Source organism: Lynx canadensis, chromosome D3 (genome assembly GCF_007474595.2).
Source record: "Lynx canadensis isolate LIC74 chromosome D3, mLynCan4.pri.v2, whole genome shotgun sequence".
Taxonomy (NCBI): domain Eukaryota; kingdom Metazoa; phylum Chordata; class Mammalia; order Carnivora; family Felidae; genus Lynx; species Lynx canadensis.
The window spans coordinates 16,841,779-16,970,971 of record NC_044314.2 but is presented as its reverse complement, the minus strand read 5'-3'; the positions used below and the strand labels follow the sequence as shown (position 1 = coordinate 16,970,971).

At 48.7% G+C, this 129,193-nt stretch overlaps 2 protein-coding genes across 2 annotated transcripts; both read left to right on the top strand.

The window, feature by feature from the left end:
* Positions 1 to 7,995: 7,995 nt before the first annotated feature.
* LOC115527998 (O-acyltransferase like protein) lies at positions 7,996 to 72,186 on the top strand. Its single transcript, XM_030335801.1, has 15 exons — positions 7,996 to 8,152; positions 26,377 to 26,516; positions 27,851 to 27,929; positions 35,438 to 35,579; positions 36,577 to 36,794; positions 40,378 to 40,557; positions 41,408 to 41,510; positions 46,446 to 46,547; positions 53,049 to 53,214; positions 54,627 to 54,706; positions 59,976 to 60,089; positions 61,647 to 61,779; positions 65,203 to 65,389; positions 70,969 to 71,111; positions 71,880 to 72,186. Exons 1-15 carry the CDS (start codon positions 7,996 to 7,998, stop codon positions 72,003 to 72,005), a joined length of 2,070 nt encoding a protein of 689 aa, XP_030191661.1. The 3' UTR covers positions 72,006 to 72,186.
* A 35,025-nt stretch (positions 72,187 to 107,211) lies between these two features.
* Positions 107,212 to 123,169, top strand: SEC11C (SEC11 homolog C, signal peptidase complex subunit). The gene is made up of 6 exons (XM_030336805.1): positions 107,212 to 107,361; positions 114,983 to 115,092; positions 118,022 to 118,171; positions 120,211 to 120,330; positions 122,283 to 122,340; positions 122,972 to 123,169. The coding sequence occupies exons 1-6, from the start codon at positions 107,275 to 107,277 to the stop codon at positions 123,023 to 123,025; spliced, it is 579 nt and encodes a 192-aa protein (XP_030192665.1). The 5' UTR covers positions 107,212 to 107,274; the 3' UTR covers positions 123,026 to 123,169.
* The last annotated feature ends 6,024 nt before the right edge of the window (positions 123,170 to 129,193 follow it).

Below are 129,193 nucleotides of genomic sequence, written 5' to 3'. Positions count from 1 at the left end.
GCCCAGGGTGGGAAGGTCGGCCTGGAAAGGAGCTGTGCTTATAGGTGGCATTTCAGAAGTGGTACCAAGAGAGGATTCCGTGCCGTGGAACACAAAAGAGGGAACCAGACTTCTTTCTTTTGAGGTTTAGATTACTTAAATGGAAATACGGAAGTCAAAATGACAGCTGGTTATGGGAAAGTTTGCACTCTAGATATACACACAAGGTATGTTTTTGTTGGACGATTTTATTTTATCAGTAATTTAGTAACAGTAATGCGTAAAGAAGAATGCCAACAAGGTGATGAAGACTAATAGAATGAAGACATCTGCTCAGACTTCCTGGCGTAGACCACTTCTTCCTCCCAAACACATTCTCTGCCAATTCTTGGCTCCTGCTCCAGGAAGTATTCCAAAGAACAACTGTTCCGCCCTGAAGCTCCGGTGGGCGCTTCTCCAGGTCAGAGGGCTAGTGAGTGCTGTCCCAGGGTCTTTGACCAACAGGGAAATTTACTGTTGGAAACTTTGGCCAAGGTAAATATATTATTTCATGTTACTATATTCATCATGCCGTGAGCACTGGTCTTTTGTTTTAGAGAGAGAGAGCGGGGGTCTAGAGGGGCAGAGGGAGAGAGAGAATCCCAAGCAGGCTCCACACGCTGCGAGGAGCCCGAGGTGGAGGTCCATCCCACGACCCTGGGATCATGACCTGAACCCAAACCAAGAGTTGAATACTCAACCGACTGAGCCACCCAGTCACCTTTTTTTTTTTTTAAGAAGCCCAAGAAGAAGGGGTGGGGGGGGGGGGCGTCTGTGGAAGAAAATACAGTTGGAGAACTTCGTAAAATAAAATATGACTTATTGGAACCATTGAACTATCCAAAGAATGGTCTGAAAATAAAGAGGGATGTGCTAACTGTGGAATGCTGCTTGTACCATTTATAAATGTTACACCAAAACACGCTCCCCTTGGGAATCAGAAGCCGTCAGGGTCCCATATTGGAGCTCTTCATTCTAAGTGTACGTTTTCTAAATAAGGAACCTAGAGTTTGTTACCTTAACAACTTGGCTATCTGCCCAATTCATTCTTTGCTTAAATGGACCCTTGGATCTCCTTGTGTACTTCGAGTTTCTTTTTGCAGTTCTGAACCTCCTTTCCCTACAGAGTTCATTGTCAACTTTTGGGATAGGACAGTGTGCACTTAGATCTTTGCAAAGAGCCTCTCTTTCTTCGCCAGAAGCTTCTGGACTGGCCAGTTGTATTTCCATTGTCACCGTCGCCCCCAAACCTCCTATTTTGAATAGTCCAGCCTTGGTCCACACGATTTGGCTAAGAGGCTGAATCTGAAACTTGGCTACTGCTAGTTTTCCCTATAAAACAGAACATTCTCTTTTCACATCTGTTTCTCCCTCCTACTGTCCTGGTAGATTTTGATGAACATTTTAGTAGACTCAATACAGTGGATGATAAAGCTGTCCTCAGCCTATGTTTTTCTGGGGGTTTGCTCATTTCTATTCACTATCTTTATTGGAAAGGTAGATCTGGGAGTGCCCAGCATTAGATCCTTTATGAATTAGGCTCTTAGCAGGACACAAATAGCACACTAAGAAAGGTTTAACTTCAAAGAAATTAAGGAAGGGATTATAGCAGAAGGTGGGGCCTGGAGGCACCCTGGGACTTAGCAATGGTGGGGAGCCCTTACCAGCCCCAGGCCTGCCGAGCAGGGCCGGCCCTAGAGCCACGGTGAAGCGAGGAGGGTGTGGGATGGAAATTAGAGGGAAGCTCGTTGCCACCCACTCAGAGATTTCCTGCCATCACCTCCCACTGGCCAAAGCCAGTCTAGAAGACAAGCCCCAGTAACCCGGAATATCAGTGTGCTGGGCACAGAGCAGGACAGAGAAGTATGCACGATGGATCTGGGGTACGGGAACATTATAACGATCAGACGCCTAGCACAAGCTTTCAGAAAAGGGCGCTTTGTACTTGTTTCATTGCCTACGTGCATTTTGTCCCCTTATAGGCTGGCTGTTTGCTGCAGCAGGGCACTTTGGATTCCACATTTACTTTTTCTTTCTAATTACTTCTCCAGGTTTATCCTGGAATTATACCCTTTCCTTAGTGGTTATTTTTACCTAAGGAAACAGAATAGCGTTTCCCAGAAAATATTCTTTGCTACTTTCCAAATTCAATTTACGAGGTTAGTTCTGACTCCTAAAACAGCACCGTTTATAATGTGTCACGGTATTTAAAGCAACTGATTATTCAATTTGCTTTGCTATTTTATCACAAGCTGCTTATTCTGGAGCTCTTCTTATAGTTATGATTGTAAATTATACTACCACAGCAGTTCTGTTTCTAAACACAGTCCGTCGCAAGACGACGTACTCATCTAGGGGAACTCTATAATTCCAGTCCACTGTATCACACCTCCAACTCAGTTCCAGAAAGTGTGGGGTTAGTCCAAGAGTAACTTTCTGACCTTCAGGTCAGGTTACGCCAAGTTTAACTCGATTGGGCGTTTCTGGATAATAAACATCAATTTTTTTCTCTTTTTTTTTTTTTCCTTAAGAACAGGGCAAACACAGATCTGCTGACTGGAGAGGGTGGCCTGATACTGACAAGTCAGGAGGAAGCGGAACCACATATGACAAAGGGAATGACCCTACCTTGGAAAGGGTAGAAGATGTGTGTCTAAGTCGGGATGATGGGCATTTATCTTGGCTTTGTCGGTTCGCCATCTGACCTCTTTCCAGGGTGGGGGAGGCTGCCGTGGCTCGAGTCTCAGCCAGAGATGGGTCTTCGCTCCTTACTCTGAAAGCCTGAAGGTCCCCCTCCCTGACCCCCAGCAGCCGAACGGCAGGCACAGAATGGCCGCTACTTGGCCAAAACGATGCTTCTGCTTTGACTATTGGGTTAAAGTCGCCAAGAAGCAGGGACACGTGCCACGTAGTCATTCTGGTGGCATGGTGACAGTGACATTCCTCGGCATCTCTTCTTAGCGGGGAGCTGGTCTGCCTTCAAGGAGCCGCTGACTTGTTTGGGATCCGGGCAGTGCTGTCATCACGGTGGGACATTTTCAAAGCCCGGGCTCTCGCTTCCCTCTGAATAAGACACCGTCGAAGCAACATGACAATATCAGTTGTATTAGAAGAGACTTGGCCAAGGCGAACAGAAGGGTGTGCGTGTCGATAGCCGTGAGACCCCAGCAGACCTTCCCTCCCCACTTTCCTGTCACCTCACCAGCCTCGTGTCCTGCCTCATTTCCCTTGCCCCCCAGTTCCTGTGGCGCCCTGTTCGCATGCCTTTCCCAGGGCCTGCCACTGGCTGTTCCCTCTGCTTGGCATGCCCTTCCCTCAGTTATTATTTCCACGAGGGCCTTTTCCTTTCTCTCTGGTTTGTTCAAAAGTCACTTCCTCAGAGAGCCTTTCCAGGTCACCTTGCTATGACCCAACAGTGCACACCCACTGGCCTCTCTCCGCTCCTTTTTCTTTTTTATTTATTTATTTTTAAATTTTTTTAACGTTTCTTTTTTAAGGAGGGAGAGACAGCACAAGCGGGGGAGGGCAGAGAGAGAGAGGGAGACACAGAATCCAAAACGGGCTCCAGGCTCCGAGCTGTCAGCCCAGAGCCCGACGTGGGGCTCGAACCCACAGACCGCGAGATCGTGACCTGAGCCAACATCGGATACTTAACCGACTGAGCCACCCCGGGGCCCCTCTCTCTGCTTCTTTACCCAGCGGTATCTCTCCTCCCGGCACTTAGCACCCCTGACATCACATCTTACTTGTCAACCGTCTGTCGTCCTCTGGAGCTTTTGCGCGAACCCTGCCTGCTTTGTAATCTGTGGCTACGTATCCTTTCCTCAGAAGAGGCGTTTTCCATTTTGCAGCCTGAGAGCAGCAGGTGCCGGTTCTGTTTTCTCCATCAGGTTGATCCTTATTCTTGTCGGCAAAGACAAATCCTCATTTTCTCAAAGCCAGTGCCAGATGAAGGCGGCCGAATGGCCTTTCCTGGAGAGCTAGTTACTTGAACGAGATGACGGTGGCATTAATGGTGGCATCAGCTGATTGCCACGGCCGCAGGAAAGGATAAAGACCTGCTTTCAGGAAGGGAAGGCATTCCTTCTGTTCAGGTTCCGTGTTTACGCCCAGCACATCGCCTTGCGTGAAACAGGTGCCTACAAGGTCATCCTAAAACAACCACATTCCCTTGAGCCTCGATCAGTCATAATTTTATTTCTCAGAGATTGGGACAGACATTAGAAGAGTCCTGAGCTATTACCCACAAGTAAGAGCTTCTTTTTCCTTTCTACATACGTGGGATTTTAAGATCTTTTTTTTTTTAATGTTTATATTTTGAGAGAGAGAGCGTGCAAGTGGGGCAGGAGGGGGGGCCGAGACAGAGGGGGACAGAGGATCTGAAGCAGGTTTTGCACCAACAGCAGACAATCTGATGTGGGACTCGAGCTCATGAACCGCGAGATCGTGACCTGAGCTGAAGTCAGAGGCTCAAATGACTGAGCCATCCAGGTGCCCCTTAAAGTCATTTCAGATGGTTTTTATTGTTAATGATTAAAATGTGGGTGTGTGGGGGTGTCTAGGTGGCTTAATCGGTTAAGCTTCTGGTTTCGACTCAGGTCATGATCTCACAGTTTGTGGATTCAAGCCCTGCATTGGGCTCTCTGCTGTCAGCGCAGAACCCGCTTCAGATCCTCTGTCTCCCCCTCTCTCTGCCCCTCCTCTGCTTTCTCACTCTCTCTTCCAAAAATAAACATTTAAAAAAATGTGGACGTGGGTTCTGCTCATTATATTTCCCCCGGTTGATGAAAGCTGGAGTATTTAACACAATAACAAGGGCAGAACCGCTCCTAGTTTGAGTGACTAGACCATGGACAACAAGGTGGAAATCAATTCTGGTGCCAGAGATTTTTCTGTTTAGTCATTCTTTTTATTATTATCATTATTATTACATTTATTTATTTTTGAGAGACAGAGTGAGACAGAGCGTGAGCAGGGGGAGGGGCAGAGAGAGAGGGAGACACAGACTCCGAAGCAGGCTCCAGGCTCCGAGCTGTCCGCACAGAGCCCGATGTGGGGCTCGAACCCCCGAACCATAAGATCATGACCCGAACCGAAGTCGGACGCTTAACCGACTGAGCCACCCAGGCGCCCCTCTGTTTATTCATTCTTAAATTTCCAAATGACCTAAACCTCTAGTGTCATCCAGCCTCCTCCACCACCCTTATTTTGAAATGTAGGAAGATAGTTAAGTGCGGGAGATACGTTTGGACCGGAGAGCTCTAATAACTACTAACTCACATTGTTCGTGACTCAGGACCTCCCATTTAATCCTAGAAAACAACTGCTTGAGCCATGATTTTACAACTTCACAGATGGGGAAACTGAAGCAGTTAATCCCTGACCCCTTGTTTCTGGTGCCAGATTAGGTCCCCTTTTTAAGTAGAAGTTGCTGTTCTCTCCGTGTCGCTCCGGGTTGGCTGTTATCTGTCATTTATTTTGCATTGAACTTTCTACTTCAATTTAAGAACAACTTCAGATGTGCGTAGTAACAAACCAACGCCTTGATGGCAGGCGACAATTTCGAAGGAAGACTCGGAAGGTTTCAAGGTCAGAGAAGACCTTCAGGGTCAGAGATGACCTTCAAGGTCATTGGTATAAGCCCCATGGGATGCTGGACCTCTTCTCTAACACCCTCATCCGGGCTTCATCCAGTACTTGACCGTTTCCCAGGTTGGAGACATCTATACTGTATAAAAGAGCCCCGTTCATCTTTGGAGAGGTTGGGCTACTAGAAAGTTCTTTTTTATTGTGTTAAGACTGTCCCTTGGTAATGTGGTCTAATCTATTTTTTCAAGAAACGAATTTTTAAAAAGATTGTATTTTAGGGGCGCCTGGGTGGCGCAGTCGGTTAAGCGTCCGACTTCAGCCAGGTCACGATCTCGCGGTCCGTGAGTTCGAGCCCCGCGCCGGGCTCTGGGCTGATGGCTCGGAGCCTGGAGCCTGTTTCCGGTTCTGTGTCTCCCTCTCTCTCTGCCCCTCCCCCATTCATGCTCTGTCTCTCTCTGTCCCAAAAATAAATAAACGTTGAAAAAAAAAATTAAAAAAACAAAAAAGATTTTATTTTAAAGTGTATTTATTTTTAAGAGAGAAAAAGCACGCTCATGAGTCAGGGAGGGGCAGAGAGAGAGAGAGAGAGAGAGAGAGAGAGAGGAAGAGAGAGAACCCCAAACAGGCTTCTCGGTATCAGCACAGAGCCCGACGCGGGTTCACGGGGCTTGAACCCACAAACCGTGAGATCGTGACCTGGACTGAAATCAAGAGCCAGCCGCTTAACCGACTGAGCCACCCAGGAGCCCCTCTCCTAGTACTTTAAATGTATTATTTAAATCTCAAAATACCTCCAAGAGGTCAGGACCATTATCCCAAGTTTCCAGATGAGGTAACTGGGCAGAGAGACTGCTGGGGTCACCCAGTAGGTAAGGGTCAACTGTGCTCTCGGCTAGCGTGTAAATTGCCTCTCGGAAAAGCATGAAAAGGGCAGAGTGGCTGCCCTCATGGAGCTTCCGGGCTGGAGGAGAGAGAGACACAGAGGTCAGCCGTCCTCAGCGTGGGGAGGTGAGGAGAGTCTGGAGAGACCGTGATGGAGCACAGAGAACAGGCTCCTCCCCTCACCTGAGGGAAAGCCCAGGAGGATGGACTAGAAGAACCTACTTGGAAGGAAGGTAATGCCTAAGAGGAGCTGGGCTTGGAGTCGGGCACCAGGGACAGGGCACAGCATTGAGCGCAGGAACGTACGTAAGGACGGGCGCTCCGGTCCGAATGTTTGCGTCCACCCCCAAATCCGTATGTTGAAATCCTAAGCCCCAGAGATGATGGTGCTTGGGAGCTGGGCTTTCTGGAGGTGACTGAGGATGGCGCCGTCGTGAATGGAATTCGCATCTTTATAGAAGAGATGCGAGGGCGCAGGGAGAAGGCTCTGGGGGCGACCGCCCCGGAAGGGGCCTTCGCTGGAACGCGACCACGTTGGGGTCTCGATCTTGGACTTCCCAGCCTGCGGAAGTGTGAGAAGTGGATTTCTGTTGTTCACCCAGTCCGTGGTGTTTTGTGACAGCAGCTCCAGTGGACTCAGACGAAGGGTAGAGCTCTGAGATGCTAGAGGCTTCCGTGGGGCCACCGAGCAGGAAGTACAAGCAAGTCCCAGCCACCCACAGGTGTGAGACGAGGTTTGCTTCACGTTTGAAATGCAGTTTGGGAGATTACTATCCAAAGAAAGGCTCTCTGGAAAGAGGATATTTACACCACGAGAAATCCAGGGCCACGCATTTGACGTGTTCTTCAAGTAGGTGAGTAGCGTTACCCTGGTCTCCTGTGGGCATAATGTCCTTCCCAGGATGTGTGCTCTAAGCCCCCACATGAGGGTGCAGGAACTTATTCGTCCCCCTGTAACGCCGTCTCTTTCCGCGGGGCAGTTCATCACTCCCCCTCCCACATCCCTTTCAAGTCCGGCAGACCCATCCCCAGACACATAGGGTGTCCAGACCATCACGAGGAAGCCCTTGCTGGCTTCTGATTTATCCGAGTGTTTTATAGGTTGAGTTCACAATCGTTCTTGGAAAAAAACCACATACTGCCACTTAACATCCTCGGTAAATTTTTTAAACCCAGAGAAACACACAAGACCATCTAGCCAGGGAAAATCTAGCATATCCGTGTTAGCTGGCAATGTTAATCTGCGTAGCTAAAGGAAGCCAGGTGCTCAGCGGCCCCCATATCCACAGTGCGAGTTTAGTGAACAATAACAAGTTGTGTATAAATCGGTTTCCATGGTTTGCTCATCTCCGCTGCTTTGCAGGTGGCTGAGGACACACAACTTGTCTGTGCGTGTTAAGGACGGAGCAATGTCACATTTCCCCCCAACATATTATAGACGAGTGTTTCATAAATATAAGCCTCCTTGTCTAAGAGGGGAGTTTTATCCTGACAGGTTAAGGGACAATGATGGTCCTGACTTTGTTCTTTTGTTTTCTGTCTTTTCAATTGCAATTACCTTTTGCGCTCCCTGCAGGAAACATTTCTCTCAAGTGCATGCAAGACACTGACGAATTCCTTTCCGACTTGAATTCAGTGGCGCCCAAAGAATACGCTCTGAGAAGTAAGTAGGTTTTTCTGTCCTGTTGCGTAGGTGAACACACAGGGCAATCTGAGGTTTGCGCGGGGAGGAATCTAGAAAACCTCTTGATAATTAAAAACAGAACCAAATAGGGAAGACAGGACGAGCCTCAATTTACATGATCGTTCCAGGAATCAAGGAGGGAGGAGGAATTTTTATTGCACAAGGCCATAGAGGAAGTGGTATTTAATTCTAGCCAGAAGGGATCTCATGAGGACCAGCTTCTTAGTAAGATGAGAATTGTTTAGAAGTTGTAAGATGCTATGCTGTCACCATTACTGAAGTTGGTAACGTTTTACTGTCACAGGAGATAACTTTATTTCTTTTGCTAGATGTTGAGTCTGGTTTTGATAATGAATTACTTCATTACAGTATTTAGGGAACAAGTTGGACCCATTATGTACTTGACAATAAATTTTGCGGAGTGTGTTGGTGAAGGCACTGGCCCAAGCTGGAAAAAGCTTGACTATAGCCAAGCTTCTTTGCCTGTGATAGGGACAGACTTCAGGCCGCCATGATTTATGGTCTGTTAGTTTCCCAAAATTACTCTCACAGTTAAGGGACCCATTACCCTCCCGCCAGAAAGGGGCAGGAAATCAGATTCTTTCTCAATGGGGTAACCTCTCCTGGAGAATGATTCATTTGTGATGCTGATGGAAACCACTAACAAGAAGAAAAGTAAAAACTCACTCTTTCCAAAGCCAGAAAAACTACCATGGCAATTTCCATTTCCGTTTGAACGCATGACTAATTTATTTTGTATTGGAAAACAGTAGCAAATACACATCATAAAGATAAACAAATGTTTTGATCTAATATTGGGCAATTCAAAATAGCACCCGATTGGAAGCGATTGGCATTTTACACTGGATTGTGTGTCCCGATATCTAAGGAGACGTTGGAAAAAATATCAATCCAGCTAATTCAATGGCCATCTTAAAATCCCCTTTTGGAATTATGTTTTGCTCCCACACTTGCTGAAATCGACAGGGAACATTCTGACCAACCCGGGCCAAGTCCGCCGGCCAAGAAAATCCCGAAGGCACAGGGACTGGCTGAGATTACTGGTGATGAGGTGATGGCATATGGCGTCATCATTAATCACAACCTCGTTTAACACTTTATCTGCCTTGGAAGTCACTCTGGTCATGTACCAACAATGTTCTGTCCGTAGGGGCCTGCAAATTGAAAATCTTTTTTTTTTTTAGGTAAAATAAGTTTCCCTGAGGGATGCCCGATGGCTCAGTTAAAAGAGCATGAGACTCTTGATCTCAGGGTCGTGAGTTTGAGCCCCAAGTTGTGTGTAGAGATTACTAAAAAATACATACATACATACATACATACATACATACATAAATAAATAAACTTAAAAAAAAAGTCTCCCAAAGGTGAATGGCCCAAGAAAGAATCAAATGATTTATATAAATGGGATAGATAATAGATAACCACGCCTTAATTTAATAGACGGATGCTACCTGTGGTTGTTTTAACTGATTTTCGTTGTAACGCACACAGAAAACACGGGATGTCGTGGCTTTGACCTTTTGCCCGACAGTTCTGGGCACCGGTTGTGGTTCGGACCTTCCTTCTCAGCATGGTTTTCCTGACAGTCATGTGGATGGAAAAATGATGAGTCAATACTTAGAGAGCACTTTTCCATGGAGGACGGTTCCCAGCCTGGGCGAGGGATGTCTTACTGAGTCCGGGCGGCCCCGGCCGTGAGCAGGGCGTTGCCTCTGTCTCATAAATGAGAAAACCGAGCCACAGAGACGTAACGTATCTTGCCCAAAGTAAGGGGTAGAGATAGAATGTGAGCCCTCGTTATCCGATGCCCAAGCCTGAGTTTTCAATCACTGCCTAAGATAAGCCATGAGAGAGAAAAGAAAAAAAAAATAGTGAAAAAGGATGAAAGTTGTAGAATGTATGCGGTATGAAAAGGTGTCGAACGTGCCGGTTAAGGTGCTGTGTTGCTCGGGGAGACAGGTGTATGTAGGGCGGTGGAAAGGGATAGGGAAGAACGATAATCTCCAAATCGAGTTGGACGTTGCCTCGGAGTGGGAGCCGGTGAGGCCGGGGATGCGACTGGGGTCCCGTCAGATTTCAAATGGGTCACGGTTCACTCTGCAAGCTGGGCAGTGGGAACACTGGTGTTTTTTATTTTCTTTATGCCCTTTGAACGTACTAAATGTCACATAGTAATGTTTTAAGTGTCCCTCCCCAACCCAAAGCATGGAGATGACAGTGTCAGGATCTCGGAAAATGGGCGGGGGTCTGAGGAGTCAAGTGGGGGAGAGAGGGTTCACGAAACTCTCGGGCAGGGATGTTGATCTTGCAGAGGGGAGCCGGAGTCGTTCCTGGTCCGAGCAGGGGAGAGGCTGACGTTAGAGCCGGATGCAGAGGGAAGGATGCATTGAAGGGTGTGGATGAACCGTCACGTCATGACCTGAGCCGAAATCAAGAGTTGGACGCTTCACAGACCCTTGGTTTCGGCTCAGGTCACGATCTCGAGGTTCGTGGGGTCGAGCTTCGCATCGGGCTTGCACTGACAGCACGGAGCCTGCTTGGGATTCTCTCTCACCTCTCTCTCTCTGTCCCGCCCCCGCGCGTGCTCTCTCCGTGTCTCTCAAAATAAATAAATAAACTTAAAAAAGAAAAAAGAGTTGCGTGCTTAACCGCCGGAGCACCCAGGCCCCGCTCTCGTCCTGTTTTTAAACTCTGTAACCCACTGCCTGCATTCATTCCCATACAGACATCGCACCCGAAGAGATCGCTGGCCTCCTCCTCCGGGTTAATCGGTTTTTTCCTCTCAGTTGTCTTTCTCCTCGAGCACTAGGGCATTATCTGCCTTCCTCCTTAAATGCATCTGTTTCTAATTCCGAGACGGTCCCCTGTCTGGGATGCCCTACCTCCACGGTGATCACTCCCCTCTCCCTTCCCCTTTCTCTCTCTACCTGACCACGTGCATCTTTCCACTTGTGCCTTCCCTCATCATACTTTGGGGTACATGAGGCACATTTTAGAGACAGGCCGTTGGCCCGCAGACATTGTGCTAAGCTGGCGGTCCTGACATCTGAGCTCTCATCCGTGGAGGCCAGTAACCAGCCGTGTGCTTGGTCTCGCCCAAGCGACGTTACTTTGCTATTTTTTTTCAAGGTTTATTTACTTTTGAGAGAGAGGAAGGGAAGGGGGAGAGGGAGAGGGGCAGAGAGAGAGGGGGACAGAGGATCTAAAGCAGGCTCTGCGCTGACAGCAGAAAGCCTGATCCGGACTGGGACCCATGAACCAAGCGCTCATGACCTGAGTTGAAGTCGGACGCTCAACCCACTGAACCACCCAGGCGCCCCCCACTGTGCCAGACTAGACTCTCCTCACCTGTGACATGGAGAGGCTGTGTGTCCCAAACTCTGGCAATCGGCAGCAGCTTTAAAAATGTTTTGATTCCCACCCCCAGTCTGCACTGGCTTCCAAGAGCCATTTGTGAAATTTTCGAGCCGGTTGTCAGACACGGTTACTTTTAAGGGTTGAATCACTTCAGGTGCCAAGTAAATGAATTACGTTAAGAACAAAAGTAACGCGTACTCAAAGTTCACCACTTCCTGATTACCTTACTACACTTCACAATTATCCGCGCTCTTGAAGATGCTTGCACCTGCTGTGCTCGTATGGCGGGAACGTGCTGCTACGCTAAGGCCCATCGTCTGCCAAACTCACGTTCAGGAGCTTCAGGCTGGGGGCTAGTCAACTGTGGCTTAAGTATATTCACTCCAGAAGTTGGCAGACTTGTCCAGAAGTCAAGTCAGGGCTTGCTCTAGTGTTTTTGTTGACCATCTGGGCTTAAGAAATTGATGGAGATAATGTCACAAGTGCACGTTCAACTTAAAAACGTGTCATGTCTGTGCCGTTACGTTGTAAATAGCACTTGAAAACTGTCACCCGATGCAGCAAAAACATTGCTCACGTCATTGACAATGGAGTGAAGTTCTGACATGAATCGTTCTGGTTTCACATCCGTATTATTCATTCGTGTGGACAAAAATATCACCCGGTATTCATGTCCGGACTACACTCATTGGTCAACGGAAACCACAGGTTGGCTACAGGTACTAGAGTTTGGCAAACATCAGTGAGAGTCAATGGGCTGTATGTGGAATTAATAATAAGGCGTATTGTTGATTTCATTGTTATTTGGAATTATTGGAATTCCAATAATTTGGAATTATTTGGTGTGTTATGGGCTGAACCCCCCAAATTCATGTGGTGAAGTCCTAACCCCAGTACTTTGTTTTTAAATGTGACTCTAGGGGAACCTGGGTGGCTCAATCGGTTAAGCATCCCACTCTCGATTTCAGCTCAGGTCATGATCTCACGGTTGGGAGATCAAGCCCTGCGTGGGGCTCTGTGCTGATAGCGTGGAGCCTGCTTGGGATTCTCTCTCTCCCTCTCTGTCTGCCCCCTCTCCGCCCACCTCTCAGTAAGTAACTAAACTTTAGAATGTGACTCTATTTGGAGGTAGGTCTTTTTTTTTTTTTTTTTTTTTTTAATTTTTTTTTTTCCACGTTTATTTATTTTTGGGACAGAGAGAGACAGAGCATCAACGGGGGAGGGGCAGAGAGAGAGGGAGACACAGAATCGGAAACAGGCTCCAGGCTCTGAGCCATCAGCCCAGAGCCCGACGCAGGGCTCGAACTCACGGACCGCGAGATCGTGACCTGGCTGAAGCCGGACGCTTAACCGACTGCGCCACCCAGGCGCCCCTGGAGGTAGGTCTTTAAGGAGGCCATAGATGAGGTGAAATGAGGTGATGAGAGTGGGCTCTAATCCCGTCTGACTGTTTCCCTTCTGTAAAGAGGAGTTGAAAACACAGACACCCCCCCCAGAAGGACCAAGTGAAGATTTTAGGGAGAAGACAGCCATCTACAAGTCAAGGTGAGAGACCTTAGAAGAAACCAACCCTGTGGAGACCTTGATCTTGAACTTCTGACTCCAGGACTGTGAGGAAATCCATTTCCATTGTTTAAGCTGCCTCATCTGTAGTATTTTGTCATGGCAGCTGGAGCAAATTAATACAGCGCGCCACACATCTTTTGTATCGGCATAACTTATAATAATCTCTCTATATGATATACAGACACATTCTCACTTGGGGTAGACAGCCCTTTATGAGACATCTACCACCGCTGCTGGAGCCCCTACCCAACTGCTAGCTGAGCCTCCAGGAGCTGGACCTAAGAATCTAAATTTCAAAGAAGCTTCTTGTGTGATTCTGATAATTGTGATGACTGGCTGAAAATCGGGATGTCAATTTTACCGGTAATTACTGGTAAAAACTTAAGTCAGACAAGTTCCCAAAAGTAGACACAAAAACCAACCCCCCGCCACCCCCAGATTATTTGGTGAGGGCTGCTGTAACGAAGTACCACAAACTGGGGGGCCTAAGCAAGAGAAATTAATTTTCTCACAGTTCTGGAGGCTGCAAGTTCAGGATCAAGGTACCGGTAGGGTTGGTTTCCTCGGAGACTTCTGTTCCTGCCTTGCAGATGGCTGATGACACCTTCTCTCTGGTGTCACTCCGTGGGTCCAAATATCCTTTTATATGGACACCGACCGTGCAGAGGCTGACGTGGGGCTTGAACTCACGAACCTTGAGTTCGTGACTTGAGCTGGGACCAAGAGTCAGATGCTTAACCAGCTGAGCCACCCAGGCAGCCCTTAATCACCTTTTTAAAAGGCCCTATCTCCAAGGATAGTCACAGGCTGAGATACTGAGGCTTAGGGCAGTAACAAATGAATACCGGGGGAAACACAGTTCAACCCATAAAGCTCCGTAAAGCCCATATTGGACAGTTCCAAACTCCAGAACTGTCAGATAATACACTTATGTTGTTTGAAGCCACAAAGTTCTGGTAATGTGTTACAGCGGCTGTAGGAAACTCATACAAATGTGCAGGAAGCTCACTGTCACTGGTTTGGCCACACAGCTCGGTCACCACTTTCTGTTCTATGCCCCCCATACCTCCTTGTTTTTCTTGCTGTGTTTTAAATATTGGACCATAGTATGGAATGGTGAATTTATAGAATTTAGTGAATATGTGATGCCTACTAATTTAGCATTCATTTATTTAGAGCTGTGTCTACATATCCATATATCCCTTTGGGTTGTTCTACTCGGGGACTTCTTTTGGCTTTATGTATGTTCTAGAATAGTGATTTCATGTCTCTTGTCTGAATATCTTGTCCTGTCCTGTCTTTTCTCTGGAGGAAGGGCGCCTGGAAGCGAAGGCCTGTGGTTTACGCCCTTTTATATAGGCGTTTGTTATACATGTGTATAATTTAATGAAAAGATGACCAGAATACATAATGGGAGCTCTATTAAAAGGAGATATTGAAGTCATATTCTGGTTCTTTGGTCCTAGTAGACACCTGGTTGGCTATTTCCACAGGTCTTCTGCCATGGCCCAGCAGGTTGTCTGATTCTCCATATAAAGAGATGGGATCCCATCTCTTTGTAAACTTTTCACACCTTCCCCGAACGCACGGCTGCTCCCCAGGCCCACGGCGTCCCCTGCCAGGTCACACAAGCATCTTTGGCTTGGATTAGAATACCCACTTGGGGAGTGTTGTGGGTCGAACTGTGTCCTCCAAAAAGACCTGTTGATATCCTAACCCCTGGTACCTGTGAATGTGATCCTATTTGGAAATAGGGTCTTTGTAGATGGGATCAACTTAGAACGAGATCATGCTGGGTCAGGGAGTGCCCTAAGATAACGGCTGGTGTCCTTGTGAGAGAGAAATTCACACACAGAGAGCCACAGGGACCATTGCCGAATGACAGAGGCAGAGATCGGAGTGATGGACGCATCTACAAGCCAAGGAACACTAAAGATCGCCAGCAACCGCCAGAAATTAGGAGAGAGGCAGGAACAGATTCTCCCTCAGAGTCTCCAAAAGGAACCAACGCTCCTGACCCCTTGACTCCAGACTTCTGGTCTCCGGAACGGTGCACAATACATTTCTCTGGGTATAAGTCACCCAGTTGGTGGAAATTAGGACGGCACCAGGATACGAACACAGAAAGCGATGGGCCCCCAAACACACCCTCCAGAATAAAAAAAAAAAAAAAAAAGCATGCATCTATTTCTGAGATGAAAAACAAAACAAACAAAACAAGCTGTCTCAGGTAGGTCCTGGAACTCATTTCCTTTGACATGTACCGGGCCGACCCACGGCCGTTTCATTCAATCCACCCGGACCATGGCCCTTCGGGGGGAGCTATTTCTACGGAATCCAAACCGTGCTCGGCATGTGGAGACCCTCCTGGGTTCACGTGATGTCTGCGTGTTCCTGCACTTTATCCCTCAGGGACAGAGTCGGGGAGGGGGGCCTCTGGCTCCCAAGCAGTCTGCAGGGCTTTTCATTTCCTGTTTTCTCTAATCTCATAACATCCTTGAAATCGTCCACAAGCAGCTGCTTGTGCTTTAGCCGTGTTTAACCCTTCAAGTCCCTTCTCCCTGGTCCCTATGTCACGCTTCTCAGGCCACCCTGCTGGCGGGGTCGCTGGGCTTCTTCCCCTGACCGCTGACTCCCTTTGGCTTCATCTTTTCCCTCTTGGAGCGGTTATTTCGCATCTCCTCCGTGTGTCTCGTCTTCTCTCCCGGAAGGCAAGGCTCCGGGTTCACACCCAGTTCCAGGAGGCAGTCTGTAGGGAGGCACTCACTGGGCTAGCCGGTCACTGGCTCGAGCTGAGCCTCTGTTCTCTTGTCATCACGGGGGGACTGACCGTCCGCTTGATTTGGATTCTCAGACGTGGCCTGTCGTCTCACCCGCCTGTCGGTGCGGAGGGCATTTTACTCACGGTCAGCCCCTCCACCGGCGCTAGAGACAGGGACAGGAAAGATGCTGAAACAAAGAAAATCTTAGAAAAAAGGGTGACATGGCGGGTTTCACTGAGATCTCTAGAGTAGCTGGGTTTCAGACACATCCATGCTGGGGCAGGCTGAAACGCGGGCCCCCCAAGGACATTGACATTCTAGTTCCTGGGACCCGTGAATGTGAGAAACTGGTCCTTGCCCACTTGAGATGGGGAGATTATCCTAGATTATCCAGATGGGCCCTAAATGCACTCACGTGTGCTCTTAGGGGTGGGGGACAGAGCGCAGAGGAGGAGGTGATGTGACCATAGAGGCAGACATCGGGGTGATGTGGCCTCAAGCCAAGGGCTGCCAGCAGCCATTAGAAGCTGGAAGGGGAAAGAAGAGGTTCTCTCCTGGAGCCTCCGGAAGGAGTGTGGCCCTGCTGACATCTTGAATTCTGCCCAGGGATACTGATTTTGGACTTCTGGCCTCCCAAGCTGTGAGAGAACAAATATCTGTGGTTTTAAGCCACCAAGTTTGTGGGCATGTGTAATAGCGGTCACAGGAAACTAATACACCTGCTATTCTTGTTCTCCAAGATGAATAGCTGACCAGACAAAAGGTGTTTCCAGAAGGTGTTTGTAAACAGCTGCTTTAGGAACTTTGGATGTCAGATTGGTAGCGCATTCAGATCTCTTTCTAACAAGGAGATCCTGGCAACAGAGAGCTAGCATTTTATGTGTATGCCCTGTATCATTAGCCACAGTGCAAGGGCCATTCAATTCTGGTTTTTAAAATTCTCCAACGTAACGCAGCAATCTGGCAGGTGCTTAATAAATATTTGCTGTTAAAGCGGTAGATGATGATTGCTTTCAAGGTTTATTTGTGGCTTAGCATTCTAGAATCTTCTGCCGCCTTCAGCTTCATCGTATAAGTGCAGCCATATTTTAAAATATGAGACCACTGACCAGGGTCTGTCTTTCCTCTGTTCAAACCCAGAAATGAATCAGCTCTGCATTTCGATGTCCACATAGCATCACCACCATGTGAGAAGGCAAATTTGTCTGCCGATCAGTCCAGCAGAATTGAAACGAGTTGTTTCTCATCTTTGGGAGATGAAAACGTGGCACGGCTGCCATGCAATTTGAAGTAGCAGGTGGGATTAATCATTAGTTTATTCTATCCCTCCCTCCCGAGACAATCACGATGTATTTTTATTTGGATGGGACCAAAGGCCCAGCATCTCTGGTTCCTGACAAAAACCGATTAAGCAGTTAGAGGGCAAATTGTCCATTTGAGTTCATAATCAGAAAGGAAGCAAATGCAATTGAAACTTTGCATAGCATACAAAATAACCTTGGCCAGAAAGCCATAAATCCAATCAGTTTACAAGGCAGAACACCAACTGGAAAAAAAAACAAAAAAGGTGGAATTTAATCTTCTCAAGCGGATTAATTGGGTATACCTCTACATTTGTCCTTTAGAGTCTTATCTGGGTAAAGTCAGGCTCAGTATCGACACCTCTCTTGTTTTTATCTCCTCTGACCCTTTTAGTTCCAGATCCTTAAACTTCAGGCTGCAGCATTTGGGATGCTCAGTGATAGAGAAAGGGATTGGGGAATCAGCTAGCTTATCTATAATAAATACATCTGGCTTTTTAAATGGTCGTTGGTTTTCTTGACACACGGAGGACTTCAAAATACATTCATTCATGGAGCTGGATTTTGGGCATTCGAATTTAATTTTTTCAACGTTTAATTCAATCCAGCAAATGTTCATCGAACTGCTCCTCTGAGATATCCATTAATGGAAACATGACCCCTCCCACACAGCGGGGACAGACAGGTGAACCATTACACGCCGTTTAGGGTGATACACTAAGCAGGAGTCTGGACTGCTTCCTGGGGGGAGACCATCCTCCCGCTGAGACGCAAAGGATGATTCAGCATTTGCCAGGCAGACAGGAAGGAAGGACATTCCAGGCAGAAAAACAGACAAGTGCAGGCCTGGTGCATTCTGTATAAAGGAGCAGCGGAAATGGGTGTGGGCGTGGGAGGGTGAGCCCGGAGAGGCAGGTCCGGTCACGAAGGGCCTTTTAAGCCACCCTCAGGAGTCGGGAATTAATTCTAAAGATCAGAGCAGTGGAGCCTGCCTGCACAGAGCATCACCTGGGAAAGCTTTAAAAACAACTAATGCCCAAGATCCACCCTGACCAGTTAAGCCACTCTTTGCGAGGGTAGAACCTGGGTCTTATTATTTTTTAAAGATGCCCCAGGGGATTCTCATGTGGGCCCAGGGTTAGGAATCACAGCTGTAGATAAGAGGTCTGCCGTTTTCCCTCTAAAGGACCAGATAGCGAATATTTCAGGTTTGTGGGCCACATAGCCTCTGTTGCAACTGCTGAACTCTGTATCTAGAAAGCAGCGTTAACAACACGTAAGCGAACGAGGTGGCTGTATTCCTATAAAATTTTACGTACAAAAACAGGGCCGCAGAGTGCCAACTCCTACTCCAGATGATGAAATAAATACCACTGAAGAATTTTTTAAACAAGTATATTGATTTTAAAACTTTGTTTACATATACTGTATTTCCTAAATAATATATGAATCTATTCTTCCTGTAAAGGAATCGAAATAATACAGAGCTTCATTATTTTTTTGTTCCCTCCTTGAATTCTTAGTCCCCTTCCTGGATGATAGCTCTTAGCAATGAATGTATATCCTTCTAGAACTCTCCAGAACTTTCTCCTTGCAGTTTTGTGTACGTAAGCCTGCAGAGATGTTGTTTCGTTTTATAAAATTGAAAAATATATTTATTGTTCTTGAACTTTTTATTATTTTTTTTTAATTTTGAACCTTTTTTGAACCTTTTTTTAAAATCGAGTTTATTCATTTATTTTGAGAGAAAGAGAGAGCCTGCGCAGGGGCGGGGCAGACAGAGAGGAAGAGAGAGAATCCCAAACAGGCTCTGCACTGTCAGCACAGAGTCTGACTTGGGGCTCGAACTCATGAACCACGAGACCATGACGTGAGCTGAAATCGAGAGGCGGACGCTAAACCGACTGAGCCACCTTCAACTTTCCCCCCCCCACGGAATAGTATGTCTTGGTGCGTTTCCCACAGCAACAAATACAGATCTACCTCATCTTAGTCGTTGCAGAGCATTATAGAATATGAAAGTACCATAGCTCAGACAACCTTCTCCCGATAGAGGTTGAACTACTTGACGTTGCTGACATTAAACTGTTTTTGTCCCATGCGATGGAATTTTCACGTGGCTCCCCCTAATAGTTTGTGTCTACTTTTTTGCCTCGAGAGGCCTTACTGCTACGACCATCTTGCAATCGCGTGTTCACACAGGTTTCCCCGGGGCCGATTCTGAGACGTTGAATTGCTGGGTCCCTGGGGAGATCAGTTAGGAAGGAGTCTTTGGTTAAACCACAAACACCAACTCTGGCAAGCTTCCGCAGAAAGGGGAGTTTACTGGCCGACTACGGGGCAGCTCACAGGGTGGAGAAGGGGGCCAGTGGCCTGCTGGGCCCAGAACTGGTCTCTAGAGCAGTCAGGTCCAGACAGACTCCATGGCCGTCGGTGCCCATTCTACAGCCCCCTAGCCCACTACCAGTAGATGAACGAGGCCCAAGCTTTGATCTGGGCCTTGACTCACTCACTCTCTGCACGAGTCCTGGGAGAGGGTTGACCTCCTGTCACAGAGAGTGGGAGGGCAGAGTGATAGCGGCTTCCAAGGACCCCGTCAACCTCTGTAGTGACGGGAAAAAACACCTTGGTTTTCTGTCAGGACTGCATTAGGTTGGGGAGTGGTAATTCTCCCACGTCCAGGTGCTGTTAGGAGGGAGAATAGCTTTTAAGAGGCCAAATCGAGAGACCTGTTTCTTCACATTCTCACTAACAGTAATTATATCAAACTCATCATTTTGTAGCCATTCGATGGGTAGAAAAGAATGAGGCCTAATTGTGGCTTACTGGTGAGACCAAACGACTTTCGCATATTTATCGGTTACTTGGATTTCCTTCTGTAAGAGTTGCCTGTTTATATCCTTTGCAAATTATAAATTAGTTTCTTTGACTTTTAAAAAATTACTGATTTATAAGGGTTCTCTATATAATCTGAAAACATCCTTTGTCCAAGTTATTGATCCAGTAAATATGTCCTTCTCTGAGAGTTACCTTTTAACTTTGTTCATAGTGCCTGGGAACAATTTTCTTTTTAGTGTTTATTATTTGAGAGAGAGAGAGACAGAGACAGACAAGCAGGGAAGGGGCAGAGAGAGAGGGAGACACAGAATCCGAAGCAGGCTCCAGGCTCTGAGCTGTCAGCACAGAACCTGATGTGGGGCTCGAACTCACGAACCGTGACATCATGATCTGAGCCGAAGTCGGCCGCCTAACCGACCTAGCTACCCAGGTGCCCCTGTAGTGCCTGGGAACAATTACAGGGAGGGGAGGGACATGGTCAGTCTTGTCATTCAGGCAGTTTAGCTTAAAAGATGGTTACTGGCTACAAATGGCCGAGTGGATGGCCAGCTGTAAGGTTCTGAGTGTGGTCAGAGATAGAGTCGCCCCCAGAAGAGGCAACAGCCTGGAATCCTTAGCACCATTTAAAAGAGGCCAGTAAGGGGTGCCTGGGTGGCTCAGTTAAGTGTTAATCGGTTAAGTGTCCGATTTCAGCTCAGGTCATGATTTTACGGTTCATGGGTTCGAGCCCCACGTCGGGCTCTGTGCTGACAGCCCGGAGCCTGGAGCCTGCTTCGGATTCTGTGGCTCCCTCTCTCTCTCTCTGCCCCTCTCCCACTTGCACTCTGTCTCTCTCTCTCTCAAAAATAAATAAACATAAAAAAAAAAAGATTAAAAAAGAATAAAAGAGGCCAGTGAAACAGACACCTGCCGGCTGAGCCCAAGTGGCCTGAGCGACAGACCTGCCCAGAAGAGTCAGGAGTTCGCGGCGGAAGTCAGGTTCCCCCGGATTGCTCATCAAGGACTGTGTGCCCAGTTATGGCCAGGAGGTTTTCAAAATGACATATTATTTAAAAAAAAAAAAAAAAAGCATACACGTAAGCGCAATGCAGTTTCTTCCCCCCGGTTTTTAGGTTAACTTGCAGGAATCCCGTTATGAGTGAAGACAAAGACCAAAATGTCAGAACAGATGGGTTATTTGCCAACCCGTTTGTGGAGTTTTCTCCCTGCTCGTTCCAAAGAATGTCGCTGCCTTCAGTTGTATATGAGAACCTATAGACCAAACTGACCAAAAAGCCCAGGGTATTTCTGCGTGCGATGGGTTCCGATCAGGATGGATTTGAATACGTAGCCCTGCTCCTTACTAGCCGGTTGAAGCGCCCGGCTCTGCTTCTCGTGAGCGATTCAAAAGGGGGTAGATGTATGTTGCTGTTTCCGTTATTTACCACGTCTGTGCCTCAGGCGTCGAATCTGTACAATGGAGATTAAAACAGTTACTCGTAATCCCGTAGGATTGTGGGAGGGGTACGTGAGACAGTGGACAGAAAGCACTCACAACAGCGCCTGGCACGTAACAGACTCCCCCTGTTGGTCTTGTCAGCACACTGCGTGGTTCTGGCCGCGTAGGTCATGCCAGGGGGTTTTAAGGGAAAGGGATCAACCGGACCGTATTAATCACACTGAAAGAAAACCCAGCTGTATCCTGTTTACGATATTCTTGAGGCTACTGACAGCGAATTGAACAAATTTGTGTACTACTTGAAGCTGAATTATTGGAATGGCTGGGTCATCAAAGGTTGAAACTAAACACAATAAATAAATACAGTCCGAGAGCTAGCGGAAAATATTGGTAATACCAAGTATGAATAAGAAATCGTACAGTCAAGAGAGATTGGTGGAGGAAAAAGAGTTGAACTGGGTGAACAGCACAGTGGATGGGGTAAATAGTAAGGTGGATGGGGGCCAAGGAACACGAGGGGCTGGATAGATCCATTTAAGAGAACTCTCCCTCCAAGCGTAGCCGGAAGGGATAAAGAGCTGGGAAAGAAAACGGTAAGAGATTTTGAGGCCAGAAGTGCCGTCAGAAGGAGAAATACAACAAAACAAGCAGAAGGAAGGGGATATCGAGCAAATGGTAGTGGTATTTTCTCCAGAATGAAGAAAAGAGAAGAGGTCAGATTGGTGTGGTTTATAGAACACCAAACCAGACTGATGAAGAAAATTCACATCGGACTACAATACAGGTCAGGACAGACCCAAAATTAAGGACATGAAAAACAACGAGGAAACTGGAAACATTTCCAGAAAGAAAGATAGTCAGACACCGGACAAAAGCAGAACTAACAGAGAAATCCTACGTGAATGGAAACCCAGTAACGTTACTGGAGAATCCTTAGTGACAAAAAGACACAATAATGGAAGGTTAACAGCAAACACTCACAAAGCACTTAAAACTCTGGATGACAATGAGAACACCAGCTGTCAGAATCAAAAATTCAAAAGATGTAAAAGCTGCCCAACACTTACTTTTTAAAACACCTTTTTAAAAAAAAAAATAATGATGGATTTACAGAAAGTTGCTCAGATGATACAAAGTGTATCAATTGTACGTGCAGGTTTTAGTTTATGGAGGTGACTGAGTGCCAACATCGAGAGGTCAATGCCCTTGAAAGATTTTTATTACGTTTCCCACGATGGGGGCCTGCCACGCTGTGGGGGCCACACGGGGAGGCATTTGCTGTCTCTAAGAATCGGCTAGCCCCAGAAATGGCCACGGAGGCCATAAATGTCAGAGCATCACAAATATAGAAAAAAGGAAAATATAGTTAATACAGATATTGGCCCCATGATGAAGGGATGCCAAATGAAAAAACCCAGAATCTACGAACACAGAATAAGAGGGGTCCCCTATCTTCCATTCACTTCTCCCAGATGGTTGCATCGAACATAATCCTAGTACACTATAAAAAAAAAAAATCACCATTGGTACAATGCGCGTGTATAGCTCTATGCCATTTTAGCGATGTGTAGATTTCGTAACCCACATCACGGTCAAGACCCAGAACTTTCCATCACCACCAAGATCTGCTTCATGTTGCCACCTTACAGGTGTGCACAACCCCTCCCTCCGCTGTCACCGACCCCTGGCAACCAGTATTAATTATGGTTGTTCCAGAAAATAAAAAGGGCGAAAGTTGTGTACCACGCTTTATAAATTCGATCATAGCTTTGCTTCCAAAACGAGAAAAGGACAAAAAAACACGTGGCCTAAGAATTGACGAGGAAGAAATACGACTGAGAAACTAATCAGAACGCTCAGCATATGGGCCAGAGACCAGAACCAGTTATAAAAATCTGTAGCATTTTTCCACACCCGCAACAATCAATTGGAAAATATATTTGAAAATAAAACACCAAGAAAAATAGCCAACTCTACGCTATCTGGGAATTGTTTATATAATCTGTTTTCAGATGACCAAGGAAAAAATGTGAAATTTTAAGTAAGGACGCAAAAGAGCTGGAGTAAATTGTCTGACATCCAATGATGGCTTAACACAAAAATGATGTCGGGGCACCTGGGTGGCTCAGTCAGTTAAGCGTCCGATTTCGGCTCAGGTCTTGATGTCACGGTTCATGGGTTCGAGCCCCACATCAGGCTCTCTGCTGTCAGCGCAGAGCCCGCTTCAGATCCTCTGTCCCCCTTTCTCTTTGCCCCTCCCCCACTCATTCTCTCTCTCAAAAATAAACATTTAAAAGAAAAAAAAATGATGTTAACTTCCCCCATATATCAATGAATTTGAAGCAATTTCAGTCACTATTCTAGTTGGATGTTTCGAGGGGCTCAATAAACGTTTCCTGAATTTTTTCTGAATGCAAACTGTCTGAAATTTGTATGAGTGCTTAATGGTGTGCCAATTAACTAGTTCAACTTTGAAAAGAAAACGAAAGGCGGAATACTCAAAATACTACAAATCCATAATAATAAAAACCACATGGTTATTACTTATTTATTTATTATTGGCTTCATAGGCTTGTGACCTCTGCAGTCACATAGGACCCCCACTTAAGTGGGCCCCATGCTTGCTTTCAGTGTGATTTGCTGTCACTGTCTCGAAATTCTTAATAATTTTTTTTTAATTTTTTTAACGTTTATTTATTTTTGAGACAGAGAGAGACAGAGCATGAACGGGGGAGGGTCAGAGAGAGGGAGACACAGAATCCGAAACAGGCTCCAGGCTCCGAGCTGTCAGCACAGAGCCCGACGCGGGGCCCGAACTCACGGACCGCGAGATCATGACCTGAGCTGAAGTCGACTGCTTAACCGACTGAGCCACCCAGGCACCCCTCGAAATTCTTAATAATTTTTAAACAAGAACCCTGCACTTCGTTTTGCATTAGCCTTGCCAACCATGTGGCCCGTCTCAACAGGAACAAAGATGTTTCAAAGACCAGGACAGAAAGTACGGGCTCCAAAGAATGGATTTCTATCCGGCAAAGGACACCAGGGATAAGGAACTGACAGATAACTGAAACTAAATGCCTTCAATGACTCAGGTAGACGAGGACCGATATAGAGAATAACCAGGAACTCTTGCAAAGCAAAGAGCGAATCCGTTAAAAACGGGCAAAGGGTTGCAAGCGGAAAACAGAAGAGAAAACTTAAATGGCCGGCTGATCAACAAAAACATCCCAACTGATTTGCAATCAGAGAAATGAAAGGTGCAACAATCGGTTGGCGTTTTATGTCCATTAATTGCCAAAAATGAGAAGGCTGGAGCAGGCAACGAGGCAGAAATCAGCATCCACCCGGAGGGTGTCCTGGGGCAGTCGCTCTGGAGCACAGGCTGGTGGGAATTACCAGTATGGGTTTACCTTATGACCCAGCAACCCCGCTCGCAGGTGCGTGTATGTGAGCTAAAGCCTCACGTAGGTCGGTATGGGGACACTCTGGGTGCTTCTGTGGGTCGGAGGCCGTCTGTGTCCATCACCCAGGGAACAGCTAAGCGTGAGATGTTGATGAATTATTACGGGTGGTGAGAAGGTCTGGACTCGGTGAGCGCAGGAACGCCATAAGGATAACAAGAAACACCTCAAACGTAGCACAGCGTGACCCGTGTAGAAACAGATCTGAAGCATAAAGTCACGTATATAAATTATAAATACATTTGCACAAAATGAGGACACCTACGAATAAAAGCACAGACATCAAGCGTACGGGGGTAGGGGTAACAGGGAAGGGAGAGAGGGAAAAAATGAAAGGCAATGGATTATTTAAAATGAAGGACACGTGGGGCGCCTGGGTGGCGCAGTCGGTTAAGCGTCCGACTTCAGCCAGGTCACGATCTCGTGGTCCGTGAGTTCGAGCCCCGCGTCGGGCTCTGGGCTGACGGCTCGGAGCCTGGAGCCTGTTTCCGATTCTGTGTCTCCCTCTCTCTCTGCCCCTCCCCTGTTCATGCTCTGTCTCTCTCTGTCCCAAAAATAAATAAACGTTGAAAAAAAAAATTAAAAAAAAAATAAAATGAAGGACACGAGGACCCACAAGGACGTACATGAACATAAACGAATAAAAGAAGCACTTTGCGGGACCAGGGTGAAGAGTGTCATTAACTGTGCAGCTGATGACTGCACCGTTCTGCTCTTGAGGGTAAAAACAAACAAACAAAATTAACTGTCTAAGGTCCCACAAAACTGGATAAAAAATTTTAAAGACTGAATATTGTCTCTTGGCTGTATGTGGGGCGGGGGGGGGGGGGGAAAGAAATCTACTGATTTTTAGCCATGTCTTTTTACTCCCTCAAAGCATGTGTTATTTATTTATTTATTTTTATTTTTTAATTTTTAATGTTTATTTTTGAGAGGGAGAGAGACAGAGAGACAGAGCACGAGCCGGGGAGGGGGCAGAGAGAGAGGGAGACACGGAATCCGAAGCAGGCTCCAGGCTCCGAGCTGTCCGCACAGAGCCCGACGCGGGGTCGAACTCACAAACCATGAGATCATGACCTGAGCTGGAGTCGGATGCCCAACCGACTGGGCCACCCAGGCTCCCCAAAGCATCTATTATTTAAAAGAATTCAAATTCTTAATTTTTTTTCAGCAGCAGACCGGGCAACCCACACGAGAACCTGTATCATTCTTCTCCCTTGGTGAAGATGCAGGTTCAAAGAGTGGCCTCTGAATTGATCTGTCTCTCTTCCCATCCCCCCACGCCCCCTCCACTCCCTCCCCACCCCCCCACTCCCTCCCCACCCCCTCACTCCCCTCCCCACCCCCTGTCATCTCAGATTGATGGTTCTGGAAGGCGGAGCTGAGTGCCTGTAAATTCATTTGAAAGTGACACGAAGAAGCTAACCTTGCCTACTTCTTTTGCTTTGAAATTCAGTGTATGACTCGGTCGGGAAGCTTGGGAGCAATATTCTTAACGGAAACGTGGACAGGCTGGGATCGTACAGCGAGTGCCTCTCCGCCCGGGCTCCCTCAGGACGCTTCCAAGGACAGTACTGCAAGTTTCAGATCCTGCAGGTGAGTGCGGGATCTGCCCTCGTGCTCTCCAAGGACAACTGAACTTCGTGACCGGGACCCCCAGACGGCTCCGTCGATTGCTTTTCTTAACAAAACATCCCCCAAATCTATTACGATGTTTCGCAAAAGGTTACACCTAAATCGCACCTGCATGTTCTGAGTGTGCGACACTATAGGAGGGCAGTTGTCCGCATTCCACACAGACCTTCAGATGTTCCTCCCGCCATATTGTACTGGGGCAAGACTTCTGGACGACCTTCATGAGGAATCCAAGGTCAAGCCCCAGCCGATGTTTCTGGGCATCAACTCCTGACTCACCATCTGTTTGGGGAATACCAAAGGGAGGGGAGACTTCCCATTACCCATAATCCTGTCCCAGAAACAGAGCTCTGAGACATGTGTTTGAGATGGGCCCGGACTTCTGTGAACACATCAGTACATCAGTTGACTGAGGTCACAGGGCTCACTCCCTGCAAGGCATGTTAATTCTTCCGCTGCTGGAAAATAAAACCAGGGACAGCACAGCCTCTTATTCGATACAAAAATAGGCTTGATGATGTTGTACGACACTAGAAGAAAATACGTTACACGTTGGCTAAAAACAGTCATATAAAATAGCAGTAAGAAATCCACGCTTTCTGATATTAATGCTATAAAACGGTCTTGCGATGGTTGACCACTGGCCATCGAGAGATTCTCACCCACTTGTCCCCCGGAGGGCCGTGACAATGATTACTTGAGGGTTTAATCAGCGTGTATAAATGTCACGTCCTATTTTCGAAGCAGATTAATGGTTTTGATATCAGAGCCAAAGGCCAGGCCTATGCAATCATGTAAATTGCATGTTTAGAAGCAGCATGCCGGAAATTTTTATTTATAATTTGATCTTTCCTTCATTGGGACAGGCATTCTCATCATGGGCTTGATTTATGAATAAAATCTTTATTTGATATGCTGTGTCCTGTTACAAAGAGATGGCAACGTGGCAATTCTGTTGAAAACCCTAAGGACCGTCGACCCCTAGGACAGTTTGCCCTGTGGGAGAGAGGTGAACGGGGGAGCGGATTACCCCGCACTGGTGGCGGCTTTTAAACTAATCAGCTGCGTACTTTGATGTAAATACAAGTGCATCTGACCTTCTGTAGGTTTACTCGAACCACCCTGTAATGGGGAAGCCATCTCCAAAGATGTCAGCGCACGTCTTTCGATACCTGTCTCCCCCCGCCCCGTCCTAATCTTAATTCTTGGGCAGCACAACAGCAGCCTTAGAAATGATCGTGTGCATGTGTCACGAGCACCAACACAAAAGAACGTTGTGGCTTCGTGTTTTTCAGGATGGAGCTGCATACAGCGTGGGAGTGTGTGTCCCTGATTCTTGCACCGAAGAGGACGTGACCGTGATGTCTCAGTTGGGTAGGTCCTAGTGAGACTGTTGTCTCCGCGTAACGTTTGAAGACCCCCAACTCCTTGGAGCCGAGAAAGGCCCTTCTTTCAGGAACGAACTAACCTTTCGTCCTGATTAAGGCCAACAAACTGAGTGAGAATCATGGGTATTTGGGGATTTGGCAACGGAGGTGTTGGAATAGGCAAGGGGTAGGTAGGAAGGAGGATGGAGGTAGGATTGAGAGAGAGAGAGAGAGAGAGACAGAGCGTGAGTGGGGGAGGGGCAGAGAGAGAGGGGGAGACACAGAATCCGAAGCAGGCTCCAGGCTCTGAGCCGTCAGCATGGAGCCCGACGCGGGGCTCGAACTCACAGACCGCGAGATCATGACCTGAGCCGAAGTCGGACGCTCCACCGACGGAGCCACCCAGGCGCCCCCTGCACAATAAAATTTTAAATTTCAACAATCTTCCCTCACCCACAGTGGCCTGGTTCGGCCTGAAGAAAGGAGGGGTGCGGTATCTGTTCCATATTTTGAGTGTTCTCTGCTGTGGCCCACGTGTGGCAGCTGCCAAATCCAGAAGGCCATTCTGAACTGGGATCGTGTGACGCCAATGTGTTACGAGGGTTCAGGGCTGGGACCCCCGCGTTTTTTCCGAGTCGTCACCTCCCAGCTGTGTGATCCTGGGCAAATCGCTCCAACTCCCCGTGCCTCAATCCCTTCCTCTGCAGGGAGAGGGGTGGACAACGAAGTTCCGCGTGACTCCAGCTCCCCACGGCCTTGCGGTCGCTTCTGACCTTCGCCTCGCAGAGTGTATACATTTGAGACCTCATGGACGCTGGGTTGATTTCCTCTCTTTCAGAATTTTCAAAGGAAGAGTTTTGAAGCCCAGAAGTTTAACTACTAGCATCTCTTGTATTTATTCTGGTTGTCCAAATGAGAACTAACACGGCACGTTAAAAGGAAGACACTATTTCTCTACCCGCAGGACACTTCGGACACCACATGCGTGGGTGCCCCCCTCACGTTGTACAGTTCTGACACGAACTACCTGGAGGCGGTGCTGACCCCACGGGTCAAAGGCTCATTCCCACAAGACCGTCCCCCACTTCAGACACCAGTCCCAAGTAGTGGGTCCCGAGGTTGCCCACACTTCGGTCTGATGGAGCGGCCAGTCAGGGGTCCCCACCGTACCCTCCTCAGGTTTGCGAATTTGCTATCCTGGCTCACAGAACACAGAGAAACACTTTACTGTTACTTATTACTGGCTTGTTATAAAGGACAAAACTCGGGAACAGCCAAATGGAAGAGTTGCGCAGGGCACGGAATGTGGGAAGGGGCGTCGAGCTTCCCTGCCCTCTCAGGGTGCACCCCCATCCCGGCACCTCGTATTCCTCAGCCCAGAAGCTCTCTGAACCGCTTTGTTTAGGACTTTTATGGAGGTTCCATTACATAGGCACAATTTTTTTTTTAATATTTATCTTTGAGAGAGGGAGAGAGAGAGCACGCACAAGTGGGGGAGGGGTGGAGAGAGAGGGGGACAGAGGATCCGAAGCGGGCTCCGTGCTGACAGCAGAGAGCCCCATGTGGGGCTCAAACTCACGAACTGTGAGATCATGACCCAAGCCACAGTCGGACGCTCAACCGACTGAGCCACCCAGGCGCCCCAACGGGTAGGCACAATTGATGAAATCACAGACCATTGGTGATTGACTCAATCCGGTCCCTCTCTCCCTCCGGAGGTGGCGGATGGGCTGAAGGCTCCAATCTTCTAGTCCCGACTGGTGCCCCCCAGAGTCATTTTATTAGGCATCAACTCAAGTCTGCTTGAAAGGGGTTTATTATGAATGAGAACAAACACTCCTCCTACCCGTGTCACTCAGGAAATTCCAAGGGCTTTATGAGCTCTGTGCCAGGAACCCGGGACGAAGACCAAATTTAGATTTCTTATTATATCACAACCTCACACACATACTTAAAATCTTTCAAGTGTCGATGTTGCAGTTAGTTTTCAATGAGCTTAAATTGTCCTCTGACTTTATGATCCCCCCTATAGCTTCAGGTACGGGGTCTGTCTACCCAGCCAAATATTTTATGTGCTGTTGAAAAGAAAGCCAATTGTTATAAATTGAATTTCAATTTCAATTCTTGCTGGATAGGCCACAAATAGCCTAGCAACAAAGATAAATGCGTGGAGTCGTTATTAAATTAGCAGTTCGAGTGAATAAATGGCTCGCTAAGTCTGAGTTAACATTCACTATTATTTAAGAGATTTATCAGCTAGCCTGGTTTTTCTGGCCAATGCTAAGCTCGTTAGCCAGAGTGGACATTAGAATCAAGTGGAAGGTTCCATGCTATTGTGGATACAAAGATATTCTGATGAGTGTCATTGAGGAACCGGAAAAAGGAAGGGTCCTGCTTAGGGAGGGCAGGGCTGACTGATAGGGTGGGTATATTAGGGAAGCTTTGTTCTCCAGCTTCTGCACGGAGAAGTGGGAGCTTCTTTGCCTAGGAGAAAAGGTCTCCATCCGGAAAGGATTTGTCAGCTCTTCCCCAAAGCTTTTTTTTTTTTTTTAACCCTTTTGAAAAAAATGTTTATTTTTTGAGAGAGCCTGAGCAGGGGAGGGGCAGAGACAGAGGGAACCAGAATCCTGGGAGCAGGCTTCCCGCAAAGCCCGACGTGGGGCTCGAACGCACGAATCGAGAGATCAAGACTTGAGCCGAAGTCGGGCGCTCAACCGGCTGAGCCACCCAGGTGCCCCGGCTGTTCCCCAAAGATTTTTGATGGAGTTGCCAGTATTTCCTCTACAGATGTGGGGGCAGACAGCTCGGCAATAGCGGGCAGAAGCTGTTTGTGCAAGGACTTAACACGTGGCGACCGTAGCAGACAAGCCAGGAAGAAAAGAGCACAAGATTGCAGACAGAGGGGAAAAGATTCTGGGCAGGTCAGGGTGTGTTACCGAGTAATACTCCACTGTATGTATATATATATATATATATATATATATATATATATATATCACATCTTCTTTATCCATTTATCCATCGATGGACATTTGGGCTCTTTCCAGAATTTGGCTATTGTCGATCGTGCTGCTCTAAACATGGGGGTGCACGTGCCCCTTCGAAACAGCACACCTGTATCCCGTGGATCAATGCCTAGTCGTGCGATTGCTGGGTAGTTCTCTATTTTCAATTTTTGGAGGAGCCTTTTCCAGAGTGGCTGCACCAGCTTGCCTTCCCACCCACAATGGAACAGTAAACGTCAGGCAAATCTGACTGGAGTTTAATGGAGAGGCAAATAATTACCTGGTCACAGGGACAGCACAGAGCTGAGAAAGAAGGGGCTTGGGTCAAGGAAGGGTCTGTTAATGCTGAGGTAGCCAATTTCACCCAGACTCAACTATGAAGAATTTCCCTTCTTTCTTTTTTTTTTTTAACATCTATTTATTCTTGAGAGAGAGCGTGAGCAGCGGAGGGGCAGAGAGAGAGAGAGAGAGAGAGAGACAGAGAATTCGAAGCAGGCTTCAGGCTCCGAGCCATCAGCACAGAGCCCAACGCGGGGCTCGAACTTAACCGACCGTGAGATCATGATCTGAGCTGAAGTCGGACGCCCAACTGACTGAGCCACCCAGGCGCCCCATGAAGAATTTCCATTCTTAGGAACTCACTCTCAGTCTGCCTCCTGTCCTTATGGAAATTTCATGACATCGTATGGTGGCCACAGCGTCTCTCCTGGCAGTGGCCGAAAGCAGTGAGAACTGGGCTGTTCACAGTCAATGTGGAACCATCCCTTATATCCGTCCTCTTTCTTATGTTCTGTTAGGCTAATTTCATCTCCCCTTGCCTATTACAATTAGGATTATGAGGCCTCCACGGAACCAGGGGCCTGGCACTTCAAGGAGTGACTTCTTCCCCCTCCCCCCACGATCTCGCGGGAAGTCCCGGAGCCCTGATTGAGCAAATGGAGCTATTTTAATGAATAACTCCCTGAACTACCCACAGAAGCGCCTCGGAAGGAATGAGGATCAGTCCTGAGGATCACAAGGAATCCAAAACATTTCACAGGATACCATTTTGTGTTCTCGGTTCAATGCAGAAAATATGTCCTGAGGACTCTTACATCTGGCCTCTGTGTGCCATCGCGTGCGTGTGCCGAGGGGGGAGAATCAAAAGAATTGGGAGTTCTCATTTTGAGAACCCTATAATTTAGTTAGTAAGGGGAGTGTGCGTGCCTGACGTGAACCCCTGTCAGGAAATACACGCTGGAGGTCATGCCAACTGCTAGGGACAGGTAGCCGTGCAGAGGAACTTTGGGGGGGCCCGCAGGGTTGAGGGGGAAAGAGCCACCTGGGATAGGGTGAAGGGGGACGTTTGTAGCGTGGGCTTGAGCTGCCTGTGTCAGTGAAGGGGGTGCTGATGGTATGTGGCGAGACATTGGTGGGAAACAGATCAAACAAAGGTTCCCTATTCCCCTGTAGAGGCCTAGAATCTGACACAGTGTAGACCCTTCTGCACAGGCTGCCGATTGGTTTGATCAACTGGCAGGATTTAGCACGGGGAGTGGGGATTCTCCTCAGTGCTGCTAGGACCGAGGACACTGACTCCGGTCACTTGGTGAGGGAGGACGAGCCCAGGAAACCCAACTGTCCGCAGGCAGCCCCCCATTCGAGTGTCTTGGCCTGGTCCCCCCACCGAGTGCTATCTCATCAAGGGCAGCGATCTGGCGAGTCTCTGTGAGAGCTGGCTGGGGCCGCCTTGACAAATACCACAGACTCCGGGGCTCAACAACGAAATTTCTTTCTCATGGTTCTGGCGACTGGAAGTCCAGCATCAAGGCGTCAGGAGGGCCGGTTTCTTCTGAGGGCTCTTTCCTGGGCTTGCAGACGGCCACCTTCTCGCTCACTGTGGGCTCACCTACGTGTGTCCAAACTTCCTTTCATTTAAGGACACCGGTTGGATGAGATAGTGTGATGGCTCCGTTTTCATTTAATCACCTCTCCCTAAAGGCCCTGCCTCTAAATATCGTCACATTCTGAGGTCCTGGCTTCAACATATGAATTTAGAGGGGACACGGTTGTCTCTAGGGGTCTCTTTTCAGAGCCCTTTGAACTTGATTTTGGGACCTCCAGGGCTCAATTCTTTTCTACTCATTCTCTTCCTCTCCTGCCCCTGAGGCTTTCCTGTGATCACCTGCAAAGAGGGTGGGCACCTTGGAGGAGGGGAGTGGTAGCTGCAGTGTAGCCCTTAGACCTAGGTAAGAAGGACCCTGTCCTCGGCGCCCTGCTTTAGAGACCAGGCCTCCGGCTGGGCCTCCTCGTGGGATGTCTGTAGGGTCATGGGACATGCCCACCTTCCCCTTCTCTTCCAGTCACGTTGAGTGTCTAGAATTCCCTGCCCCTCTGGCTCCCGGCCCCCCTCCAAGGGGGGGGGGATGGGGGAGGGCTAGGGAGGTGGAGCTTAGGTTATCCACACCCACAGCTAAGGCACTTGGTGGTGTAGGAACAGGGGAGAGGTGGGGGGAGAGAAAAGTGTTGGAGGTAGACGGGACATGAGATTCCACTGTGTCCAACCCACCCTTCCTCATTACCCAGAGGAGGAAATGAGACCCAGAGAGGTGAAGTAACTTGCCCAGGGTCCCACAGCAAGCTGGCTCAAACCCAAGCCTGCTGCATGCAAATCTAGCCAATACGTGGTGCTACAATGGGGTGGCAGGAGGACGCAGAAAGGCCACACTCTTCAGGTTCACGCCGACCCGAGTGAGATTGTCCCTGCCCCTTAGCAGCAACATAGAGACAACCAACATTTACTGAACGCTTACCCTTCCAGGAACTTGCTGAGTGCTTCCTAATTAGTGCTGCACCCCTCGCAGCAACCCTATGAGGGGCGATTGTTTTCATTTTACCAAGGGGGAAACCGAGGCACGGAACCGCGAAGTAACGTGTCCACGGTCATAGAGTAAAGGGTAGATGCGGGCTCTCAATGCAGAGCCTGCATTCTTTAAATTTTTTTTTTTTACGTTTATTTATTTTTGAGACAGAGGGAGACAGAGCATGAACGGGGGAGGGTCAGAGAGAGAAGGAAACACAGAATCTGAAACAGGCTCCAGGCTCTGAGCCATCAGCCCAGAGCCTGACGCGGGGCTGGAACTCACGGACCGCGAGATCGTGACCTGGCTGAAGTCGGACGCTTAACCGACGGAGCCACCCAGGCGCCCCCAGAACCTGCATTCTTAGCCACCATGCTTAGGTTCGTGAACTTATCCAAGGAGAATTTTCCTTCTCTGTAAAATAAGATAAATAATGGGCGCCTGGGTGGCTCAGTCGTTAAAAGCATCTGACTTTGGCTCAGGTTCGTGAGTTGGGAGTCCCGCGTCAGGGGAACCCTGTCTGTCTGTCTCTCTCTCTCTGTCCAGGACACCCTCTCTCTCTCTCTCAAAAAAAAAAAAAAAAAAAGAAATGATGGATTAGAGACAGTGATCAAAAACACGTCTCATACCTAATGGGCGCTTAATATCTATATTTTTATTTTTTGTTATTTATAATTGGCATTGCTATTTAATTAAACTACACTGTGTCCCCCCTCCTTTGCTGATGTTTTGGAACATCTGTGGGTCTCAAAGTGTGTGCCCTGATTACTAGGTAGCCTGAGCACCTGATTTCTTGTTAGAAATGCAAATTCTCAGGTCCCACCCCAGACCTGCTGCATCGGCCCGGCTGGGAGGGGAGGGGAGGCAGGCAGTGGTCTATTGAGCAGGCCCTCCGGGTAATCCCGGGACACACTGAAGTCTGAGACCCCTGCCCTCCTCTTACCACTAATGTCCCCACAAACTACGGGGATCCCTACAATCAGTGACTGATTGTGTGTGCCCCGAGTTGGTGCTTCTGTGTTTCACTTTTATTTATTTATTTACTATCTTTTAATGTTTATTTTTGAGAAAGAGAGACAGAGCGTGAGCAAGGGAGGGGGCAGAGAGAGAGAGGGAGACACAGAATTGGAAGCAGGCTCCAGGCTCCGAGCGGTCAGCACAGACCCCGACGCGGGGCTCGAACGCACCAACCGCGGGATCGTGACCTGAGCCGAAGTTGGAAGCTTAACCGACTGAGCCCCCCAGGCGCCCCCTTTAGATACAGCGCCTTTCTCCAGCCTGCGGGCTTTCATTGTATTTTTTTCACCTCATATTGCATTTATGTCTCTTGCGGGAACCTGTTTACGAACAGATTTAAGCAGATTTAATGGTGCCTTTTAGGATTGTCATTCCCAGGGCTGTGCTAGGAGGGACCGCGGGAGTCTGGGCGGGCTAAGCATTCCAGAGACTACGGTCCACTTCGAGCTGGGCTGAGTTCTTCCTTCTGTGAGTCTCAGCATCTTCGTGCCCTATTTTCCCCATCTGTAAATCAGATATAGGAAAGCCAGCTGCCCTTTTTCATATCAAAGTTTTATTTTGAAACAATAGGTATGAAAGCTCTTGGAAAAGTATATTTGTTGCAGAGTAAAGTATCATTAATACAATCTCTTTTTTTTTCTTTCCCTCGGTAGATATTTTCAGATTCAGAAATACTTCGTTTTTGGCCCCTTCTCTCTCTCTCTTTGCAATCAATTCTTCCTCCTCATCCGGCACGGGCGCGGCTAGATGTGCTACTGGAACGTTCCCCCTCGACACCTTTGTGGCCGTGTGTCTGTGAGTATGGGCATCTGAGGTACCTGGTCGGGATGTATACGTCGGGACCGTGTAATCGATTTCCACTCACCACCTACGCGTGGCCATTTCATTTTCATTCTTGAATGATGCCTGGCCAGTGTTCCCTGAACGATCACCACGTACCTTACACAAGAAAATTCAGCAGTGGTCGAGAGGAAGGCTGGCCACACCCAAATGTGATTGAGTTTCAGAGTCGCGGAGAAATGTATCTTGATCCCAAATTGTCCTGTTCCTATCACGTGACCCCTGAAGATTAGTTTCTTTTATTTGAGGTGTGGCTTCTCCCTCAAACACCTTAGCCGTCCTGTCTGTTACTTTTTGTTTGCATCCTGCACACAAACTAACGGAAGTAGAATTGCCAGGGCGTAGCCGGCATCATTGGTGAGGGGCTTTCCTGAAAACCTCACTTATTTAACTACCCCCCTCTGAGACGTCCGTGTCTATATCACCATCCTGTCCCCCGTATCACCGGCTACCTTTGTAAAAACGACTACCAATCTGATGGAGTCAATACACTGGTTTAATTTACCTTAAAACCTTGGTAACGAGGAGGTTTTTCTCCCCCGTCAAGTTTATCTGCTATTCATACTTTTCGCTCCTGTTTCCATGTATGTGGGTTAGCTGGGTTCTTACTGATTTTTTAAACTATCTTATATACATGAAAGATACGAGTTCGTAGTCCAATCAGCTGCAAGTATCCTCCTCAGGGTTTGGGTGTTTCTCTTTATGATTTTTTTTTTTTTTTTAGCAATTATAATAAGGAGTCGAGTGAAATCCATTAATCTTATACTTCATTAATCATTTCCTTCATTATCGATTCTTACGAAGCCACTCCCGCCCCTTTAAACTGTTCGATACTCGTCTGTATTTTTGTTGGGGGCTTGCGTGGTTGGTTTTTCGCTGGGCTGTTTTCTCTGCCTCTTACGGTGGCTTTGGTGTGACGTAAGGCTTGGTCACACGTGTCTTCCCCCTGCAGCTGCCTCACCTCGCTGGGCCTCCTCCTTCCCCTGGCTGGGACTGTCTATGTGGCAGCCAGGGGGCGGGGGCCCGACTACAGGGAGTCACCCTCACATCGGGCACGACCGGCCACCGACGGGAGCCTGCCTCTGAGAGAGACACAGAGGAGTGACCCAGGAAACAGAGCGGGTGGCCTGGCCCACCTCTCACTCTCAGGAACCCCGAGCAGAGGACAAAGTAGGCATTTTGATAACCTAAGAGCGCGCACTAGAGGTGGCTTAGAGGAGCCGTATTTGGAAAATAATTCCGACGGTGCTGGGGTCTGGGGAACGTCCAACAGCGTCTAAATGCCAGTGTGGAGGTTGGGTCTCTGTTCTTCACAATTCCGCCTTTGTTTGCTGTCGGAGTGTTACGGCGAGTCGCTAAAAATGCTGCTTTCTTTCTTGGGTACAATGACCCAGTGTGTTTTGTGCTACCCCGTGACCAGGGCAGAGCAGGGCTTGGGTTTCGCTGCAGTCATCCTCTAAGAAACAATTCCATGACCACAGTGTCTATTTTCGGTGTCACAGCGACGCAGATGGCTCACAGAACCTTGCTGGCATCACTAAGGTAAAGGATTGACGTCCACATCGAAGCCAGGGGAGTAAGTGTGCAACACGTTAAAGCCTGGCTGAGCGTATCTGAGCCAGAACTAAGTAACCCACTTAGCGAAGGGCGAGCTGGACGGCGCTTAGCAGTTGGTCACGTTGCGTTGTGTTGCAGCGAAAAATCAAAAGCATTATCTTCATTTCCCCCTGCCCATATGGCAAGGCAAAGACCACACACACACACACGCACACCCTGAAACAAGGGCCGCATCGTCATGCAAACAGATTTAGCACATGGGGAATCGTTTCTGGCAGAGTCCCTGGACCTGCACACAATTGATCTTCCCTTACTCCAACTCGGGGGATAAAGACAAGACACCATATCAGTGAATGGGCCAAAAGGTTACGAATATGTGATCAAGCAGCTGCAGGGGATATGTCCACTGTGGAGGGCACGGCGATGATTTTATCAGATCTCTTTGGATCTTCGGGCAAAAATAAAAACCGCTGTAACATTACCACGAGCTCCCAGCAACAAGCTAGTGGTAACACTACCACGAGCTCCCAACAACACGAGCTCCCAAGCAGCTCCCAAGCAACAATTCTTTTCTTAATTTTTTTCATGTTTATTTATTTATTATGGGGGGGGGAGGGGCAGAGAGAGAGGGAAAGAGAGAATCTTAAGCAGACTCCACGCTGTCAGTGCAAAGCCTGACTTGGAGCTGGAAGTCACGAACCGTGAGATCATGACCTGAGCCAAAACCAAGAGTTGGACGCTTAGCCGACTGGGCCACCCAGCAGTCCCTGCTCTGTCATTTCTACCGATGGGCCCTTGTTTTGCCCTCCTGCTTACTCTCTTGTTTCATCAGATACTGGGGACAGTTATGATGGCTTCTCCTGTCATAGTCTCAGAGCCCCTCAGTCACTCCTCATGTGACATTGTGCAAGAACTTGGCTCCCCAGCTGCCATGTAGAGAAGGTTCCACGAGCGTGGAACATGCTTAGCGACCTCCGCTCAATCCTGCCTGGGTTTCTAACTCTGCCCTTGGTGGGGTTGTTTGACCCCTAAGAACCTCAGGTTCCACATGTGTAAAACTGGGACATACAGTGGGATTTGTTGAAGGCATTAAATGAGGTAATGGAAACTTCCATCCTCCTGCTACGTTGCCTTTTTCCTCATTCGCTGCCCTTAAGCCAGAAGGAGGAAAGGATAGTGGCTTTAACTGCCCAAGACCTCTCGCTAACACTGACCTTGCTGAGGTCAGCTGGGTTCCAGGCACCTGCCGCGGGCTTCTAGTTGTCAGACTGAGGGCGAGCCTACAGCCACCGAAATGCACCGCTGCCTGTCATTAGGTTGAAGACTAAGCCACGGAGCCTGGCGTTTTAAGGCAGATGCACCTGATACGGTGTCAGGACCCAGCCACTGATACGTTAGGGTTTCAGCCCAAGACAGGACTCTCTATGATCAGGACACGAAGGTTACGTTCACTTTTTCAGCAGCTATGTTTACCTGTGGCCTCAAAATGGCGGAAGTGGGGGGACCGTGTTCTTTTGCTGTAACTTTTTTCTTTTTTTGGATTTAATACCATCGGAGTAAAAGATCACATCCTGAATGTTTGGAAACAAAAAATCGAGATGCAGAGAGCCCTAGGGTCAGCATCTTTTTCGTCTCCACATTTGCACTCACCAGCGAGTCAAATCAACATAAGACTACCGTGTCTCCTAGAAGTTTAGAGCCAAATTGGGTATTTCAGATTCCTGGTTCTTTATCCTCCAAGTAATCATTGCGTTCGCTTAGAGAGGTTTCCTGTTACAAGAGCCTGCCCTTTCCTACTTAGATGAGAAAAAGTACCAGCACGTGTTGGAGGAAGTTTCCATGAAGCAAACGGCTATGGATTTTAGCCCCTGGAAGGCAGGGCTCTTACTGTGTGGTCTGTCACTTCAAGCGGGCTCACGGTAATAATCGCTGAGAAAATCCAAAGGGGCCACAAGGTCTTTCAAAGCGCCACGACACCTTGTGGTTCGCAAACTTTGGTCCTCAAACTCCGGAAGCACCTGGAGGTCTTGTCGCAGCGCAAGCACCTTTGCGGGGCCCGGCCCTCAGAGGTTCTGGGTCGGTGGGTCTGGGGTGGGGCCTGAGACCGTGCATTTCCAACAGGCTCCCGGGCGATACTGAAGTGCTGGACTGGGGACCCCCTACTTTGAGAACCTCTGACCTACAGGCATCCTTTCAACTGATCTTCCCCATCCCCCTTGGTTTATCCTTTCCACTTACCAGCGAGTAAACGGGACTCAGAGAGGCCGTCTTCTCTACAGACCGGTTATTTTCAGACACCGTTACAAGCTGCTACTAGTTACGGGGAGCCACAAGTAGAATTTAGATGCAAAAAAAAAATCGAATGATAGCAAAATGCATTCAGGGCTCGCTTGCCAAGGTGGGCAGGCGTCAGGCCAGATGTTTGGCAAATACGCTCAAATGCTCACCGCAGCCCGGCCAAAAAGGGTGCTCAGTTTAAAAGTGAGGGAAGTGGTCCCAAGAGGTTGAAGGGAGGGCAGAACCGGCCAGGGCCCGGGTTCTGTGTGTGTCTCTCTCTCTCGTGGCACGTGGCTTCTGGGGAGCCGAGGGGAGCCGGGACTCGGGGTGCAGGACACGACTGGCCGTGCTGTGCCAAGGGCCGGTCGGTGAAAATGCCCCTAGAGGAGAGGGTGAGCTCTGTGATTTCAGGCAGGCACACGGGAGAGCGACTCCGATGGAAAAACCCCTATTTACGGCCAAAACTTCCAAAGGGTTGACAGTTACATTCCCCCAGTTCAGAAACTGATTTTAGATTTGCAGAGCCGGGTTATCCGCCAGCTCTCATTTGTAAATAAGTCTCATTTCTGTGGGGACTTCTTGAGCCTGCAGTGTTTAAGCACCAAGCTTCAACCAAGAGAAACCGTGAGTCTCTTGGAGCGGCTTGCGCCTTCCTTTGGAGGTTCCTGCTTCACAGGTCCAGCTGTTTGGAATGCATCCCAACGAGTCCGATCAAAATTTTGTACACATGAAACGGAAGAAGGGACGTAGAAGGGACGAGAGCAATTGGGCTTCAAATAGTGAGTGTGGCAGGTGTGATGGTGTCTCCTTTGCTCCTCATGACAATCCTAAGGTTATGAGATGGACTTTGATTCCCGTTTTGTAGCTGGGGAAACGTAGGCGCTTCAGGGCGGACGGTAACACCTGTGCTCTCGTCCAGGATTTTTAGGAGCCACGGAGCACGCTCTGAAATGCTTTTCGTGGCAGAAGAACGTGCCGGCCATCTGGACCACAGAGACGCCGGGGGGCATGTGCTCTGCGCTGAATGGCATCCGGGCTCTGAGCCTTCTCTGGATCATATCCGGGCACACCAGTCAGATGACTGCCTGGCTGTCTTTGGGTGAGGAGAACTCACGGGTCTTTCCGAGCAGTCGAGGAAGAGGGCCGCTTTCGCGCGAGGGGATCGTGTTGGGCCCGGGATGCGAGCCTGCAGCCTTCCTTCTGTTTTAGACACGTAGCCGTGACCCCCCCCCCCCCAGCCACAAGTGAGTTTTGGAAGGGCCCAAACCGATGCCCAGTAGTTGCTCCCCCTCCTTGTCCTACTCGACGAAGCCAGAAACTAACATATTTTTTCTCCTGGAAAGACAGTCAAGCATAAACAGATAAATATTATGCACCGGTGTTAAAGCCGTGTTTCTCGGCCTGCTGCCTCACTCCGGAAGCAGCACGGGAGCCGCTCCCGGGGGGGGGGGGGGGATGTGCACCAGGTCAAGGGGATGCTGCTGCCCTCCCCCCGCCCCCCAGGAGCTGTGGGCACCGTGAGAACAGGAAACAGTCCAAAGCCTGAGTTACGGTGGTTCCGTGGCAGATACTGTCAGGTGCCTCCGTCACCATTTCTACAAAATCCTCTTTTTTTTTTTTTTAATGTTTATTTAATTTTGAGAGAGAGAGAGAGACAGACAGAGAGTGAGCGGGGGAGGGGCAGAGAGAGAGAGGGAGACACAGAATCCGAAGCAGGCTCCAGGCTCTGAGCCGTCAGCCCAGAGCCCGACGCGGGGCTCGAACTCACGAATCGTGAGATCACGACCCGAGCCGAAGTGGGACGCTTCGCTGGCCGAGCCCCCCAGGTGCCCCGAAATCCCCTCGATACTATGAAAGTCGAAGGTGCTCCTCTTGCTTTTTTTGAAAACGTAAATCACACGACTTTCTTCGGTGAAACAGAAAGACAACTGTTTTTATGTTTGTTGCAGATAATGTGCTTGAGTGGAAAAGCAGAGTGCTTAAAAATCCACTGTACCTTTATTCTCGGAGTGGCCCATTCTATCTTGGGGTTGACACGTTCTTCCTGATCAGGTAATGTGGTGTTGTGTCTGCTGTTGTGCATATTGCTGTGTGTGTATGTGTGTGTGTGTGTGTGCGCGCGTGTGTGTGTCCAGCAATAAGCAAACAAATAAACAAGAACAAAATCGGATAGTAATAGCTACTAGGAAAGAAGAGCACAGCAGTTGTGAGAGAGAGCTGGTAGCTGTTTAGACTTGTTGGAAAAGGCTTGTCTGATGAGGAACTACTGTGGCTAGAAGGAGCTGGCCCTGGGAAAATCCTGGATAAGAAAGATTCAGGCCAAGGGAGCCACCAGTGCCGAAGAGCTAAGGAGAGAGAGAGAGAGACAGAAACAGAGAGAGACAGAGACAGAGATCCTTGTTAAAGGAGCAGAAAGAAGGCCGAAGCATAGTGAAGGTGGGGAGAGAGGGAGTGAGCCGGGCAGGGCCAGACCACAGAGGACCTTGTAGCAAGACTCAGGAGCCCGGACTTTAGTCTTGGTGGGACGGGAAGAGGTTGGATTGCTTTCGTTTGAAAGCGATATCATCTGACATTTTAAAAAATGATCACTCTGGCTCCTGTGTTCGCGGCAGATCTGAGGCAGGCAGGGATAGAAGCAGGGAGATCCATCAGGTGACCTTTGCTATACTTCCGATGAGAAACGATGAGGCCTGGAGGGGAGGGGGGGAAGGGGAGGGCCGGTGGGCGGGATAGAGTGAGAAGGTCATGTCCAAGATAGGCTTTAGATGTGGAATTGTCAGGACCTGTTGATTGGATGTGAAGGGCGAGAGAGAGGACTTCAGAAGGACTTCCGGCTGGGCTCAGGAGCTGAGATGGGGGGGTGGGGGGGGGGGTCTGTCTCGGGGTGGGGGTGGGAGGAGGAGGAGGAGGGGTGGGGGGTGGCTGGCATTCGCTGAGCAGAAAGCCTGGAGCAGAAGAGAGTCTTGGTGGGAAAACCAGGCCTTCCGTTGGAATCAAAGGGTGCCAACCCGGTGAAGATAACCCAGACACCCAGGGAGTGGTGTTCACTCAGCAGGGGCTCCGTGTGCCGGGAGCTCAGTGGAAATGTCCGGGCCAGAGATGGGAACTTGGGGGCCTTGGGTTACGGGCGGCCGGGAGGCCACAGAGCTGGCCCGGATCTCGCGGGGAGGAGAGCGCAAGCGAGGACAGGGCAGGGGTAGATATGCTAGGACCTCCGCCGCCCCAGCCCGCAGAAGTGGGGGAGAAGGGGAGCCCCCACGGAGTCTGAGAATGAGCGACCGGGGAAACGAGACGGGACAAGCGAGACACCGCGGGGCCCAGGAAGCCAAGCCAAGGCAGCGGATCAGGAAGGAAGGGCAACTCTGTGGGAGCTGAAGAGACGCGGAACTGCCCCCCGTATCTGGTGACGCAGAGGGGTGCCGGCGCCCCTGTCCAGGGAGTGGCCGCGCAGCCTGGGCCCTGGGGCCAGAAGGCAGGGCGTGGAGACTGTGGCGGGGGGCTGCGCCGTGCGTGGGCGGCAGGGAGCGATCGGGAAAGCGAGGGACCTGAGAACGCGTCCCCATCGCACGCTGACACGTCGGAAGAGAAAGCGACCCCCCGATGAATGCTGCGGAGGTTGTTGGCCCAACAACAACGGAGCAAGCTTCCAATAAGTGCCCCATCGTGCTTCTTGTGCTTTGTGTTTTGTTTTCTGGTGGTCTCGTTTCGTTATGTTTGTAAATTTAAAGCCGTGAAATTCAAAAGCGTACAAAGCGCCGGATTAGGAGAGAGCCAGCCTGCGAACAGGGCAGAGCAGCAGCACGGGGGGACGAATGACCATCATTTTCGGCCACACTTACTTCCCCGAGGTCCTCGTGGCTTTCCCTCCCTTCCTTCAGCGTTTGCCCAAACGTTACCTCCCAACAACGCCTGGCTCGTCTCCCTTGTTTAACACGGACCCACCGCACTCTTGCCTTCATTTTCCCTGATTTATTTCTCCTCTTTACCTAACCTTATAGATGCCACATATTTATTATTCATGTATTTATTGTCGGTGTCTCTCCACTGGACTATAAGATGGGACTTCTTTCTGTTTTGTGTCCTGCTGTCCCTGGAGCCCAAAGCAATGCCAGGCATACGGGACTGCCCAATAAGGAGTTGTCGAAATGATGTCTTAGTTGTTTTAGCTCAAGCTTCTGGTGTGACAGGTTCTTGGGGGTAAGGCAGAGAAAGGAGGGTACAGAATGAGCTGAGACCCGGTCACCAGGTGGCCAGGGTGACAAAAAGGGGCCCAGACAGGCGAGGGTCAGAGGCCACTTCTGCGGTGAAATGGGAACCACTGGGCACCAGACTTGCCAGGAGGGCATAGCTGGGTCTAACCAGGCAGGCAAACCCCACTGCAGAGACCTGGGGCAGGCCCCCGCTGGGTGGGGAGGTCGGCCCAGGGGTCGGCCCTCAACGTCCAGAACTCTGTTCCCTGCGAGAGGACCTAGCAAGAACAAGGCCAAAAAGATGGGGCTGGCTGGCGGAGCCCCAAGCCGTGGGAGGGAGGCTGGCAAGGACACATCAGCGTGGCTGGAATCAAAGCCAAAAACTCAATATGGAGAGTTGCCACCAGGAGGGAAGAATGAGGGCCTGGAAAGCCACCTGCGACACCAGAGCCGCCGTCGGGTCAGCCCTGAGATACCCCAAAACCCCAGGCCAAGGCTATGAAATTTCAGAAGTCCAAGAAAACTGCAACCCTGCACCCTTTTATTGGTAAAAAGACGACGTATCCGACCCCTGGCTCGCTCCGGGGCCCGGGGAGTGCCGGGCCTTTTCTCAGTGGTTCTCAGAGTATGGTCCCCGTCCGGCTGTACCCGCGTCATCTGCAAGGCTGTCAGAAATGCAGGTTCTCAGGCCCCACCCCGGGCCTCACCCAGCTAAGAGGCCAGGACTCCTGTTTCCTTCCCGTCCAACGTTCATTTTGTTTACTTTCTTAATTTGTTAGTGTTTATTTATTGATTGTTTATTTCACGTAACAAAATGTTAATGAGACGGAGTGCCAGCGGGGGAGGGGCAGAGAGAGAGGGAGACACAGAATCGGAAGCAGGTTCCAGGCTCCGAGCTGTCAGCACAGAGCCCGACGCGGGGCTCGAACTCACGGACCGCGAGATCGTGACCTGAGCCGAAGTCGGACGCTCAACCGACCGAGCCACCCAGGCGCCCCCGTTTTGTTCACTTTAAAGAGTGCGCACCGGGGCTCCCGGCTGGCTCAGCCAGAAGAGCGTGCGACCCTTGATCTCGCGGGTCACGACGTCAAGCCCCACTATGGGTGTACAGATTACTTACAAATAAGTACACGCAAAAAAAGAAATGCACCGATTCTTTTTAGAGAAACATTTCATTTGGACAATGGAAATCTCACGAAGGGACCCCTGGTATCGCCATCGTGCCAACAGCTTTTAACCTGTTATTCCGGACGATTCTCCCATTAAACCCGGGAAGCTGGAGCCGGTATCATCATGCTCGCGTTTACAGATGAGAAAGTTGATGTGCAGAGATGAAATCAGTTGCCCAAGTCCCCCCAGCTAGGAAAGTTCGAGTGAGAACGGGAACACGATGCTTGTTTCACGCCAAACGCAGGTCTTCACCGCCATGTCATGCACACATTTACGTAGCGAAACCAGACTTCTGACCATCCCTGGTGACGGCTCGGGAACCTTCTTCTACCTCTCTGGCTGACTTCACCCATTCCTGTTGCGGGATTGTGCTTCCCGCGGCGGGGTCGGGTCTCTGCGTCTTCCCAGCTTCCTACAGCAGGTTCTCCTGCTGGCAGAGCCTGTTTCCCTGCCCGCCTTCTCTTTGTCCTCTCTCCGCGCTGAACGGCTGGGTGTTGCATGGCCACACGCGGAGACCCTGATGCATTCTTTCCCGAAATTAAGAGGAGCCCGGAATCGGAATTGGCTGGCCTACTTCCACATCTCCACACTCCCTTCTACACGTCTCTATAAATTGCGTTCCTGTTATAGTGAATCCAACTTGCTGCGTTTCAAAAAAAAAAGAAAATCACGCTGGCGGACAATCAAGACATTCTCTAACCCTCCCTGATCCCCTCCAACACACACGCGGCCTTTTTTTTTTTTTTGGCCACAGGAAATGCATTTGTTCCTTAGAGAAACACCCACGAGGCCCATTGGCACAAACGTCGGAAGGTCAGGAAGCTCACTCACAGACTCGCTTATCATCAGGTTGTAACTCAGAGATGTGGCCTGTTTCTTTAGCTGAACATCCTGGGCGACAAATTTGTCGTCAGGATGTGTCGGTTGAGAATCTTGGGCAACCCACTGACCCTCTGAGCCTCGATTTCCTAGTAGGCATGCAGGGATCGTAGTATCTTCCCTTCTACCGATCACTCACTCAATCGACATTTATTGCAAAGTAGGTCGGTATGACTGGAGAAGGACAAGCGACACCATTAGTGAAGGTACTTTGAAAACGGTGTGGCCCTACAGAAGTGGAAAGCTTTGACACTATCGTTTCTAAAGGCCAACGCGGTAGCTCTTAGTGGTGTTCACCAAATGTTTCTGGCTCTCTTCCTTCCGGGCACTTGGTAACAGTCAACTTCCCGGACCCGTTGTGGTTAGGTGGAATCCAGGTCTGGCCAAGGAGGGGTGCCTGGGGTTGCCGTGATGCTAAGAGCTTTAAACATGTCGCTTCTGGGCTAGGACATTTAATTGCCGGTTTGAAGCCCTCCAAAATGCTCTTTTCTCTGCCGTGGTCACCAGTGACCTTTCAGACAGTGACCGCTCCTTCAGCCCGGGTGCCCTAGTTTGGAAGACGCTGAGGTCAAGGCGACTGGCCGTGGGCATGTTGCGCGAGCAAGAAAAAAACTGTTACTGTTTTCGTGTTGGAGATACCTTGTTACTGCTGCATAACTTATTGTACCCTGATGGAGACAACCAAATTAATCGTCGGATGAACTGTATCATTGATAAGTAATTCCCATGGCTCTTCTCTTTCTCTCAGTGGTTGGCTAAGCGCAAGGTCATTTCTAAGGATGCATCAGAATTCGGACAAAGGAACAACCCTTAATGTCATCCTCAGATACTTCCTCAGCCGCCTTACAAGGTAGGTCTGTTTATAAAATGTCTCAATCCATTATTGCTGTGTAACAACGTATTGCTTTTTTAGTCTTTAACCCTCTTCTGAAGGAACGTTCGAAGCAAAGTAAACTGAAAGAAATCGTTTTCTTCATGAAGTTGGGTTTTGCTGTCTAGCAGCTTTTGCCAGTGGAAGATGCCGATTTTCGTGATATTTGCCCTAATAGAATTTGAACTATATGAAACCAGCAGAAACCTCCTTATTCCTCCGCTGACGGGCAGCAGATTTCCATAAATGTGCTGTCCGATTTCCATGGAACGTGTCTTCAACGGGAGAATGTGTATGTCTTGTACGAACTAGTGGTAATTGTGTCCTGTAAATAAGAGTACCGATGGTGACGATAAAAATCAAATAGGATACAGCAAAGAGAGGGGCTGGTGGAAGCTTGGTGTGATGGTGGTTCTGCTGAGGGGGAGGGGGGCGCGGACGTGGCCCTCCTTACGAATGGGTGGTTGGTTGAGGCAGGAGGAGATAGAGTCCTGGGACGGAGGATGGAACCCGTGATGCAGTAAAGACACAGGGAGCTTGGGAAGCAGAGGAAACTTCAGCTCATGGAACCCACCCCTCCTTTTGTACAGTCTCTAAATCACGGTTTGTTGCTGACTGAGCTAGAGCTGGCTCTCATTACTTAGGGCCGTTGCCTCTCTTGTCACACTTCGTTGTCACAGAGCGGGAAGGGGCTGTTGCAACAATCTTGTGGGCTAGGAAAATGGAGTGGGTAAGTTCTGACTCTGGTTTGTCAAATCTTTCATGCTGGCTCAGTCCTCTACCAGCTATGTGACCTGGAGGCAGTGCCTCACCCTTTCCGGGCTTGAGTTTTCTCATCTCAAAAAATGGGAAGAATGACGGCACTCACTCCATGGGACTCTTGCGAGGATTAAATGAGAGCATGTGTGCTGAGAACTCAGAGGCACGTGTGACACACAGTAAGCCTTCCGCAAGTAGCTGTCGTTGTTACTGTGGTCACCACTCACACCTTTTAACCTTTCTGGAAAATAGGGTAAGAATGAGTATGGGCTACGGAATGGGCCTCTATTGATTTCTTTTCACCATGGCCTTTGCGGTTTCTTCCAAACTCTATTGAATGTAGCCCTTGTCCTGGATGCTTGACAGACTCCTTATTCCTTTTTTTGGGTGCGTGGCCCTGGGTTTAGCATGTTGTGCCCTGTGGTCTTCTAGAGGAGAGGGACCGATTGACATTCAGGCCACAGGTTCTTAGTGATAAATGCTGATGCAGTGTTAGGGGGTGGGGTGTGGAATCCAATGGTGGCATCCGATCCAGGGCATGGTGGGTTCTACCTGGGAAATCTACTTCAGAAGAAAAGTCCTGTTCTGGGGACTGAAGGACAGGAAGTGTTTTAGCAGGCAGATAAAGCAGTAGTGTGTGTGTGTGTGTGTGTGTGTGTGTGTGTGTGTGTATGTGTCTGTGTGTGAGAGGTCTTATGGGTCAAGATGGTGGTGAGGATCCCCGTGAGGAAACTATTGCAATATTTGGGGAGGATAGCAGATCTGGACTGACAATTGGCCGTGGGAACGGAGAGAGGGCAAGTCAAGGATGCTCAGAATTTCCAATCGGCACAATATGGCGGACGGTGGTGATGTTCTTGAGGAGGGAGCTCTGAGAAAGTGGCAGATTGGAGCCAGGAAGAGAGAGTCCAACCCGGGACATAACTTTGTTGAAAAATCGGGGGAAACATCACCAGCCCAGTTTGAACTCACTCTGTAAGGGAAACCCAGAGCGAAAGCAGCCACACTCCCAGCCTCTTTGATGGTCTCATTCTTGTCAGCAAAACCCACTGTTCTTACTCAGTTATGATCAAGTACTTGCCTACTTATCTCCAAGAGGACTGGAAATGAGATCATTTGTTCACTCACTCATTCTGTATTTTTTATACGTTTATTTATTTATTTTTATTTTTTTTTTTAAATTTTTTTTTCAACGTTTATTTATTTTTGGGACAGAGAGAGACAGAGCATGAACAGGGGAGGGGCAGAGAGAGAGGGAGACACAGAATCGGAAACAGGCTCCAGGCTCTGAGCCATCAGCCCAGAGCCCGACGCGGGGCTCGAACTCACGGACCGCGAGATCGTGACCTGGCTGAAGTCGGACGCTTAACCGACTGCGCCACCCAGGCACCCCATTTATTTATTTTGAGAGAGAGTATGTGTGCATGCAAGCACACGCAAGTGAGGAGAGGGACAGAGAAAGAGAGAGAGAGAGAGAGAGAGAGAGAGAGAGAGAGAACCCCAAACAGGCTCCACACTGTCAGTGCAGAGCCTGACGGGGGGCTTGAACTCATGAATTGTGAGATCATGACCTGAGCAGAAATCAACAGTAAGGTGCTCAAACGACTGAGCCATCTAGGCGCCCCTCTTTCTGTATTTATTGAGGGCCCACTGTGTGCCAGGCACTGTTGTAAGCCCTGGGGATTCAATAGTTAATAACCACGCAAGTGCCTTCTGGCCTGGAGGTTACGTTCCAGTGACCAGAGATGGATAATCCATGAATAAATATGCGACATTAAGTTGCAATATACAAATGCATTTCTAGCAGGTCAGGGACCATAGGTGGCACAAAGTGCTTATTTGGAGAAGGAGGCAAGACGGGGTCTTCTTCTGGAAGGGTAGTCAGGGAAAGTGACCTGTGTCAAAGGAAGTAAACGAATGTTCTAAGCAAAGAGAGTGCCGTGGGGGAAGAAGGGCCCATGTGGGGAACAGGTGTTAAGGTCCTGAGAAGGGAATGTGGCTGGCATGTTTGAGAGACCGCGGAGAGCCCACTGGAGTGGAGAGAGCAGCTTGGAGAACAGGAGGGGACGAGGTCAGAGAGGTGGAGCGGGGCCCCGTGGCCAGGATCGTAGAGGGCCTGTATGCTGCTTTAAGGACCTTCTATTTTACTGGGGCACAAGAAGCCTTTGGAGGGTTCCAGCAGGGGAGTGGCACGGGCCGAGTCACATTCTCCAAGAATCATGCTGAGAATAGACAGTAAGAAGACTGGGGCAGGAGACGGGGGACCCGGGAGCTACAGCAGCTATAAGAAAGTGCAAAACGCCAGCTTCCCGGGGTAAATCGGAACAAAGATTATGTGACGGGAAACAAGGAGAGTAGATGTCTCAGACCCTTAAAACTGTGTGATTATTCCAACTAGGGGTAACATGTTAAAAATCAGGGGTTTGGGGGCACCTATGTGGCTCAGTCGGTTATGCCTCTGACTCTTGATTTCGGCTCAGGTCATGATCTCATGGTCGGGAGACTGAGCCCGAGCTGAGCTCTGTGCTGAGTGTGGAACCTGCTTAGGGTCTCTCTCTGCACGCGCGTGCACTCCCTCTCTCTCTCTCTCAAAAAAAAAAAAAAAAAAAAAAATCAGGAGTTTTTGTTACAATAAAAACATTACTGATAAAAATATCTATCACAGAAGGTTATACACTAAAATTAAGGGTACCCACTGCAGTCTCACTCCCCCGCGGGGCACCTTTGTTAACAGTTTCTTGTAAATTCTCGCAGGTACTTTCCATGTACTTACATACTTACAGGCACTGGGTTTTTTCTTTTTTTTGAGAGGGAGAGACAGAGCGTGAGCAGGAGAGGGTCGAAGAGAGAGGGAGACACAGAATCTGAAACAGACTCCAGGCTCTGAGCTGTCAGCACAGAGCCGGGACGTGGGGCTTGAACTCACAAATCATGAGATCATGACCTGAGCTGAAGTCGGACACTTAACCGACTGAGCCACCCCCGTGCCCCTGGGTTTTTTCTTTCTTTCTTTCTTTCTTTCTTTCTTTCTTTCTTTCTTTCTTTCTTTCTTTCTTCCTTCCTTCCTTCCTTCCTTCCTTCCTTCCTTCCTTCCTTCCTTCTTTCTCTTTCTTTCCTTCTTTCTTTCTCAAGAATATGATTATACTATAAACCGTGCTATTTTACAGGTAGCTTTTTTCACATAATGATTTCATGTTGGCATATCAATCTGTTGCATGCAAGGACCCACCTCACTGATTTTATTTTTTTAAAGTTTATTTATTTATTTTGAGAGAGAGCGAGTGGGAGAGGGGCAGGGGAGAGCAGAGAGAATCCCCAGTGGTCTCCAAACTGTACTACAGAGCCGGACATGGGGCTTGGACCCACAAACTGTGAGATCATGACCTGAGATGAAACCAAGAGTTGGACGCTTAACTGACTGAGCCACCCAGGCACCCCACTGATTTTAAAGGTGGTCTGGGATGGCTCTGTGTGGGTGGACAGTCGTGAATCTAACGTGCCCCTGTTAATGGGTGTGGTGGTAATCCCAAGCTTTTGCTATCTTAGACAATGATTCAATATCAGTACACTTTTGTGCACATGTTTGGGGGTAAATTTCTAGAATTGGTGGTTTAGTGCATCTCACATTTTGATGGCCATTTTCCACTTTCCCTTCCCACCCACCGGCTAAGAGAATGCCTGCTTCTGGTACCTCGCACGACAGCCAATATTGCACTTTTTAATCTTTGAAAACCCTCCTAGACTTCCAATCTCCCAGCAGCTTGGACAAAAATGAAGAACAATTTACATTTATGCGATTCGTTCCATGTTGCCGGCTGTTTTCTTATTGATCTCCTTTGATTCTCAAAAACCCTTAGGAGGCAGGAATCATGATGCTCCTTAAAAGAATCTGAGGAATCATCATCCCCCCCCCCACCCTGTCCCCCTAGAAGAGGAAAGAGAGAAGTTACATGATTTTCTCAGTAGGAGCATTTCGACAGAACTAGAAACCACATATCCGTAGCTCTGCTCCTCAAGGTGAGGCCCAGCCTCTGCCCTGCCCCCACGGGCCCCCCCACTCAGAGGCCGAACTGGGGAGGACACAGCCTGTACCGTGCTCCCCCCCTGAGGGCATCTGACCTGAACTCCGTTCAGAGGGGAGCAGGGGGGGGGGTGACTTACTCTCCCCAGGGAGGCGACAGATGGTGGGAAGGAAGGCTTGGGAGGCGGAGCCCGAGGCCTGGGGGAGCAGCTGTAGGACAGCTCGGTCAGATGGCTAATGTGGCGGGGCCCGGGCCCAGGCAGGGCTCTGTGGCTGTTGTCTGAGCTGATCTGGGGAGATGCGTTTTGGCCCAGTCAGCAGCCCTTTCTCTCTGACCGTGATCTGCGATTCTAGGCTGCTCCCCGCATGCCCCCAGCCCTCCTGTCTGCTAGGCACGCCTATGAAGGATGTATCAGCGTGGGGAGCACCGGAGGCCGACAGGTCTGGGTCCCGGCGCCCACGGGGCAGCTGGGTGCTGCCCTACGACTCTGCTGGAGTGTGGACCTCCAGCAGTCCGGCCCTTCCCATCTGTCACAGCCAGCCCGGGGCCCTGACACCCTCCCCTCCCCCCCACCCCCGCCTGATGTGCCCGGGAGGTGCTGCTGGGCCCTGTGCTCAACTGGGAATTTCTACATATGTCCTTTTAAAAGACGGCTGTTGATCGTAGCTCACCCGGAATCCGTGCCGGGATTGCGTCCGCCCCCCTGCTACGGCCTCGCTTCGAACCTCTGCACCAGCAATGCCCAGTAGGTGGCCACCAGACATGTGGCCCGCTGAGGTGTGCCGTGAGCGTACAATGCACGCGGGATTCTCAAGACTCAAAGAAGGAAGGATGGAAAACTGCTCGCTCATATTTTTTATAGCGATTACTGTCGATAACATTCGGGATACGCTGGGCTACGTAAAGTATATTATTGGACTTCATTGTGGCTATTTCTTTTGACTGACAAACGCGGCTGCTGGAGAGTCTAAAGCAGGTGGCAGATAGGGCTGGCATTCTGTTTCTAAAGGACACCTGTGCCTTTCCCCCACCGTCTTTGTAGCTGGGAAGGAGGTAGGGTATGAAGGAAGGGAGGGAGAAAGAAAACAAGGAGGGAGAAAGGAAAAGAGGGAAGGAGCGAGGAAAGGCATTGTCATCCAGGGTGGCCACAGGGGGAAGGATGTGAGCTGGTGGCAGATCTCAGTGCCGCTGGGTGGTTGGGCCACCTTGGCCAAGTCACCCAAACTTCTGTGATTTCCCCATCGGTAAAATAGAGGTACTTTTCCCCTGACGGGAGTATTTCTTTTTTTTTTTTTTCCTTAATGTTTATTTATTTATTTTTGAGAGAGAGAGAGAGAGAGAGAGAGAGAGAGAGAGAGCGCACAAGCAGGGGAGAGGCAGAGAGAGAGGGAGACACAGAATCGGAAGCAGGCTCCAGGCTCCGAGCCGTCAGCACAGAGCCCGACACGGGGCTCGAACTCGCAAATCACGAGTTCATCACCACCTGCTCAGTGACTGACGTACGTTTGCCTCAGCAGCACCGGAGCCCCGGGGTGGGAGCTCAAGAATTTTTACCCACGAGCGTAGGAACGTTTGAGGTGTGGGCAGCTGGTCGCCCACCCAGCACAATCTGTTTCAGAGCGTCTCTGTCGCTCACCCCGGGGACTGAATGGAACCACGGTGGAGAGTCCCCTTCTCTCTTCTGGCTCTTTCCTGCCAGGTTGCAGCCCCTTCACATGTATTCGGTGTGCTTGCTGGCTGGATTGTTTTCTCTTGTTCCCTGGGGACCCGTCTGGGAAGTGCCCAAGTTCCACGTGGATAACTGCCGGCGAGCGTGGTGGACGAATCTGCTGTTGCTAAATAATTTCCTCTGGGTCCCAAACGCGGTGAGTCCCTCGTCATGGGCTGGGAACAGGCAGATGGGCACGAGCCAACGTGGGGTGTCACTTCACACGGTTCGTGAACTTTCCAAGGGCCCGGCCTGGGTCTGATGCCCTTCCTTCTGGCACTTTCTCTGGAGTAACAGTGAAGCCACGGGAAGGGGGTGGCTGGGGGCAGGGAGACTAGCCTCTTGGGATGGGTGAGTGTTACCAAACCAGCCTTGGCAGGGGCAGTTGCTGTGAAAAGCAGAGGGAGGGAGCAGGGTGGTGGGCACCGAGGGGCCAACCGTGCAGGTGCGTGTCCGGAAGCGGCCAACCTTGCTCCGTCAAGGTTCCATGTCACACCCCACAGAGAAAGGACACTTGCCTTACCTCCACGCAGACGGCCTGTAACTGGGATGGAACGTTGCACCTCACCTGCGCCATAATGAGTCGTTTTTCCATCTCAAGCCAGATCAGACAGAGCCACAATATCTGTCTATACTGGCTGGGGCTTCCCCCGAAGCCCTCGGATCCTCACGATGACATCGGAGTCAACGAAAGTGAAATAGGGGTAATTGAATCGTGTGTGCCAGGTGCGGACCGGCTTGGGTCCCACGTGGGAATCAGTGGCGAGGACACGAGCCAGCCACCTGTTTGAGGCAAAGCCCACCTTGGTCCTTGAAAGTGGACGCGTGAGGGCCGTCTGGCCTGGAGGTCTCACCGATCCCCCACCTCGGGCACTTCCCTTTAGCCGGGACAAGGAAAGCTGTCACTTGTGCTGGATAAGTCTGGGCTCTCGAGGACCTGATTGGGGACTGGAGGGAGCAAGGAGCCTTTTACCTCCGGAGCCCTGGAGGGAGCTGCCCCCAGGAACTTCGTCACGTTGAAGAAGAATGAGGCAGGTAACTGGCTCATTTCACACCAACCCGGACAGCCTGCGGAAAGACGTGGCTTTGGCCAGACGACCGCACGTCCGTCACACGTGGGAACTCTGGGCTCTCCGGCACAAGCTCGTCTGGAGCCAGGCTTCCAATCTAGATGAGCGCATTCCTTCCCGGGGGCTGGGGAGGGCCGGCAAGGCAGGGAAGAGAGGACAACAGGGACCCTTACCGGCTCTGAGGGCACCAAAACGATAATTGTCCCTTACGTTCGTGTAACGGGGTGGAGTTGAGTTCCTCCAACTGCCCTGGGAGCTTAGCTTTTCCTGCTTTTTTCAAGAGAGAAAGCTCTGCATTTCCCTTTTGTAACCTGGCAGTAACAATACTCAGCACCTAGGCTCCTTACAGGATTAAGTGAGATGAGGTATGTGAAATCCTGTGGCCCCAAATTCCTCTCTCTTCCCTTGGACCGCCCCCCCCCCCACACCTCCCCGGTCTCCAGCTCCAGGAAGGTGAGCGAGTGGCCCCGGTGAGTGACCTCTGCTCCTCTCGTTTCAGTGTAATGGCTGGACGTGGTACCTGGCCAACGATTTTCAGTGCCATCTCATCACGCCGGCGATCATCCTCATCCACAGAAAGTGAGTGTCCCCGGGACCGGCGGGTCTGGCCACGGGACCTCTCCCACGGCACCCCCAGCGAGCGCTCCAGCTCTGGGCAGAGCAGCCTTTGCGATTTAGGAAACGAACTTTTCAGAGCAGCGTGGACACCGAATCCTTTTCTGTTTATCTTTCTCCACGTTCTCCTCCAAGCTTCGTCCTGCACACACCCCTCTGTGTTTTTGCAGGGTCGTAATCAGGGCGTGCGTAACCTCTAGTCTCAGTCTTTTCCATTCACCTGTCTTTGTAAACATTTCCGCGTAGCGACACGATCCACATACTCCGCGGTTTTAGGATTTCTATGCCATTGTTATGGTCGGCCATCTACATTATTTCCAGTGTTTCATGACTCCACGTGGCACCTCAGTGACTGTCTTTGAACGTACGACTTTTTCCTCCTGTTCATTTCCTTGGGGACCCATTTCCAAGTGGAATGACCAGGGCAAAGCACAGGAACGATTTCTTGCTGCTTGTTCCATATTGTGCGGTTGTTCTCCAGAAAGAGGGAAGTAACTACCGCGCCCCCAGCGATACATCAGTGTACCTGTTCCCCCATTAGATATTTATTACCGTAATTTTTGTTAGTTCTAGAAAAGCTCTCAGGCCTCAATAATTCACGAGGACACTTACAGCTTGTGGAATATCCATGCCATATCTTAAAAGATTTTTCCCTTTTTTTGTTGTTAACATACATGTTCAGTTTAAGAGGTATGGGAAGATAGTAGGATGAATAGAGGGGAAAACCATCACCCTAGACCCATTCCTCACTCAAGAAGAGGTGAATTCCCTGTCAATATTTCTGTGCTTATCTTTCTGATCTTTTTCCGCACCACTTTTTAAACATGAAAGGCTTCTGTGTATATACATCAGTATCTTTCTTTTATTTTTATTTTTATTTTTTTAAAATTTTTTTTCAACGTTTTTATTTATTTTTGGGACAGAGAGAGACAGAGCATGAACAGGGGAGGGGCAGAGAGAGAGGGAGACACAGAATCGGAAACAGGCTCCAGGCTCCGAGCCGTCAGCCCAGAGCCCGACGCGGGGCTCGAACTCACGGACCGCGAGATCGTGACCTGGCTGAAGTCGGACGCTTAACCGACTGCGCCACGCAGGCGCCCCAGTATCTTTCTTTTAGTAGTTACATGACGTAAGCGTTTTCTAAGCGTGCTTCTAAGAGACACAATTTTATCTATTTATTAAAAAAATTTTTAATGTTTACTTTTTGAAAGAGAGAGAGAGAGAGAGAGAGAGACAGAGCATGAGTGGGGGAGGGGCAGAGAGAGAGGGGGAGACACAGAATCCGAAGCAGCCTCCAGATTCTGAGCTGTCAGCATAGAGCCGGACGCAGGGCTCAAACCCACGAACCGTGAGATCATGACCTGAGCCAAAGTCGGTCGCTTAACCGACTGAGCCACCGGGCGCCCCTATTTATTTACTTCAAGTAAACATAATTTTAATATGTGTGTAACGTTTCATTCTATGGAATGAACTGTAATCTACTTATACCTTCCCCTGGTGTTAGATACTTGGATTATTTCCAATTTTATGCTTGCTTTCGTGAATAATCGTCTGATAACTATTTTCGTGGCAATCAGAGTCTCCACTCTGCTATTTCTTTGGAATGCATATCTTTAAGGGGAATCCCTGGGTCAAAGAGCATGAATGTCTTCTAGGCTCTTGAAGCATAATGACAAATTGCTTTCCTTAAAGCTTCTTATCAATGTTCAGTCCTCTGGCCACCAATTACACGGTTGCCAATATGGAATGTTCCTAATAATACAAAACAAAATATAAACCTTGCTATTTGGATATGTAAGAAAATAGTCATTTTTTCCTATCTAACTTGCAAGTTTTTAACTCCTAGGGGTGAAGCGGAGTTCTAAATACGCCTTGACCTGCTCTATATTGTGGTTACCTGTTACTACTCTTTGTAGGACAGACCTTTGAATCACAGGCTGACCCATGAGGTTGCCTGTTCTAGCCAAATGCAAGCGTTCAAGCCATCATGATTTTAATTTAATCTAAGAATTAAACACCAAAAAAAAAAAAAAAAGGGAAATCTGCTTTTTCACGTATCTTAAACACACAATGCTTTCTAACTTTAAATGTACAGGAGCTGTTTTTTGGTTTTTGTTTTTTGTCTTTTTACTAACCGTTAAAAAAATGTCCCATGGATACCACTCAGCACAGAGGCGGTTTTGCTGGTATAGTGAGTTTGAGTCAGAAGACGTGGCAAGCTCTTCCCTACCCCGTCTCCTGAAACAAAAGCATCTGAATCAAATGGCTTATTTTCTCAGAGTGGGGGCTGGGAGGTGGAGAGGGCAATTTTGGATAGCATAATAGAACTGATAAGAGCCTATGAGATTGAAATAAAATCCGACGATAAGATGGAAATGAGATCTAAGAATCACATTGCTTTCTATCTTGGAAATGAAGGTTTAAAAAAAAAGAGCTCCGAACATCCTCTGGTAGAAAGACGTACCACTCTCTGCCTCCTTGATTTATACTCACACCTCCCAGGATGAAATCGCTGAGAACAGTGGGGATTAGGAATTAGTGTGCCCTCCCACTCTCACCTCAGTGTGGATCAGACAAGGAAGGTTGAGAGTAGGTCAAGGTGGCTTTGGGATGCTGACCTCCCTTCCCCTCCCCGTCCCTCCCCAAGCCCCTTAGAGAGGGTGGGGATTCCTGGGACACTCCTGGGTCGATGATCCCTGCTGCTGCTGGAGAGGGGCTCCCTGAGCAGGAGGCTAGACCTATTCAGGCCCCCAGGGCCTCCACGGGGGTGGACTCTCCCTCCCACAAGGCAGTCAAACCCTCAGAGCTCCAGGGGCAGGGGAGCACCTGGCCCAATTCTCTGGGGCTGTCGCAGGCCTCGGCTCCGTGACGGACTATGGCTGCTTCGAGAGCTCGGGAGACCTTGGCAAGAGCCTGCGGGGAACAGGTGGGGCAGGTGTGAGGCCTCTGCAGGCCCGGCAGCCTTGGCAGAGGAGAAAGAGCGAGCCTCCACAGGTCTCCTCGGAGGTGGCATTTGCAGCAGGATGTGCTCATTGCTGGTACAGGTATTTGTGAAGAAACACCGAGAAAAATCCTGTGGGGCCTCCTGGCCAGGGTGCTGGGGGCTGACAGGCTTTCAAAGAATATCAGGGTCTTTTCAGACCATTCCTTCCTCCTCTTGGGCTATATGGCCCCTGAACGGGCCCTTCTGAGGGACCAACCCTCTTGAGAGAATGGGGATAGTGGGTGGCACTTGAAGCCCTGGGCTTTTCTCAGTCCCACGGTCGTAGGAGGAGTCCCCTCAAACAGGCAGAAAATACAAGCACTGACCCGAGCTGGCAGAGGGGACCCTTTGGCACAGGGTTGGTTTCTTCTGAGGCCTGTCGCTGTGTCTTCACGCGGTCTTTGCTCTGTGGTTGTCGGTCTTCTCATCTCTTCTCATGAAGGTACCAGTCACATTGGATTAGGGCCCATCCCAATGACCTCATTTCACCTTCATTGTCTCTTTAGAGACCCTATCTCCAAATGGAGCCACATTCTGAAGTGATGGAGGTTAGAATTTTTTTTGGGGGGGGGGACAAAATTCAGCCCATAACAGTCTAGATTAGGAGGCTTTATTAGTTTTATTATAGAGGCAGTTAGCCCGTGGAGACTTGTCTGACTCCTGGGAGGAGGTGCCATGGGTTGGGCTCAAGTCTCCCAGGGAGTTAAACAAATATTGACTTGGGTACATGCAGGTTTTTATTGGATGGCCTTACTGGATGGTTAACCATTGACCTAAGACAATGAATTCTTAGTACCTCCTCACTCTAGACCTACTAGAGTAGGTAGTAGGTGGGGACCTACTCGAGTGTCCTTATGACTTAAGACCCCTGAGTCCCCAATGTCAGCATCTTTCCTAGAGGCTGTCATGAAAGGTAGATTTTCAATTCCTCAGCTAAAAATCAGCACTATACAAGCTTGTGGCCGTGCAATTACATTTAGCTTCTAAATGGTGGGAGGTATATAAAAGGTAGAGCTGTTTTCCTTTAGAGAACACACTTGTATAGAATGCCAGTAATCCAAGGAGGGCAGAACTAAATGGTCTGGCAAAAGGAACAGTAAATAGACAGCATTGTTGTCATACCTTCCCAGCCCACTCTCACAGCAGACATTACTAATCAATCACAGCACCACTGAGCTAACACTCCTCCATTCCGAGCATTAACACTAACCTAGAATTGGCACTCTGGATGAAAATCATTTGCCGTTTGCCTCACTCATGATAAACGAATGGTCCCTTATCCCCTCCTCATGAAGAACCGTGGCAACTTCACGCAGTGGAACGGGATTGTCAAAGGCACCGTCTGGGCAGGGTTATGCCTGGATAGTCTTGTCTTACGCCTGTGTTTGCCATTCCTTCTATACTACTGCACATCGTCTTTGTCCCACCCCTCACGATTCTGAGGAGGTGCAACCAGTGCCTTACGCTAACTCTAAAGCCTATGTCCCTAAATCTCATTTCCTGCCCCAGAACCTCCTACATACTACAGCTGGGCCTCCTTCGGGATCTTTCTTGGCCTTATACATGTGTAGTCCCAAAGTGTGGAGGAATTAACTTTCGTGGAGCCACCCTTGGCTCATGGGGGATAAAAGACACTGGGAAGACGCCTCTTTCTTTCATCTTCCACGACAGTTTTCAGGCGCATCTTCCACAGAGCATTCTGGAAGAATTGAGTACTGGCCACCTTGACAGCACATCCTTGTGTTAGTTTTCCCTGCTTCCCTGTTCTACATGCCATCCCTCATTCCTACCCCCACATCAACTCCCTGCACCCAGATGTTTGTCTCAGATTGCATCTGGGTGGGGGGAGAATCCCTGGACCGCCTCTTACCCTAACCCCGTCCCTGCGTCCCCCTGCGCCCGACCGTCCTTTCTCTCCCGAATCAACCACCATTTATGTCCGCGTAATGCTTCGTGGGTGGCAAGGAACATTCCCAAGCATGGTCACATCTTGAGCCGCACAGTACATTTCAGGGTGAAGATGAGGAAAATCAAGTTCAAGGTCCTGCCTAGGGTCGCACAGCCAGTAAATGGTCACATTTAAAGGCTAAGCCAGTTCTCTTGACTCACAGCTGCCCCCACATCAGCCTCTCTCAAAGGCAGGCCTGGCAGGAAGTGCCTCTGATTGCCAAGCTTTCAAGTCTTTCGTGGCCACAAATTTTGCAGCGAAGGAAACTGAAGAGTGCTTCTGTCAATGTCCTCTCTTTGCAGAAGTAAACATGTCCTTGTCCTCCTCGGGGCCATGCTGTTCTTGGCATCTTTCACTGCCACAGCTCTGCTCACCCTGGCTTACTCCCTTCCGGTCGCAGCTCCGTCAGAAGCAAGGTAACCCACGGTTCCCAGCCGGGCCCTCTTGCTTGCCTGCCCTCTGAATGGCCAGGACCTCCCAGGGAGGCTGCTCAGCGAGTGCCAGGCTGTTTGCGCTGTGTGCGGCGGCTCGTGGAAAAACTGGGTGGGAAATGTTCAGCCTGGATGGGAAAGTTGATTGCGTTTTTGTTTCCAAACTTCTGACCCTTTCAACTTGCGCTGGCGGGGGGGGGGGGGGGGGGGGGTCTTCTCTGAAAGCACCAGGAACGCGTGGGCTGCCCGTTGAAATGTTTCTCGGAGGAAAGGAGCGCCCCCACGCGGCTGTATTGGGTTTCTCCTCCCGCGGCCGACTTGCCCCTCGGAAGCTCAATTATTGGCTGGAGAGACTGAAATTTACGGAAGTGGGGGTTATCCCTTCAAGGTCACACGGCTAGTAAGCGGCACAGGTGTGAGTGGAACCGAGGACCTTACCCGCTATGCTATTTTGCTTCTCCAGTGAGGTTTATATCACGATTTTTCCTTATCACCACCCTGTGCATCACGCGGGATACAGCGGCACGATTTCCTGCTGATCTGTTCTCAATGCAGCAGGCAGAGTGATACAAATGGGAGTCAGATGCTGTCGGTCATCTGCTCAAATTCCTCCAAAGGCTGCCCACTGCTCTCACGGTAGAAGCCCTGTCTGACCTCCTCCATCACTCCCCTATGTGCTGACTCTGGACCAGCCGCACCAGCCTTCTAGCCTTCACACACCAAGCACGCTCTCTCCTCAGGCCTTTGCACTCACTGTTCCCTCACGCTAGGATGCTTTTCCTTTGAAGTCCGGATCTTGGCAGGGCTCGCTTCTTCATTTCCTGAAGGTGTCAGTGCAAACGTCATTTTCTCAGAGCAGCCTTCGCTGACCTCCGGATGCAAAATAGCCCGGCACCGTGACTCGCGCACATGGTGCTCCACATGTTTTTGCGAGGGGAAATGAATGAATGAATGAATGAAGACACCCCAGGTTTTTTCACTAGGGGAACACCATGCCCTTCCTGTCATATCATTGGCCCCTGCGGGCCCTGCCAGGTGACCGAGGGAGAGGCTCATTCCCATCGAATCCCATCTAATCTAATAGAGTAGGTCCTCAACTCTCGAAGCACATGAGAATCACCTGGGGAGACTTTAAATCCCACTGACGCTTCCAGCAAGCACCATCTCAGACCACAATCTCCGGGGATGTGGCCCAAGCAACCATGAGGACGTTCCACGAAGACGTTCACTTCTGAAAACCACATTTTTAGAGCTAGCGTAATGTGCCAGCTGCCAGCACAGGTCCTTAAAACGGACTTGGTCATCATATTTCCTTGGGGTCCAGGGTGGAGGGGCCCAGGGGCGTTTGCAACTTGAGCAGGCCAGCTGTGGCACAAGGCAGGACCCTGAGGGTACCGTCTGTAGATCTGACTGAGGAAATGAACAAAAGCACCCCAAATTTTCCTTTGGATTTGCCGATCGTGCCGATGGACATCTGAGAGATTCCTCTCTTCGTGTCTAGATCAAACATGACCTTTTGCCTCATGTTCTTTTGTTTTTCAGTGAAAACGTGACTGTGTTGTACTTCTCCGAGTACTACACGAAGCCCTACTGCAGATTCGGACCATTCCTCGTGGGGCTCTTTCTGAGCATTTTCATGCACCAAAACCACCAGGCAAACATTCTTAAAACCAAGGTAAGTTTGTCCCATACTTCACTGTAAGGGCCGCGCCTGTTTGGGACTGGAGTGGCCCATTCGGCCACGCTCTTCCAAAGCCATGGGCAGGAACCAGACTGCTCAGTACTTTATTGTGTTGTGTTGCGTCAGCAATGTCTCTTGGTGCCAGAGAATAAGAGAGACCTTGTCTTCTCGCGAAAGCCTGGTTCTCTGCTTTCTTCACGGAGCTCCTTTAAGAAAGCTCCAGAATTAGAACCCAGCAGTGTTCCACTGGTTGGAGCCTTGGTACAGACCCAGAGAAATCCCTGACACGGGAAAAACACACCCAATGAGATTGCAATGGCAAGGCCCTCTTCTGAAAGAACATAGTTACTTGTTTGTTTGTTTTCATAATTAATTTTTTTAAGTTTATTTATTTATTTTGAGAGAGAGTTGAGGAGGGGCAAAGAGAGAGGGAGAAAGAGAATCCCAAGTAGGCTCCAGAGCCCAATGTGGGGCTCAATTCCACGAACCATGAGATCATGACCTGAGTTGAAATCAAGAGTTGGACGCTCAACTGACTGAGCCACCCAGGCTCCCATAGTTACTTGTCTTATAACTTTTTAAAAATGCTTATTTATTTATTGAGAGGGAGAGAGTGAGAGAGAGCATGGGCAGTGTGGGAGGGCAGAGAGAGAGGGAAAGAGAGGGAATCCCAAGCAGGCTCTGCGCTGTCAGCACAGGGCCCAACGCGGGGCTCCAATCCACGAACCGTGAGATCATGACCTGAGCGGGAATCAAGAGTCTGACGCTTAACCAACTGAACCACACAGGTGCCCCTGCCCCATAGTTACTTTTTTTTTTTACTTTTTTTTTTTAATGTTTATTTGTTTTAAGAGAGACAGAGACAGAATGTGAGTGGGTTAGGGGCAGAGAGAGAGGGAGACACAGAAGCAGAAGCAGGCTCCAGGCTCCGAGCTGTCAGCACAGAGCCCGATGCGGGGCTCGAACTCACGAGCTGTGAGATCATGACCTGAGCCGAAGTCAGACACTCAACTGACTGAGCCATCCAGGCACCCCCATAGTTACTTTCTAATAGCACGAGCTCCTTGGTTTCTACAGATAGGATTCTTGGTCAGATTCATTGGTTCCATCTGAGAATCAGGACATGCGGTATCTAAGGGGGAAGAAGCTGTTACTTTACCTTGCAGGTAAAATTCCTTCCCTGGCTCCTTTGCGGGTAATCACTCTGATTCACCAACCAACCTCGAGACTCAAACCAGAAAGCCGGGTTCATCTTCCTCATTGACCACTCCTCCCATGCAATCTTCCACCAGTCCCTGCTGAAGCGCCTCTTTAATGGCACTCTGTTGTAATCTACAAGTGAATCGTGCATCTACAGGGGAATATCATAACTCGAGCCTATAGGAAGAGTCACGTAGCCCTTGTATATCCATTCTTTCCGGTGAAGCCCTATGCTTCCAGTGAATCCCTGCTGATCGTTTCTTCTGCTGTCCTCTCTTAGCTTGTCCAGCTGACTTTGGTGAAGCTCTTCTCATCTCTTGATCTCAAATGTACACTTGGGGCAATCTATTTAAAACACTAGCTGGTGTTGCCCTTGAACTGCGCAAAAGTTCCTCTGGTGGCAGAGGTGAAATCTAAGACGCGGGGAGAACATTTGTTTATTTTATTTTATTTTATTTTTTTTTTAAATTTTTTTTCAACGTTTATTTATTTTTGGGACAGAGAGAGACAGAGCATGAACGGGGGAGGGGCAGAGAGAGAGGGAGACACAGAATCGGAAACAGGCTCCAGGCTCTGAGCCATCAGCCCAGAGCCTGACGCGGGGCTCGAACTCACAGACCGCGAGATCGTGACCTGGCTGAAGTCGGACGCTTAACCGACTGCGCCACCCAGGCGCCCCTTTTTTATTTTATTTTTTAATGCTTATTTATTATTGAGAGACAGAGAGACAGAGCATGAGCATGGGAGGGGCAGAGACAGGAGGAGACACAGAATCCAAAGCAGACTCCAGGCTCTGAGTTGTCAGCTCAGAGCCTGACGCGGGGCTTGAACTCACAAACTGTGAGATCTTGAGCTGAGCCAAAGCAGGATGCCCGACTGACTGAGCCACCCAGGCACCCCTCATTTTATTTTATTTTAGAGAGAGAGTGAGAGTGAGCAAGCAGGGGAGAGGGGCAGAAGGAGAGAGAGCGAGAGCGAGAGAGAGAGAGAGAGGGAGAATCTCAAGCAGGCTCCACACTCATCACAGAACCTAATGTAGGACTTGATCCCATGACCCTGGGATCATGACCTGATCTGAAACCAAGAGGCAGACACTTAACTGACTGAGCCACCCAGGTGCCCCAAGGACAGAGTATTTGTGAACCACTCCGAGGGCTGAGTCAGGACCAGGAAGCATAGAGCCAGAACACAAGTCAAGCTGAGCTGGAGAAACAAGGTGGAAGGGACGGGCAGGCCAAACACAAACCTCTAGAAGCCAGAAAATAAGGACACAGTGTCCAAGCTGGAAGCAGCAGGGGGCATATGTTATATGCTGGGAATGAGATGGGGCGGTGTGCATTATGAGTGAAAAGGTGAAGGGGATCCTAGCCTAAAAAGGGGGGCTTGTGGAGAGCCCCCGAGGAAATGCCTTTCCTTCCATGTAGTCAGAGCCTACGGCAGGAATCTGAGGCCCGGGGGGGAGAGCTTCCCTTTAGAGACAAGATGGTAGACTGATAAGATGCTAGTTTGGTTCAATGGAGACGTTATCATAGCAACCTGGGAACTGAAGCTTAGAAGCAAGAGAGACTCTTGGAAGACAGATCTGGGTCTAAAAAGGTCAAGTTAGATGACCTAAAATCTAAGATCTTGAACTGAGCCCCAGAATAGAATTTAACCCATGGTGCTATTTTCTGAGCTAGAAAGTTCTCCATTCTCCCACTCCCTCTGCCATTTTATGACCCCAGTGACTAGGGTGCAGCCCACGTACGGATTGGGTGCCGGAGGCCCTTGAGCTGTCGGTGGGGACAGAACCAATCAAGGAGCCTTACTAGGTTAAGGAACAGAATGGGAGGTCAAGAGCGGGCTCCAACATTATCTTCTCTTTCTCCCTTTTTTTTCCCCCCTTGAACTTTCATTTAATAATTATTTGGGACTCACGGCCATTTTGTGCAATTTTATCACGTGGGGATTTGTGTGACCGCCACCGCAAGCAAGGTGCAGAACTTTGCTGTCGCCACCAAGATCTCTCCGTGGTCACACACCTCACTCCCCCTCACTGCACCCCAAACCTAACCCATCGTAACCAGTAATCCGAACCTTTTGTGTTAGCGACATTTTGGGCACCGATCGAGGTTTACAAATAGATACCAAAAGTGACCAAAAAGTAAATTCGTGTAAAAGGAAGTAAATACGCAATGGCCAGAACGAGCTTGACCCGTGTCTCTCCTTTCCCTGTAGACGCAGGCCCTGCTGGGGTGGACTTGCTCCCTGGCCACCCTGTTCGCAGTGGTCGCTCTGGCGTATGCAGTGGATGATACTTCCGTCACCTCTTCACCTGCCGTTGCTCTGTACCAGGCCCTCCACCGGACCCTGTGGGCGGCAGCCGTGGGCTGGGTCCTGTTGGCATGTCAGGAAGGCTATGGAGGTACAACGCAGCGCGGGGGGTTGCTTATAGGTTCACACTGTGTCTTTTTAAAGGGGACAAATGCGAAAACACGGTGTGCGCGGACGGGCTTTTTTATTTGTTGTTGAACGACTGATATTGACTCAAAGACATCAATTTGTTTGTATCCTGGGGGAACCCCCCCATATTCTGTTTTCAATTTCTACACTGGTTTATGTACGAATGTGGGTTCTGAGCCTCTCCAATGAAGCCACTTTAGAAGCTGGAGGAGAACAAAGAGGGTCCTACAGTAAGAACAAAATACCAGTGGCAGGGACCAAAGTGGTGGTCACACCCACCCTGGGCCTCGGTTTCCTTATCTGAGGGTAGAGACCGAATAGTTCCCAAGATCCCCTTCAGCCCTGTGACAAGCTGGGGAACTGTCTATTGAGCCTGGCTCTCAATGTGTGGAAAGTCAAGCAGAAAAGGGGCCTAAATGGCAAGAAAGGGGTTTTCTTCACATTAGAAATGGCTATCCAAGTCACCTGATGTCTTTTTCCCTTTCTTTTCTAGTTGGCATGAGATAGGGACTGGATGCTTGGGGTGTCATAAAATGACAGGAGAAAGAGTGGCAAGAATCATCCAGAAAAAGTTCTGGCGCCGCACTGCCCAGAAGCCCTGAAGGGTTGGAAATAGAGCCAGGTGGAGTCATGACACCTTTATATACCCTAGGGAAATAATCAGGATGAGCTTAAAGTTTGGCCTGTGAACCCAACCCACTTAGCCTCAGCAAAGGCGTTTGGGATTCATGGGTTAAGGAGGAAAACGATAAATTGATCACAACAACTCCTGCTGACTGGGCACAGGCTTACGCCAGGTCTCATGGAGAATTTCACCCATGTGATCCTGGGTGACGCTGGCCACACCGCTGTGGGTACAGCTATAACGTGCTATTTCTCTGTGAGAAAGATGGCGCCTGGAGATAACACTTGAACGTCACGCAGCTCGGTAGTGGTTGAGCTAGAAAACGAACCCCGGACAGAGTGAAAAGCCGATGCCCAAAGCCCGTGACCGTCGTTTCTGTGCAATAGGACCCCTCTCAGATGTTTGATTGGTAGAACTGTTTCTGAATTTGATGAGTATATAAGGATGAGGAATTTGTTCTTTAATATTTTAATTTTAAACGCTTTCCCTTCTATGGAGAAATGATGTTAAAGAAGAAATGGGCCGCGTTCTCGCTGACGGATGTATTTGCATTTCTGGGCAGCTGTTTGAATCACAGGACCCCACCCTAACACTGCTCCCACCTGGTGACAATGACCATGAGCTGTCCCCAGAGCCTCAGAACATAGGCAACTCCTCTCCCTGGCCTGGCACAGGCTGCCCACGATATGGTGGTAGCATAACAGTATTCTTGTCTCTTGTAAAAGTCGTGCTAAATGAAGAATAACTTGCTGGGGGGAGAGTCTTAGGTCAAGTTAGAAGATTAGTCAAATTGGGGGCACTTGGGTGGCTCAGGCGGTTGAGCGTCCGATTCTCGATTTTGGCTCAGGTCGTGATCTCACCATTTGTGAGTTCAAGCCCCACGTGGGGCTCTGCGCCGACAGTGCAGAGCCTGCTTGGGATTCTCTCTCTCTCTCTCTCTCTCTCTCTGCCCCTCACCCACTCACATTCTCTCTCTTTCTTGCAAAATAAATAAATATTTTTTAAAAGATCAATCAGATTTGCGGCATTATCATTACCGTGGAGCTAGTAAATGCTAGCAATTCTTAGCCTGAGCATGGACAACGCCTCCGTTAATCCAGACGACAGACAAGTCCTTTGATGCATTCTTGAGTGATACGTGTTTTCAAAGAGTGTTGTCATTAGCCAATCACAATTGCAGGTGCGACTGATGTTCTAGGTTTGCATCTCTGGTGCTATAAGATAGCAAGATTGGTTAGCAGGTCAAGGTAGGAGGTGACAGGTGAGGTTCAATCCTAGAAAATATGTGTCCACCTGGTGACCTTTAGAAAAGTACATCTGTAAAGGGACGTTTGAGGAAGTGTTTCACCAAGACTCTCAGGGTGAGAAGGGGAGTCCTGATGCCTCAAATCATCTTTCCATCGTCTGAGTCAGGGCCAGTGTAGACCATGAGGGTTTGGTTCCATGCTGAGTTGCCAGAGTCATCTTCTGACCACGTGACTCCACCAGTTAAAACCTTTCGGTGGTGCCGTCTCTCCTTCAGGGGTCCTCGAACTTTAGTAATACATGGACCCATTCCAAAGGAAGAAGAAGTCTTTGGGGATCCTTAGTATTGGCTTAAATTATTTTAATTCTAATTTTACCTAAACATGAGCATACATAAATCTAGATATAAATTTTTATGTTTATAATACATAGATTTATAAAGTCAAAACAAATGTGGTTATAAAGTAACCACAAAAATGGGGCACCTGGGTGGCTCAGTCAGTTAAGCATCCAACTTTGTCTCAGGTCATGATCTCACGGTTCATGGGTTGGAGCCCCGTGTCGGGCTCTGTGCTGACCGCTCAGAGCCTAGAGCCCGCTTCTGATTCTGTGTCTCCCCCTCTCTCTGCCCCTCCCCCTGCTCACGCTCTGTCTCACTCTTTCTCAAAAATAAACATTTAAAAAATTTAAACAAAAGGGGGCATCTGCCTGGCTCAGTCAGTGGAAAATGCGACCCTTGAGCTCGGGTTTGTAAGCTCGAGCCCCATGATGGGTGTAGAGAATACTGAAAAATAAAGTCTTCAGAAAAAATAATAAAGTAACCATACGACTACAAAACCAACAAGGTCTGAATTAACAACATTAATTTAATGTGATTAACAGTTGACTGGAGCCAGTTGTGGCTCATGACGTGACCAGGAGTTTGCTTGCTTTAAGGATGTTCTTTTGTGTTTCGTTTACCTGCGTGACACGGGCTCTCTGTTGCCTTAATTTTCCTATAACTATATTGTTTGCTCCCCAGAAATGTCTCGGTTGATCTTATCCCTTGACATTCACTTGGGGCAAAGGTATCTTTGGCCGGTGAGTCCATCTCTGTTCTCTCAATCATACAAAATACTTCCAGAATGCTCGCTTTACGCCAAGCGCTGTTCAAGTTGCACAGGATGCGGAGCAGTAGACAAGAAAAAACGTCTCTGTTGTAGGAGATCACAGGGGGGCAGGGAACACAGCCCGGGAGACTCTAGTAAGCTGCATTAACGACCCCTGGTATATCAGGTCCAACTGGGACTTTGCAGATGTGATGGCGGCGATCACGAGATTGGGAGGCGGGGAGATTCTATGGGCCCTAAATGCGGTCACGTGTACCCTCCAAAGAGGAGGATAGAGGGACACTCGCAGAGGAGACAACAACACGAAGATGGAGTGGGGAGACATTTGAAACCGCTGATGTTGTTGGGAGGGGCCACAAGCCAAGGAGAGCCAGAAGCCGGGAGGGGTCGGAGGAGACAAGAAATGGATTCTCCCCTAGAGCCTCCAGAGGGAGTGTGACCCTGTCCACACCGTGATTTCAGCCATACTGGTTTGGGGCTTCTTGTCTCTAGAATGACGCAAGAGTAGATCGTTGTTGTTTCGAGCCACGGTATTTGTGCAATTTGTTGCAGCAGCCATCGGAAACAAATCTGGAGCCAGGTTACGTAAATACGTGTATAATTCCAGCGTGGATATATATAGGGAATAAAAATAAAGCCGGGATCGGAGGGTAACTGGAGTAGGGGTGAGTTTGCAAATATTTGCAGGCAAAGGGATGGTGTGGCAGAGGTCTCAAGACTGGAACGAGCTTAGTGGGCGGGAGAAGCAGCAAGAAGACCGGTGAGACAGGAATCAAGATCAAGGTGGGAGAGAGATGGGAATGAGAACACAGAGGAAGGTAGCAGCCAGGTCATGCAGGGTCTTCAAGGCCCAGGGGAAGGACTGGATTTTATTTTCATTTTTTTAACATTTATTTATTATTGAGAGACAGAGCGAGACAGAGAATGAGCAGGGGAGGGGCAGAGAGAGGAGGAGACACAGCATCCGAAACAGGCTCCAGGCTCCGAGCCACCAGCACAGAGCCTGACACGGGGCTCCAACCCATGAACCATGAGATCATAACCTGAGCCGAAGTCGGACGCCCAACCGAGTGAGCCACCGAGGCGCCCCGGATTTTATTTTAAAAGCCATGTAACGTAATCTGACCTGTGATTTAAAAGAGCACTCTGGACGTTGCATGGAGACTGCAGGGCAGCAAGAAGGAGAGCAGAGAGAGACCAATGGATCCATCAGGAAGCTACTGTACAGGTCCAGGGAGTAGGAGCTGGTGGGTTTGATGCGGGGGGTAGTGGAGGAGATGGGAAGAAATGGTCCCGTTTGAGATAGACAGTTTTAAAGACAGATGGTAGCACTCTGTGGGACATGGGAGAAAGGACAGAATTTGGGATGGCAAAGATTTTGTCCTGAGCAACTGATACAACAGTGATGCATGACTGAGCACTGGAGATGAGCCTCGTGCAAAGGAGAAACAAGTTTTTTTCTTTTCTTTTCTTTTTCCTTCCTTCCTTCCTTCCTTCCTTCCTTCCTTCCTTCCCTCCCTCCTTCCTTCCTTCCTTCCCTCCTTCCTTCCTTCCTTCCTTCCTTCCTTCCTTCCTTCCTTCCTTCCTTCCCTCCTTCCTGTCCTTTCTTGCCTTTCTTTCATGGCTTGAAACAACAGAAATCAATCCTCTCATAGTTCTGGAAACTAGAAACCCAATATCAAGGTGTTGGCAAGGTCCTTCTGGAAGCCCCGAGGGGGGGATCTGTGCCATGGCTGCCAGCGAGCCCTGAGTTCCCGGCCCGAAAGTGCATCACTACAGTCTCTGCCGCGCCTTCACATGGCTTCCTCGCCCTGCCTCTCCCCTGTGTGTCTGTGTCTCCTCTTCCGCCTTCTGTGAGGACATTCGTGGCTACCGCGTGGGACAACGCAGTTCTAGAAGTTACACCGAGTTATGGAATATTTGTCCCGAAAGGGACCTACACGTTGACCAGACGCGAGCCTCTCAGTAACAGAGGACGAGCCTGAGGCCAGGCGACACGAACCACCTCGTCCCAGGGCCCAGCGGCTCCCGTGCTGCATCTTGAGCCAGAACCCAGGCCGGTGGAAGGACTTGGTTCCTTGTTTCCCACGCGGAACGGTCGGTGCTCAGGGCTTGAGGTCGTACTGAGGAAGTCACCTGACTGGAAACGCTGTATTAGCGTCTCTTATTTTTTCACATTCCTGCAAAGTTTGGTTTGGTGTGGGGCACCTTCTCTTAAAAATCAGGAGAGGGGCGCCTGGGTGGCGCAGTCGGTTAAGCGTCCGACTTCAGCTCAGGTCACGATCTCGCGGTCCGTGAGTTCGAGCCCCGCGTCGGGCTCTGGGCTGATGGCTTGGAGCCTGGGGCCTGTTTCCGATTCTGTGTCTCCCTCTCTCTCTGCCCCTCGTCCGTTCATGCTCTGTCTCTCTCTGTCCCAAAAATAAATAAACGTTGAAAAAAAAAATTAAAAAAAAAATCAGGAGAATAAAGGCCTTCTTAGAAGTCCACACACACAGGTGCACGGCGCCCAGAGGGACCGGGCGGAGTCATGGCTCCGTAAGTCAGGCTGCCCGTTCCCTCCAGGGCTGGTGAACAGGCTCCTCTCCTGCCACATCTGGGCTTTCCTGGCCAGCATCAGTTACGCTTGCTACCTGGTTCATCCGATCCTCATCATGCTCTACAACGGCCTTCAAGAAACGCTCATTCACTACAGCGACACCAACATGGTGAGTGAGTCCCCACTCTCCGCTCTCTTGTGGCTCCACTGTCCCTTCTCTGCTGGAGTCACCACGCAGCCCACTGGCTCGGGGAGAGAAGCTCGCTTTGTTGTGGGGGCTGCTAGGGGCCTATTGTCCTTTGCTTTCTTTGAGGGAGGGCTTTGGGATAATATCTTTCTTCGATGTCATTCATCCTATTTATTTTAAGTTGATTTTTATGTATTGGTTTTTTTTTTTTTTTACATTTATTTTTGAAAAACAGAGTGAGACAAAGCGTGAACGGGGGAGGGGCAGAGAGAGTAGGAGACACAGAATCCGAAGCAGTCTCCAGGCTCCGAGCAAGTGGTCAGCACAGAGCCTGATGTGGGGCTTGAACCCGCGAACCGCGAGATCATGACTTGAGCCGAAGTCGGACGCTCAACTGACTGAGCCACCCAGGCGCCCCTATTTTTATGTGTTTTGAGAGGCAGTTAGAGAGCCAGTGGGGGAGGAGCAGAGAGAGAAGGAGAGAAAGAATCCCCCACAGGCTCTGCACTGTCAGCAAAGAGCTCGACGCGGGGCTCGAACTCACGAACTGTGAGATCGTGACCCGAGCCGAAGTCAAGAGTGGGATGTTCAACTGGCTGAGCCGCCCAGGCGCTCCTACCTTAGTTTTAACGTTCAGGGCTGGGGGTCGTACAGATCTAGATCATACGGCCGGGATGATGCCCTTTAAAACCAAACATAGTACGAATCTGGTAGTAGGACTGCATTTACTCTGCCCCTCTTTCTCTCCAGTTCTACCTTTTCTCTGGACACTGTTTGCTGACCTTCATCACTGGGCTGGCCCTGACACTGTTCATTGAGAAACCATGTCAGGAGCTGAAGCGGTACCTGTTGGGACCAGTGCCTGCTGGGCCATGAACATTCTGGTAAAACCCTAGAGAATGACTGGGTTTTTTTCTGCTGGCAATGAGCTCAAGTAGACAGGGGCTCATTTATGTAACAAACGCTTGTGTTCCCGAAAAGCGGTGTGAATTCTGATTTGGTGAATGCTTAAGATATACAAGTTCTTGGGGCGCCTGGGTGGCGCAGTCGGTTAAGCGTCCGACTTCAGCCAGGTCACGATCTCGCCGTCCGTGAGTTCGAGCCCCGCGTCAGGCTCTGGGCTGATGGCTCAGAGCCTGGAGCCTGTTTCCGATTCTGTGTCTCCCTCTCTCTCTGCCCCTCCCCCGTTCATGCTCTGTCTCTCTCTGTCCCAAAAATAAATAAAGGTTGAAAAAAAAATTAAAAAAAAAAAAAAAGATATACAAGTTCTCTGTGCTTGACGCATAAAAGAGTTCTGAGTGTTCATTTACTATATAAAAGAGTTCTGTGATAGCCTGTTGGGTAGCACAATAATCACTCTCTGATGTACCTTTTTAGAAAAAAACAAAAAACAAACAAACAAACAAAACCAAAGAAAAACAATCTAGATTTGTGATATCTTGTTCAGCATGTACTTTCTGTACCAATGATCAGAGGAAAACATCAAATCTAGTGAGTTTAATGCAACTTGGGTTATAATCACATTTCTTGGTAAAGTCACAGTATGTAGTTTTTCACATCATCGTTATCTTTGTGTTATCATGATACCTTTGAGGACTTGTAACTTTATTTCGGAGCCTCAGGATTGTGTGACCCACTAGCCTGCCCAGTTCATGGGTGTGTCGTTACAGGCCTTCCAAACATTATCTATTTTACAACACGGTCGCTGTTATGGGTTGAATGTGTCCACCGAAAAAGATACAAAGTCCTAATCCCGTCATACCTTAGAACGTGACCTGTTTGGGGGGGGGGTAGTGTTTTTACAGAAGTAATCAAGTTAAAATGAGGTCATGGGGGGAGGTGGCTCTAATCCAGTATGACTGGTGTCCTTGTAAAACAGGGAAATCTGGACATAGAGACAGATATGCACAGAGGGGGGAAGATGTGAAAACAGACAGCAATAAGGCAGCCATCTACAAGCCAAGGAACACCAAAAATTTTGGGCAGACACAGAAGCTAGACGAGGCAAGGAAGGACTCTCCCCTAGAGTGTCAGAGAGAGCAGAGCCCTGCTGACACCTCGAGTTAGGACTTCCAGCCTTCCAGAACAGTGAGATGATTTACTGTTGTAAATCAGCCAGTTGTGCAACCCTAGCAAAGAATACAGTCCCTCAACAAAACTCCCAACAGAGAAGGACGAGATCCAATCAATGGCTCCCATCCCAACTCTTCGGTTTCCAGCAACAAGGCCTGGAAATGGAGAGATTTATAAGGCCAGGGTGTCCAGGCTCTCAGGCTTGTGTTCCTTCCTGGGTGTGTGATTTCACATTAACCATCCCTACTTGCATTTGCGTAACATCACTTAAAACAACGCTCTCTTTGTGTACTCAATAAATAAAGGGTTTATTAGCAATCACGGGGCTATGAGGAGCTAATTAGCACAGAAGACTCCCCATCTCTGTACTGTGTCTCTCCAAGCGGATCTGCTAAGACCACCACTGGAGGGTGGGGAGGGCTGTAAGCCTCAAATCTTTTGCCAGAGCAACCGACAGCGAACCTTGTCCTTTTCCACCCCACCCTGGGGAGCCTCATCTCCCGGAGACTTGGTCTATTCTCCTGGCAGAATCTGACCTGAGCCAGGAGACAAGTCCCTGCCTGGCATGTTCAGTGTCTGTATCAGAATGCACCAAGCTGGGTTTTTGGGTAACCCCCAAGCTCATGGAGTTCTTTGGGAGCCCTCTGGTGGCTGATTTGGTACCTCTGACTTAATTAGGCCTCAGAGGAGATCTTGAGGGCGTGTGACCTTTACAGAAGGAACCCTACAGTCCGGATGGACGCTGGTGGGAAATGACTCCCCCGCCAACACTGATGGGCAGTCAAATTGCCAAGTGCTTCTGGTTATGAGGCTAGAAACTTGGGGCCGTGGAAATAGCTTTCATAACGACTAGTGACATGGCCTTTGAAAGTTTTTTTGTTTTTTTTTTAATAAGGAAAAAAAAATACCCTCTCCACGATTGCAATTTCACAAAATATAAAGTAGGGATAGAGAAATCCAATTTTGTTCTGGCTTTTGTTTCGATCTGGAATTCCCGAGGGGTTTAAGATTTATGGAGTATGTGGAACTTCTTTCGATCCTGAAACAAACTGTAAAAAAAGCATATGACATTTACAAGACAGCTGGAAATTTGAACGCGGCCTGGATATTCGATGATACTAAGGACTCACTGATGTTTTAATGTGATAGTGGTATTGCGGTCATGTTTTTGTTTTTGTTTTTTTAAGAGCCTTTATCTTTCAGCTGCATCCTGAAATATTTATGGACAGAATGATAAAATCTGGTATTTGCCTCAAAATAATACCAGGAGGATGAGGGAGACCAGAAACAAGATTGGCCATGTCGTGATACTTTTCAAAGCTGGGTAATGGGTATGTGGGGTCTCATTATACTGTTGTTTTTTTTTTCTTCTATTTTTGTATATAATAAACTGAAGCAAATTTCTAGAGGCGGCGACATCAGCATAGAGAATTGATGGGTGACTCCTCCAATTCTCCCTAAATTCTGAAATTCATGTTTCGTCCCCACATACCAACCCGGGGACAGGTCACATTGACAGTATAGTCACCCCCGCAGATCTAAAGGAACTGCAGCCGCCCTTAAGTTCCTCCCGACTGGTGTTGGGAGAGTCCAGGGATATCTCGCTGGTCTCGTAAACGCCTGGACCCTCCCCGCTGCCCCTCCCCCACCCCGCCTGGCTCCGTGTTCAGCCTACTGCGTCCATCCAGAGCACAAATGATCTCCATAAATGTCACAAGCAGGTAAGTCCCCTCTGCCCCGCCTTGTGCCACCTGTGCTCCCTCATTGAGGCTTTGATGCAGTGCTGCTAAGTGGTCAGCATGTTGTTCCAGAAACTGCTCTTGCAGATTTTCCTTATTCTAATAGAGGTCGTTCTCCCTTGGGTGCCCCATGAGCCGATGGGCGCTGGGATGGAGAGTGACAATTGTTTGCCCTTTACATTTGTGCTGTTCACCACTAGCCCTGATCACCATGGCTGGCACACAGTAGGTGATCAATAAATGGCGGCTGAGGCAGTGATGGAATTAACCCCTTCTTTTTTTAGGTGATTCCTTTTCCGGGAGACTTCTCGTGCCTACAGGCAGGCACCTCTCAACCAGGTGTTAGATATGTTCAGTTTTGTAAGACTCTTATCCCCAAATGGCCCCCTTCCTGGGAAGGTCAAAGCTGAGAGGCTCCCAAGTACTTTTAAAAAGGTGAGAAGCCTTTAGAACTAGAGTCCGTAGACCCCACCTGGGATGGAAAACAATGCTGTGCTCATATCGCGGAGGCAGCCATTTTGGGTGGCCACCGCACATGCCTGTCCCGTCCTCCCTCGCGAAACCAACTCTGACGTTCCAGCATCAACACTGGGGAGGCCCCACACTTCGTAAAAGCCAATTTTGTCTCCCTCGGTGCTCTTGCCGGTGATTGGCCCAAGTGTGGTCATGTGACGCAGCTCTGCCCAATGAGACCTAAGGAGGCGTGTGCCGGGGACTTCTGGGAAAGACTGCCCTCGCGGGAACGGGTGGGGGTTGGGGAGCGTCAAGGAGAGAGTCCTTCTCGTGGTCGCGTCCCTCAGCCTTGTGAGGATGTGGTGCTGTTTGGGGTTGTGGCCGCAGCCTGTGAAAATGGAGGCGGGCCAGGCTGGCACACGGAGGCTGACAGAGGGACTGAGGGAGGCCAGGCAGAGTGAGGGTGGTGACACTATACTGAAACCAGAACGATTAAGGGACTGTCTGGACACTGTATCCTGAGGGCTCGCAGGGCTCGACTCTCCGGGCAGAAGATGGGAAGCCGCTTCTCTGGGGATTCTGACGGGCCTAAGACCAAAGCCCGAAAACCATTGACATAAAAGGCTCTCCCCAAAACGTCCTCACCCGGTGCCCTGTGGTGAAGCTCGGAGGTGACAGGTTCGAATCACAGGGTCAAAGCAGGGTGACCAACGCATCCCCATGTGCCCGGGACTTGGTCGGTTTGGGCACCGAACCCTCCCCCGTCCCGACGCCCCTCAGTCGTGGGCAGACAGGGACGCGCCACTGTCCTTGCAGAGGTGAGAGAAGGGGCTGCCTCCACTGAAGATGCCGGGACAGGGAAGTGACTCCTCTTTCGTTCAGTCGTTCAGTCAAGAAGCGAATGTTTCTAACGACCACCTATTGGCAAGGACTCCAGGACTACTGACGCGAATGTCAGGCATCCTGTTGTGAAGGAGCTTCCGGAAATCTCTTAGGGCGGCCAGAGCAGCCAGGAATGGCCCAGAGTTGCTTTGGACTAAGGAAGGGGCCAAGTGCTGGGTATCTCAGCAGATTGTGCAGTACAGATAGATGATTATCACTTAAAATGGCGGTTGACTTTTAAAAATTTGTTGATGATGACTAGGAATGCATTAATATACTCTTTCAAGTAACTAATTTTGTGTAGTATTTCATTTTTATTAGATAAGAGGCTCATAAAACAAGGTCCAATGCTGCACCTTTTGTCCTACATGTATTAGATGAATTCTTTATCTTTCTTTTTTTAAATTGGGTATAATTTCTATACAATAAAATTTACCTTTTTCTTTTTTTTATTTTTTAATTATTTAAAAAAAATTTTTTTAACGTTTATTTATTTTTGAGACAGAGACACAACATGAATGGGGGAGGGTCAGAGAGAGGGAGACACAGAATCTGAAACAGGCTCCAGGCTCTGAGCTGTCAGCACAGAGCCCGACGCGGGGCTTGAACTCACGGACCGCGAGATCATGACCTGAGCCGAAGTTGGCGGCTTAACCGACTGAGCCACCCAGGCGACCCACCTTTTTCTTTTTTTAATGTTTTATTGCTTATTAATTTTTTTATTTTAATTTTTTTTATTTATTTTTAAGACAGAGACAGAGCATGAGTGGGGATGGGGCAGAGAGAGAGGGAGACACAGAATCCCAAGCAGGCTCCAGGCTCCGAGCTGTCAGCACAGAGCCTGATGCGAGGTGTGAACCCAGAAACCATGAGGTCATGACCTGAGCCAAAGTCGGACGCTCAACCGACTGAGCCACCCAGGCGCCCCTTAATGTTTTATTTCTTTTTGAGAGAGAGCGTGAGCAAGAGAGGGGCAGGGACAGAGGGGGACAGAGGAGTCAAAGGGGGCTCTGCGCTGAGCACTGACAGCAGTGAGCCCAACGTGGGGCTTGAACTCATGAGCCGCAACATCATGCCCTGAGCCGAAGTCCAATGGTCTACCAACTGAGCCACCCAGGCGCCCCTAAAAATTCACCTTTTTTAAAAGTGTACACTTTTCGTGAGTTTTGACGAATGCATACACTCACCGCCAGCTCTTAGCAACTGTCTCTCATCCCTGTAGTTCTGCCTTTTCCAGATGTATTTATTTTTGAATGTTTAATATTTACAAATGTAAAATATTTCACAGTCCAAGTCTAAAGAAATGAAGCAACTGATAGCCCATATGTCCATCATCCCTAAGAAACACAGGTTAACAGTTTGCATTTTTCTTTCAGATGTGTTTCTTTTTGTTTAAAAATAAAACATTGCGAACACAGTTGTAGACCTCCCGCATCTCATTGCCTTCCCCCCTTCTTATCCAAGTTTCCGCCATGTTTTTATGTTTACTAATAACATGCAGATGTCTATAAATGTTATATAGTATGTTGTGTTTAAGCATTATACAATTAGACCCATGCTGTAATATCCTTTCGAAATGTGATATCCCCATTAAACATAGTTCGGCTAGCCAGTCAATTCATTGTTAAGCGTTCGTAGTGTTTTACTGAGTGCACATGTTCCTTAAATATTTATCCATTCACCAGTTGGTAGGTAGACATTTGGTATGTTTCCAGTTTTTCATGGTTGCAAACATGGTTGTAACAAAACTCTTTGTGTTTCCTCATGGAGATGTTTCCCGGGGTGTATAGTCAGGAGAGTAATTACAGGGTTATAGGGTATATGTATATTCAACCTTGGCTGATAATCCTATACAGTTTTCTAAAGTGATTTTGCCAATTTTCACCGTCACTAGTGGAGGAAGGGGAGTAGATACCATCAGTCAAGACCCTCCCCAGCATGTGGTTCTATCAACCTGTTAATTTACTGTTAAATCCCTGATGAATGTAAGGTGGTATCTGATTACTTCAATTTGCATTTCCCGGCCTACCAATGGGGTTGAATGTTTGTTTTCCATGTGTGTAATGGCCCCATGGAGCTTCTCTTTCAGAGACTGCCTACCATATCCTTTGCCCATTCTTCTCTTGGGTGTTTGCCTTTTTATTATTGATTCTGAGCTGTCCTTTATTTATCCCAAAGACTAATCTTGTTGATTATTTGTGTTGCAAATACTTTCTCCCAATCTGTGGCAACTTTGTACATGATACATGCTTTACATTTTAATATAGGCAAGATTACCAATCTTTTCCTTCTGACTTGTGCTTTTTGGGGCTTTATTCATGAAATATATATATATATATATATATATATATATATATATATATTTTTTTTTTTTTTTTTTTTTTCTCCATAGGGCAAAAGGCTCCAGTAAAAATTCCTGATCTCCTGCTACAATGTCCTTTGCTTCTTTGTAAGGTAGATTTGTAAGGTTGGATAAATAATGTAATAAATTTAGGGGCGCCTGGGTGGCTCAGTCGGTTAAGCGTCCGACTTCGACTCAGGTCATGATCTTACAGTTTGTGAGTTTGAGCCCCACATCGGGCTCTGTGCTGACAGCTCAGAGCCTGGAGCCTGCTTCAGATTCTGTGTTTCCCTCTCTCTCTGCCCCTCTCCAGCTTGCACTCTGTCTCTGTCCCTCAAAAATAAATAAGCATTAAAAAAATGAAAATAAAATAAAATAAAAAATAATGTAATAAATTTGTAAGGTTAAATAAATAAATAATGCTCAGCGGGGGAGAGGGGACGATTTTGTCTTCCCACGGGAGATTTGGCAATGTCTGCTGACATTTTTGTTGTTCTTTCGTGGGTAGAAGCCAGGGATGCTATTCAGCACTACAGTGCATGGGCTAGCTACCCCGGCGCCCATCTAAGAATTCTCTGATAAGTTTAATAGTGCCCAGGTTGAGAAACTGAGTTTAGAAGGATCGCTTTGCTGTGTTCTCAGAAACCAGGAACCCTCAGGTGCAGAGCCCCACATAGAGGGACTTGGCATTGTGTCTGGGGCCGTCAGCACTGGGTCATTCTGTGTTGAACTTGGCAAATACACCCCAGCCAAGTGTGGTAAGTCTACTGCAGGAAACTTGACTGGATCTGCCAAACAACCTAATACGTGCTCGAATCATAATAGAAGGGGGAGCCGTGCTGCAGGACTTTTCCATCAGGTCTTACTGCCATGCTAATGGACCCTAACATGCATTATTTGTATTATGCGCTGGTTCAAAAGGCACAGCGTATTTTCCGGTCCCGAGCAAATTATGTTTACTTCGTTGTTGATTAAAACAGTCATGCTCTCAATCTTGATACGGTGTCAGTGTGCCTGTTTCTTCCTTTATAAAATGACAGAGTTTGACAAGATGAGGGACTCTCAAGTGCCGGTCTGTGCAGGCTGCTTAGAGCAGAATCACCTGAGAAGCTTTTGACACGTACAGGTTCCCAGGATAAACTCCTGGGGATTCGCAGGTGGGGTGGGATTCAGCAGTGTAAAATTTTCTTAAAAATTCCCGAAGGATTCTAGTAAGTAGCTAACCATGCTTTTGAAGCCCTGGACCCAAAGAGTGACAGGATTTGTTCCATGTCACAGAGTCTGAATTAATGACTCTCATGTGCAAACAGCAGCTTCTCCAAGACATGCACCGTCTTTGGCTCAGAGGGACATTTCTCATGCCCCAAGGGACTCCCTACAAGGCTCCCTCTGGGAGTCATAGTCAGTTGATCAAGCCACCAGGTATCCCTTGGCCAAAGATGGCTTCCATAGGCAGCCTCCATTCATATTTGGGTGCAAATGGGCACTCACAGATTCACTCACCCATTCCTTCGGGGGCTGTATGACCCACAAATGTTTATTTGCTCCTGTCACGTGCCAGGCACTGTGCTAAGCACTGGGAATACAATGTTGACAAATACAGAGGCAATTTCCGCTCCCTTTGATCTGATAGTATCCCAGGTGGGGGTAATAATAAACACCACCAGACATACCTAATTACAGCTTAGGTGAGAATTAAGAAAGCCTGACCCTCACTGCGAGGCCGTGGAAGGAATCTCTGAGAAAGGAGCCTTAAGCTGAGATTTGAAAGACAATAATAACAGCTGTGTTGAGCGAGGACCATTACATGCCATATGCTGTTCTAGGCACTTTGTGGAAACCAAGGCATTTAATCCTAACACAGCACTGTGAGCTAAATGCTGTTCTCATCCTCATTTCCCGATGAAGGTGGGCTGCGAGGGGAGGGGAGGGACAGCTGGGAGCTGGAGTGTAACGGGGGCTTGGGGGATAGAAAGACAGCACGTTCGCACTCGCGGAGGATCCTGGGAGGACTTCCGCGTTTCCTCAGCACTTGAAGGAACATGAGGACCAAGGACATTTAAGGGAGAGCTCACAGACCTGGCAACCCGGGGTTCCTTCAAATGTCCTTCTGTGCAGCTTTGCTCAGTCTCCCTGCATCTCCCCAGAAGGCCCCCTGGCGCCCTCCAGGTTCTACCGACATGCTCAGGGACTGCACAGGTCTGGGCCAGAAACCACCGAGTCCTTTCCAGAGGTTGGCAGCCCATGATTTCCCGATCCGCGCTGGGAATGGGATGGACATGTGCACAGAGAGCTGGTAATTCTTCCTCCGCCATCAGATGAAGCTCATGGCCTCATAAAGCCTTCTGAGACAACGGAGGAGCCCCTGCTTGGGAAACGTCTTCAGTTACAGACCATGACCTCAGACAGATGTGCCTCAAGTCGCACAGCAAATCAGTGTCCCACGTGAGTAATCGAACCAAGTCTTATGAGGGAGCGTCTCTTATTCTGAATAGATGCCCCACGACTGTCTCTGCATTGGAAAGGCGAGCATAACCCATGATCTCACTCCCGAAAACCTCTAGGATGGATTTTATAAGGGTCTATTTTACAAGAGACAGGAGCCGGTGAGGTGTTTAGGTATTCTATCCTTCATTGCCTGCTCTTGGGAATATTGGAGAAATGCCATTTAACTTAATTAGGCATGCTAATTACATTTCGAAAGTCCAAAAGGTTGTTTTCCACCCATCGTGGGCCTGAGGTACAGACGTTTGGTTGGTGAAGTCACTATTCCCGGTTTCCAGAATTTGGTGTGTGTGTTACTATTTGGGGCGAGGCAATTGAGCAGGTTGTAACGGCTGCGCTGAAAAGGATAAAGAGGCCGGGCGTACAGAGGCAAAAGCAAATAGCGGCAGAGTTTCATCGAGGAGCAGGTGGGGGAGGTGGGGACAGAGGGACCAGATGGCAATGGCGGCGGCAGAGTCGGCCCGTGTGGCTGCAGGAAGCCGTACAACTGGCTGGGACTGGAGGGAACGGGAAGGCGCCTTGGCTACTCGGGAAATGGATTTGCGGCGGAGAGCTTCTCTTTCCCGAGTGTAGGAAACTGGACCGAATCTGCCGAACAACCTAATACGTGCTCGAATCACAATGGAAGGGGGAGGGGTGCCGCAGGACTTTTCCATCAGGTCTTCCTGCCGCGCCAATGGGCCCTAACCGGGTCCCAGCTGGGAGCGTAGGAGTCGTGTCCCCTCGGAGGGTCTCCCGGGTGGGGAGTGGCTGCTGAGTGTGTGATCTCCGGCCTTCTGGTCTCCTGCTGCCCGCCTCCTCGGTCAGCAGGATGCCGTCGGGGCACAGCCCCCTGTGTTCTGGGGTGTGAACCCTTCTCCTAGGAACGCGGAGCAGACGCGAGTTAGTGTGGCCCTTCTGTGGTTTAAGGCTCCGCCTTGTCGGTGGCCGGGCTGCCGCTCCCCGGGAGGGTTCCAGACAGATCCCTCCACCAATGGTGCCCGCTACTAGAGCAAGAGCACGACCAAAAGCTTGATGCTTCCACCGTCACTCTTTGGGGACGGTCGCGCAGGGTGCGGTCATTGTCACGCCTGGGACTCCCTCTGAGAGGATCTTACCTACAACTTCCCTGTCCCCGCCCCTGCCCCAGACGCGTCAACAGTTTCCCTGGTCTCGCTCCTCCCAAGCTTCTAACCATGCAGCCAAGTGGTTAGTCGCTGCCCGGGAATTAGTGAGGGGCCGTGTCTGACCATGTCCGCTTTCAGGAAACCCAGAGTCCTGCTCAGTGCAAGGGTTCCTCTGTCCTTACAGGGCCTGCCCCGCGGTGGGGGTTAGGACACTGTATCAGCCTGCTGCCTTATTTCAGACTGTTGTGTGGAACCTTCGGAAGACTGGACTCAACTTCTTCTTAGTCAGCTAATCCCAGGGATCCCCCTGTGACGTCGTGGCCGAGGGGAGAAGGTGGGGGGGGGTGTGTGTGGCTTGTCTGTGGCCCCCTTGCTGTGCTCCCACGGTGGCCTTTCCCTGGGCACACATCTCTGGCCTCTCTCCCTCTTCTTGTAAGGCCACTAAGTAATTCTCTTGGATGAGGGCCCTGCCCTGATGACCCCATTTAAGCTTACTTGCCTCTTTAAAGCCCTGTCACCCAATATAGTCACACAAGGGGGGGTTAGGGCTGTAATGTCCGAATTCTCGGGAACATAATTCAGCCCCTAACAGTAGTACGCCAGCTGCAAAGGAACCTAAGAGAGGTCATGTCTGGCTTCCTGGGCTCTACAGAAGAGAGGTTAGAGGTTGAGAGGGATAACCCGGGCCCAAGCCCTCCGTGTCGCCGGCAGCTGCTAAGGATCCCTGACAGTGACCCTGAGCCAGGGAGCCCTGCTGCCCCACAAGGGTGCGGCTCATGTGGCTTCGTCTCCAGTGGGGGCCTCGGCCTCTTTGGGCTCAGTACAGAGGTAATGCAAAGCAGCCTCGGTTTTCCTGGGCTCAGGGAAAGTTTGGTGCGATCTAAGAATATGCTTCTGGCCAGCCGTGTTGACCGTAACCTTCCTCCTCCACCCGTGGGAACAAGCAGCCACCCTCAGCCTCTCCTTACACACTGTATCATAGCGACCGAGCTTCTGGCGCACCCCCACCGTCCCCTGGTTTCTCCACATCAGCTTCCAGAAGCTTCCAGAGGCTTCCAGTCTCTTTGCAGCGGATACTATCACGATCCCTGTTCTTGGTCTCAGGACCCCTTTGCACCCTCAAAATTGTCTGGGAGCCACGAGCCTTTATTACGTGTGTCGCAGCCATCGAGGCTCGCTGCATTCGAAACTAAAACTGGAGAAAAAATTTAAACACTTACTAACGCATTTAAACAGAACAGCAAGTCTACTATATCCTAGCATAACATATTTTTATGGAAAATACCTGTATTTTCAAAACCGAAAATAATAGTAAGAGGAATGGCATTGCGTTACAGTCGGGGCATCTCTGCCACGTCCAGCTTCACAGAAGATACATCGGCGTCTTAGATCTGCCCCTGCTGACAGCGTGTTGCGATACCGCACGTCAGGGACATTCTGGAAATCTCCAGTGTATACTCATGAGGGAATGAGGGTAAAAACTGGAAATAATGTCTTGGTATTATGATGATAGCTTTGACCTTCTGGGTCCCCTGGAAGGCTCTCAGGTCCTTGGGGTATAAGTGGGGGGGGGGGTACCCAAATTACACGTTGAGAATTAGTGCTCGGAATCGATATCCAAATTAGAGCACTCGAATGACTGTTGTCTAGCCTGCGTGAGAGAGGAGAGGAGCTCCGCGATGTAGCCTGATGCCCACAGCTTCTGAGCAGGAACTTCTAACTGACAGCAATGTCAGACATGGGAGGAGGCACACCGAGTCTTAGGGGACGGTGCAAAGGAGAAGAGAAAAGACAGAGACGGGACAACCAGAACACCCTTGACTGAGACTCAAAAGGAAAAATGAAAACCTCCCCACATAATACTGAAAATCTCAGAAAGAGGGCGGCACGGCGATAAGCCAGAATGACAGCATAAGGAGTTCTTTGCTGGAAAATACGGGAAGCAAGGCGAAGGAGAGGCAAAGGACAGCAGCTCGGGCGTCCGAAAGGAGCAAAGGGAAGGGGTTTCTCTTCCGTTTTGTTTTAAGTGGATTCAGAATCTGGATTCACAAAGTCTAGGGAAATCCGTATGACCTGCTTGGACGATTTCTCTTACCTCTTTTTGCACAAGACACTATGAAGCAAAAGCCATAGCAACAGTTTCAGAGCCGGGGAAACATCTGTGGTGCGGCAGGCTTCCACCCCCTTCCCCCCTTTGGGGGGAGGAGTCAGTTCTGGTCTCTTGCTCCCTTTGATTTGAAGAAAGAGATGTACAGAATCCAGAAGAAAGCTTTAGCTGCATGTGCTCAGGCGGCCACGAGAGGGCAGCACCCGAAAGACCAGCGCAGGGTCCCTTTGCCATGTTGAATGAAACTCACCAGAAGCTTCCTAGGAAAACTGTCGCCTTGTTGCTGGGCTAATTAGAAGAGTCAGAGTATTCACGGTGTCCTCTTAAATGGCCAGCCTGCTAAAAAATTTGGAACATCGTGAGGACCGGAATAAGGTTTCCACCGAATCCTTTTGGAAACGTATCTCTTACTTCTAATCGAATCTATTTGTCCTTTTCAACTGAAAACAGCTTATAATCTTCTCAGTGATTTCCACTGCCTTTTTTTTTCTGAGGAAGTTGAAATGCACATTATGCTTCATTTGGTTTTCACTTGTTAAGATGAGGACAGCCTGTCACACTTGACCTCAAATTCCTGGATCTTTAACACCCGGTGCATCAGACAAATGCCCAGATGTGTCCTTTCCAGCTCCACCCCTCCCCATCCCCCACCCAAGCTAAGGACAATGCTGGCTCCTTGGTGGTGGAAATCTTGGTGGAGGGCCCTGGTGTCCAGAGGACAGCTGGGAGAACTGCTCAGGCCGGGGCTGATCTAGGGGTTCCAGGACCTGTGATCTGACCCGACTGTGGGGCCAGCTCCGAGATATCACGAACTTAAGGACAAACCTGGAGCCCGAACCCCCTTGGGAGTCTGCGTGCCGAGTGACTTGGTGGCCGGGGCAGAGGCAGAGCCCAGGGACGTGTATCTAAGTCCTTTGCTCTAGCGTCGCCCCCAGACCAGCAGCGGCAGCCCCTGCGAACTTGTCAGAAACGCAAATTCTCGGGGCGCCTGGGTGGCGCAGTCGGTTAAGCGTCCGACTTCAGCCAGGTCATGATCTCGCGGTCTGTGAGTTCGAGCCCCGCGTCGGGCTCTGGGCTGATGGCTCAGAGCCTGGAGCCTGTTTCCGATTCTGTGTCTCCCTCTCTCTCTGCCCCTCCCCTGTTGATGCTCTGTCTCTCTCTGTCCCAAAAATAAATAAACGTTGAAAAAAAAAAAAAAAAAAAAGAAACGCAAATTCTCCGGCTCTGTCCCAGACCAGCTGCACCGGAGAGGGGGACGCGGCCCAGCAGGTAGTGCTTCCGCGAGGCCTCCAGACAATTCTGATGCTCGCTCAAGTCTGAGAACCAGCAAAGCAGTATCTCAGTGGCAGTGCTCACGGCTGCCAAACCAGGTGAAGCCTGACGTAAATTGTGGAGGAAACACGAGAGAATATAGAGAAAGACGAAAAACAGAAGAAAAGCACCTTGGAACGAGCACAGAACGGAAGGGCTTCTCCCGGCCCGCACGGGCACGTGGAAAATGCTAGTTGCACCTGCTTCGCGATACTGTCGACAGCTTCCTATCTGTCCGGAGCCTCCCACTCTGCCGCGTCCGATTTGTTTGGCCAAAGACAACCTTTGTGGCAGTGACCTTTTACCCAGCTAATACTGCTCCCCTCGCTGCCTCCAAAGCACACAGAGAACTCGGAGGGCTGATGAAAATCTTTAAAGGCTACAAAACACTAAAGCCTTCCCAAACACTGTGCACTTGTCAGAGAGTTTTTCTCTTTATTGGGATTTCGGATTATCGAAAGGTCATCTGGGGCCTGTTCCTGGAGGGATTACAATGAAACAAAAGAGAGAAGGGCATATTGTGATGCGCGTGGTGCTCTGTCCTCCCTCAACTAGTCTCGCTTGTCCGATCACAGCGTGCGCAGCCAGTGGGAAGAGTCCGAAGTCATTCCAGAAAATAGCACTATGAGCCGGGGGTGGGGGACGGGGGGCGCCGAAGCGGATCAGGTGGTTGCCTCGCACTTCTCCCCAGAATGAGAAAGTTCTCCAGCGGGAAGCGATTCCTTCCGGGCTTCGGCAGCTCTCCGGCTGCCTCAGGCCTCAGTTTCCCATTCTGGACAACGAGAACTTCAGGGCCTTAGTGCCTCCGACAGCCCTATGCCCCTTCCGCCCATCCCTGTTCCTTCTCTCTTCTCTCCTTGCTCCTTTCTCTGCACAGCCACCTTCGATTTCCTGCTCTAATCCGCATAGTTCGTGCTCTTTTCACACTCCTGATTTTCATTCAATCGGGCAAGCGACTTGCCCGTCTTGTGCGCCCCGCAAGAGCTAAGCCTTGAGGTACAGTGGCACTGGAAGTTAGAGGCCCGGATTTTGAATCTTTAGGCAAGCCACGCGAGTTGAGCCTCAGTTTCCCCATCTGTGAAGTGCTCGCCACACACGCCCGACAGGACTGTCCCCTTTCACCCACACAACCAGGTAGTAAACGACCCTGTGAAGTCGACAGTCAACATCCCCGTGTTACAGCTCAGGGAAGTGAGGTTGCGAGGAGTTGAGCGAGTGCCCCAAGGTCACATGGCTAGTAGACGACAGAGCTGGGATTGCAATCAGGCTGGGCTCCCAGCGCTTCTCCTCACTAACGCCGGCTCTTCCCGCCTTGCAGTTTTGCTGCGAGAAGGACACGACGGGGCGTCCGTGAGAACCTTCTGAAAAAGCTAAACCCCACACAAAGGGAAGGAAGGATGTGGCAGATTTTCTCCAGGCTAGGGGGACACCCCGCCTTCCATCCTCACGCGGCTGTCCCTGGTTGTGAGGGAGGCACACACTTTCTCCTCCGCGCACAAGGGCCGACGCTTCGCCGCCAGGCACGCGGGGGCGGGTCTGGACGCCGTTTCCCAGCCTCCCTTGCAGGTGTAGCCACGTGACCGAGCTCCCACCAATAGAAGACGAGCGGAAGCGTGCGTGCGGCCAGGAGGCATGCGTGACATGCGCTGTGCTTGCTTCCTGGGCACCTCCTTCTTCCTGCGGCCTGGAAATCGCATGGCGGAGACCCGTCCTTGACCGTCCTTGGGGTGACCGCACCATGGAAGATAGAGAAGGGGGCCTTCCTGCAGCCAGTTTCGGTTCTTTAACACGTTCTGTGGCGGAGTCTCTGCGCTACAGCAGCCTTACGTAGTCCCAGTGAATACGGGTTTCCCCCTCGTCTTGTCTTCCTGCCGCTTCACGCTCTTTCTTTTCCATGTTCACCTTCCGTCCACCTGCAAGGTTCTATAACCAACTCTGCTTGGGGCTTCTTGGCAATCACATCAACACTGGAGCTCTCTCCTTACCTTAGTTAACGGGAGTGAGAGACTATGAGCCTCATTGCCTCCCTCTCAGAAGATCAATCTCAGATAACTGTTAAAAATAAGTTTCTTCTGGGGCGCTTGGGTGGCTCAGTTAAGCATCTGACTCTTGATTTCAGCTCAGGTCATGATCTCCCCGTTCCTGAGATCAGGCCCTGCGTTGGGCTCCATGCTGACAGTGCGGAGCCTGCTTGGGATTCTCTCTCTCTCGCCTCTCTCTGGCCCACCCCTCTCTAAATAAATAAATAAACTTAAAACATATATTTTTTTCTAATTATAAAAGGCACACTGGAATTAATAAGCAATTCTAATGGGGTTGCAGGATGGAAGGTTAATACACAAAATTAAGTCAGTTTCCAATATAGTGGTAATGACAAGTGAAATTTGAAGTTAAAAACACGATACTACGTGCATTAGCATCCAGAAAAATGAAATACTTAGGTTATAAATCTAACAAAGTGTGTGCAATATCTATATGGGGAAAACTACAAGACTCTGATGAAAGAAATCAAAGAAGTAAATAAATGGAGAGGTAGCCCATGTCCTATTGAGGAAGACTCAGTATTTTCAAGGTGTCAGTTCTCCCCAACTTGATCTATAGCTTCAACATTTAACAATAACTTAATAACTTAAATCCCAGTAAGTTATTTTGTGGATAGCAACACACTGACTTCTGTGTGTGTGTGTGTGTGTGTGCACTTTTGCACTATTTACTTATTGACTTCACCGTGCTACAAGAAGTCTATTAATGATAGGTCGTTACTATCATTGTAACTATGATTGTCAGTACTATCATGATTACTGACCACTTACTTTGGGTCTGTCCATACCCTGCGCCAAAGTCACCTCTCTCCTTCCTGGACTTTCCCCTCTGCCTGGACTGGGGAGTCACCAGGCCAGTGGTTTGGGGGCCATCACCCCACAGAGGCCTGGGGGGCTGAGGAATCACTACCATTTCCAGCCTCTCACACAGGTGACTGACACACTGGTTCTAAAGTTCACATGGAGAGGTAAAAGATCCAGAAGAGCTAGCACATTTCTGAAGAAGAAAAACAAAACTGGAGGACTGACACTGTCTGAGTTCAAGACTCACGATAAATCTGCAGTAATCAAGACTGTGGTATTGGCAAAGGAATAGACGAATAGACCATTGGAACAGAATGGAAAGCCCAGAGATAGATCCACATAAATATAGTTGACTGTTGTTTGACAAAGGAGCAGAGGCAATACAATTGAGCAAAGATGGTCTCTTCTGCAAATGGTGCCGAAACATCTGGACTTTCACAGGCAAAAAATGACTCCAGATACAAACCTTACATCCCTCACCAAAATTAACTCAAGATGGGTCACAGACCCACATGTAAAACACAAAACTATAAAACTCCTAGAAGATAACAGAGTAGAAAATCTAAATGACCTTAAGCCTGGTGATGAATTTTTAGATAAAACACCAAAGCACCCACCATCGGTGGAAGAAATAGTTGATAAACTCGACTTCATTAAAATGAAAAGTATCTGCTCTTCGAAAGATGCTGTCAAGAGAACCAGGAGACAAGCCATGGACTGGGAGAAAAAAGTTGCAAAAGACACATCTGAGAAAGGACTCTTATTTAAAATATACAAAGAAGTCTTAAAACTCAGTAAGAAGAAAACAAACCACATGGTTAAAAAATGGGCCCGAGACCTTCACAGAGACGCTTCACCCAGGAAGATATCCAGAGAGCAAATAAGGATCTGAAAAGATGCTTCACTGCATTCGTCGTCAGGGAAATGCAAATTGAAACGACAGTGAGATACCACTATATACCTATCAGAATGGCCAAAGTCTGGAACACCGGCGACACCAAATACTGGAGAGAATTTGGAGCAACAGGAACTCTCATTCATTGTTGGTGGGAATGCAAAATGGTGTAACGGTACAACTACAATGCGTTGGCAGTTTCTTGCAAAACTAAACGTAGTCTTACCATAAGATCCAGCAATTGCGTTCTTTGGTATTTACCCAAAGGAGCTGAAAACTTATGCCCACACAAAACCTGCGCATGGATGTTTATAGCAGCTTTATTCATAATTGCCAAAAGTTGGAAGCATGCAAGATGTCCTTCAGTGGATGAATGGATAAATAAACTGTGGTACATCCAGACAACGGAGTATTATTCAGTGCTAGAAAGAAATGAGCTCTCAAGCTATGAAAAGACATCTTAAATGCACGTTACTAAGTGAAAGAAGCCAATTTGAAAAGCCTACATACTGTATGAGCCCAACTGTATGGCATTCTAGAAAAGGCAAAACTATGGAGGAACAGTAAAAAAGATCAGCAGTTTGCCAGGGGTTAGTGGAGAGGGAGGAATGAGTAGGCAGGGCACAGAGGATTTTTTGAGCAGTAAAACTACTCTGTATGAGACCACGATGGTAGATAAATGTCATTCCATGTTTGTTAAACCCACAGAATGCACAACCCCGAGAGTGAACCCTAATGCAAACTATGGACTTTGGGTAGTAATGATCTGTTGCTGTGGGTTCATCAACTAACAAATGTTCTACTCTGGTGGGATGTTCACAATGGGGGAGGTTGAATTGCTGTGAGTCTAAAACTGCTCTCATAACATCCTTAAAAAGAAGCCATACGTGTTCTCAATTCAGAAAACTTGGAGGGGGCGTCTGCCTGGCTTAGTCGGTAGAGCGCACAACTCTTAATCTCAGGGCTGCGAGTTTGAGCCCCATGTCGGGCATGGAGCCTACTTAAAAAAAGAAAAGAAAACTTAGACTAGTGAGGCTACAGGAAAAGAAATGAAACGAAGCAATAAAATCACTCACAATCCTACTTCCCCAAGCTGTAAAAAGATGACTGTTAACATTTTGGGGTGGAAACTTCCAGGAATTTTGTTTCTGTGTACATATCCACTTTTCCCTCTACAAAATTTAAATGTCTGTTTAAATTGGCTTCCAGAGTGACTTTATCACTTTGTGTCTTAATATATCCACATTGCAATTGTTGATTTTTATGTTACAAGTGGTAACTCTAAAAACATATAGGAACATTTTTTCCTTTGGTATTTGAAAAAAAAATGCCTAGGGGTTCACATAAAAAAGAAAAAAAAATCCCTCAGTAATGGCATGCGTATAAGAAAAAGTTGGTATCTCAAAAACGTCCCTTAATATCGCTTACCAGGAATTGGTGCCTATTTATTTATTAAATGTGCCAATATACGTATTTCGTATTCCTGACTTAAGTAGAGACAGACACGTTTGCCCTATCAAATGGAGGCAGAGGCGGCCTGGCGGCTGGCCGTGTGGACAGAGATGAGCTGACTGCTTGTGGATTCAGCAACAGGGACTGGACTCCTCCCGACCCAGACACAAGCCGACTCGGAAAGAATGCTATGATTTCCCAGGGCTTCCCTGGCTGTCTAGCTTTCTCACATCACTTCTCTGCCGTGTCTTGTGAAAGCGTACAGATGCTCTCGCTTCATCCGCTGGAGGAACAGGCCACCTAAGTCTCCAACCTGTAGACCGGCGGGGACCTGCGCCTGGCCCTCAGGCGTGGGAAGATGGGAACACGATTTCCTTTCATTCCCCCACTAGACTGGGGCCAATATCTAATCAATTTCTAGGGCGGCTTGCTCTGGTTCACCGCTGCAAAAAGAGAACTTTCACTTGCTGCTGGAAACAGGGCGAGTGGGTTTAGTTAAGCCAAGTGGGGTGGGGGGTGTTTCCCAGAGGGGAGAGGAGGAGGGTGGTATTTTCGTCAGGTTGTGGGAGTGAGCCTATTGAGGAGTTAACGTGGATTGAGGACCTACCATGTACCGGAAGAGGTGACAATCCCTTTATTTATTTATCTTTTTAATGTTTATTTATCTTTGAGAGGGAGAGGGACAGAGCACCAGTGGGGGAGGGGCGGGGGGGGGGAGACACAGAATCCCAAGCGGGCTCCAGGCTCTGAGCCGTCAGCACAGAGCCTGACACGGGGCTCGAACCGACAAGCCGCGAGATCATGACCTGAGCCAAAGTTGGACACTTAACTGACTGAGTCACCCAGGCGCCCCCAGAGGTGCTTTGCTCTTGTCCCCGCAGGTAAGGGACCCCCCCCCCCCCAGCACTTCTGACTCAGATCTACTGAGGGCTGGAGCAGAGCACAGCAGGGCTCCGCAGAAGGGAGTCATCCTTGTCTGGGGGCACAGCTTCTCCTGTGTTTCTGACACAGGATTTCTGGCACCCTCTCTTGTTTGAATGGTCCCCCAAAACGTAATGCGGCTACAGCAGAACAGGCCTGTGGGATGGAACATCGCTGACATTTGCTGGCAACGCTCCTTCCTCAAAATCCAATCAATGGAGCCGTTGGGGCCCAAAGAGATGATCTGAAATTGGCTGGGACCTGGTGAGTGGCCAACAGCCCCCACTCAGAATAAGGCTGTGGGCTGTCTTGTGCGTGAGGCTGTTTCCATCTCCACCCACGTGGCCTGCCTGAGTGCTAAGGGACCAAGGGAGAGTCTGGTGTCCCTACCGGTCTTCAAGTCCAGGCAGGTGCACGTACCCACCTCTTATCTCCGTTGTCTTGACCCTTCCCCAAGAAAGAGTTCTAGAAGTTCCTCTAATGAGCTAAATGCTTCCCTTAGGGTCAAGGCCTTCTTGTTTGTCACTTCCGGGGTCGTTTGTCTTCAAAACGGTGCACGCAATATCGCATTTGGGCTGTGGCCAGACTTCTCCCCACTTCCCGACCTGCTTCTCCTGGACCTCAGGGAAGTCTGGCTGGCCTTCTGCTCATCCCGGATTCCTACTGTTTTTCAATCCCTGATGGTCCTGCCTTCCTCCCCAATATCCATGTTCTTCTCTAGGTTCTCTTTCAACCTTCCGTCTGGTTTGCCTTAAACCCCCGCATTCCTATGGGGCCCCGGTTGTTAATCGGATTTTGGTCATCCCCCTGCTCAGAAAACAGTCTTTCTAGAATCTGTATACTGACCAGAAATATTGAAGCTAGAGACAGACACCTGTGCCGAGTCAGACGCCAGGAGACAGATTGCAGAGTCCTGGGTGGGGAAGGAAGGGCCTTGGTCAGGAAGGAAATGTCAACAATCAATGGTGAAATCAGAGCCAAAGAAATGGGAAAATCTCAAATCTGAGAAAAACCCAAGATAAGAGGGAGCTGGGGCTGGCGTGGGTGTATGCAAGAAACCACACGTGTTTAATCTGAAGGAAATAGGTAGAGAGACATCTGCTGACGTGCAGTGGTTTCTGAAGGTCTCAGGTCGTATTTGAAGCCTGGCTTCTGATCAGCACGTGCCTCCAATTCAAGACCACTCAATGGGTTGCTGAAGACAGACCGGATCTGCCTTGGTTCCTTCTTCCCAAGGCTGCTCACCTTGGTCGTGGTTGAAAAGGCATCTGATTTACACAACTGGCTTGGCCTTCTCCAAGGAATATTTTAGTTAAATTGTGTTAGAACGGGGCGGGGGGGTGGGGAGGGCAGGGTTCTTCTCCCTCGAGAGTCTTTGGGGTTACATGGATGTTTTGGGCGGGAAAAATGGTATCATCGGGGGTCACAAATCCAACAGTCCACCAAGCCCCAGAACGCAGTGCTGAGCAACAGAGTCCCAAAGCCTTGTGTTTGGGATGCTGACCTTCTCTTGAGGTTATTCCCTTTCTTCTACTCGGCTTCCTGTTCTCACTTCTCCTGCTACTTATGACTGGATCGAATGGCAGTCTCCGGAACTTTGCATAGTTTACGGGCGTGGGCCAGAGTCTGGAGAATTTTGATCTTTCCTGAACTGCTTATATTGATTTTGTAGTGGTGTGAGGTATAATGAACGAAACAGGCGTTACGAGTCCCCCCTTCCCCCTGTAAATCAGCATCGAGCGAGGGAGGCGCCGGTGAGTGGGATCAATAAAACGCAGAGCTGACAAATAGGGGACAACTGATGTGGATGTGGAATTAATTCCTCTCATATTTCTGATCACGGAGCATGGCTAGACAGCACAGTATATTCTTTTGCACAGCATACATTTCATGGATGGCTTTTACATAAATGATCCTGCTCATTCTTCCATAAAGTAGGGAGGCCTGGTGGCCATCCCATTTCATGAACGAGGGTGCTGAAGCTCGGGAGTCACCCTGCGTGCGGGTTGGCACCTGACTAGGGTAGGGTTGGACCCTCTTCTTCTGGTCCTAGCGTAGGACTCTTCACCGTACAATGTGTCTCTTTTCTTCCATCAGTTTGCTTGGGTTTTGTTTTGACAAAAGTAGCACGACTTTTTCTCTAGACAGAAGTGGAACCCAGTGAATACAGTAATTCTTTTTGGTAAATAAAATAATCAAGGGCCAAACTGATCTAGCTGCTATGGTGTAAGCAGCTTGGAGACGTGCCATCATTTGAAGAGATCTTAAGTTGTCTTTTGGGAACCGGTACCGTGCCAAACTATCGAGTTCACTCCTCGCGGCTCCCCACAAGATGGGCAGAGTCTCCTAATTTTAGAGACAAGAAACCGAGGGTGCACAAGGTTGAGAAACTTGTCCGGGTTACTCACCTTGTGTTGCAAGATGAACTACATCTCCCTAAAATTCATGTGATGGGGCCTGAAGCCCAAGACTTCAGAATGTGGCCCTATTTGGAAGTAGAGTCATTGTGAAGGTAATTAGTTAAGAGGAGGCCATCCTGGAATAGGGTGGAATTCTAATCAACGGGACTGGTGTCCTTATAAAGTGGGATATTGGGGTACAGCCATGCCCACGGGAGAATGCATTATGAAGACGAAGGCAGAGATTGGGGTGATGGGACAGAAGAAACCCCAAGATTGCCAGCAAACCTCCAGAAGGGAGGAGATTGGCATGGAACAGATCCTCCTTCACAACCTTCAGCTAGAAACACCTTGATCTTGGACTTGCAGCCTCCAGAACTGTCTTCTTCTGAGAGAGTAAATTTCTGTTGCTTAAGCCCCCCATCATCACCCTTCGGGACAGTGGCTCTCGCCAATGAATACACCTGGCACGGGGTGGAGCCAGGCAGCAAATCCAGGCTGGGCTCCAATGTCCCTGCTTCGGACTGTGAGGACAAGGCGTGCCATCAGCCAGCTCGAAAGACGGAGTCCTAAACAACACATTAAAAATATACTTCCGAGTGTTTTAGAAGAACCACTAGGGAAGAGGAGAGGCAATGTTGGCTGAATTGAGGCCCCAAGACTTTGTTTCCCATGCCTTCTGTTTTCCTGGCACAGGCAGCGAGAAGATGAACAGTTGTTGCCAAGTTCGACGATGGATGCCGAGAAGGGCAGCGGGCACGTGGGGAGGGCCCTCTAAATGAATGGCTCCCCAGACGCTTCCACACAATTTCTGGACAAACAGGTAATTACAAACCACGGTTTCGTCCCTGCTTTTCACCAGCTGGCCTTTATTTGCAGTTTGCAAAGGTTGGTCCTTGGTAATTTCAGGTCCTCGCTTCAATTCAGGAAAACACTTCTGCTAATAGCCCTTCAGCAGCTTCGTGGAGACAAACGCACCTAAATGCTTTATCTGCTTTTTTGCCAGATACATAGTTGGAAGGCTATACTAGTGTAAAGACGCCTAGCCAGCAAGGCGACTGACGTGATGGGAAATACGCTATTTCACAAATTCAAATACAGTTCCGCTGATTAAAGGCACCAAAGATGATCTGCTCTTCAAATACTGAGAGCATGTGTGGATTTAGACCCTTGTTCCAAGTGCAGATAATTTTTTTTATGTTTATTTCGTTTTGAGAGAGAGAGAGAAAGACCAGAGAGACAGAGCACGAGTGGGGATAGGGCAGAGAGAGAGGGAGACACAGAATCCCAAGCAGGCTCCAGGCTCCGAGCTGTCAGCACAGAGCCCGACGCGGGGCTCGAACCCCCAAACTGTGAGATCACGACGTGAGCCGAAGTTGGGCGCTTAACCAACTGAACCACCCAGGCGCCCCGAATAAAGTATTTTCTAATGACTTCTGCCCCATTCCTTGTCAATGGCATCATGCACAATTTAAGATATACATGGTTATTTTTATATAGAGCCCATTTGGGCACCTGGGTGGTTCAGTCGGTCAAGCGACCGACTCTTGGTTCGATCTCAGGTCATGATCTGACAGTTCCTGAATTTGAGCCCCACATTGGGCTCTGCAGCTGGCAGCACGGAGCCTGCTTGGGATTCTCTTTCTCTCCCTCTTTCCCTGCCTCTCCCCCACTCATGCTGTCTCTGTCTCTCTCAAAATACACAAATTTTTCATACAAGCCACTTGGTAAAAACTAAACCAAACCCACACCAAAATAATAACAACATTCTCCCACATCATTCTTTAAAAAAAATTGTTTAATATTTATTTATTTGAGAGAGAGAGAGAGAGAGAGAGCTGGAAAGGGGCAGAGAGATCGGGAGACACAGAAGCCAAAGCAGTCTCCAGGCTCCACAGAGCCCAATGCGGGGCTTGAACTCACAAACTGTGAGATCATGACCTGAGCCCAAGTTGGACGCTTAACCGACTTGAGCCACCCGGGTGCCCCGACACTTCTACTATCATTAATGACACTAATGATCAATAATCCATAAACTATATGCCTGAACCCAGTCTTTCCAAAATCACATTCCTGTGGAGATTCCGGGGGGAAAAAATAAGGAAAGTATTCACCCAGTTAATTAATATTGACACGTCTATTTATGCATTCTAGTTCCTGAAGAAACATAAGGTACAGACCCAACCCTCGGAAACCGTGGGGGAAAGAAAAGAGTCCAAGCAGAAACAGTCAAAGGACAGAGCGAGCCAGTGTGGCAAAAGTCTCCAGCCTGAGTAGTGAGTACAGACAGCAGGAGGGAGCAGGGACATGAGTGGCTTTTCTCGCGTCCACCAGAGGGCGTGGGGGGAGGACGAGCCGGGAAATCTGTTCTGCTGCACCATTCCCGGCCTTCCCCCCCCCCCCCCCATCATTCAAAGGGCTTCCAAGAAACTCTCCTGCTACCTCCCTCCGCCTTTCTTTGCTTATTTGCATACCGACTGACCTTAAAGTCTGTGTGCGTGAGTCGTGCCTGCAAAAGAGCGCATAATGTGCCTTTCGAGTTTCAAGAAACTAAAATCAACACCTATGTGTCCACCGACCATTTTAAGAAGTAAAACGTGGGGCGCCTGGGTGGCGCAGTCGGTTAAGCGTCCGATTTCAGCCAGGTCACGATCTCGCGGTCCGGGAGTTCGAGCCCCGCGTCGGGCTCTGGGCTGATGGCTCAGAGCCTGGGGCCTGTTTCCGATTCTGTGTCTCCCTCTCTCTCTGCCCCTCCCCCGTTCATGCTCTGTCTCTCTCTGTCCCAAACATAAATAAACGTTGAAAAAAAAAATTAAAGAAGTAAAACGTTACCACGCCCCTTGAGTCTCACAGGAGCCCCACGTTTTGTTCAGAGGTTACCATTCTCCCAACTGTTCGCTGCTTACTCTCTTCACTTTAGAGTTTTCCCACAAATGTATATATCCCTGAGCAAAACATTACGTCAATTTGCCTGGCTTTGAAAGTTATAGAAACATAATTATACTGCAACTTACTTTTTCTTTTAAGGTTTTGGTTTTTTTTATTTTTTTAAATGTTTATGTATATTTGAGAGAGAGAGAGAGACGGATTGCGAGTGAGGGAGGGACAGAGAGAGAGGGAGACACAGAATCGGAAGCAGGCTCCAGGCTCTGAGCCATCAGCACAGACCCCGACGTGGGGCTTGAACTCAGGAGCCGTGAGATCATGACCTGAGCTGAAGTCAGATGCTTAACCGACGGAGCCACCCAGGCACCCCTGTGAATGCCACTTTTAAAAAATGCCTTTTAGTCAACTATTTTACATTTATGGAGTCTTTTTACATTTCATGGCAATGTACTTACCTACACGGGTGGAACAAAACTATGTCCTCCTTTTTTCTTTTAAACCAGAATGTAATTGGACAAATTGATCGTGCAACCTGGGTCAAGCCTGGAGTGTTCTATCAGAGAACCCGTCTCGTTGCGTCTGATATGACAAACCCACCGGTGAAAGTGCCTCGTGTCACTGACACTTTAGGGCATTGTCTGACAAGCTTCTTCAAGGTCATCTGATTCTCTGGATAGGGAATTATAGCTTTGTTCCTTTCGCTATTTTCTATTGATTAGGACCCAGAAACCTTACAACTCTGTAAATTTAGATGTTCATAAAAAATACCTGCTGAGATGCGGAAGATTTTTATCTGGTAAAAGATAATTCTACAAGTTATGACTGTTTTATTTTTTATTTTTTTGCCCTGTAGGATATTAAGCCATTAAAAAAGTATAATTCAGAAATCACAATCCAGTATTTTATCTATCTCTGTCTATTATCTATCCATCAATATATCTATCACCTGTCTATTCCACTCACATGAATTTCTTGTATCTTCCCTTACACTGGCTTTATCATTCTACTGATTCTCTCATTAATGACTTAAGTGAAATTTTGACATATGCTCCCTATGTATTTAAATGTGTGTGTTTTTAATGTTTATTTTTTTTATTGTTTTTGTCGTTTTGTATTTATTTTTGAGACAGGGAGAGACAGAGCATGAACAGGGGAGGGTCAGAGAGAGGGAGACACAGAATCTGAAACAGGCTCCAGGCTCTGAGCTGTCAGCACAGAGCGCGACGCGGGGCTCGAACTCACTGAACGCGAGATCATGACCTGGGCCAAAGTCGGACGCTTAACGACTGAGCCACCCAGGCGCCCCAATGTTTATTTATTTTTGAGAGAGAGAGAGAGAGAGAGAGAGAGAGAGAGAGAGAGAGAGAGACAGAGTGCAAGCAGGGGACGGGCAGAGAGAGAGGGAGACACAGAATCCAAAGCGTGACCTGAGCCAAAGTCAGACACTTAACCAACTGAGCCACCCAGGCATCCCTGAATGTGTGTGTTTTTAAAATGTTTGTTTGTTTATTTGTTTATTTATTTATTTTTGATAGAGAAAGCGAGCAAGAGAGGGGCAGGGAGAGAGGGAGACAGGGGACCTGAAGCGGGCTCCACACTGACAGCAGAGAGCCCAATGTGGGGCTCGAACTCAGGAACCATGAGGTCGCGACCTGAGCCAAAGTCGGAAACTTAACTGACTGAACCACCCAGGCGCCCCTTGAATGTGTGTTTTAAAAACCATTTTGAAAAGTTAACTTGGATATTCCTATCCCCTGTGCACGTGGCCTACTAAAGTCCAAGCTCTAGGCCACCGGCGACCCAAAAAATACCTGCAGTAGAACTGCTTGCCCTCTGAGTCCAAGCTTGTTTGTCCTTTCTACTCTCTGAGGAATTTCTCTATTTTCCTGACAGCTCAACTGTGCATTAAATTAAAAAACAATTTCAGGGGCGCCTGGGTGGCTCAGTCGGTTGAGCCTCCGACTTCCACTTAGGTCATGATCCCACTGTTCGTTCGTGGGTTCAAGCCCCGTGTTGGGCTCTGTGCTGACAGCTCAGAGCTCGGAGCCCGCTTCGGATTCTGTGTCTCCCTCTCTCTCTGCCTCTCCCTGGCCCGCACTCTGTCTCTCTCTGTCTCTCAAAAATGAATAAACATAAAAAAATTAAAAAAAAAAAACAAATTTGCCGTGCTGTATTGAAAGGGATCTGTCTGAGTATCTAGGCTGCCATAGTGATCAAAATAGAAGTGCTTCCCACTGATTTGTTAGCAGTTAGATGCTCATTATATTATGGTGACTTTTCTGGGCCGGGAAAAGGCCTCTTTGCTCACTGGGTTCCCCATCCTCTGTACTTCTGCTTCATCCTGGGGGGCCCTGGAGGATGGGAGAAAGGCTGGGGTAGGAAAGAGAAGGGTGGGTACATTCTGAGCCCGGGCCTGGTACCGAGGGAGGGTATGGGTGGCCAGAGGGCAGCATAGAGGCGGTGAAGGAGGGAAGAAGCAAAGGAAGGAAGACAGCCCCGCAGGAGGGCAAGGCCACACCCATGCCCAAGGGAGTCCCTGTAGTGAAGCTCGGGACTGCAATGGGACCAGAGCTATCTAAGGGTAAAGAGGGGCTCATGCTGGACAGCAGCAGGAATAAAATTGCAGCCTCCTGAGCAGTGGGCAGGGCGGTCCCTGCCGTCCCCTGGCTGGAGGCACCAGCCCTGGGTGTTTTCGCAGCACAGGGGGTGTTTGGTGCATGGTGCTCACTCCCTCAGGGTTCTGCTTGCTCCTCAGGATGTGGGGGCTGACTGCGCCTGGCAGACTGAGCGCCCCAGGAGCCGTGGGACTGAGCTCCCCAGGAACCGTGGGACTGAGCACCCTAGGAGCCATGGGAGTGGGAGCCCTAGGAGCCATGGGACTGAGCTCTCCAGGAGCTGTGAGACTGAGTGCCCTAGGAGCCGTGGGACTGAGCTCCCCAGGAGCTGTGGGATCGGGCTTGCAGGCCTGATTGCGCTCCCAGGAAGCTCAGAGCCTTGCGCTTGTCTCACGCATGGCCTCGCAAACTCTAGCGAGGAGAGAAAGAGATTAAGAAGAAGGAGAAATCGAACAGAGGCAGGTTGTGAAATTCCATGTGTCTGAGCAACTGCCCCGTGGGAAGCGCTGTTGGGGGGAGTAATCGCTTCTTGAGGGGGGGGGATGTCAGATTTCCGAGACGGTCCTGCTTTCAAAGATTCTGCCCCGAAGTCGTCGAACTGGTCAGAAGGTTGCCTTCATTTGGGGACTGGAAACGAACTAGGAAGCAGCGTTTCCAGATGAAGGCGGTTCTTTCCTAATGTGGAATCTGCTCATTACTGGTTCGATAAGCACAGACGGGTCACCTACTCTCCCAGCCCCTGCCTGCCCCTCGGTAAGAGGCAGAGGCTCCTACAGAGTCATTGTGTGTCTGCTGGTTCTGCCCGGGACCTGCTCCGTCTCATGGGGACAATATACGTGTTTAGAGAACAGCCCCTCGCCCACCGTAACCTCCCCATCACAGGGATCTAGAAGGGGCTGCAGTCACAGTTGCCGTTAGCCCCGGCCTCAGGGGACGGCCTATATGTCAAACCAGTTAGAGTGCTCCGTGATTTCCCCACCGGAATTGATTCCTTTCCTTCGTGTCTGTGTCTTTCCTTCGTGTCGTCCCCCAGCTGCTGGCTGTTAGATTGGGGCCCCGTTGAGCCTGCTGGGCCGTCATCCGTGACAAGCCATCACTGTGGCCGACCTAGCTCGGGGTGGGCCGGGCAGGGGCGCGCGGGCTCCCAGGAAGCCTCAGCCTCGTGGCCTCCTCCCGCTGTGGGGCATCAGGGGGGACAATCGACCCGGTGGCCTGTGACCCTCTCGGGGCCTCCCTGGGCCCGCGTGCGACTTTAACAAACGCACGACCCTGATGTGCTGGCACTTCTGGCAAAAACCTGTTTGGGCAAACACAAAATCGCCAACCACGTTAAGCGACATGCCGCGTAGCATCTGTTCTGTGACCCGTGTAGCAGCTGCTGAGTGGATTGGCCCTTGAGCCTATCCTGAGGCCCAGCCTACGATGCTTCTGGCTCCAGAGAGCCTCTGTGGGGAGAAGGGGTCAGGGAGGGCAGAAGGGAAGAATGTTTACAGCCCCTCATTTCCTTCTATTATGGAAGCCAGCCCGCCTCCTTCCCATTCTCCCTCTTCACATGAGTCCACCTGCACAGTTGTAAGAATGTTCTGTATTGGTTAAGGCTATTGGAACCCGTGACGGAAACCCAGTTTTCCCCAAGTTAAACCAAAAGGGGACTTTATTATAAAAATACCGGGGCCATCGTGCAACCCAGGTCGTGCCTGGGACCTCCGGGACGTGGAAGTCAGACGTGGTCGGGGCTCCCCTTCTCTCGTCTCTGTTTTGCCCTGGAACATGGGGGCGGCTCCTGGCCCTCCCGCCTCTCTTGACACCCTGTTCTTAGGGGCTGACCCCCAAGCTGAGCGCTTGGACACTGATCTATGTCCACGCTGCCCTGTACTCTCCCAGTAACTGCACGTTCTCCAGCTGTCCTGCCCCAGAGGGTCGACAGAAAACCGGATTCTAAATCTTCCCGCGATTTAGGTGGCATGGCTGACCTCCCCGAGTCATTCGTAACATCATAAATGTCTAAAATTGTCCTAATTATTTATGTTTACGTCTTCATGCAAGCAGGAACCCCGTCAGTCTTATGCACTGCTAAGCACCTAGGTCCTGGGACAACATAAGCAGTAAAGATTCAATAAATGTAATTCATTTTAGTGAGTTTCTGCAAAAGTAGCAGACTGTGAGTTTTAAGCTTAGAATTCACATTTAGCAGAGGCAGGCCATGCCTTCACAGAATTGTCATGTATATTATTAATAGTTTTGCTCCACATTTCCATGTCCCACTTCTTGTTTTTAAACGTTTATTTCTGAGGGAGAGACAGGGAGAGGGCACGTGTGAGCAGGGGAGGCGCGGAAAGAGAGGGAGGGAGAGAATCCCAAGCAGGCCCCGTGCTCTCAGTGCAGAGCCCGACGTGGGGCTTGATCTCATGAACCGTGAGACCATGGCCCGAGCCGAAATCAAGAGTCGGACGCTTAACCGACTGAGCTACCCGCGTGCCCCTCCATGTCCTACTTCGTCATCCCTTCCTTTGTACCCCAAGGTTCTGTCTTTGCCCCAACACGGACAGCCAAAGGGGAGTTACCCCCTTTGGGGCAGAAGGGATCATTTCAGAATCTCAGGTTAAGGTGATGAATTCTTGATTTCTAAGATCAAAGGCACCATTCAGATGTAAAAACAAAAGGATATGAAGGGGGCTGCTCTCTAGCATAAGCAATTTTTCTTTGAATCCCTTTGAAACCTCTAAGGTCGGGCATGGAGAGGAAAGTTAGAGGAGAACTGGTACAGGTTACCAGGCTGTCCACTTCCACCCCCTTCCAGCTGAGTCCTGAAGATCGAGCAAGGTCTAAAGATACATGCTTTGTTGTTGTTGTTCTTCTTCTTTTTTAAAATGTTTATTTATTTTGAGAGAGAGCACGAGCAGAGGAGGGACAGAGAGAGAGAGAGAGAGAGAAAGAGACAGACAGAACCTGAAGCAGGCTCCAGGCTCTGAGCTGTCAGCCCCGACCCCGATATGGGGTCGAACCCATGAACTGTGAGATCGTGACCTGAGCCGAAGTCAGATGCTTGACCGACTGAGCCACGCGGGCGGCCCGTACATGCTTTGTTCAAAGATTGGTCATTCCAGACTGGAAGTGCATCATCTGGGCCTCTGAGCACTTTGCCAGTGTCCCCTGAGCTCCAGTGATGTAAGAGAGCAGAGAGAAGGGGACGCAGGGCTTTAAGGCCAAATGACGCAGAGTGATGTACCGAAACCCACTTCGGGATCAGAAAGACTTGGGAAGACAGTCGAGAAAGGACCCAAAAAGCAGACCAGGTACATCCCGTAAGTCTGGGGCTTGAGGTGAAGCATGCGCACATGAAGGCTGAGGCCAGGACAGGCACGTCAATGGGGGCAGCAAGGACAGAAGCCGGTGACTCCGTAGGGGAAGAGCTCACATCCAAGGACCAGGTAAGACAAACTACATTTTCAAGGATTCTGGAACAGGAGGGAAACCGATCAAGGAGAAACAGATGCAAACTACAGGCCCTGCAAGTCAGGATATGCCTCCCTTAACTCGGTTGCCATCTGGGGAGGAAAAGGAGGGGGTAGGAGCGAGTATTTAAATACTCTCAAATTGACCCAGTTTTAAAACTGAAAGTGATTACATTAAGTTACTGCAAACGAGGCAGAAGGGGGCTTTAATAGAACTTTTCCAGGCTATAGGAAAAGGTAGTTACATTTTGCCCCCTGGAGGCCATGGCTGTGAAATTTTGCCACGGAACCTTAGAGGCCACAACTTTGTTTCTACAGATGAGGAAACGGAGGCCCAAGGAGAAAGATGGGTGGTTCGAGGTGATACTGCCCCGCAGGGGCACAGCAAGGAGGGCAGCACAGATCTCCTGGATCTTGTTCCGGGGTGCCCGGCACCACAGGGCATTGTCCTGTGTCTGTCAAACTCTCGCACAAAGTACCGAGCCTCGTGGACAGAGCAAATGTAAGAAAATGCCTAGCTTTTTCTCTTTTTCAAATAGAGATAAACTGAGAAGCTAAGTCTTTTTTTAAGTTTATTTTTGTTTATTTTGAGAGAGAGAGAGAGAGAGAGAGAGAGAGAGCAGGCAGGAGAGGGGCAGAGAGAGAGGGAGATAGAACCCCAAGCAGATTCCGTGCTGTCAGCTCAGAGCCCAACGCGGGGCTCAAACTCACCAACGCCAGGTCATGACCTGAGCCAAAGTCAAGAGTCGGACGCTTAACCGACTGAGCCACCCAGGCGCCCCAAGAAGCCAAGTTTCAAAAGCTTTTGACAGTCACGTGACAGCCAAGTGGCGTGGGACATACAACGCAATGAGCATCTTTGATTAGTGAACGTGGTCTGCCTCCCTGCCTTCCCGTCGCTGTTCCTGACACTTAGCATAAGTCCCTAATGGGTGGCCGTAGCAACTGTGACGCACAGGGAGGTAATCAGAGGAGCTGGGTGGGACAGAAGAGGTGGCAGCTGGAGAAGTGGCTTATTCTGACAAGAGCGCTTAGGCAGCAGGTGGCAGATAGATTGAGGAGAAGAGGCAGCCAAGTTTCCACGCTCTGATGATGACGTCCCGGAGGGAGGGCGCGGCTCTTCCCAGGCGTATCCTTCCACGGATGCAAAAGGTGGCAAGGGCACAGGGCGACTCAGAATGTGGTGTCGGGCCCCGTTAACCAGGTGCTGCCGATTCAGATCTGACACGAAGCGACTCATTCCTGCCCAGCCAGCCAAGCTCCAGTGTTCCCGAGAGGGCTGACCAGATTCCAAGTCATCCATCGGATGTCTTCCTGCTTGGTCTTCACTTAAGAACGAGTCCTACCTCTCTCCCTCCAGCCCAAGGACATGAAGATCCCTGAGATTCTGCCGCGCTCAGGACGGTTTCCAATACCTTCGGTCTGTAGGCGGTAGCTTGGACTTGGGAATTGAAAGTCGAAACTCCCACCTGGAACTGTGTCTGCTCATCAGTCCCAGGGGCTTGAAAAGGCAGAAAGCAACAGAGACTCCGTGGTGTAGGAAGCAAGAGAATGAGTTTGGACGGGGCAGACCCGGATTCCAATCCTGGCTCTGTCTTCTCTTAGCTCTATGTTGTTGGGAAGGCTGCTTATCATATCCGAGACTGTTTTCCATTTTCTGTAAAACACGGTTTTGGTAATTGCTAATAAGTATAAAGAAGCGTTTATCTGATACAAAGTAAATATGGAAAAAAAATGTTAGCTGGTATTGACTCTGTAGCAATTCTTTGCCCCCCTCCCCCCACTCACAAGGGCTACCCAGATGTGCTAAGAGGGTTCTAAACTAGAGTGCATACCTTTGATTACGTCCTACGTCGTTCACCTCTTACTCCGTATGATAATCATGTCTGCACATATACAGCTTCGGCTGGATTTAAGAACTGTGTCTTACTAACCTCTGGGTTCCTAGCGCTCAATGCAACAGACAAATCAGTAGGTAAGAGAGTGAACCGATTGTCGTATAGGCGATCTCTTAAAGTTTTCTTTCTGATTATGCCACATGATAGAAGGGAGGGTGTATGGGATCGGCCTGTGTTTAGGTGATTTCATTCAGAAAATTAGTATGTCTATTTCTCCATGGAAGAAGGAAAAGAAAGCAATATTACATTTTGGTTTAAGGTATGCAGCAAATCCAAGGCAACTCCAGAATCAACACCTAGGCAGAAGAATGCTTGATTTCTGGCACGAAACTAGATCTCCCCAGATACTGGCAGCAGGGCTTACGGTAATTCAATTCTCTCCTTTTCCTCGGTCTTTGGAAGAAATAAGCTACTGGGAGCTCAGACTCTGTACTTGATGTCACAGAACTGCCAGAGATAGAGAATGAAGAGCTGAAAACAGAGACAAAGCGACAAAAGCCCCAGTCAGGGGGTGGGGTTGGAGACTTCGGGGTGGCTTAGTGGTACTTCGAGACCTCACTTACTTTAATGACTTCCTTTGTAAGAACAAGACAAACAGACAAAACTGAGGGCCCAGTAGCATCAGGAGTTGATTCCCGAGGGATCTCCAAGATCACACTTGTCACAACCATATCACACGGAGGGAATGTGTGGATGCTGAGCGTGGACCCTGCCCTTGGGCAGGATGTCCGGTCAGGTGTCACAGCCTCTGCTTTATCTCCTTCTTCAAAGGGCCTCTTTCCCTGTTTTTAAGAGCCTAGTGTTAAGGCCATTCCTACAGCAGGGTGGCAGGGAATGGCCGTGAACCACACAAACGTATCTGCTAAACCCAAACTAAATATATTTCCAACTCAATTCTCCTTAGCTGGATCCTCAACATGCTCCTGTCCTTCCAACATGAAGTGTGGTGGAGGGGAGATTGGAATGCAAAGAAACAAGACTCAACCAACAGCAATTCAAATACCTTGCTTTTGAAAACTTTACAAAAACTATACGACCATTTTTTTTCTCCAGGTCCTTCGGAAAGCGCCTTTGCGACTGCGAGCGAAGGGTCCCAGAGTTTACCCTTTCATCAGCTTTATAGTGAGTTAGCTTCTGGGATATTTTAAACTACAACCTGCCCCCTTCCCCCAGAGCCCTTCACCCCTCTTACCTGCCTTTCTTATTTCTTCTATAGCACCAATGCCCTCTAGATACTATATAATTTATTATTTATTTATACCGACGTCTGCTAGAATGTAAGCTTCATAAGGGCAGGGATCTTTGCTTGTTTTGTTCACTGATGTTTCTCAAGTGCCTAGCACAGGGCCAGGTGCATAGTTGATGCTTCAAAAAGATTTGTGAATAAACGAATGAAATAAATACTGCATAATTGAGTCAATGAATGATCTAGCTAATCTAGGATCGGGACAGCAGTAATCCAGGATTTGGAAATTGTAAAATTTGAGTTCTAACCCAGACTCTGTCCCTTAACTTTGCCCATTATCATATAGACTTTCTGGGCCTCTGTTTCCTCGTGTACAAAATTAGGTGGTTATTTACTCATTCAAGTAACATTTAGCGCAACACAACTACGGTCAAAAGGACACAAAGATGCTTCCTTGCATTCAGAATCTACCACTTCTTACAGAGCACAGAACTCCAAGGTTTCAAAAATCCCGCCTCTCCCAAGCCCCGCCCACTCGCTGGCCTTTCTTTAGGCTCCTCCCCGATTCAGCACTGCCGGCTGCCCAGTGCAGAGGCCCCGCCTCCGCCCGGCCGCAGTCATCAAATGGCTAAGGTACACGGTTAGGTGAGTGCAGGGGGCTTTAGGTGCCCTTTTGGCGCCTGACCAGAGTCTTGGGGAATTCAGTTCCTCTGAATAGTCACTTCCCCGAGTTGTCTCTGCGATATGCAGGATCACTCTCTTTTCCAAGTTCGCTCCGAAGGGTCGGACAAGGCTGCTGGTCCCATCGCTGCCCTCCCCAGGAGCTCTGGGCCCTTCACCTGGACGAGCCTCTCGCCCCCGCGGCATTCTGGGAGTGGTAGTTTCTTCTTCCAGTCCTTCCCGGCGGCCACGCTGGCTAAGACGCGCAGGACTACACACCCCCAGACGCCCGAGCGAGTCGCCAGTCACGTGGCCCGCAAGGCCGAGGGCTGGTGGGCGGGGGCCCGCCGGTGCTCCGCAGCTGTCTGTGGCACCCCGAGCTGGCGGGCCGTTGTCGGCCCCTGGAGAGCCCGCCATGGTGCGCGCGGGCGCCGTGGGCACGCATCTCCCGGCCTCCGGCTTGGACATCTTCGGGGACCTGAGGAAAATGAACAAGCGCCAGGTAAGGGAGACCCGCGCTGGGGGCGCGTCCGGGAGCAAGAAAAGGCTGCGACTGCGGGATAGTCGGGGCTCCCTGGGTAGGGCTCGGGCAAGGACAGCGCCCCGCGCCCACAGGCTCCCCCACCCGGCTCTCAGAGGCCCTGGGTTCAAGTACGCGCAAACCTACGTGTGGGCACGGGTGTACGCTTTCCTGCGCTGACCCGAGCGCAGTGAGGGGAGTGTGGCCAGGTAGGGGAAGAGGATAGAAATCTAGTTCCGTGGATGTCAAATGTGGTGGAGAAAGCGAGAGATGACTCGGCCGTGAGTGACAGCTGTCTGCACGTTGTTTGAAGGGCCACCCCCTGGAGGAGGGAATAGACTTCTCTGTGAGGCTTCTCGAGGCCTGACATCCAGAAGAAGGCTGCCCGAGGATAGAAGGGGCGGAAAAGGCAGGCGAAAGGAAAGAACTTTCTGGCAGTGGGAACTGTCCAGTGCTGCCTCCCGAAGTAATTGCCTCGCACTCTGGGACAGTGTTTTGCCACCGTGCGTCGGGACTAAAACAAAGCTCCTTGTGCCTGGCGATCTCACTGGTGGTGCTCAATCATTTTAGACTGATGAAGTGTTCCAGAACTCTTCGCTAATCTCCGACTCTGTCATCTGGCTGCACCTTGAATATAGGAGGCAGTTAGCGTGGGGCCCCTGGGCAGCTGGGGTTGACTTTTCGCTCTTCTGTGACCTCAGAGGAAAACTTCCTTCTTGCTCTCTCCTTAGTCAGCTCCTTGGCCAGCATCGCTGCCTTTGAGTCTTCAGTATAAGGCGAGAGTGAGGAGGGACTGTAAAGGAGGCCCTCTCAGCCAGGAAAACGCCACAGCGTAGCTTCTAGAGAGAGGAATTTAGGGGACCTGTAGGGACACGTTAGAGCCTCATGGATCCTAATTCTTCTATTGATACTAACAATAAACTATGCCAAGAAAAATGGAACCATCCTATTGGTAATTTGATTGTCTTTGAAAATGGTATAAATTCTCATGATTTTGAGACATCCTGTCATTTTTGCCACTATATTGAGGAGTCGGGTGATGCCTGTGGCATGGCACAACGTATTCCTGTGGACATATGGTTTGTTATGTTTTTTCCCAAAGAATTACATACTACTGCGGTGGCGGGAGGAGAGTTTGGTGACTCGAACTTCATGAACTATGTCTAGAACCTGGTTGTTTCTAGGTGTGCTAGCCCTGATGAGCCCTTGGGAGTTTCTGTGATTAAGAGGAGTTGTGGCAGTGATTATCAACAGCCTTGAAAAACCAACAGCTAATTCCCTGAGCACCGATGCTGTTCCCAAGAACCTCCAGAAAAGGGGCTTTATTTAAAAATTAGACTTAATTGGCTAGCGTTTTTAAATGTCTCTAAAATGGTACTGATTGCGGGTGGTTATAATCGCAGACGATCAGAGGAAGCCTTCTGACGAATGTATCATTCCCTTAACTAGTTTGCTTTTGAACAATGTATATTCCCTCTCTCAGTGATTAGGCCTGTGGCTCTTGCATTGTCTATGTTTTGCTAGTTTTCTCATTAAATTCAGAGGCTCACAATCTGCTGCCATCCTGGTACTCTTTTTCTTCCCCCTCTCCTTTTAAGCTTTGTCCTTTTGTTTCTTTTTCTTTTCCCCTCCAAATAGCATTCTCTGACCCTTGTCAGGCATGCATGCTCCAGCAATCTTGGAAGTGGGACCCCCTTTCTCTGCTGCCCCAGCTTGCTCTAAAGTAAGGCGGAGCCACATGCAAAAACAAGGATTCTTTGTTTCTGCAGTGAGGAACAGAGGAAGGAAGAAATACAGCGGCTGGCATTTCTGCTGCTTTGTGGGCCAGAATCTCTGGTCCGGAATGTTTGTTTAAAACTCTCAGACATTAGCTATTTCATTTTTGGTTGACAAAGACTGAGTGTAGGCTTGCTTCTAAACTTTGCTGGGGTTGTGAATTGCCAAGCGTATAAAATTGGTAGGCGAAGATGAATTAACAGGAGGCACCAGTGAAACGTGGTGGCAGATTCTGTTAGATCCCAGTTTGTCAGCAGTTCAATCCAAATTGTGTCTCTAGATTCTAGGATTTCAATCCTAGACTTTGGATTAGCTAGTCTCTTAAAAGTAGGGTGTTGAAGTATGATCTGTGGTTTTGCAACTAGCTTGGTTATTAGGTTTTTGTATAATCGGTCGTTTCTTTAGCAAATCGATGTCTTGCTCAAAGGAAGTTTTTTTTTGGGGGGGATTTGATTTTACTTCCCCATGATGAATTTTGCAAGCACAGAAAATCATACTGGAAAAGATAGTCTTAGTACCGGGTCTTTATAACATAAGTGGCGAGGATTTACACTTTGCTTTTATCAGGGTGGAGACCGATGGTTTGAAAACTGGTCTACAAATGACAATTTCTGTTTATTTTTTTTTTTCAATTAATTTATTTTTTTCAACGTTTATTTATTTTTGGGACAGAGAGAGACAGAGCATGAACGGGGGAGGCGCAGAGAAAGAGGGAGACACAGAATCGGAAGCAGGCTCCAGGCTCTGAGCCATCAGCCCAGAGCCTGACGCGGGGCTCGAACTCACGGACCGCGAGACCGTGACCCGGCCGAAGTCGGACGCTTAACCGACTGCGCCACCCAGGCGCCCCGACAATTTCTGTTTAAAATGGTGGCTTGTGGCTTTCCCGGGCAGATCTGCAATTCATAACGAAACAACATTTACTTATCAAATCCTTCAAGGCAGAGTGGGTGGAGAAGTTTCTGAATGTGAGCTACAGTGAACAACTGCTGCTTGAGACCAAGGTGCCCTGCAAGGCCGATTTTACTTTGGAAGCAACAATTTAATGTATTACAGCCCGACACCTTAACCATATCTGCTTGGCAGTCCGGTCTCCTTATTTGCACTTCCGGGAATTTACTGAGAGTTTCATAATTTGCTATTGACATAGTAGACAAAGAGGATTTTTTAAAATATATATAAAGTTTTTATTTACTTCTTTTGAGAGGGAGGGGGAGAGACAGAGAGAGAGAGAGAGAGAGAGAAAGAGAGAGAAATATTCCCAAGCAGGCTCCGCGCTCAGAGTGCAGAGCCTGATGCGGGGTTCGAAACCATGAACCATGAGATCATGACCTGAGCGGAAACCAAGAGTCAGACACTTAACCGACTGAGCCACCCAGGTGCTCTGCCAAAGAGTTTTTGTGGTTTTTTTTTTTTTTTTTTTAATATGGTGTGTAACTTTAATTTTGAATTCGATTTACCTTCTTTTCGACTGTTACATCAAAACATCTTCATGGTCATTTTTATCCATTTTTACGTTTCCACTCTCAGTTGTTTCCTTCACAACCACCTGCAATGACATAACTTCACAGACATATACTCATAACAATAGGAACTCGGCTTTTCCCACCCACTGCCTTGTGAGATTGGGTTTTCCTGTTTTGTCACAGTCTTCAAAGTAATTATTTTAATGGCCATATAATATTCTGTCAAATCCCTTGAAACATTTATTTCCCCCAGACTTTGGAATTCTTCCAGGCCCATCACTATTTTAAAGCATGGAGAGGAGTTTAAGAGAAGAAAATTCAGCCATGAATTCCACCATGCTAAGGTGGCCTCTGCCAGCACTTGAGGGCGTCTTCTTGTGTTTGTCTGACGAACTGTCGTAGTTTGTGGAGATTCTCCTGCAGCCCACGTACACTTTGGTTTTAAATAGTGCAGTAGCTTGCCATTATTTACGCAATCGTTTCTCTGCTCTTGCTCCTTTATTTCCTTCTCTCTGTTACTAGAACTGGGACCGTGACGCATATCTATCTGCCTTTATTGTACACTGAATTCCTAGAAGGAGGATTATTGGGCTGAAAGTAACCTTGTGATACTAATGCCAGATTGCTCTCACCATGATCATATCCACATGCACATTGCACATGTCCATATCGTGCCACAGTGTACCCTGGGCAAGCACTGAGTATTAGCATTAAGAACAAAAAAAACCCAGGGTGCCCTGGGTGGCTCAGTCGGTTAAGTGTCCGACTTCAGCTCAGGTCATGATCTCACGGTTCGTGAGTTCGAGCCCCACATGGGGCTCTGTGCTGACAGCTCAGAGCCTGGAAGCTGCTTTGGATTCTGTGTCTCCCTCACTCTCTGCCTCTCATCCATTTGTTCTCTCTCTCTCTCTCTCTCTCTCTCTCTCTCCCCCTGCCTCAAAATAATAAACATTAAAACAATTGTTTAAAAAAAAAACAACAAAGAAAAAAACCCCACCCAAACTTGAAATTTTCTAGGCATAAAAAAAGGGGAGGGGGGGGCGCCTGGGTGGCGCAGTCGGTTAAGCGTCCGACTTCAGCCAGGTCACGATCTCGCGGTCCGTGAGTTCGAGCCCCGCGTCGGGCTCTGGGCTGATGGCTCGGAGCCTGGAGCCTGTTTCCGATTCTGTGTCTCCCTCTCTCTGCCCCTCCCCGTTCGTGCTCTGTCTCTCTCTGTCCCAAAAATAAATAAACGTTGAAAAAAAAAAAAAAAAGGGGAGGGGGGAAGCAGCATTTGGTTTGAACACTTCAAGTGTTTATTCACTGCTGTATTTCTTCTTTGGAAAATTAATGGTCTTAAGCTCTTACCTCTTTTTGTTGTTGTTGGGATTTTAGTGTTTTTCTTACTACTAGTTTGTACCCACTGTGTATTAAAGATATTTATTTTCTCTTGGGGCGCCTGGGTGGCGCAGTCGGTTAAGCGTCCGACTTCAGCCAGGTCACGATCTCGCGGTCCGGGAGTTCGAGCCCCGCGTCAGGCTCTGGGCTGATGGCTCAGAGCCTGGAGCCTGTTTCCGATTCTGTGTCTCCCTCTCTCTCTGCCCCTCCCCCGTTCATGCTCTGTCTCTCTCTGTCCCAAAATAAATAAACGTTGAAAAAAAAAAAAAAAGATATTTATTTTCTCACTTTTTATTCAACAAATTGAGTACTTACTCTTTGCCAGACCTGTATTGAACAAGATACAGCTGTGAACAAGGCCAGAATGACCCTTGCTTTTGTGGAACTTATAGTCTAACGTGAAAGACACATTAGAAATGATACGTATATCAGGCGCCTGGGTGGGTCAGTCGTTAAACATCTGACTTCCGCTCAGGTCATGATCTCACAGTTCACGAGTTTAAGTCCCACCCTGGGTGAGCTTGAGCCCCACTTTGGGTGAACACGAGCCCCGCTTCCGGTAAAAACACAAGCCCCGGGTGAGCCCCACTTCTCTCTTTCTCTCTCTCTCTCTGCTCCTCGCTCACTTGTGCCCTCTCTCTTTCTAAAAAAAAATGATGTGTATAATTACAATAGTGATGGATGGCATAAAGAAGTACAGGATGCAGTGAGACTGTGTAAAAGTTTTATTAGAACGCGGCCATATTCTTTCTTTTCCATATTGTCTTTAGTTTCTTTCTCACTACAGTGGCAGAGCTGAGTCACTTCAACAGAGACCCTATGGCTTGTAAACCGAAAACACTTATTATCTGGCCACTTGCAGAAAAAGTTTGCTGACTCCTAGTTCTAGTGGGTCAGGAAAGGCTTCCCTGGGGAGCCGATGCCGAAAGCAGGATTTAAGATGAGCAAGCATTAGGTGTGCTGAGGAGTCTGGGGAGAGAGCCTCTGGCCAGAAGAAGCAGCCAGGTGAGGTCCTGGAGTGGATGGGAGCGTGTGCTGACACGTGCCGTTAGAGCGCTGACAGGTGCCATTAGAGCACCTGGAGTGCAGTGAGCTTCACCAGCCGAAGCTAGGGATTTGGGGATGTACCAGACAGGGCGTAAGAGACCGTATTTATCCTCAGAGCAGTGGCACACAGTTGAAGGGATGCGGTCGGAGCAGGGCATAGAGATGATCAGATGGCCAGAGGCGCCTCTGAAAACGAGTGCGGGCTGTAACAGGGAGAACGCACTGGAAGAGGTGTGCGTGGACGTCGGGAGACTGGTCAGCAGGCTCTTGCAGTTGCCCAGTGGGCGATGTTGGTGACTTGGATGAGAGCGCAGCCAGTGGGAATCGAGAGATTGGAACAGGGTCCAGAAGTATTTAGAGAGTAGAATGTGTAGAGCGAATGGGTGGGTCGGTGGGGGGTGGCCCCTGAAAGAACAAGAGTCCTGCCACGTAGGTGACCGCACGGGTGTATGCGGGCAGGTAGAGGGGGGTCATTGAATCAGAGACGTGGGGATTGAGCAGTTTCAGTTCCATGTGTTGCCAAAAGTGGTTGGTTCGGGTGGGGGAAGGAGGTCTTTAGAAATGAGGATGTCTAGGGACTGAGACCCTAGAGGATTGGGTAGGCCGCCCACGTGGCTCGTCGGGTCACCCAAGACAGGGGTCGTGAGGAGGAAGATAGAGGCAGGTACTGGAGTAAGGAGCCAGCCTGGGGGCCCCGAAGGGAAATGCCCTGAAGGACTTATGTTTCGAGTAGTAGTAGGCACAGTGACTTCTGTCCTTAAAGCCTCTTGGAAGACCGGAGACGTCTGGCCCAACAATTCAGCTACAGCGGAAGGGTGTTGGGATGTGGGCAGGTGTTGCTTTTCCCCTGTCGTCACCAGGGGCTGGTGGGTGTGGCAGGCGAGGCTGTCAGCAAGGAAGAGCCTTGAGCTTCAGCAGGACAAGCCGGGTGGATATTAACTCAGTGGTCTAAGGTGGGACGAGGCCAGCTTCGAACTCGGTATTGTCTTGAGTGGCTTTCTGCCTGTGTTCTTAACCAGATATCATTTACTTTTTAAAACGTTTGTGGAAAATGTAAACTTCCAGGTGTTTAAAGTTTTTGTTCACTTTGAAATGTAATTTGAGATGCAGAACACCCTCATTGCTAAGTGCTAGAGGACTGTGAAGCCTCATGTGGGGCCTCCTTGGCCAGGGCGCCAAGGGGTGGTTCTTGGCTCTGTGCCAGGCTCTCACATCAGACGTGCCCTCTCTCTGCCAGAGCGGTAGGCCCTCGGGGTAGAACTTGAGCAACAGACTCTTTTTTTTTTCATTTGCATCCAAGTTAGGTAGCATATAGTGCATCAGTGATTTCCTTAGTGCCCCTCACCCATTTAGCCCATCCCCCCCCACAACCCCTCCAGTAACCCTCTGTTTGTTCTCCGTATTTAAGAGTCTCTTACGTTTTTGTTCCACTCCCTGTTTTTATATAATTTTTGCTTCCCTTCCCTTGTGTTCATCTGTTTTGTATCTTAAAGTCCTCCTATGAGTGAAGTCATATGATATTTGTCCTTCTTTAATTTCGCTTAGCATAATACCCTCCAGCTCCATCCAAGTAGTTGCGAATTTGAGTAAGGGACTCTTCAAGGTTGAGGGTTCTGGGAAATCCCAGAGAGGTAAGTTGAGTCTTACCGAGGCTTTAATAAAGTGGGTCCTGTGGATTGCTCTGGTTTGTTGTTGTTGTTGTTTTCTCTCTCTTCTCTCATTGAAAGAGAAACAATAAATGGAAGGCTAATTCCACGGACAAAAGTTGAAATGCTACCTAAGTTTGTAGTTTGCGTGACTTAGTTTAATGTCCTAAAATAAACACAGCTTCGTTTGTTTGTTTGTTTGTTTGTTTACAAACCAGCTCATCCCCAGCTTAGGGCTAGTGAATATAATTCCATTGGTTTTCACTTGGGGTTTGGCCTTTTTCGTTCCAGCTCTATTACCAGGTATTAAACTTCGCCATGATCGTGTCTTCTGCGCTTATGATCTGGAAAGGCTTGATCGTCCTCACCGGCAGCGAGAGCCCCATCGTGGTGGTGCTGAGGTAGGTTCTGCAGGCTGTCACGCTGCCGCCTTGTCACAGAGGAGCAGCGTCGCCTTGAGTGAAAGCCTGCACGGCAACCAAGACTGGGGGTTTTGGTTGGATAAAGTGTTAGAATTTTCTGCTGATACCTCTTTTCATTGTTTCTGACCTTTGGTGACAAATCGTGTCTTTCTCAAAGACATTTTAGAGCTTTTATCGTGTTGATGCTAATGCTCCAGTGCAATATATTTGCTTTTGTATTTTAATGCTTTAATCTGCCTAAAGTAACAATCATATGTTATTAATGCATTAATTGATTTTGAAACAGAAGTAATTTAAAGCCGTTACTTGGTTTTCCTTGTACCAAGCAGACAGGGAAGTGTATATCCCCGGTGCCTAGCAGAGCATGCTGTATTTCTTCAAGCCTCTTCTGCAATACTGGTGTAGGTGGCTACTCTCTTGAGACTATTACTCTTATAAAGCACAGGAGGTTAAATTTAGAAAAGTTAATACTTTAATTCACTTCATATAGCCGTAAAGTCAGGCAAGGGGGAAAATTTAATCAGTTTGAAATTAAATAACCATATTTGGGAGTCCTTAGGTACCTCAAGATGCTCTCTGTCTGTGTGTCTTAGACCATTGAGCCTTACTGTGGGTGGGATTGAAAGCTGCTATTTTAAAAAAAATTTTTTTTAAATGTTTTATGTATGTGTGAGAGAGGGAGGCATAGAATCCAAGGCAGGCTCCAAGCTCTGAGCTGTCATCACAGAGCCTGACACGGGGCTCAAACTCGTGAACCGTGAGATCGTGACCTGAGCCAAAGTCGGACGCTTAACCAACTGAGCCACCCAGGTGCCCCTGGAGCCCGTTTGTTTTATGAGTGGGGTCACCACTGGCCAGTGCAAGAGCCAAGGTCAGCACACAGGGTTCTTGGCTTCCGGACCAGCGCCCTTTCCCTCCCCTGCTACCTGCTACCACACCATGGGGCTTCGGCCATGGCCCTGGCTTCAGCAGGTTGCCCCTGTGTGGCCGGCCAAGGGGTCTACTTCTAGAGGTACACTGCTTCCATAAATGTAGGAGCCTTTGGATAGCATACGGGGTCTCAGTTCACTGGTTTTCACACTGCGCTCTAGGACTGCCCGGGGGGCCAGTGGATGGGTTAGGAGGGAGAATGGGGTCAAGTGTGTGGATTCTAGACACCCCAGCCTTGCTTTAGTCATGACAGCTCCATTTGTATGTATTGTAGGTGGTGATGCTTCCTCGTAAGATTTCGTTTGAGGGAAGGGTTTTAAGGCTTTTTTTTTTTTTTTCCTAAATAGAAATGAAAAAACCTCAAATTCAGATGGGCCTCTTCACTTAACAGATAAAGAGCCTGAGGCCCACCGAGGCCATGCCACTTGCGTCTTACAGTTACTCTTGGCAGAGCCAAAATTAGATCCCAGGTGTTCTGGTTTTCCTTAAATCACACAGACACAGTCATACAAAGAAATTGTTGTAACATTGCAGTATCTGGGGACTTTTTTTTTTTTAAAGCCTCCTTAATAGTACTAAAGCACTCTGGTTTGTCAGCATAGACTATTGACATCATGAGAAATGTGTGACCTTGGGGAACATTGACCTTTGGCGAATCCCTGGCCCATGAGGAAAGCAAGTGTAGTTGATATTAGTGAAACATTTCAAAGAAGTGCTTTCCTCATGGGCCATGATTACAGCTTTTGGTGGCAAATGGTACTCTTGCTGCCTCTGAGACTCGTCCGGAAGGTTTTTCTAGCTGTAGTTCTTAATTGTTTTCTCTTTCTCTCCCTCTCGGTCATTTATATTTCTAGCACTCTCTCTGTTTTTTTATTCATTTCCTGTTAGATCTGTTACCATCCTCAGCTGTCATTGGTTTAACTTAAAAATAAATACATCAGCAGGTACTTAGTGACAGGCCGGTCCCTGCTGCATCTCTCCTTGCTGATCTGCATTCATTGACAAGCTTAAGGTGTTCCAGTGCAGGGAGGGACAGGAGGGTCAACTTCTTGAGCTGCACCTGTTATGAACCCACATTTTCCTTTAAAGCACCCCATTTCTTCACCAGTCTGGCTCTTCCTGTCCCCTCCTGCCCTCAGCAGACTTGCTGGTTTTTGATTGTATGGCCCCTATGTTGCTATATTTTTAGGTCTTATTTATTTTCTCATGCGTTAAGACAAAGCATGAGCATATGTAAAATGAATTGTGTTTTGATGATTTCAGCTTCTGCTAGATTGCAATTTACTTTGACTCCATCGACGATTTTTGGCATGGGTTTAAACCGGTACCGTGTGGGAATATTTATTGACCTCCACATCAGAAACAGTCAACATTTGTTAGAATTGGGCTCCCTATAGAGTATGGTCTAAACGATGATCCTGCAGGAGCCCAAAGACTTGGGTTCGAATTCTGTCCCAACCCTCAGCTCGGTTTTCGGATAGATCGCTCTCCTAAGACATTCGTTTGTTGGTTTCTCTTCCTTGAATGGCAATGCCATGTCCTAGGTGCTGGGGATGAACCACAAAATGCAAGAATTGCCCTAGAGTATCAACCAGTTTTCAGGGTCTGCAGTTCCAAATGAAAATAGTAATGTCTTTGTGGATGTAGGACTGTTTTTTAAGGCTAAAACTTGGCAGCTTTTACTTCAAAGAGTTCACATTACACTTGGTTCTTTTCTCTACCTAATACAAAGTACAGAGGGGCCTGCTACTATCCTTTCCATACTTAAATCCTAGAAGAAATCCTTTCCTTTCTCACTCCGTGTCGTCACCGCGAGCAGTCAGAAGGAAACCACAGTGACTTGTTTCACAGGTCCTAGATACGTGACGACGGAAGTTGAGACTCTCACCGATATGTTTATTATTGTATTCTTCGTGAATTGAAACGTTCCCCTTGGGAACCCAGGCTAATTTGGATGTGATTTTGTGTCTCTTCCCAGTGGCAGCATGGAGCCGGCCTTTCACAGGGGCGACCTTCTATTCCTGACAAACTTCCGAGAAGACCCTATTAGAGCTGGTGAAATCGTGGTCTTTAAAGTCGAAGGACGAGACATTCCAATAGTTCACAGAGTAATCAAAGTTCATGAAAAGTAAGGAGGCTTTCCTTCTTTTCGCTGTTGTTTGGTGAATTTTGGTAGCCGGTTTTATTTGTTTTATTTTTTATATGTTTTTATTTATTTTTTCATTAGCACTGATTGTTATCAAACTTCTATTTATTTGTTTTTTCATTGTTCCCCTCCCCTCAGGTTTTTATTTAAATTCCTGTTAGTTAACATACAGTGTAATATTAGTTTCAGGTGTAGAATTTAGTAATTCAGTTTTGGCAGCCGGTTTAATGGCTGGTTAGAAGCGGCAGAAACTCTGGATTATGTTCCTAGACCCGCCGTTCACTAATTGGGTGACTTTGGACCTGCTACCTCGCCCAGCCTGTAGGATGGGGCTGATAACATTATCATTTCCCACCGTGACTCACGGGACGCTTATGAGAACCAGACGAACAGGTGTCTCCTGAGGCCTCGGAAACTTAAACTGCTGTGTGACGTAAGGTGAACCTACTGTAGCCTAACACTTACTTGAAGGAGGCTGAGAGAGAATCCAATCCCACCGCAGCCGAGGATGATCTTGATAGGACTGTCTTCTGACACGCAGAGAGCCGCCTGTTTCCCTGTTCCACTTTGGACCGAGTGGCACGCTCTCAGCGGTCACCCTAGCCCTGGACGGACACAGATGTCTTTTCCGGCTCATCCCGTGGCGCGGGCAGCGCGTGTCCTGTGCCGGTTCTCCCCCCACAGATGCGCTTCCTTTCCTTGACATGCCAGCGGTGGCCTCTGAAGACATGCTTGGGAAACTAGAAGCTTCTATCTCAAATGTACTAATGGCCTCTGAAGACATGCTTGGGAAACTAGAAGCTTCTATCTCAAATGTACTAAGTTCTCACGGGAGAGTACAGTATCAGTGGAACACAGAGTATTAGTGGAAACGTTACATTTTATATACTCGGCTATTCATTTACCTTTACGCAGCTTAGTGTAGCATTTCCACCTGCCTGAGTTATGGAATTGCACTTAGATGTGTGTGCTTGTGGTTTTAAAAGAACAGAGCCTTTCTCATCATCTCGTCGCGCGTGGACGTGGGGGGACGTGCACACGTGTAGTGCAGCTATCCGAACGCTTCCGGTATTAGGTTCCCATGCCACTCCCTGCTTCCAGATGTTCCCCGAAGACATTGATAAAGAAGTTGAAAGAGGACTTATTCAAAGTGGAGGAAATAATGATGATTTTCTATAATTTGCATGAGTTGTGAGAGAGGCCGCGTGGATTTTTATCCTCTTGATTTCCTTTATAACCACAGCTGCAAATCAGCTTGCTGCCTTTGGCATGGCTTCAAATCTTTGTGGGCTTTCAGTATTTTATCTAATTATATTGGGGCATTTTTTCATTTGTTTTATTGGAAGAAGACCCTCTTTAGAGCTCTATAATGCTATAATGTTGTGTTTCTAGTGACAGGGCCGTGTAAGCATCGGGTTGGAGTGTTTAAAATGATTCCCACATGTCTCTTTAACACGCTGGTTTTATGCCATTTGTGATTCCTGTTTCTCTGCAAACCAGATTTTATACCACTTTGCTGAGTGGTGAAGGAGATAATGCATTAACATTCTACATTTGGCGAGGAAAAGTAAGTTTGAGGAGGGGTAAGGGCACGCTGGGGTTTGAATTACCTTGCGCTCAAATCTCTGTGATCCGGGACCAAGTTCGTGTCCTGAGTGAAGCGGAATATAATCCGCGGGGACACGCTGGTCTTTGCGGACTAAGAAAGCGAAAGCAGTTGCTGGAAGCTCATCGTTGCCCTGCCGGGGCCCTTGCGCTTTGCCATGCTTTTTGGTTGGCAGGAAAGCTTGGGCGTTTTAGAACTTGAGGCTGCAGAAACTCCAGTAGGTTCGTGCTTGAGTCGGATGGTTGTAGTCGGATGGTTCCCTGTAAGCCATCCCCTCAGACCAAGAGAGATCGAGTGCTCGCGGAATGCTCGTCCGAATGCCCGCAGCAGACCGGCAAGTGCCGGGTAAACTAAGTGCTTTCTAATGATGCCGTGCTGAAAATCGTTTTTGAAAAGTCATTATTTTGCTTTCTAGAGATAACGGAGACATCAAATTTTTGACTAAAGGAGATAATAACGAAGTTGACGACAGAGGCCTGTACAAAGAGGGCCAAAACTGGCTCGAAAAGAAGGATGTGGTGGGACGAGCCAGAGGGTGAGCATTAACCTTTAAGTTACATAAAGGCTTCGGGAACCAGAAAAATAGAAACAAACTAAACGTACGGGCTAAATGGAATCACTCGTTACAAACAGTCTATGTCGGGAGAGTTGGGAGTAGTCTGAGTTGTGCTCTGTGTATGGGGTCCACGGTGTAAGTACAGCTCGGAACTAAGGACCGAAAATCAAAAACTGAGTTCAAGTATATTGTCTGCATCATCGGTTTAATCCTGTTTTTGAAAGCAATCGCCCCGTAGAGGTTAGGTATTTGTGGTTTTAAATAGCAACTACAAGAGACCCTCCCAGAGATAACCACTGTGGAACACTGTTCCCTGCGCCTTATACAGATGCGTGTGCATATATAATACATGACTTTACATAGGAGGATTTTATTTTGTTTCTTTACCCAACATGAAGTTAGAAATTGGTTGCTGTGTCAAATCTACATCCAGGTAGTTTTAAATGGCTACGTACCGTTGTTCCCCTGAGAATCACAAAATCACAGCTTACGTACCCAGTCCTTTCCTGGAGTGACACATTTAGGTTATTTCCTGTTTTTTACTGCCCAAAACGGTTATGTGATAAATCTTGTAATATTCATCCGTGCATAATTGCGCCAGCAATGAGTTCTGCTTCTGACACAGCAGAGCGTGTATCCTCTTATTAAAAAAACAAAAAAGGCAATTTTTCCCCTCTCTTGGTGACCCTTTTCTATGTTTAACCCTTGTTAGAAGTGTCTTTGTTGTTGTTGTTGTTGTTGTTGTTAATCTTCTCTAAATCCCATGAGCTGTCGGAGGCTGGAGAACACTGGTTACCCTTTTCTTTTTTTAAATTTTTTTTTTCAACGTTTTTATTTTATTTTTGGGACAGAGAGAGACAGAGCATGAACAGGGGAGGGGCAGAGAGAGAGGGAGACACAGAATCGGAAACAGGCTCCAGGCTCCGAGCCATCAGCCCAGAGCCCGACGCGGGGCTCGAACTCCCGGACCGCGAGATCGTGACCTGGCTGAAGTCGGACGCTTAACCGACTGCGCCACCCAGGCGCCCCTGGTTACCCTTTTCTAAGATTCAGCTCTACTAAGCAGATTGTGATTTGAGGTCTCTTTCTGCTCCTTTTCTCCCTCGGCTCACCTTTTAACTATCTTACACCGCTGCGTTGCACCTTGAATATCTGTGAGGAGATGAGAGTGACTTCCAGCTGGTCAGTCCTCTACTTGTCCTGTCCTGGGGACAGGCTGTGTATAAAGGGGAGGTTGGAGCTGCTGACTTACATAAGATTGGAGGGTACCCATGTGTTAACCGCGTTTCCCGTGAGTGAGGGGAGGCTTGGGTCACACTGATTACATATTGACATTAATTTTGTCGGCAGAGTCATTGGCTGGCTTATGCCCCGGACCTTCGGTGTCTGGGAGCATAGTCACATGTGGGTATAAATTATGGGATTCACATCTGTGTTCACTGCCCAGCGAGCGTGTTTGTTATATTTGAAAAGCCCTGTGAAATGAAAATGATGATGTTCTTTCCGTTGCAGACTGATCCTCCGTGTACTTTGAAAGCTTTCTCTAACAGCGGTCTTTATATAGGCTATCTGAATGTTACTTCTCCCCTGAAAAAATTAAGAACCAGCTTGATGAAAGTTGTCGGTTCCATTTGTACAAGCAGCTCAACTAATTATTTTAATTCTGTTATGGTGAATGCAGCGAGCACAGACAAGTGGCATCTCTAGTTGAAATCATGTGCCTGCTTAAAAAATGGTCCTGGCTGTTAGTTGTGTTGCTTTTGATTAATAAAGCCTTTTGAGGCAGGAGTGACTATTATTCTTACAGCCCCAATCAGTGCTATTCCCAAGGAAGATTTGTTTCCTAAGGCTGATTTAGAGTATTTTTAAATGTTGCTGTCATCGTATTACAAGCAGTTTTTATATTTCTGGCTTTTCATCCCACAATTTAGGTTTTTACCATACGTTGGTATGGTCACCATAATAATGAATGACTATCCAAAATTCAAGGTAGGAATTTGTGTGTATGTCTGAATTAAATATATATATATATATATACATATATATACATATACGTATATAGGCGCTTTTACACGTGCAGTTGTAAAGATGCAGTCTGTTTAAAATGTTTTCCTTGTTCTGTTTTGCAGAGTATTTGTATTGAACTACAAATTGACATAACCATTTAAATTATCAACATTTAAATTAGTTATTTAAAATAAGTACTTTCATCTTTTATGTTCGTGGTGTATTCTAAAATGTCACCTATATATTCATTGCTGTTTATCATGAAAACCTTTAAACATACCAAAAAAAAAAAGCGATACAATAGACTCAGTAATGCTGATCTCCCTACTTCAATAAAAATGGTGTCGATGTGTTTTTTTTAACACCCACTCGAAGAACAATAGGACACGGACGCAAGAGTGAGCAGTGGATTAGCTGTGTTTGTTGGGTGCTTGATCCTTGGTCCATCAATATACTGGGGGCTTTTTAAACCATAGCAGGGCAGGCATGAGAGAAGAGGTCACCTTTTGATTCTGTCCCCAGCCTAGTATTGAGCGGACTTCAGCTGAATACATTTATAGAGCAAACTTATTTGTAGACCTCCCAGTAATTTTCCACTGTGTTTTCTTTCCAGTACGCTCTCTTGGCTGTAATGGGTGCATACGTGTTACTAAAACGCGAATCCTAAGATGAGAAGTTCCTGGCACCAGATTGAAATGAATTCTGTTGCAAAAGAGAAAAACTAATATATTTGAAGTGTTCCACTTTCTGTATAAAAGGAAACAATGTGGAGACATTTTTGTCTTGTCCAAATAAATGATTCATCAGGAAAGACTGTTTTCTTTTGTGGGGTCTGGTCTGAATCTGCCCGGTCTCTGTGGCCCCCGTCATAGTCACTCTAAACCAAGCACGGGGGTCTGTGCCACTTCAGGAGTGAGGCGGGCCATTGCTGGACCTGCTGGTGGGGACAGCGCACAAGCCACATGGTATAGTTGTAATGTCTGGGTTTCGGAAGTAAAATTCTTCGCATCACGTAACATTTCCGAGGGAAACACACAGGCCCTCAAAAGCAAGTGATTTCTCATTTATTAAAGTATATTCCGATCAGGGAATAAAGTCTAAAACCTTTTTAAGAGGAAAGAGGTGACCTGCTTTGTTTTGTGGTGCGATCTATCTTGAGATGGTTGGATAAATTATTGGAACGGTGCTTTTCGTAAATTATGAAAACAGTGCGGACTCCTTTGAAAACTTACAAAAGGTACAGACGTGTAAAAGGAGCTCATCCCTTTCTGCGGCCTCTCGGGGGGGGGTCTCCACTGTTGGAGTGACATGTGCGCCCCGTAGAGTCCGGCGTAGAAGGTGGCCCCTTCGCGAAAACATTTATCAGCCACTTCTATCCCAGCCACCGCCTTAGGTGCCGGGGACATGAAGTCCTAGCCTGGATGGCGTTTGCCACGTGGGGGAGGAACAGATAAGAAACTGACAGTGATTTCAGGAGTGACATTTGCCCTGGGGAAGATTAAACAGGGTCAGCTGATAGCGAGAGAGAATTCTCGCTTTCCATGTAGAGGTCAGGGAAGGCCTCTGGGGAGAGGGCCCGGAGCAGAGTTAAGAAACGAGGCAGGGGAATCCTGGGGAAAAGCATTCCCGCCCAGCGTGGGGCCCCGGAGAGGGGAAGGATGTTCTCAAGCTTTCGCGAGCACGCAGAGCACCTGGCTGTTGTTACATGCAGATTCTGACCCGGGAGGGCCGGGGCCTGAGACTCTGCATTCCCAACTCGCTCCCGCTCCGCGGGGCTGGCGAAGCTGCTGGTGCCCGGACCACGGCCCGCGTAGCAGTGTTAGAGGAGTAGAAAGGAGGCCAGTGACGTTTTCAAGTACACTCTTACACTTTTACACAAATGTTCCCTTTTCACTGGACAATGCGATGGTGACATCCTTTCAGTGAGAACTTACAAGTCTGCCTCCTTCTTTGAGGTCTGCCCAAACCTGGGGTAAGCGTTGAGCATCCCTAAAAGCCACTTAACCACCTATAGGCCTTGAGCAGGCTCAGTTCGCGCAGCATCAGATGCAGGACAGCAGCTGCTGCACTTACCCCCGCCCCCCCCCCCCCAACCATCCCCAGGAACAGGTGCCCATAACTCACCAGATGCTCAGCAGGGTGACATGTGCATAGTGCGCGCTCAATAAACGGTACCCGTTGTTACGTAAGTCCTTTTCAGCGTCAACCTGGGCCTCGTCACACACCTGCTCTTCTCTGAGTGAGCTCCTGATCTGGGAAAGACCAGCAGGAGTGATCCCCGGGGGAGCAGCTCGCCCTGGAATCCTTTATCTCTGCGGAAATAGGCTGTGGCAACAATAATGGCCCTCTCGTCCTGTCGAAATCAACAAAGTGAAAGAAAAAACGTTTACAGGATACTTTCTGAAACCATTATTCTCTTGTGCCCATTAATAAATTCTTTTCTCAAAGATTTTTGTTCCCTTAACTAAGAATGAAATATAAAAATGTTGGGTCAAAGCTTTATTATTTTATCATCTTCCCGGGGTTCTGTTGCTGGTTCGTATAAGCTTGAAAAAAGTCTTGACATGGCTAAGCCTATCGTTAATTCTTTGCACGTACCTGATCCTGAAGTAAACTTTACAAAGACAGCCGAGAACCCTACCGTGGCTCAACCGGTGCCATTCAGTTGTGGTTCATTAGCAGGCACCAGCCCTTGGGGCCCCTTCGATGCCGTTGGTGCCTTTATGAAGCACAAGTGATGTGAGTTCGTGTTGGGCTGAAGTTCCTTGACCCGCGGGTCTCAGCTCCGAGAGGACTTCCGGAGTTAAATGGTGTTTGCTCTACTGTGTGCAAAGCACTAGAGGTTTCCATCAAAAACTGGGAAGTTTCTGGGCGCCTGGGTGTCTCGGTTAAGCGTCCGACTTCGGCTCAGGTCACGATCTCGCGGTCTGTGGGTTCGAGCCCCGCATCAGGCTCTGGGCGGATGGCTCGGAGCCTGGAGCCTGCTTCCGATTCTGTGTCTCCCTCTCTCTGCCCCTCCCCCGTTGATGCTCTGTCTCGAAAATAAACGTTAAAAAAAAAAAAAAAAAACTGGGAAGCTTCCACTATGGGAGCAGGCTTCCGTTTTTTTAAAAAGTTAGCGGGAGAACCTCTGGTTTCCCAGCCCATGGGCCTCAGCCCAGCTCTTTCTCATTTGACGATGAATGCGCCAGTCTTATCCAGATGCCACGCACGCACACACAGCAACCAGCCTGGGGGCTTTAAACCACTCTAATAAAAATTCGGGGGCCTGCCACCGTCCCAGCAAGGCTGAGCAAACGAAGCCTCGCACGAGGTGGATGAAGTCTGTTTTAAGGGAGCGGGGTATGAGAACCTTTAATTAGGGGAAGTGATCCTGACGCTACACTTTAAAAAACTCCCCAGTGATGCGTATGCCCGGGGTGGAGAACCGCTGGAAGCATCAGTACAATCGGTTGGGAGGCAATGTGATACGATGCGTGATCGTTCATGTCTCCCTCGTGGAGTCATTTTCAGATAGCATGATGGAAAAAATCCAGAACGCAGTGTACGGATGGGCCACCCTCCGCCCCCTTTCCCCGCTGATGCTAATGCACCAGCATGGTCTCATTTTCTGGGTTTCTGCTCGGGCACCTCTTCTTACAAAGCAGCCTCCCAGCCCCGGGCTGTGGACAGTTAGGTGTCACCCAGAATTCAGGGCAGCGATCCAGCCACTGCACCCTGGATTCAAGCAGGTTCCCTGGCTTTCCGTAAGAGGCTTGGGGGTGGTGTGAGGCGGGTGGCGTTGAGAGGAGGGATTTGCAATCACATGGAGGGTTAAGCCCTGCCTCCACTTTCTAGATATGTAGTCTGTAACGAACCCAGACTCCACTTCCTCCTCTTGAGAATGTCAAGGCAGGGCAAGCGCTTATTAGACGCTCGTCTTAGTCCAAGAGAACTTTACCCTCTTTTCCAAGAACGCTGGAGTTTGAATACTGAGAATTGATTGATTGCCTCCCAATCCTTCTGGAACATTCTTTCCTATCATCTTTGGCCATGAACTCTCGCTATAGTTTCTCTGAAATTTTCATTTGCGTTTCTATGTTGTTGCAAACAGACCCCACGGCAGGGGTATTTTCCCTCGGAGCATCAGCTTTTAGCCATGGGAACTTGCAGCATGATGTGGGGAGAGCAGAAATCCCTTTCATCTCACCCCTGTGCCCGTTCTGTGCCAGTTCCACACAGTGTGGGCGTGAACGCCTCCTCCGCGTGCCCTCTGTGGCACAGCCTCTGTTGGGTCTCCTCTAGGCTTCCCTCAGTCCTCACCCAAGGCCATCTACCGGCAGCCTCTTGGCAGGTTTCGTGCTTTCCCCACAGGGTGTAGCTTTCGCTACACAGCGGGAATTTCTTTTAACGGACTTCATCTTTTAGAGCAGTGTTAGGTTTACAGCAATTTGAGTGGAAAGTACAGAGTTCCCATATAGTCCCCTGTCCTCAACGCATAGCCTCCCGCCGTGGACATCTACAGCACAGTAGGGCGTTTGTTAACGATGGATGAGCCTACAGTAACACGTCATTGTCACTCGAAGCCTATAGTTTACATCAGGGTTTACTCTCGGCGTTGTATGTTTCAAGAGCTTGGACAAATGTATAATGACATGCATCTGTCATGATAATACCATACGGATTAAGTTCACTGCCAAAAATCCCCTGTGCTCTGCCTCTTCATCGTTCCCCCCCCAACCCCTAGAAACCACTGATTTTTTTTTGAAAGAGAGCGTGTGCCAACAAGTGGGGGAGGGGCAGAAGGAAAGGGAGAGAGAGAATCTTAAGCAGGCTCCACACCCAACACAGCCCAATTCGGAGCTCAGTCCCATGACCATGAGATCATGACCTGAGCTCAAATCAAGAGTCTGATGTTTAACGAATTGAGCCACCCAGGGACACCCCCCCCCCCCACACACACACACATACTGATCTTTTTTATTGCTTCCATGATTGTGCCTTTTCCAGAATGTCATGTGGTTGGAATCACACAACATGTAGCCTTTTCAGATTGGTTTCTTTCACTTAATCATTTGCTTTTAAGTTTCCTCCGTATCTTTATCTGTCTTGATGACTCATTTATTTTTATCACAGAGTAATATCTCATTGTATGGATGTACCACCATATAGTGATGTATGGTGTATTTATTTACCTACCAAAGAATATCTTGCTTGCCTCCAAGTTTTGGCAATAAGCAAAGTTGTTTTAAACATGCATATACAGGTTTTGTGTGGACATAAGTTTTCAGGTCTGGGTAAATACCAAGGAGTGTGATTGCTGGGTCTTATACTAAGAGTGTGTTTAGTTTGGGAAGAATTTTGCATTCTCACCAGCGATACACGAAAGTCCCCGTTGTTTCCCATCCCTGCCACCATTCGGTGTTGTCAGTGTTCCAGAGCTGGGCCATTCTGATGATCGTTAAGTGGATTCTCGTTGTTTTACTTTGCATTTCCCCAATGACATATGACATGGAACACCTTTCACATGCTTATTTCCCATCTGTGTATCTTCTCTGGTGAGGAGTTCGTTAAGATCTTTGGTCCATTTCTTCTTTATTCTTTTTTAATGTTTATTTATTTTTGAGAGAGAGAGAGAGAGAGAGAACGCGAGCAGGGAAGGGGCAGAGAGAAAGGGAGACACAGAATCTGAGGCAGGCTCCAGGCTCTGAGCTGTCAGCAGAGCCCATTGAGGGGCTCGAACTCACGAACCGTGAGATCATGACCTGAACTGAAGTCAGATGCTTAACCAACTGAGCCACCCAGGTGCCCCAGCACCATTTGTTTTGAAGAGACTGTCTTTGCTCTATTGTATTGCGTTTGCTCATTTGTCAAAGACCAGTTGACGATATTTACATGGGTCTGTTTCTAGGCTCTGCACTCTGTTCCGTTGATCCATTTGTCCAATCTTTTACTAATACAACACTGTCTTAATTACTCTAGCTTCATAGTAGGTCTTGAAGTCAGACAGTGTCAGCCCTCCAACTTTGTTCTTCTTCAATACTGAGTGGTTTTTCTGGGTCATTTTTGCCTCTCCATAGAAAGTTGGGAATCAGTTTGTCAGTACCCACACTGCAGGATTTTTACTAGGTATTTATATTTGGAAAAAAACATAGAATCTTCCATTGCTGTATTCCTTTGTCAGTTCCATTCCTCATCCCCCTCGATGAAGAATTCCTACCTTCTTTTAAATCTCAAGTTAATTTTTGTCCCGATTTGTGCATTGGTATGGAAATATCTGAGCCTCTTCTTCCCCCCGAGATATGCTGGGAGCTTCCTTTGTTATTTTTCTGTTTTGCTGTGACATGCCTAATATCCTCCGTAGCATCTGGTTTATCTGCCGTGGCTGCATACATATTCCCCCTCCCTCTTGGTTATCAATTTCAAGAGCTCTTGATTAGATCAGTGGATTTAAAGGCAGATGGATTGACTCTGACTTCTCACTAAGGAAAAAACGCATCATAACGGAATCAGGCTGCCATTTAGAGCTCCTACCTGGTAGCACTGGGGGCATTCGACTGGAGCTCCGTAGTGGATGAGAGACCCAAAGGGAGCCTGGTGATTCACTCTCGAAGTTAACAAATCATCTTTAAGCTGGGTAATTTAATTCCTATGAGTGCAAAGCTATGCTTCATGGTCCCGCGTCACGCATTGTACATAAGCCAGATGCCTTTTCAAGTAAACATGGGAACCCAAAATGGAAAATAGCATTAAAAGATCATTTTTCACATTTTTATACTTGCAGTGTTATATTTCCTACTTTCCAATTTTTAATGGCAAAGTGAATGAACCACAGTGAAACGTTTTAAAGCCAAGC

Coding starts and splice junctions, on each gene's coding strand:
- SEC11C (XM_030336805.1), top strand. CDS start 107,275: ATGGTGCGCGCGGGCGCCGTGGGCACGCATCTCCCGGCCTCCGGCTTG. Junction 107,362..114,982: donor GGAAAATGAACAAGCGCCAG/GTAAGGGAGACC, acceptor TTTTCGTTCCAG/CTCTATTACCAGGTATTAAA. Junction 118,172..120,210: donor GTAATCAAAGTTCATGAAAA/GTAAGGAGGCTT, acceptor TTTGCTTTCTAG/AGATAACGGAGACATCAAAT.
- LOC115527998 (XM_030335801.1), top strand. CDS start 7,996: ATGATGGTCCTGACTTTGTTCTTTTGTTTTCTGTCTTTTCAATTGCAA. Junction 40,558..41,407: donor GACTGCCTGGCTGTCTTTGG/GTGAGGAGAACT, acceptor TGTTTGTTGCAG/ATAATGTGCTTGAGTGGAAA. Junction 53,215..54,626: donor TCCTCTGGGTCCCAAACGCG/GTGAGTCCCTCG, acceptor CTCTCGTTTCAG/TGTAATGGCTGGACGTGGTA.